This window comes from Eulemur rufifrons, chromosome 16 (genome assembly GCF_041146395.1).
Source record: "Eulemur rufifrons isolate Redbay chromosome 16, OSU_ERuf_1, whole genome shotgun sequence".
NCBI classification, from domain to species: domain Eukaryota; kingdom Metazoa; phylum Chordata; class Mammalia; order Primates; family Lemuridae; genus Eulemur; species Eulemur rufifrons.
Window position 1 is genome coordinate 42,678,792 of NC_090998.1, and position 140,362 is coordinate 42,819,153.

The following is a 140,362-nucleotide window of genomic DNA, read 5'->3' on the forward strand; positions in this document are numbered from 1 at the left end:
AAGAGTTTATAGCTTCTACCTTGCTCTTAAACTGCCCATCGTGGGGAAACTCAGTTGACACGTGAGGACACTCAAAACAGTTGTGGAGAGTCCCATGTTGGGAGGAACTGAGGCCTTCTGCGAACAACCAACACTGAATTGCCAGGCATGTAAGTGAGCCGCCTAAGAAGCAAATCATCCAGCCTCAGTGCAGTCTTCAGAAAACTGCAGCCCTGGCTAAATCTTGACTGCAACCACACAAAAGACCCCAAGCCAGGATTACTCAGCTAAGCAACTCCCGAATTCCTTACTCACAGAAATTGGGAGAGTAATAAATGTTTATTATTATTTGAGACAGGGTCTTGCCCTGTTTCCCAGGTTGGAGTGCAGTGGCACAATCATAGCTCACTGTAGCCTGGAACTCCTGGGTTCAAGTGATCCTTCCACCTCAGCCTCCCAAGTAGCTAATAGGTGAGCATCACCGTGCCCAACTTTGTTTTTTTGGTAGGGATGGGGTCTTGCTATGTCACCCAGGCTGGTCTCAAATTGCTGTCCTCAGGTGATCCTCCCACTTCAGCTTCACAAAGTGCTGGGATTACAGGCATGAACCACCAAGCCCAGCCCTACTATTGTTTTAATATACTGTTTTGGGCAAATTTGTTACACAGCAATAGATAACTAATATGAAGGGATACAGTACAAGGTACACAGATGAAGTTAGCACTGGAGAGGAAGTATAACTCTGAGATGAAGGAAAAGAGATGCTATAAGAGTTAAAGAGTAAGTTAAGTTTGATGGCCAGTATTTTCTCAAAGTCAGAAGCAAAGTCATCTGCTGAAAGTGGCGGGTAGGAAGTGGGAACTACAAAGCTGAGGAGAATCGTAAAAGGGGTTCTTTCCAATGTCACCAATATGAAAAAGCCAAACAGGAATGAGTGCTTGAATTTTGAAATCATATATCTACAGTGGAGTCAGGTGGGATAATCTATGTGATTTTCTATAACTATGCTTGATAACCTAGAAGGAACAGAGTCAAAGATAGTGGATTACACTTGACTTCGGAATTGGTGAAGCAGAGACAGTAGAACAGGAGGTCAAAGGAATCCAGGGTGCTGGTTCAGGGTACTGAAATAACTGTTCATGGACTGTAAACTGGCAGACATGGAAATGAGTTCAGGAGGAAACTCATAGCCTAGGAGAATGAGCAGTTGAGTGTAGAATCAACATATAGGGAAGAAGGATGGTACAGAAGCCAAAAGTAGTAAGTCAGAAATCAGAAATCCTAGGTTATGGTAAGCAGCTGTATAATCTCAGCAAAGATCAAATTTTCAAGGCCTGTATTTTCCCCCCACCTGAGTTAAAATATGTAAAGTGCTAAGTTAAAAACAGTGAATTGCCTACAGCAAGCACCCTGCAACTATTTCAGCTATTCCTACATGTTTTAAAATTATACAATATTTAATAAACACATATGCAGCATAAAAAACACCAAGAAACTCACCATCTGACTTACCAAACGGACCACTACTAATACCCTGTGTTTCCTCCTGATCCCCTTGCCCTGGCCTCTTCCCTAGAGTACCTCAAACCTTGTGTTTATCATTCTCTTTCCTTTAAAGAGAAAATGTCATGTTTCACATTTGTATGGGCCTGTTTCTTCATACGTAAGATGAAGCTTTGGATTAGGTGTTCCCTAAATTCACTTCCAGTTCTATATAACATATGACAGGTCCATACCAAAGTTACATACCTACTAGAACCAATGCTTATGTTTCAAGGGTTTTTTAATAAAGCTAGAACACTGACTCTTCTGTTGAAATCTCTAATTCAGCAAAAGGATATCTCAATGGAGCTTCTAATCTCAAGAACAAGACTTTCTTTCCATCACTTTCAATTTGCACCTCTGCTATAAAGATCTACTCTAGAGAAAAACACAAGGAGCTAAATCTGAGCTGCTGACTCTGTCCAATGAAAACTTCAAACCCAAGTCTGAGGAAATAGAACTGAAACAGACAAACTTGGAAAGTATACTTTATTTCAGTGACAAGTATTTTAATAAAAATTAAGAGGCATGGTTGGATTTATAAGCAGTTTTTCAAACAACTTGTATTTACTACCCCCCACTGTCTCTGTCTCTCTATGTACACACACACACACACACACACACACACACACACAAAGCAGCTAAACTTGTCCTCTTCAGGTTTCTTCTAAGTCTCTTATGCTATTTTAGTTTCATGTAAAAGAGTCTTTAAATAAGGTAAACACAAATGCAAATCTTCTGAGCAAATAGCTGTTCTCCAGGGTTACTGTCTGGTTTAAGATGCTGTTCTAACTAGGTATAAACAATCTTAGATTTAATATTTGTCTCCCGTTACCAAGTTTGTAAGAGTTGAGCTGATCAGGCAGTGAATTGCTGTGTAAAAGGCAAATGCCATGTTCTTACACAGGTTTTCATTTCAGAGCTTAGTATGGCTGAATAGAAAGTAGTTGAGAGGTGGTATGAGGTAACAGGTTCACATGTCTTTAGTGGCCTCTGAAGAGGCCAATACTGTACAGTAGGATGAGAATTTGTTTCGAACCTTAACAGTAACAGGAAGACAGTGAGCAAAAGAATGAGCAGTTGCTACAGTATTTTTCTCATGGAATTTAGGTAGTTTTTCCTTATTTTACCTATTGAATTGGCACACGAAAATGTGCATTTTCTTAAAGGTCTCTTCTTCCCCAGGCCAATTCAGCTTTGATCATTTAAAATACAGCATACAAATTGCCTTGATTTTTATAACCTGCCTCTTTAAAAACAGTAAAAACAAGTATAATGTTATCTTCAGTTTTTGCCTATTCTGGAGCTTAATATGAATTGTGAAAAGTACAACTAGAGGAATCCAAGAATGCCAGTATAGTATTTACTATTTACATTTTGTCTAAGAGACTAACACAAGCAGCCACTGTTTTGCCTTACCAATAAAGGGTACTGCAGTATGTTATTTGAAATTATTAATAAATCCAAATACTTTCCCTGTTTAGCTCAAGTACAGCTACCAGGAGAGTTTAAGGCATCACTTATCACCTACATTTGTTTATTCCTGGTGAGAACATTTGCAAGTTGCAATGGTACTTCTAGAACCCCCACAGAGAAAGACAATCTTCCAAAAAGCAAAGCAGCTCTCTGGGGTATAGTATGGAAACCCTGGATAAGATTAAAACGCAGGACTCAAATCTTAGTTCTCTGGGCTAAGCTTTGGAAACACCTCTTCATTTAACCTTTAACCATAACACTTGTCTTTAACCGAAACTGAGGCAGAATATTCAACTGTTTACCTTCCACTGCTCACATTCCAAAGGAAAGATATCCTCTGTAAAAGAAGGTCCTAAAGATAAGTAATCTTCCTCTCTCAATTTCTGACAGAAGTAATAGAGATCTTTATCTTTAGCCATTTCTTTGTACTAGTTTTTGGGAATCTCTAAAAATTTCTAGCAAACTAAATCCATAGTAGTTAATCCTAGGCCCAGTAAAATCCTAAGCAGACTTAAAGCTGGTGAACTGAAAACTGGTGGCTTTAATCATTAGTTTCCAAAAGAAACAGAACTGTCTATTTTTGAGCTAACAAAATTAAGACAGGCAAGCATTCTTCTATAGTGAGTGCTACTCACACTCTAAAAGGTCACATATTTTATGATTAAGTTCCAGCAGTCATGAGCAAAGAGATGTCCTCCTAAAATAATAGACTAACACAAGCAGCTATTGTTCTGCCTCACCAATGAAAGGTATTTCAGTATATTATTTGAAATTAAATCCAAATACTCTCCCTGTTTAGCTCAGGTACAGCTACCAGGAGACCCAAGCATCACTTATCATTTATCATTTTCATGAATGATACATGTTAGCTTACCTAGAACCTTCAGATATTTAAAAAAGAAAAAGTAACTATTTTCTACTTAATTCCTTTGTTGAGTTGCATTCAAGTAGGTAATTCTTTGCAATACGACTAACACCAATACTTCTTTTTTCTAAACTAGGTAGGAGTCCATCACCAAAATAAATAAAATCAAAAGGGTTTTGTATTAATATTTTCCAGACTACTTTAATGACTACTTTAAAATAAAGTTATTGTGAGGTGCTGACTGATATACAAACATAAATAACCAGAACTAGGAGGGCGTATGCGTGGGTTTTTTCCTTCTTAATATACTACCACCTTTTCCAGAAGAAACAGTCTAGTTATTTACTTAAGATTACACAGCTAGAAGTAGAAATACTATTGTACTGGGGCTTATCTTGAACTTGTTTTTAGAGCTTGGAACTAAATAAACAGACAGCTCTGCTTCATTAGGGGAGAATCCTGTTTTATGTAAAACTCTTAGAAGGAGGCATTCCACAGGAGCTTACTTTCCTATCTGTCACCTGAAAACAATTCTAGAGAGATCTTTTTTGGAAATATTTGTTAGTATGTTTCATCTAAGTCCCTATCTATATTAGATCCCAAACCCCTCCCCTCCCCATTAAACAGTTTTAAAACCAAACCAAATCAAACAAAACTCTTAAATAATCCAAACAAACAAAAAACTGGTCTGGAGAGATTATGAAGTCTCCTTATAAGGACCCACAAGATGCTAGGAAAGCCAGAGCCTTGGGTGTTTCAGAAATCTAACTTGCTATACACATACCTCAGGGTAGTCAGCAGGGCCCTCACACATCTAAGCTTTGAAGCTTAATCAAATTTCACACACAGGTGGAAAGCCCACGTATTCTCCACATGTACACTTGTTCCTCCCCTCCATTCCAATCTTTATTCCTACATAATCCACACCTAGTTTGACAGCTAGTACAATTTCTAGCTTGAGTGTGGAGAGATAAATAAAAACAAATCTAGCCTAGGTTGGAGACATTCAGGGAGAAAGTCCTAAAGATTCTCAATAAGAAAAGGGTACTTTGCTATACAAATGCTGTTAATATCCCAAAGATGCTGGATAACAGATGCACCAATCAGAAAAAGGCCATTTCTATAAATGCCAAAATTTGGCCCATGTCTGTAATAGAAATAAATACACAGTTACTTTTTCCAACCCAAGTTTCCTGTATACCCTAGTTGGATCCTTTAAGATAACTTTAAATCATTATGGTTCATTAATGTGGAATTGGATGTGGTCTCTGAACCTGGGGCTATAAGTACTTAACCAAACTATAAGCTACCTACATTGATGGTTTATTTGAAAGCTTCTGAATATGAGGATTCTTGCATCAAATGAGGACTCAAATGGGACGGAAAAAAAGGTACTTGTCAGTTTGAAAGTCACAGATAGTTTATCATTCTATAATTAGATTAGGAGAAAAATGAAGAACACGCTGGTTGCAGGAAGAAGTAAGAGTCTTCTAGGATCTGCCATCTGAAAGGAAATGAGGGGGGAAAGGTCTTAGTTCCTTTCAATGACAAAAGCACCAACTACATCTGACAATGGGCCATACAACAACTATAACCCAATTTAAATTCTCTTGATCTGCTGGAGGAATCTGCTGTTGTTAATGGCAGAAGACCAAGTGCCTTCTGACCCTTAGCTCTTTAGTACCACTGAGCACACAGAAACTTGTTAATTGAATTAAAAACATTCTATACAGACATCAAGGAACACTTCTGGTGTCAACAGTTTCACAAGTCAGGAGAACAGCAGAATTGACTATCCAGGCAATTGACTCATTCAGACAATTCTGGATTAATTCCAATGAACTTATCTTGATCTTTTTTTCTTCTCATCTACTCTGTTTATTCATTAATTCAACAATATTTTTTAAGCTTTTACAATATACATTAGGGGACAAAAATTAATATATTACCTGCTTTTGAGGTACTTATCTAGTAAAAAGTGGAGTTGCTGATAAAAACATCAATGGGATAAAGCACATTAAATGTTAAGTGAACAAACTCTTCTCACGTATGTACATTAAAAAAAATTCCACCCACACTTAAGTTCTTAAGGGAATTAAGTCATGTCTTCTACTTATTTTGTTCTTTTTCTTTTTTTTTTTGAGATAGGATCTCTCTCTGTCACCCAGGTTAGAGTGCAGTGGTGTCATCACAGCTCAATGCAACCTCAAACTCCTGGGCTCAAGGAATCCTCCTGCCTCAGCCTCCTGAGTAGCTGGGACTACAGGTGTGAGCCACAATGCCCAGCTAATTCTATTTCTTTCGTATCCTTCCAAAGGAGCTAGAGAATTCTGCAATAGGCATTCAAAAAAATGATGCTTCATTGTTATTAAGAGGATAAGAAGGTCTGTGGCTGCTTGAGGATTCTTAGCTAACCTAGGATAATTTTTTTTTCCTGATTTCTCAGTGTGTAACAAGTTTAACAACACAGAGTTAAGTTCCAAAGGAGAGAAGTGTCTGGTCTTAAGTTATAGAGAGAAGTTTCTCCTAGGTTTTCATCTTAGGGGAGCCATTTTTACTAGATAGCTATCCATATAGTATGATCACCAAACATCTTGTGCAGTACATCAGAGGGGAACATAAAGTTCACCATTTATCCAGGTCTGTTCAATGTATGCTTTCCTTTTTTTTTTTTTTTAATTCAGAGAAGACAGAGTCTCACTATGTTGCCCAGGCTGGAGTGCAGTGGCCCAGGTACAAGCACATAGCTTCAAACTCCTTGGCTCAAGCGATCCTCCTGTCTCAGCCTTCTGAATAGCTGGGACTACAGAAGCATTCCATCATGCCAAATGTCAGCTTTCCTGGCACACCCAGTGCTATTGTGTCTCTTTTCCTTCTGGGGCCAAATCCCATTTCTGGCTTCCAAATGTATTAAACAATTTGATGTCTGAACCTACCAAGGAAAATGGCTGGTCCCTAGAAGCAACTGATAAATATTATTGTCCATAGCTAAGGGATTTTCACTTTTAGCATCTCTTTTCTGCTTCTTACCAGAAGAAACATCAGTTCTGATACAAAATGAACCCTAACTCACAGATTCATCTGCTTTACTGTCTAGAGAGAATGAATGAACTGGAATGCAACAGACCAATCATTCATTCATTCATTCAATTCAATAAATATTCACTGAAGGCCTCTTATTTGTGGGACAGAGTTGGGATATAATTCCATTCCCAGCCTTTGTAATATTCCCTTTGTCAAGAGCAATGTGGCTACGCAACCTCAGCTAAGACAACAGTTGAAGCATCAAACTTGGCTCTGCCATGGGCACATACAGTAACTTAAAGGAAGGGCTTCATCTGTGAAAAGTGAGAGATTTTGGTCTCCTCATATAGATTTTATGAGATTCTGCTAAATCAAATATTCAGGTAAGATCAATGGTATAAGACTCTTACAGACCCAAAACTTTTAAGTGCTCATTAAAAAGAATATGAATTTTTTGATGAGTATTAAACTGTACTGCACAGGCAATGAACTGCAGGGCAGCGAAGCACAGCTGTCTGATTAATCTCAGTCCATTAAAAGAGGTATGATAGATCTAGAATGCAACTTTGATTAAAAAAAAAAGAAAAGCAATGTGTACTAATGTTAGGGAAAACAACTTGGCGTGTTTACAGAATTCTAATTTAACCAGTAAATGCCTATTCATTAGCGTGTAAAGCCATAACAGAGGCTATATACTTAAAACACACACACACCCCCAAAGCTTTAATTTGGTACCATAATCTGAAAGAAAATTGGACCCAAATTGCTTTATGTCCAGTTAAATCTTGCTATCATCTGAAGAGATAGTGAAATAAAACTGAAACACTTACTTGATGAGATTGATATTCAGTTACTGTGCATTTCCATCTATGAGTAGAAATATTTCAAAATAAATACATCACGTCAAGTGAAATTCACTCCATTCTCTATTCTTATTGAACACAAATGACCTATTCCTGGGGTAGACTGAATTATAATAAAAAAGCAGAATTTAAAATGAGTGATCAGATTCCATTCAAGAGCATGGGAAAAGAAAACAGTCTTTGCTTATCAAGCCTCAGCATGTAATTTAGTGATCTCACTTTTTGGGAAATGCAAGTATCCAAAGAGAAATGTTTTAAAGGGAATCCTCTAGCCACCTAAAAATCAGCTCAAACAAAAGCAAAGACTGAAATCAAGAGAATCTGAATTTGGGGCAACATTAGGAAAACAAAATTCGTATTAAATAAAAAGACAATTATCTTGGGTGTTCCATATGTGGAGATTTATCAGGATAGTATGATACAAATTGAGTACCTGTTAACCCAGCATGGCCTCTTCTGTCTAGGGAAGACATGTGAATACCATTCTTTATGCTGGTTCTTATGACTTATTACTTTCATTTTCTCTCTACTCGTTTCCTTTTAGGCGCTTGCAATCCAATTTCAGATCCTAATTCTCTACTGATATTCATAGGGATGACTTCCTCCTAGCCAAAATCAACAGCCTTTATACTGGTCCCCAAATTTAATCATGGTATTTGATATCAGTGGTCACCCATCTTGAAAATACTCATTTGGCTTCTTTAGTCTTGCACTTTCCTATTCATAATTTCTTGTTCCTAACCAGGGCCAGTAGGGTGAACTGAGTGAGGTGCTTAGGGCACAAAACTTGAGGAGGCACTCACTTTCAATGTCATGCAAGTGCAAGGTGTTCAGATTGAACATGTCTGAATAATTAAGACCAACTCTATTTAGCATAAAGAAGAGAGTAAAAGCATTTTGTTTCTATTTCACTTACTGTTTTTCCATGGCAGAACATACGGCAAAGATTTGGGAACTCGCATGCCTGAAGCCAGGTTACTCTTATGTTCCATAACTATGTTGCTTGCAGGGCTGCAAAAAGAAAGACGAATTTGGCTATGTCAGCAGATCTGTATTCTTCATGAAGGCATATATAAGACAATCAAAATGTGTTTTTTGTAATTTGGGGAAAAACAATAACCTACATTCATCTGAAATGTAAACACATTTCCATCAAAAATGTTTCTGCAATTAGAATGATTACCATTTCTCTGGAAAGCTCCCTGTTCTGTACAGACGTTAAGATGGGTCTAACCATTTTCATTTTCCAGAAATTGAGATAAACAGCAATGCCATCTACTGTTCAGCTGTGTGACAGGCTCATCAACTCACTCAATAAACATAAGAGATAAAATAAAACGCCAAGACAACCAAACCAAAGGCAGCAAATTTCAAACTTAAAGTTGTAACCAATGGAATTCATCTTTAAGTTTTTCTATGGTAGTATGCATAAAATAGTATACACTTAAAATTATTAATGGACCTCAGTAGCTAAGAAATAAAAAACTGATAAGCATTCTATTTGGGGGGAAAAATGAAGTATAGAATCTTATTCCTTCATTTTCTAATCCAGAAATATTCTCATTTGGCTTTGAAACTGATCTTCCAAGGTGTGAGCCTTGGTGTTAATGAGACATCTTATAGTTTTAAATTAGACACAAAATCAGTAGGAAGAAGAGATTCATCTTCCTTCCTAATAGATACTCTGGTTTCCCAATCTCAAATAAAGAACTTTTTTTCTTTTTTTTAAAAGATGAGGTCTTACTATGTTGCCCAGGCTGGTCTCAAACTCTTGGGCTATTACAGGCATGAGCCACTGCGCTTGGCTGAAATAAAGAACTTTTAAGACTAATTTTTCCTCAAATACTAGTTACCTAGAGTAAAAATGATCCAAGTGGTATAGCTGGAGAATTTTTTCAAAGCATTAAAATAATGTAAACTTACCAAAAAACCCAACTAAGACTTAAAAATGTCTGGTGCCACTGTTTCTCTTGCCAGACTATATAAGGTACTACTTTTGTATCCCCAATGATTAGCACAGAGCACGTGACCTTTTTCTGAATCGAGGAATACATAAGGAAAAAAACACCAAAACAATATCTAGACAAAGCTACCACCAAGGAACATAATCAAGGAAAGAGGTCAATTCATGTTTTGGTGGCTTTTTTGTTGATAGAACACTCTGATATTGGGAGGTAGTGCTGGGAATGAGACCATTTCATTTACCTGTTGTTGCCACAGTAGTTGGCTGTGCCCCAGACAAATGGGGTGCTGGTCTGTTCCCACAAATCTGCCAAAAGAAGCAAAACAGTTTGTGGTACTACAAGATAAGACACCGGTTTATGTTAGCTGATTTTGTAAGATGGGAAATAATACAACTAAGTTTAGAAAAGCAAGTAAAAATTGATCAAGTACCCTGCCTAAGTGACACAGTAGCAGGAATTTAATTGAAGGACATAAACACAAGCAACATAAATAATAATAAACGTGCCTAGTAACAATCAAACACAGATGGTACAACACAATTTATGGAAAAAAGCAGATGTAAAGAAGTGCTTTTTCCAATCAAGAGGGATCGGCTGTTCCACGTGTCTGCATAGCGATACAAATGTGCTCATTTTGGGGCCCAATAAAAATAATAAGGCATTCCAAACAACACAGTATGTTCATAAAAAAGGAAAATCTTCCTTCTGTCTTAAGCAAATGACTTGAGATTTAGACATTGTGAAGAAAAAGATGTACATTTCACCTTTATCCCAGTCTTCATCGCAAGGAGGGCATTGCCATGAGCTCTCAGCCAGAGTCTCTTGTCCGAGGTTCCTGGTTTGGCAGACTGCAAGACAATGGAAATTTGACATAAGAAGGGGACATTGCCAAGTTATAGTGTTTAAAGGAGTTAGCAGCTTACAAGCTTGCAGAGTAGCCTAATGGGTCTTTGTTTCTGAAAAATAGATAGTATAAAAGCTAAACAGAGGGATCTTATCTGTTTGCTGACAGAAGAAAGAGAAGCAGAAACAAAGATGATTACAATATTTACGGCAATAGGAGGATTTTTATTTTTAGATGAATTACTAGTAAAATGAATCAGCCTGTTCAGAAGAGAAAGCAGTCTGACACGACCTGACAATCTATTGCCGCTATAAGGTAAAAGTCTCAAAGGTAGAAAAGTATATTCTTCTGAAATGATGAAAGCCAAAAATCAAGCTGACAATGTAGCATAATGCAAATATGAAGGGGCTAACCTCTAGTACTGAAACATTTTAGCTACTCATTCTTACCGACATCTTGCTCAATGCAACTTTTGTCATCACAGCTTGAGATATGATGACTGATTTCAGCCCGAGGAACCTGGTGGCGAGCATTGAAGGGACAAGTAGCCAATTTTTTTGCAACATCAGGATGATTCTGTGGAAACAAAATTAAGGGATCTGTCAGTTCTTTGGATCTCTAGAAGTTCAAGAGGAGTGGCTCAGCCTTATTCTATAAATGGCTACCCTAAAATTCCTCAATAAATTTCTGGCTTAACTATAGTAGGCAAACTCATAGCAGAAAATTAAGAGGGAATTATTTATTGCTCATACAGACCACATTATTATTTTAAAATCATAAAAATGTAAGTCTGTTTATTATGATTGTAGATATTGGGGTTTAAGTGGCTTATGTAGAGCTAAACAGTGAATTTAGGATTGGGCATTTGAACCATTATCTTCCCCCCCGTTTACTTCTCAGGGTCACAAGATTCAGGAGGCACTGCCTATAATGATAGAGCTCTCTGAAGTCTTTGAAAGCTGAGATTCAGGATGAATAGTAACACTGAAACACACTCGTAGTCGGCACTGCAGTAGTGCTGTAGTGTTGTACTGCACTGCAGTACAACAGTGCTGGAAAATAGCTATTGCAAGAGAGCTGCAGAAGAGGCAAACCAATGATTTTTCAGATTAACGCAGTGATGCTTATTTAAAGTAATGATGCCTGAAATGAGGCTCTGAACAATTTGACCTTTATTTTAGCTGTTTCACTAAGGAAAAGCCCAAATGATAGAATCTACTTTGCGGACCAAGTTCTTTATTTTAAAATAAAACAAAGCGTTTAATATCATCCAAATCCTATGACAAATATACCAGCATTTAAGAAATTTATTTTTTAGGAAAAGAAAAAGATTAATGTTACATATGAAACTCAAGAAAATAAAAATAATGTTAAGCAGGGAGAAGGTTGTAAAAACATAGGATTAAGAAACTTGTGAGGGCAGGAATTGCTATCATTTTCATAAAAAGTACCAGGCATTCAATGCAAAGGTTTTGTGGCCAAAGACTAAGAACATTAAAAGAAGGGGGTTATGACAGTGTCCCTTTCTCAAACTTTACCCTTGGGAAATGTTTAAAAGCCTATGGGAGGCCAGGTGTGGTGGCTCAAGCCTGTAATCCTAGCACTTTCGGAGGCCAAGGCAGGAGGATTGTTTGAGCTCAGGAGTTTGAGACCAGCCTGAGCAAGAACAAGACCCCATCTCTACAAAAACAACAGAAAAATTAGCAGGGCATGGTGGCCTGTGCCTGTAGTCCCAGCTACTCGGGAGGCTGAGGCAGGAGGATCATTTGAGCCCAGGAATTGGAGGTTGCAGTGAGCTATGACAATGCCACTGCACTCTAGCTGGGGTGACAGAGTGAGACTCTGTCTCAAAAAAAAAAAAAACAGCAAAAAAAAAAAAAAAAAAAGCAAAGCAAGCCTAAGAAAGTCTAACGGAGGACACTGCTGAACTATATTGTCTAGGTTTAACATTAAGGGATCCTTGCTCTAGAAATTAAAAAGAGATACAGATATAATCAACAAAGGCATCTTATGTTTCCAGGATTATAAGAGACTCCCCGCCTTGCCTTTATTTTTTAAAGAGACAGGGTCTCACTGTCACCCATGCTGGAGTGCAGAGGCGTCATCATAGCTCACTGCAAACTCCAACTCCTAGGCTCAAGGGACCCTCCTGCCTCATGCTCCTGAGTAGCTGGGACTATAGGCATGGGCTACCACACCAGCTAATTTTTCTATTTTTTTGTAGAGATGGGGTCTTGCTATTGCTCAGGCTGGTCTTGAACTCCTGACCTCAAGGGATCCTCTCACCTCAGCCTTCCACAGTGCTGGGATTATAGGCATAAGCCACAGTGCCCAGTCAGAGAAACACTTTTTAAAGGGCATTAAATCTGAATTGTATACAATTTGGGCTAAATACAAAATTGTTTTCAAAGCATAAATCCTGGCAGAATTTTGGCTTCTGTAGCTGAAATATGAATTCTAATAATCCTGTCGACATGTCTCAAATAATATAGCATTAAATTGGGGGGAGGTGCAGGATGAGAAATTATCTAATGGGTACTACATACACTAATCAGTTCAAAGTTACAAAAAAAGCCCATACTTCACTACTATGTGATATACCCCTGCAACAAATCTACACATGTAGCCCCTAAATCTATGTAAATTTTTAAAAAAGAACTGTTTTGAATGTATTAGATTAAATACAATACATTATTAACAACAAAAAAGAAAACCTTTATTTTTTTAAAAGATGCTTATTGTTGAAATGTGGAGAAACAGTTATTTTAGGAATAATCTTTTCTTGGGCTAGCCCCTAGCTGTTCAATCTCTCTAAAATTTCTAAACAAAAGAAGAAGTGTTAGTATAGCACTCAATCTTTATCAAGACAATGAACACAAAAAATTTACAAGATAAGAGAGAATTCTCATTGCTAGCAAAAATTAATTTGTTTTACAAAGGGTATGAAGACTCCAAAGATACTGTGTATGTATGTGTAATATATACACACACACGTACATATATATATATATATTTTTTTTTTGAGACAGGGTCTCACTCTGTCATCCAGACTAAAGTGCAACTGCATCATCATACCTCACTGCAACCTCAAACTCTTGGGCTCAAGGCAACCTTTTTGCCTCAGCCTCCCGAGTAGCTGGGACTACAGGCATGTGCCACCACACCTGGCTAATTTTTTGTATTTTATTTAGAGACAGTCTTGCTGTGTTGCTCAGGCTGGTCTCAAACTTCTGGCCTCAAGTGATCCTCCCACCTCAGCCTCCCAAAGTGCTAGGATTACAAGCGTGAGCTACTGCATCTGGCCCAGAGATGCTGTTTGTAAAGCGTGCTTTGTCACTAGTTAGGGGGAAGAAAATTTATGTACTCTAAGGAATAAACAAACTCCTTTCTATAAATGTTGGTATTTAACACATTAACTGCCATGTCAGTTGTCTTTAATTCACGATAGTTTTGAGCCCAGGGCCTCATGAAGCAAAGCCTGTGCAAAACCCTGCAGTTGGCTCATGAAAATCTTATTTGTTGATGTTCTTATTGGTACAATTAATATTGGCAAATTAATTCTAAAAACGTGGATTAAATAAATAGAAGTCAATAAATTTCATTTTTCATTAAATTAGAAAGGATTGTTTTGTTTTTGAAGTTTTTATTCTATTTTCATAATAAAACACTGTGGCCTCAAGGAAAAAATTTTTTTTCTAGTGTAGCAGTCAATGTGTTAATATTTGGTAGATTCGCAAAACAATTCTGTATTCAATTAAAACATTTATGATAAAATTATTTGATGTTTACAAAATCTGGCTTTTTAAAAGAATTCAGGAGAGCATTAGAGGGCAAATTATGAAAATAATACCTGACCTTTCTGCACTTGATAAGATGATAAGGAAATCTGCAGGCCCTGATCTGGTGGTTTTTATCATAGGGGCATTGTAATAGCTTTTCAGGGTCCAGGGAGTCAACTGAAAGAGAGAAAAATACAGTAAGTAAAACTATAACAGGCCCTTATAAAACTACAGCATTCCAGGCACATTTGATTTTTCAAGAGAATCTATAAAAATAGAACAAGTTTTCTAAAAAAAACTTGGATTAAAAAAAGGGTGACGAAACATTTAAAATAAAAATGTAACTCTGAGAAGATAAAATTGTGTTATAACTGAATCTTAGTAAGTCCAGCAAAACCAGCAATCATGGAGTAAGGTCTTAGTTCATGTTTGACTGAATATATATACTGTTTTCATTGTTGGTTACTCTTACCAGAAAACAAAAAGTTATATGAAATGATATCCCCATTTCCTTTTCTAAAAGTGCTAATCCAGGGTCATTCCCATTCTCTAGCTAGTCCAACCAGAGCTTCCCAACCAGTATGCTGAAGCTGGACTGGATTACTGGTATGCCAGTATATTGATCTGGGGGACCACCGCACCTGCAAATCACACTCCCTCTCTGCTGCATGAGTTGAAGGTAACTAATCCCATTTGCCAGCATCCTTACCTATTACTAGCATCCCATGACATGAAAAAAGTTGGTAAGCACTATTTTATATCAGTTTTATGTTCTATGGAATCTTGAGAAGTATAAGTGTATGGATGATTTCTTTTTCATCTGTCTGCTTTAACTCACTTCTATAAGTAGTTCCTGATGTTGGTTACTCTAGATACCTTTCAAATGAAACCAACACTGTTATTAGATAGGTGGTTTTACTTTGCATATTTTGGAAGGGGTGAGAAAAAATAGAGCATTCTTTAATCTAGTGACTATCAAATTAGCCAGCTAAAAAAATAGAATAATCCACAAAAACAGAAACTCCTAAGGTTAAGACAATTACAGACACAGAACTGCTGTGCGAAAGACAGCCCTTAACCTATAAAATGCTATTTAAAACAACCCTTAGGCTATACAAGATGCCCAGGCCAAGCCCCAAATTTTAACAAGCCTGGTTAAGGAAGAGAATTAAATGGTTAAGCACATTCTGAGTATAGTATGAGGACAAGAGGCAACCTAATAAAATGCTCTTGCCACCCCTGAAGGCAATGATAAAAGTGAAATAAGATAAACAATTCACATTTGATAAGAAGCTTATAAACCAGGAGACTGCCATGAAAATCAGAAGACAGTGGGGAATTGAAACAGACAGTTTCACTGAAGGGTGGTAAACATGGAATAAATTGCTAACCATGAACGTGATGCAAATGAGCCAGGAAGGTGACTTGAAGGACAGAATGAATAGGAAGGAAAAGTCTGAAAGGACAGGCAGGCTTATTATGCCAACCAGGCTCTTCTTGACCAGCAATCTTTTCATATTTCTGAAGTTTTAGGACACCCAGGGAGAGTTTACAGATGAAATTCTTATTAGTTTCCCTTCATTTAATCCATTCCATCACTAGCAAATGTTAGGTCATGTCAGCAGCTGACAAATTGGATGGTACCTTATGATTCACATACATCATACTGTCCATATAGTGGCATATGTCAGAATTGATAATGAGAGCTTCCTATCATAATGCTTTACTTCTTCGTCTCTGACAACTTAGATCAACTCTAATCTAGTTTTCTAGATTAAAAAATTTTTATTTTTAATTAAAAATTTTTAAATTGTGAAAAAAGACATAAAATTTATCATTTTAATTATTTTTAAGTGTACAGTTTAGTAGTGTTAAGTATATTCACATTTTGTGTAACCAATCTCCAGAAATTTTTCATCTTGCAAACCTGAAACTCTATACTTATTAAACATCAACTCTCCACTTCCCACTCCCCCCCAGCTCCTGGCAACCACCATTCTACTTTTTGTTGTTATGAGTTTGCTCTAGATATATCACATATGTGAAATAATAGAGTATTTGTCTTTTTGGAATTGGCTTATTTCACTTAGCATGTCCAGGTTCCACCATGTTATAGCATGTAACAGTATTTCCTGTGTCTTCTATCTTGCGATTTGCTTTTTTCCTTTCACTTAATGTATCTTGGAGCTCCTTCCATGTCAGTACATATTAGGAATATTTCACTGCTGCATATGGATGTACCAAATTCTTAATCAGTTCCCTTACTGATGGACATTTAGGTTGTTTCCAGTTTTTTACCCTTATATACATTGCTGTGACTAACAATCTAGTATATATAGTTCTTTGTGCACTAGTATGAATATTTCTCTTGGACAGATACCTAAGAGTGCTGCATTGAAATGTATGTGTGAAGTTGTAATAAATACTATCAAACTGCTCTAAAAATTTTTGTCTGGCTTCCTGGGAATATAATTTACTTCGGAAAACAAAGTAGGTCTTGTTGACAAGCTTCCTCCAAAAGCATAGACTCAGCTGTTCCTCGAATGTGGGTAGGGCCAAAACCCATGGTGGGAAACAGAGGAAACTTCATGGAAATCAGGAATGAGGCCTGACAAAAAATATCATCAGCTAAGAAGTATACCCCAAAGAGAGAAGATGGGGATCTCCAGGAGTCTTTTAGATTAAGGCTGGAGTTCCAGGTCAATTTGGGAAAGAGGTCAAGCATATTCTAAGACAGCGTTTCTCAAACTTTAACACAATCTCTAGGCGTTGAATTACTTAGGGATTGTGATAAAACGCAGATTCTAATTTAGTGGGTCTGGAATGAGGCCTGAAATTGTGCATTTCTGGGCAATATTTTTTTGAGCAAAAAACTATGGCTGACAAAACTAACAGAAATGAGAGACAGAAAGGGGAGATGTCCCTTTCTAATTTAACAGAGAGTAGTAAGTTGCCAGAAAAAAATATATACACATACATACATATACCCCCAATATACGGGAGCTCTAAGGAAGAAATAGTTCATCTTCTAAGGAAGATCAATGACTCTCAAAAGTGTGGTCCTCCAAAGCATCAACATCACCTGGGAACTTGTTAGAAATGCAACTTCTCAGATACCAGACCCAGACCTTTTGAATCAAAAACTCTGGGGGTGGGACCCAGCAATCTATGTTTTAACAAGCTCCTCAAGTGAATCTGCTGCATGCTGAGGTTTGAGAATCACTGTGTTCTAGCTATTTAATAAAAACTATTACTATGTAATTTCTATATATTAGAGATAAAGATCTCTATTGGACTCTTCCTAGAGGGTAGAACAAGGCTGAAATATCCTTTAGTTGGAACTTACTCATTATAACAAGATTTTGAACAAGACACCAAAGTAGGAGACAAAATAGGCCCTGTTGACAAGTTTCATCCACAGACATCAACTCAGATATTCCTCAAATTTGGTCAGAGAGTAGAAATCATAGTGCCTATGGTATCAAGTAGAGTACTAGGTATAAACAATATAGAAGACTCTGGCTCTGATTCTGTCTCTTAAGTATGTAACGTTGGGCAAATCAATTAATAAAGGCTCTATTTCTATGTTGTAATAAGTTAAATGATGTTTCAGGTCCCTGTTGATTCTATGCCTGTAAGATTCTAGGTGCTGGCTCCCCTTTGATTTCTTGGGCCATCTAAGGTTCCTGAGTCACCTGAGAAACAAGAATCCTCTCCAGGATCTCTTATCCCCAAAACTCATTGTACATCAACATTATTACATATACCATGTTATCCCTCAAAACAGAAAGAAAGGAGAAGTAACTATCCCTGTGTCATACATACAAGGAGAAGCTGAAGTCCTGAGGAGTTAAAATGCCTCATTTAATAAAAAAATAGTTTAACAGAAGTGACCTAACTGCAGCCTTTTCAAAGCTCTATGACTTCTCATACGTCTTAAATTACTTAAATTTCAAATGTCTTATTTCAAATTTGGGCACTTCTCTACATCAATACCACAAAGACTTTTCCTCTTCAGCAGTTTAGGGAGAAACCTGAATTTTTCCCAGCACACTAGAAGTCTTGTCAGACATAAAACTATATGTTAATGATTTAACTTATTTTCTAAAAGCAACAAGAAGTACATACTGTAAGTTTCTTCCATGTTGGAAATGAAGGAGCTGAAGCCAAGTGCTGGAAAAAAAAAAAAAGTATGGTTCAGGGAATCAGAAATAAAATGTACCAAAAGTAGCCCTGGAAGTAGAAGCAGAATCACTTCTGGAATTGAAGCTACCTAAGTTCACCATAGGAAACCCTTATTCTCCCCTCCTCCTCCCCTCAATATTTTCTCCTCTTTAGAGCATTCGTTTTTGAAGCATTTTAACATCCTTGCCTAATTCATTGTCTTGGAATAAATTCTAGGGCCCACCAATAGTTAAGAAAAATCAAATATGACTACTCCAGTTCAAATTTAGACTGTATTCAGGAGACAAGACGTCAATCTATCTTAAGTGCTATTACTTAAGTGCCTGTCACTGTTCACCATCTATTAGGGTTTGATGCTATTTAACGTTAGAGGGAGCAAGTCAAGACTTGCCACAAGAATACTGTTATTTTAAACTTATGCACAAACAGACGAATAGGTAATATTATAAAGTTCTCCTCTCAAGTTCTTAAAAATACTGGATGGGCAGGCTACCAATCTTGCTCCTCTCTGGGATCTGGTAATACTAGAAGCTTATGTCAGACAGTACACACTTAACCCTTCCAATATGCTCAGAGACATTCTAGTTTATCATTTTCATGACTTTTCTCAAACATGATCAGATGTGCCACACTGACATTCTCCCTTTTTCTAGTGATGCTTCACTTCTCCTCTCCCTCCAATCTCCTATGCTAAAATGGCAAGACTTGTTGATTTAAGTTTTTCAAGAAAATACTCATTCACTCTAAGCACCAAGGGAACATTTCTGAATATTAGGACTTAAGGACTGTCCATATTATGGATAACACAGTCACAAGAGAACAAGTCTGTAAGAAATGTGAAAGATTAAAAGAAATGGTTTCATAATTTGGATCCTCTTCTACTAGAGAGCTCCTCTATTGAGCACTGTGACTAAATAAACTTATTATTATGAGAAAAAACTAAATTTATATAAAACTACTCCCATAGGAAACTTCTGAAAATTGGCTAGATTTACAGCTATTGTCTCTAGAGCATGCTCTCCTTTGGCCCCTCATACAATTCTACACCCCTTAGCCCCCCATTCTATGACATAAGCAGCATTGGAACCTATGATAGGAAATACAAGTGAGCAGCTGGAACTCCAGTTTTTGCTGCAGAGCCCATTTGTTAATGACAATTATTAGTGTAACTATCTTAAAAATATTTTTTCATGTTTGGATTAAGAAATCTTGACTGTCCTTTTTGACACATTTTACTTATACAGTTACTTCATACTTTTTCATGAAAAATAAAAGAGGTTTAGAAGGAAGAACTAAGTACTGTGTTTAATGAATTTAAGACATATGAAGGAGTAATGAGCACCAGATTCAGCAGATTGTAGGAAGCCAACGTATTTTCCGTGGGCAAAATGACAAATAACATTAGACTAAACATCCTCACTTAGCCATGTCTATTTTACTGTTTTCCGCATCAAGCTGTTAACAGGTAATTCTTTACCTTTTGACTAATACTAGACCGCGGTGAAACAGACAAACTACACGGAAGCAGTCCGGTCAGGGGACTAGGCGTAGTCAGAGGCTACTAGTTAAACTCTTAACAGAAGTCGGGGCCTCAGTAAAAGAATCATTTTTCTTCCTTTGAACAAACAAACAAACAAACGAAAACAGAGTAGATTTAAGCAATGCGACTAAATAGGAGAAGGTGGGGAAGGTGGTTAATTTAAAAAGAATGTACAAAACGCGCTAGGAGGCCCTCGAGTGGACGACGGAGCGGAACCGGCCAGTAGCCAAAAGAGCTACGTTGTGGGCCCACAAGGCCGAAGGTTACGGGCAGAAAAGGGAAAGGAGAAGCTATCAGACAGCTCAGTTATCTCAGAACGCCAAAGGTGAATTGTATGGGGGCGCCAAGCCAGAGCCGCGACACCTTTCCTACCTCGGTCGAGACACACTCTCCCCACAGTCGCCTTCGCCCCACATCCGAGCCTCAGCAACGCTCACTTCCGGCGCCTGAGGGCGGGAGGCGGGGGGTGGGGGCCCCCCACTTCCTGTGACGCGCAGGCGCTGGCTAAGCGTCGGACTGGGATCTGTTCGGTGGGGCCTTGTGGCTCTCGCTCCTTGGGCCCTTCCTTGCCAGGGTGCTCTCCTCAGGCTCATCCTCTTTTAGCCCTGCCGTCTCTGGTCCGCAGAGCTATAGTGGCCTTGCAGGCGTGGAACTCGCGCCTCCTTCTCTGGGCTTCGTGGCGGCCATCTTAGAAAAGCGAACAGAGCACTTAGAAATGGGCACTTGAAGGAACGGGACTGGTTAGAGGTGGGCAGTTCCCCGGAAAAAAGCCTTCTTTGTGGAAGTTGTCTAGCTAGAAAGGTAATTTAGATTTTGAGGGGAGAGACGAGGAACTAGAAAGGAGATGGGCAGAACAGCAAAAAAAAAAAAAAAAAAAAAAAAAAAAAACCCCAATCACCAAGGACAGGAATTTTGTGTCTAGCTGTTTATGTTTAGCATGTGTTGTAAAATCCCAAAATTCAAAAGGCAGTAATAGAATCTGAGGGTGTTTTAAGGTTGGGGAGAGAGCTCAGTGAACATTCGGAGAGGAGAAGAGGTCCGGAAAGTTACAACTTGTTAGTGAAGCTCACAAATGTGAGCCTTGGTTCTGAAAACGGCGATACCAAAAAAGTATAAGCAGCAATTCTTATCCCCAAAGTGTTTAGAAAAACAAGTCCCAAAGTGGTCGAAAGGTTAAATGGCAGCACAACAGATGCAAAAAAAAAAAAAAAAAAAAAAAAAATGTGGTAGAGGCTGTAAATTACTATAAGGAAGAAATCAATGGAGCCTGAAATGACCCAAGAAGGCATTATGGAGAAAAGGGACTTGGGGCCTTTGAAGGTTAGACAGAAAAAAAGAAAGGTGTTGATACCACAGGTAGATCTGGTGATAGTTTTCCAAACTAAAAAGTAAAAGATATGACAAAAAATTCTGTGCCGCCCAAGGTGTAGGAGGCAGTCTGGGAGATTAGTTTGGGTGCTAAATACTGGGATTTCTGCAACATTTCAGTAGTTTAGAGGCTATGATTTGAGAGAACCCATCCTGACAGCAAAAACTGAATGTAGCTTTATTGAAAAGGATCATGGGGGTGGGACATTTTGTTTTTACTTGAATAATTTGTAAACAAATAATTGTTATCTTTTTTGTTTTGTTTTTTCCAATTAGTGGTCCTTAAACTGAATGGAGTGTGTTTCACAGCTGTTGGTTCAGATTAAGACACTAAAAAGAAATAGGTGTTGATGGAATCTGGGCTCAAGCCGTTCTTTTTTTTTTTTTTTTTTTTTTGACAGAGTCTCACTCTGTTGCCCAGGCTAGAGTGAGTGCCGTGGCGTCAGCCTAGCTCACAGCAACCTCAAACTCCTGAGCTCAAGCGATCCTCCTGTCTCAGCCTCCCGAGTAGCTGGGACTACAGGCATACGCCACCATGCCCGGCTAATTTTTTCTATATATTTTTAGCTGTCCATATAATTTCTTTCTATTTTTAGTAGAGGTGGGGTCTCGCTCTTGCTCAGGCTGGTCTCGAACTCCTGAGCTCAAACGATCCGCCCACCTCGGACTCCCAGAGTGCTAGGATTACAGGCGTGAGCCACCGCGCCCGGCCTCAAGCCGTTCTTGGAAGTTAGTGGTTCTTAATCTTGCCTGCACCTTAGACTCACCTGGGGAACTTTTAAGACTTCCATGCCAAGTTCCCATCCAAGACCAATTAATTAGAAAGAACCAGGCACAGTTATTTTTAAAATCTACCCAGATGATTTTAATGTTCAGCCAGGGCTGAGAACCACTGACCTAGGCACTGTTTTGAATTTATAAAAGCTATTCTTGCACCTGGGTGGCCTGGATGATTCATAGGGAGGAGGAGCAAACTGTTAAAGTGCTTCCTGAAAGAAAATTGCTAAGAATGAAAGCTTCATTGTAAGCTTAGCACAAAGCATTTTAGAAAAAGCTGCTGTTTTGGCAAATCAGTTTTAGATTGTTAGGAAATATTTTAAAATAGTTTTTATGAAATCCTAAACGTCTGAATTTATTACAGTATCATTTATGCAGATTGATGGGGCCAGTGTGATTGAAAACAGAGATGTGGACACACACAAAGGGAAGATCATGTAAAGACACAGAGAAAAGACGACCACCTCCCAGCCAAGGAGAGAGGCCTCAGAAAGAACCAAGCCTGCTGAAACTTTGATCTTAGACTTCCAGTCTCTAGAACTATGAGAAAATAAATTTCTATTGTTTAACCTGAAGAAAAATAAAAATAAAATGGAAATATGATTTTTCAGGCTCTAAATTGCAGTGATCTGGTGCAATTGTTGACACTGTTATTAATATTATGACCCATAACTACTTTTTATTCAGATACCTGCAGATAGAAATTTCTGAGGAAGAAAGAGCTAAAAGCTTGGAAGGGTGGAGAGTGGGTACCAAACCAGAATCCAAAGTCAGGCTTCGCTGTACTCAGTAATGCTTTGTCGGGGTGACAGTGTCCTCAACTGGTAAAGCTGTTTCATTTAGCAGCAGTGAACAAGCTCACCAACTTTCAAACAAACAAAAACCAAACCTGTCTTTCAATGGTGATTTTGAAATAAAAATGCACCACACATCTATTCTTTCTATTCTTAAGTGCTTTGTTCATTCCTTCCCAATGCATAAATTTCCTGCTTTACCTGAGATCCCTGCTGAGCTTTCTTTCAGACTGGTTTTCTAGCCAGGTTGATTATATTTGAAAAGGAGAAAGCAATGAGACCAAGGCATTTACACAAGGGTCATTCTAGGAGCCAGTGGGAATTAATACTCTAAACTCAATCTAATCCTTGCTGGTTCTATCTATGCATATACTGGTGTTTATCCCTAAATTATAGATTATAGTTTTAGAGTTAAATATTAAAAATAAAATCTGTGGGCTAATGATTAGATAGATCTGTAAGCTAGTGATTGAAAAAACCCTTTGTTACAGTTTCTTGAGCTTTTAGGATTGAAGAATTCTGGTAGTCCTTGAGATTCTTTAGAAACTTTCAGTGTTTCAGAAATCCTAATAAAACTTAAACTTTTGCCTAACAAAAGACTAAAGTATTATATTTCTTTGTTTCTGGCTTAGATTTTGTCAACTAAGTTCTGGTTCTCTCATCTAATTATGATTTCTGATTGGTAGTTTAGTGTATAATTAAAAATAGAAAAATTATTCAATAAATGCAGTTGCAAATCTTTCAAAATGAGGGATCTATAGGGAACATAATAGGTGTTCTTATTGGTAAGGATAGATTGGGAAATATTATTTTAGAGGAGGGTAAAAAGTTGGGGTTGGTTGCAAGTGTTCAAGCAAAGTAGCAGGGAGAGGTGGTGGGAGCCAATGAAAATGAATTTATGTTTAAAAAAGAGTTGCTGGTGGGAACTTGCCTAGAATATCCAACATTCAGCTCTAGAAAGCTAAAGTAAGCTACAGGATGGACAAAAAAACTAGTAGTGATATTTTGTTTGTCTACACTTTAGATTTGTTCTGTGTCCTAATATGTAAGTTTCATAGATTATATTACTCTGTAATCCACACTGCCTTTTTTTTTTTTTTTTGAAATAGGGTCTTGCTCTGTTGCCTCAGTTGGAATGCAGTGGCATCATCATAGCCTCAGCCTCCCAAGTAGCTGGGACTGCAGGCACACGCCACCACACCTGGCTAATTTTTCTATTTTTTGTAGAGACAGAGTTTCACTCTCGCTCAGGCTGGTCTTGAACTCCTAACCTCATGCGATCCAATCACCTCAGCCTCCTATAGTGCTAGTATTGCAGGTGAGAGCCACCACATTACCTCTAATAGTTACTAGTATACTTGAGAAATCTGTTTTCTGTGTTTTTCTTTGACCTATAGCTGTTCTTTTCTCCAGGACTTAGCAACAAATAGCTCCTTGCATCCTTTCTGGTGCTGGCATCTAAGATGTAAATTATAAGCCAAAGTTTGCAAACCAGTGTTAGTATCACTTTGAAAGGTTTAATGAACAGATAGGCAAGGAAATGGGACCGTCTTAAAAGATTGTTGAAAAGATGGTAGCATAGCAGAATTATGCTAAAGAAAATTTACCTACTAAAAATTGTGTAAAGGACTGGCCTTGCATAGAACGGTTCTAAAATTCCAATACTGCTATTCTTCGGATGTGTTATTTTAAGGAATGTCAAATGTTTAAATCCAAGATCATTTTCTCTGTGAAGCCATCTTCTAACCTGTATCTGGGATTAAGTCCTTACATTTTCTTGTAACCTCTCTCCATGCTCCTTCCTCCCCAGGACTTAAACTGTCCCTTATACCAGTGGTTTTCAAAGTATCATACCCAGATCAGCAGCATCAGCATCACCTGGAGGTTTGAGGAAATGCAAATTCTTGGGCCTTACTACAGACCTACTGAATCAGAAACTCTAGGGGGTGAGGTGCCCTACAATCTGTGTTTTGACAAGCCCTCTAACTGATATAAAAAATTTTTTTTCAGAGACAGGGTCTCCCTGTGTTGCCTAGGCTGGAGTATAGTGGCTACTCATAGGCACAATCCTACTACTGATCAGCTCCAGAGTTTTGACCTGCTCCATTTCTGACCTGGGCTGGTTCATCCCTCCTTAGGCAACCTGGTGGTCCCCTGCTCCCAGGAGGTCACCATATCGATGCTGAACTTAGTGTGGACACCCAGTTGGCATAGTGCACTACGGCCCAGAACTCCTGAGTTCAAGCAATCCTCCTGCCTCAGCCACTTCAAGCCACCGTGCCTGGCCCTCCAACTATTATAATTTTGATATCCATTATAGCTTAAGAACCATTGCCTTATACTGTAGTTGTCAACATTGTTCCCCTATATTGGACCGTGGCCACTACAGTTCTTTTTATTTTTTGAAATTGAGATATGATTAACAAATTGTATATATTTAAAGCATGTAACATGGTGTTTTGGTATAAGTACACCTTATGTAATTATTTCCACAATTGAGCTAATTAACAAATCTATCATTTGACATAGTTACATTTTTTGTGTGCGTATGGTGACAATACTTAAGATCTACTCCGTTAGTGAATTTCAAGTATACAAATACATTATTATAACTATAGTTACCATGCTTTACATTAGCTCTCTAGAACTCATTCATCTTATAACTAAATGTACCCTTTCATCAACATCACCCCATTTTCCCGATGCCACTACAGTTCTTAAATAGTGTCACAAACATAGTAAATACTTGATTATTTGCCTTGAGAACACAGGTGTGTCAGGTGCTGCAGCAAGTGCAAGACATCATCTGTCTTGTAAAGGAGTATGTGGGAAAAAGAAACTAAAGTATTTGAGGTTTTTTTTTTTTTTTTTTTTAACTTGTTTTATACCATAACTGCTTGGAAAGCTTGCACAAAAAGGCCCATGAAGTATAGACCAACCATGGGAAAGATAAAGATGTGGAACCAATGCAATATGTTTTGGTACATATCTAGGACATGAGTAACGGGCCTTTGGAATTTTTTCTCACATAGTTCAGACCATGAATGTAAGGGTAGAAACCTTAAAACCTGATTTTAGGGAAGAAATTTTATAGCTGGAAATTCTTATTACTATTCTATAAATATAAATTGCCTTAATAGGACTTTTTGGAGAATATAAGAAAAGCTAGTTTCCAAAGTTTTTGAAAGGTTGATTTATTCTGATAGAAATATTTAGCCCAGAGTATTCTCTTTTTACCCCATCGTATCTATAAATTATAGATTCTCCACATTCAACAACCTTGATTGTGGGCACAGGATTAGTATGTCAAGATCATACCTATCCCAAAGCATCTTACAGTTTAACAATAATAAAGCAGAATGAAAGGTCATATGGAGACATAAGCCACCAGTTACGGGGTCGGAGAGGAATAATTAAGACTTTGAAGAATCGAGGAGGGCTTTGAGGCAATTACTTTTAAGCTCTACTTTATTCCCCTGTAAGTTTATTTGATCTTTCTTGAAGCTTTGAACAAATGTTATGTTACAAGGCAAAAAGTGATGTTTTAACTTCTATTTGTGCCTTCTTCCAAGGGCCTCAAAACTTCTTAAAGATGTGAGTGGCTCTGGCACCCATATTTTGAATCACACAATTATCTAGTAGGTGATGTTTTATCTCTTAAGACTAGGGTAGCCAACCTGGTTATTCTGGTTGCCCCAGGATAATTATTGATAGTTCCCCCTTTCATGCTCAAAAGTATCCTAGTTTGGAAGAAATATTATGTGGTTACTGCAGTTAAGACTTCATGACCTTTTAGGGGAAGATTCTATATATCTAAAATATGATAAAGGAAGATATCTGATGATATTGGGTCATTTTTCCTATAGAACATTCTTTTGTTTTTATAGTCTGGTGTTAATAACAAAGTGTAAATTAAAAATTGAAAATATATATAAGGACTTAATCAAGAGGTGAAATTAAGTCATGTTGATATTATATAAATTTAAAGGAGAAAGTAGCCCTCCTTTGTACAAAATATACTAGCATGTAATAGATATTAAAAGTGCCTAGTTTTATTTTCCTTCTTCTGCTTTAACTGAAAAAAAAAGATTATTTGAAAATAATCTAGAAAATATTTAGGTGGGGATGAGCCTCCTAAGGACAGAAAATATTCATTGCCTATAATTTCTACTTTTAATTGTAAATCTAAATACACCTGAACCAACCACTAAATTAGCAAAAAACCAATTGTCATTATTTTAAAAGGATTAGCTAGCTACAATAAAAAACTATAGCTTAAGAGGAACTGATTTTGGCCTGTCATAAATTTTGTCTTGATTCAGCTTAAGCACTAAGCATTCTATTAGATGCACAGCACCAGGCTAGTTGTATAGCAAGTACAAAGCAACACATGATTCTAACTTCCTTCATGAAGATTTGTGGTATGGTTAAATAAAATTGTCTATATTTAACAGCCATGTTAGAAGTCACTAATGAAGACAGGAGAGGTTTAAATGAGGTGAGGAATAAAACTTGAATTTAAAAGAAAGCTGGAACAGGGATTTGAATGATTGAAGGGCAAGGGGTGACATTTAAAAATGAACAGAGTGAAAAAGAATAAGGCATATTTAAGATGGGAGTAAATTGACTTTTTATAGATTTAGGAAGGTAGACCTGAAGCCAGTTTCCAAACTCAGCTTCTCATGAAAACTACATCTTTTAAACAGGAAAATTTGTATAGAGGATTGATTGAAGAAAGTTGATCTGATGTTCATATAGTAAGTGACTTGGAGAAAAAAATTGGAGGATGAAGAACCCAATTATAGAATAGCATTATAGCTCATATACTGATGACTGTATTTCCCCTACTAAGAAGAGAAGCAGGCAAATAAGCCCTCTAGCCTTTTAATTGACAAATGAGAATGTGAAAACAAGGAAGAAGAAAAAAAACAAATGAAACTTGTCATAGGAAATACATTCTTTATTTAAATAAAAAACATGTTAAGATGCCAATAATGGTAAGAGTTGTTACTTAAAACTTGACAGTTAAGATTTTTCCCAAAGTTTAAAAAAAAAAAATCTTCCGTTTGCTAGCTCTTTCATCCACAATTTCTCCATCAATTTTTCTGACCTGTGAGGAAAAAGAGAAGATTGAAGTAGTGTTGTTTCGATAGCAAGTGTTTTTGTGGCAGACCTAAGCTTGATACGTGTTAGTAGCATTTCAAATTGAGCTCTAAACAGCCCTTTCTCCAAAGTCTAATTTAAATCCATCAGGACTTTCCCTGCATTCTATTGTGGGTGGAAGAGGTACTTAGAATAGAAAATATGGTTTAATTTTTTTAAGAAGACTAAGATTCTATAAAGGTTTAGAATACAACATAAGTGATATTAGTTAAAACTATGATATTAGTTTTAAAAAGTTGTTTTTTACCTTTTCTCTAGGATTTATTGTTATTAGAATGTTTACCATTCATAACCTCTTTTTTTAGGTCTCTTGAGTTGCCATAGGAGATGACCATAAGAGGAAAGTTAATTGGCAACTGGAACTGGAGAATTAGTCTGGATGACCAAGTATAGGAGATTAAAGTTACTTTGTCAAACATAGTTCATATTACTAAGTGTCAGAGTAGGAATCATTGACTTTTTGCTAACTTCTGTATTGTATAGTTCCTTTGCACCTTCCCTTTCCCCTGTGTATGTGTGGTGGGTAACTACATTAATGGCTCCTATAACTCTTGGATGTGCCTTCAAGCTTGTTTGGCTGGGGATCCCAACCTGGTTCATGTACAGTATGCTTATTCTTTCCCCTTCACAGTTTTAGGAATTGGTCTTTTATTCTTTGAAAATCTTACACAGAATCAAAATGTTGTTTATGCAAGTCCTTGATGGAATATAGTCCGAAGCGGAGTCATTGAGAAGGAATAGAGGTATTCAGAGCCCACCAACACAGATCTTTTAAGTTTGTAATTGAAGCTTAGGCATCTGTCATGCCTATGACTTAATGGCCATATCACTTTAAGAGTCCAACTTTAGGGCCGGGCGCAGTGGCTCACTTCTGTAATCCCAGCACTTTGGGAGGCTGAGGCAGGAGGACTGCTTGAGCCCAGGAGTTTGAGAACAGCCTGGGTGACACAGTGAGCCCCTGTCTCTATGAAAAATAAAATTATTTGGGTGTGGTGGTGTGTGCCTGTAGTCCCAGCTACTCAGATTGCTTGAGCCCAGGAGTTGAGACTGCAGTGTGTTATGATTGCACACTATACTCCAGCCTGGGTGACAGAGTGAGACCCTCTCTCAAAAAAAAAAAAAAAAAAAAAAAAAGTCCAACTTTAAAGGTATTCTGCTTTCTATTCCAACAATGAAAAGTTGGTTTATCTTACCTTTTAAACCAGCATTTTTGAAGCAAAAGTCTTAAGAACAAATGAAGGTATATGATGTAAGTTATCTAGAAAGAAGTAACACAAGTACTTAGCATTTTTTATTGTTGCAGAGAAGGGTAGCTGGTAGTAGAGATTTGAATTTCCCTTCCATCGTTGTTGTTGCCAAGTGGCTGCCCTGCCAGGGACTACATCCTCACCTCCCTTACTTTTAGGTATGATCACGTGGCTAGTTTTGCCAAAGGAATATGATTGAAAGTATTCTCTCGCAGGCTGAGGTGGTTAAAAGGCAATTGCCATTCTCCTTTTGTGGCAGCTTTGAAAGCCAAATGTGAGAGATGATAATCACAAGATGAAATGAGCCTGTATCTTTGAATCACCAGCACCCACTGAATACTCGTACTGGGATTTATACAAGAAAACTTCTGTTGTGTTAAGCCATGATATTAACACCACGTGGAGTTTATGTACAGGAGCTAGTGTTGCTCTAACACACACATACATCTTTATTTAATATTAGTTAACCTTATGAGGTTGACTCTGAGGCAGCCTTTTATAGATGAGGGAGTTGAGTTTGAGAAATAATTTCCCTTAAGGACAGAGCAGATAGTTTAACCCAGATCTGACTGAAAGCTAGTGAGGTCTCCATTATAACATGCTGCATCTTAGAGAAAGGACGTCACTTGAGATAAGAAAAACCCAACCTTTCAGATTACAAATTTCACTTTATACCAGTAACAATTTCTATGTTTAGGAACGTGACCAGATATTGGTACCATAAGAATCATCTTTTAACTGTTATAAATGAATTTAGATTTTAGTTAAACTCATTTTTGCTGGGCTGCTGCTCCAGAGACAGGTGGTATTCCTAGATTTACTATTTTGATTGTTCTGGTGAAAGGTTTTGGGGTAAGAGTTTTAAGACTTAATTCCTCAGGGCTGTAGTACTTATTAGCTACAGGGCTTAGGGTCCAGGCCTCAATTCATGACTATGTTAACTGTTTCACCCTTGCTCACCTATGTTCCAGACATCAGGGTCAGGAATCTGGTTGGCAGCCTTAGGAAGTTTTTCATTTGGTTCCAAACTTGGAGAAATAACATTTGGAAGATTAAATGGCTCTGAAATAAAGCAGACTAGAAGTTAAAGAAGTAGAGTAGAAACTTCCTTTTGTTTTTTCTTTCTCTTGTTTGTTAAGGGGCCACATGACAAGCATTATATGTGCAGTTAACCATCTTTTTAGCTATCTTTGGATTTTGCTAGAAAGTTCTTGTTAGGTTTTGCCTGTATTCCACCCTCCACTCCTTTCTGGAAATACTGAAGAGATGCTATGTTCCAACATTAAGAACTGCCAGGTGCTACATACAGTCACAGCTTTTTTTTTTTTTTTAAACACTTTATAGTCTGAGCTTATTTTTTCCCTCTACTGATTTACAGTTCTTACCAGGAAAACTTACCTTTCTGCATGTTGCCAGGTGGTATTGTAACCTGCTGGCTGGCATCCTGTGGTTTGGGTCATAAGGACATACTTCTGAGGCTTCTGGCTCCATGAGGTCTAAATGGCAGGAACCACAGATTGGCAAAGAAAAGATTGACATTTAAGATCAGGTAGTCTTGACGCAGAATTATTTTCTGATGTCAAAAGAAAAGTGATGTGAAAGATAAGGGTATCTAAAGTCCTGCCTATGAAAGTTTTGTATAACTAAAGCAATCACCTAGCCAGTTAGACAATAGGGGAAATTCACTGTTTCCATGACTTGGAAGATGAAAAATTAACATCATACATATTTTTAGTCTTATAGGTTGTTTTAAATAGAATGTTTGGCTCATCAAATAGAGAGTTAAACAGGCAGGGATCCTTGGAAAACTCACAGTCCTGGGGTAAGATGGAGTTTAATACTGTAAGCTTGAGTGCTGGAGAAAGCAAGGCTGGGGCAGCTGGTTCCTTTACTGTTCAGCTTTGCTCCCTTCCATCCTTTCTCTAACTTACCCAAATTAAGCTCTTTGCCAGGGAAGGATACTAATTGTCGGATAGTTCAGCATAGTCACTTTTGGGAAAAGGGAATCAGAAAAATGAACAGTATAATGTTCAAGTTCAGGCTACTTTATAATTATTATTATTTTTTTTTTTTAGTGACGGTCTTGTTCTGTTGCCCAGACTAGAGTGCAGTGACTGTTCACAGGTGCAATTATAGTTCACTATAGCCTCAAACTCCTGGGCTCAAGTGATCCTCCTGCCTTAGCCCCGTGAGTAGCTGGGACTACAGGTGCCTGCTACTGTGTTCTGCTTGGCCTTCTTTATAATTACCTGAGAATGTCAGTCTGAAATTTCTAAAGTTGTAGGAATTAACATATGAAGATTCCTAAAAGTGATCTAAGAATATATCATCTTAAATCTGCTGCATTTTACTGCCAATAGAAGGCCTACTTTCTTCTGTGGCTAGCTGTCTTTAGCTGTCCTAGCAGACATTCATTTTAAGGACTCCCAAGTTTCTAGGCAACAGCTACATCTGAGATTTCTGCAAAGTAGGGACAGTATAGCTTGACAGAGGGGAAAATAAGATCAAGGCAGACTGACATAAGCAGGAGGGATAGAAAAGTGCCTTAGAATAGCCCATTTAAATTCTGTTTTGCATCATGCCTAGGGCATAGACAAAGGGCACAGAGCTAGACTGTTAAATGTCAGATTTTCCTAAGGGCATCTTGATGATTAAAGCCAGGGATTGAGACTCAGGTACATTTAAGGAATATAAGCTAGCATGGCTCTTTAAAGCTTTCACTGAATATTAATAATTACATTAGAACCAAGAACATTTATTTTAAAGTGAATTTTCTGTCTGGAAAACAAAGACTGTGATATAATTCAATATTGTATATAGTTATCTTTAGATTCTTAAAGATAATGGAAAAAGAGCTTTAATTACCCAAATGTAACCTTCAGACAACCCCAAACCCTTATTTTAGCCAGCGGCCTAGAAAAGTATGAAGTTTGACCAGACTGACAAGGCTGATCTTAATAAATGAAAACTGCTTCAGAATAGGCAGCGAGAATTGGCGATGTTGGGTCATTCACCTAATTATTAATAGTTGAATATCCCATGTGGGGAGGTGAAGACTATAGTGGAGGCCATTTGGTTTGATACATGTTAGACTTAACAGGAGTATTCCAACCTTGATAACTGTCTAAAGGATCTTGAGACCTACCTTATTCTTGAAGCAGTGTCTCTCAAGAATCTGAAAGGAAGTGTCACTGAAGAGGAAAACACTCCTTGGGCAAGGCAAAACGAGGCCAATCGCTGAAGTTTGAGGAGAGAGAAAGCACAATACTTCAGGTAAGTGATGTGAATCAACTTTCTGTTCAAACTACTCAATTTCTTTCCTCCCATCATATGTTCTGTGATTTCTCAGACGTTTGGAGGTTTCTGATGTCACAGTTAAGTCTTGGAGAAGTGGTTCTCAATCCTGGTTGTGTATGAGAATCATTGAGTAGTTTTAAAGTGACAGAAGTGACAGATCCTTTGGTCCCACTCTAGAACTATTGGATCAGAATCTTCAAGAATGGAGTCTGGCTAACTGTGGCTTTAAAAGAGTTCCACAGGGGATTCTGATTTGCAGCCAGGGTTGTGAGGCCCTGCTTTGGGGATAAAATACCTTTAGAAGGGCTCCTCCAGTTTATAGGAGGAGCTGCTGCTCCTTTAAGACTACCAGTTGGCATGACTAGTCTCTTTTTTTTTTTTTTTTTTTGACAGAATCTCACTCTGATACCTGGGCTAGAGTGCCGTGGTGTCAGCCTGTCTCAAAGCAACCTCAAACTCCTGGGCTCAAGTGATCCTCCTGCCTCAGCCTCCCGAGTAGCTGGGACTACAGGCATGCACCACCATGCCCGGCTAATTTTTTCTATATATATTTTTAGTTGTCCATATAATTTCCTTCTATTTTTAGTAGAGACAGGGTCTCGCGCTTGCTCAGGCTGGTCTTGAACTCCTGAGCTCAAGCGATCCTCCTGCATTGGCCTCCCAGAGTGCTAGGATTACAGGTGTGAGCCACTGTGCCCGGCCCCCATTTTTAAACTGACTTTTTTCTTTATGGGTGCCAAACAGAATTCCACAGAAAGTGATATAACAAGCTCACTACATATTCAAAAATTTTACTTTATTATTGGCATTCCTAATCCACAGTACCAGGTCTTGAGCCAAATGTTTACATATGCCGTATCATTTAATCATTTCCGCAGTTGTATGAGGGATTACTACCATTTTATAGATTAGGAAACCCACTTAGTGGTAATAGATAGCCTAAAGTTACAAAGCTAGTATTTGAGTAGCATGATTAATATTATTTGAGGTAATACAATTAAAGCATTTAAAGTACCTGGTACACAGTAAACAATTATGTTATCACTTTTTAAATACAATAGCTCCATGTAGGAATTATTACCAATATCACCATCATTTTAAAGACAGGGAAACTGGGTTAGAGCTGGTAAGTGAAAGAGTTGAGATTCGAACTCAAGATATCTGGCCCTAGAACCTGGGCTCTTAGTAACTAAGTCATAAGGCTCAGCCTACTGTACTCAACTACATGGGAGCCTAATTCTGTCCCATACCAAAGCATAGGCTTTTCCCACATACCAAGTACAGGAGAATAGTGTTTCCAGGCTCTAGCAATCTTTTGGTTCATCTGGGAAGACAGTATAATATGAGGTGGGCAATTAAAGGTGGAACACAACTTGGATGTAAAGTATGTGGTAGACCAAGTGCTATAGGAGTTCAGCAAGGGCTGGACTTGGGACTATTGAGCTAGATCCTGAAGATTGAATGGGATTTGGGTCAGTGGGAGGGAAAGCATACACAAGTGAAGTCAGAGAGGCAGAAATGAATGTTGCACATTCACAGTAGGCTGAGAAGTTGGTCCCTACCATGTTGGGGAATACATATTAAGGGACGGCAGAAAACAATACTGGCTTGGTACGGAGGGTCTTCAACAAAATTTTCAGGATAAGGGTAAGAAATGAAAGTGAAAAAGAGCCAATAGAACTATACCAACCCTAAGAAGGCTGGTACTATGCTGCTGCTCAGCTTCCTAAATGTTGGCCTCTTACGGCCTGCTCTAAATTCTCCCCCCATCAAGGCAAAAGAACATTAGAAATCCCACCGATCTCTTTGCTAGAACTTGGGTTTCTTTGATAACAGCAGGTGATTCAAATCTTTAGGGCTGGTCTGGCATGGTGGCCCATGTCTATAATCCTAGCACTCTGAGAGGCCGAGGTGGGAGGATCGCTTGAGGCCAGGAGTTCAAGACCAGCCTGAGCAACAAAGTGAGACTCCTGTCTCTACAAAACATAGAAAAATTAGCCAGTTGTAGTGGCGTGCACTGTAGTCCCAGCTACAGAAGGTTGAGGCAGGAGGATCGCTTGAGCCCAGGAGTTTGAGGTTGCAGTGAACTATGATGATGCCACTGCACTCCAGCCTGGGTGACAGAGCGAGACCCATCTCAAAAACAAACAAACAAACAAACAAAAAAAACCAAAAAAAAAAAAAAACCCCAAAAGAAACACCCAAATCTTTAGGGCCAACATCACATTATTTCAGGCCCACAGCTTTCTAGGGACACAGTCCAGTAAATAAAATGGAAGGCAGATTCTATTTTCCAAAAATGCAAAGTCTCTCAGAGATGTTTGAAATTTCATGTGTTAAGTGTTGCCATCTAGCTGTTTCTTTTATAAAAAAAAAATACATTGTCTTGGGATCAAACGTGTTAAGTTCCTTAAATAATGAAGCTGAGCAGCCCTGCCTCTCTCCCCTCACTTCTATAGGATTTATTAGGACCATGAGAGCTCTGGATATGGAAAATGGGAATGACTGAAAACCGGAGGAAAGGCATTGGAAAGGAGGTGGAAATGAAGATAACTCTTTCTGATTTAGAATTTTGCCTAGGACTTTTTGCTTTGTGCCTTGAAAGAAACTTGAAATCAGTGAAAATTTTCCTGAGTTAGGGGATCAAGGCCTGGTTGGAATGGCAAGCATATTTTAGTGCTAAAATTCATTCAGTCCTCTAAGATTTAAGAGCTATAATTAATTTCCTCTTATTAATCAATTAATTTCATTCTTCAGGCGGGCCTATTTCCTATTTTGGTTTTAATTCAACAAATAAACCAGCATATTTACTGAGTAGCTACTGTGTCTAAGAGGTGTTGTTCTAGATCAGTGTTTCTCAGCATGTGTCCCCTGGACATTTGCATCAAAACCTTATAAATGCAGACTTCTAGGCCCCACTACAGACCTCCCTTCCAATCCTGAATCTCAGGACAGGGATTGATCTCGGTTTCTTAAGCACCTCTAAATACCATTGTACTAGAGTAGTGGTTCTCAAACTCGAGTGTACATTGGAATCACGAAGAGAGCTTGTTTAACCACAGACTGCTGGGACCCATCTCAGGGTTTTGGATTCAGTGGTCTGGGGTGGGTCCTGAGAATTTGCATCTCTAACAAGCTTCCAGGTGATGCTGATGCTGCTGGATCACACTTCAAGAATCACTGTGCTAGAGCATTGTGAGGGCTATAAAGAAGAATTAGATATACTTCCTCTCATTAAGGAGCAAATGATGTAGTTGGGAGAGATAAGACATACATTTAATATAACAAGGAATAAAAGAATATATTTGACAATATTCAGTGTAGTGCAATACTTGACATTGGATGGGGTAGTTAGGAAGAGATGGGATTTGATCTGGGTCCTCCTAAAAGATGATGAGGTCTAAGGTTCGGTAGAGAATAATGTAGACATTCTTGATGGGGGGATAAAAAGAGGGAAAGTACAGAGGTGTATGGGGGTGGGGGGTAGATCCTTGTTTGTCTGGCATAGAGCTTTGTGTAGGACACTTGTGGAGGCATGAGACCAAAACGGTCAGTGCCAGTCTGTGAAGAGCCTTGAAAGCTTATCCCTCTCCCCAGCCTCCACCCACATCACAGCCATACTAAAAGTGTCATACAGCCAGAAAGAGGAAGTCTCCTCTGCTGAGTGTGCAAGAGGAAGTGCAAGAAGGCTCTGAGGGCTTGTGAACCATAATGACTGATTTCACCCATAAGCCAATGGCAGAGGCAACGGAAGACCAGCGCACCAACCAGGCTGAGTCCCTCCACCCAGAGGGTGTCACCACCCAAGCTGAAAGTGTTTGGGGAGATCAGGCATTGCTGTCTGGATGCTCCTCTCTCTCAGTGGCCATCATGTCTTTGACATCTGCCTACCAGCATAAATTTGCAGAGAAGCTCACTATTCTGAATGATCGAGGTCAGGGGGTTCTCATCCGGATGTATAACATCAAGAAGGTAAGCATGAGCAACGGGAACCAGCGTTAGTTATTCTAGCACACCAGCTGAGGCGGGTAGGGAACCCTGAAGCGGATAGGTCCAGCAGTTGGACCCCATCCTCTTTTCCACTGCTTTAACAGGCCTTCAATCATTGCGATTATATAGGCCAGCCGGTTCCGGAAGGCAGAAGGGGAGCTCCTTTTCAGGGCTTCCCCTTTCTAGATATGGTTCTCACCCCGATGAGAGCATCTGCTTTCCACTGGGGCTGGGGCAGGGGTAGGAATGTCGGGGGAATAATTGTGTTCTGAGTGATTTGGATAAAGCTCTGGTGTCTAGAATTCTGGGTTTTATTATTTATTGCTGATCTCCCATACTCTGAAGAGATCTGAAGTTGGGTCTCTGGCAAAAACTTTTCCACAGAAGTACTTCTCTAAAAGGAAAAAAAAAAAGGATAGATATTTAGATTAAAAGGGTAGCTGTCTTCTGAGGGACCTAGTCTGGGCCAATTTATGCTGTGATTGTGTGTATCTGTGTGTTCAGAAGAGGAGCTGTGCAGTTGGGAGAAGCTGGTGGCGAGAGGTGGGCTAGGGGCTGGCAAGCCATAGGAAGTAAAGAGGTAAAGACGGTGTTTTCCTGGAAGAGAAAGTAGGGGACTTGGGGACAGGGAACTTTGTGCATTTTGTAATAAAATAAATCACCAAGAATATGGTTTCTCTGTCTCCATGAATCCTATAAATGCCCTTTGGGATAAGATACTTATGTAATGGACCAAATTGTGACACTGAGTCTTGCACAAAGTCTAACTCCCGAGCAGTTGCTTTTCTCACTCCTTCTGGCTGCAGTTGGGGGGCGGGGAAACAGCTTCCTCTTTGTGCTGGTGCCAAGCAGACATTAAGCTTTACCCAGCAAGACAAAATGCCCAGGTTGTTATTTAGCTCTTCGATAGGTGGCTCAATGTCCTGGAATTTGTTCCTGACCAACTCTCATGCTTTTATAACTAATTCCCAGATTGCCTTTTCTAAGAGAGCTTCGAGGTTGAATGATGCAGGGAAGAGGTATGTTTCTGAGGGGCTGGAGGAACGGTTGAAATATAATGTCATTTATCTGTGCAGACTTGTGCAGACCCCAAATCCAAGCCACCTTTCTTACTGGAAAAGTCCATGGAGTCATCTTTGAAGTACATCAACAAGAAATTTCCCAACATAGATGTCCGAAACAGCACGGTAAGAACTCCATCTTCCTCCTCGCCTGTCTCTGAAATAACTCTCTGCTGGGATGGCTGGGATTCTTTTTTTTTGACTGCCTCTCTTCAAACTTGGCAGGGGATGGAGCAACCACAGGGCTTCAGGTTGTTGTAGGGCTTTAGGTCTTGAGAATTTTGAGATAAGATGGGATTCTTCCAGGGTAAACTGGAGCAAAGCATCGCCCATTTCTCCATTGTAAGATTCATGAGAACACATTGTACAGGAAGTCGGCTCTCTCACCCCGGCAGGGTGCATTTATTTTATTGTTGTTCCTGTTTCACAGTCAGTGTTTCCTTGCTACTTGTCTTAGAATTGTGCATCTATTGGGATACCATTTCTTCCTTATTAAATGTTAGCCCTAGATTTCTCACCCATCTTACCTATAGCATCTTCTCATTCTGGTTCTTTTGACTTTGATATAAATAGTAAACCTCTTCGGCTGAAAGGGCCTCTGAAATTTCCTCTCACGCAACCATCCAGCCTATACAGAGAATCTCTTCTGTTTAAAGACCTGCAGAGCATAGGACAGTTTCCAGCTTCCTCTGTCAGTGTATTTCAACCCTCTTTAAAAATATTTTAGGTATAACCTCTGTTCTTTTTGAATTACTTTAATCCATTGTCTTTTATTTTGCATTTTTAATTTTGCCTTGTGTTTCTTTCAGCAACATTTAGGACCAGTACATCGTGAAAAAACTGAAATAATTAGATTCCTCACTAACTACTACCAGTCATTTGTGGATGTCATGGAATTTCGGGTGAGCTCTCCCTATCCTAGGTCCCTAACGTAGGCATGGTCTTCCAGAGTCTATTCTTTCTTTAGTAGATGTTCATATGTGATGCTTAATATAGATTCTTGAAAAAAATGAGATGTACTGATATGGAAAGATATCTAAGTTGTGTTGTTAAATGAAAGCAAATTGCAGAATAGTATAAGGCACATCATATTTTTGTTTTAAAAGCCATATAAGCTTGTATATACATAGTGTTAGTATATATGTAAGAAATGTTTAGAATATTATACATTAAACTATTAACTATATTTGGGGATGGATTATGATTGGCTTCAATTTACTAAGCTATACTTTTTCTCCCAATTTTATTTTATTTATTTATTTATTTATTTTTTTTGAGACAGAGTCTCACTCTGTTGCCCAGGCTAGAGTGCCATGGCATCAGCCTAGCTCACAGCAACCTCAAACTCCTGGGCTCAAGCAATCTTCCTGCCTCAGTCTCCCGAGTAGCTGGGACTACAGGCATGCACCACCATGCCCGGCTAATTTTTTTCTATATATTTTTAGTTGTCCAGCTAATTTCTTTCTATTTTTAGTAGAGACAGGGTCTCGCTCTTGCTCAGGCTGGTCTCGAACTCCTGAGCTCAAGCGATCCTCCTGCATCGGCCTCCCAGAGTGCTAGGATTACAGGCATGAGCCACTGTGCCTGGACCCCCAATTTTAAAAATTGTGCTAAAATACACAAAGCATAAAACTTATCTTAACCATTTTTAAGTGTACAGTTCAGTGGTACTAAATAAATTCATAATGTGCAACCATCTTTTCATCTTGTAAAACTGAAACTACCCTTTAAACAATAACTACAATTTACCCCTCCCTCCAGCCCCTGGCAAACACCATTCTTCTTTCTGTTTCTATGATTTTGACTATTCTAAGTACCTCATGTAAGTAGAATAATAAGTATTTGTCTTTTTATGAATAGCTTATTTCACTTAGCATAATGTTTTCAAGGTTCATCCATGTTGTATCATATTGCAGAATTTCTTTCCTTTTTAAGGCTGAATAATATTTCATTGTATGGATATACTAACATTTTGCTTATCCATTTCATATGTTGATGGACATTTGGGTTGCTTTTACATTTTAGCTATTGTGAATGATGCTGCTATGAACATGAGTATATAAATATCTTTTTAGGACCCTACTCTCAGTTCTTTTGGGTATACACCCAGAAGTGGAATTGCTGGATCATATAATTCTATTTTTAACTTTTTGAGGAACTGCCATACTGTTTTCCATACAGTACCATTTTGTGTTCCCATCAACAATGCCCAGGGGCTATACTTCCTCCACATCCTTACCAACAATTGTTATTTTCTGTTTTTTTTTTTTTGATAGTAGCCATCCTAATGGGTGTGAGGTGTTATCTCATTGTAATTTTGATTTGCATTTTGCTAATGATTAGTGATGTTGAGCTTTTTTCTCAAATTCTTATTGGCCATTTGTCTATCTTCTTTATAGAAATGTGTATTTCACACCCTTTGCCTAATTTGAAATTGGGTTGCTTTTTGTTGTTTAATTTTAGGAATTCTCCATACAGATTGAATATTCCTTATCCAAAATGCTTGGGACCAGAAGTGTTTTAGATTTTGTGTGTTTTTGGATTTTGGAATATTTGCGTTATATGGCTGCATATCCCTCATTCAAAAATTCTAAATCTGAAATGCTCCAATGAGCACATCCTTTGAGTGTCATATGGGCACTCAAAAAGTTTCAGATTTTGGAGCATTTTGGATTAGAGATGGTCAACTTGTATAAGCTATGCATCTTTGCATTATTAAAGTTTAAAAATTTCAAGTATTTTTCCTGATATTTTATTATAAACCTGAAAAATTCCAAGATTAGTACAATGAATATCATTTTGCAATTCTCCTGAATCTCCTAATTGTCAGTATTTTGCCACATTTACTTATCCCGGCTTTTTTTTCTGAACCATTTGAATTAGTTGCAGACATCATGACATTTCCTTCCGAAAATATTTAAGCATACATCTGCTAAGAACAAGAATATTTTCTTACCCAACCCTGATACAATTATCATACTCAGGAAATATAACATTGCTATAATATTATTGGGTAATACATAGCTTATATTCATATTTCTCCAGTTGTCTCAAGAATCACACATTGGATTTACTTTTGTCTCCTTAGTCCTTAATCTAATTAATAACAATTCCTAGCCTTTATCTTTCATGGCACTGACTTTTTGAAGAGTCCAGGCTAGTTGCTTTTTAGAATATCCTTCAATTTGGATTTGTTTTATTGTTAACAGTTTTTAGTAGCAATACTACATGGGTGATATTTTATTTAAATTTTAAACAATGAGCACATACTATTTTTGTAAACACAAAAATTAAAAATTATTTAACACAATGTTTTTGAAAAACAAATTGATAATGTGTTTCTAAAGTCTTAAAAATTAATGTAGTAATTCTATTTCTAAAAATTTGTCTTAAGGAAACAATCAGATAGAAGTGCAAAGATATCTGTGCAAGAATGTATTCTGTTGCATTATTTTGACAGTTACAACTTGATAATGATATATCCACTAAATAAATGTTTGGTTGAAAGTTCAGAATATGTGTGCATAAATGAATATTCTGCAGCTGTTAAAGATGATAACATATTATTTATATTAATTGCCATGGAAAAATATTTTTCATATATGTTTAATGTAAAAGCAAATTACAATACAGTTTAAGATATAAGATGCCCCTAAAATGGATATTTACATAGCTAAATGTGCATTTAAAGATTAGAATTTCTGATGGGTGGGATTATTAGTGGTTTCAAAAACTAATTAAAGTTAAACTTATCTGTATTTTCTAATTTTTCTACAATAAACATGTATTATTTATGTATTCCAGAAATAATACAAAGTTTAGCCCTCTGAGCAATCCAAGAGCTGATATTATAATATTTTTTCAGGTGGTACAAGAGTACGGGCCCTGCATTAGGTGCCCTGTGCCTACCCCAGGGAAGGTAATCCAGGACATTCATTAGATCACACAATGAAGAGAGAAGTGGGGACATGAGGGACTGTAAGATCTGAGGGAATGTCAGGTCAAAGGTATTAATCTTGGAATTTAGAGTGGTGGCTAGGAAGAGGACAGGCACTGGTGGAGGCAGTGGAAAGAATGCTGGAAGCATATAAAAAAGCCTCTTACTGGAAAAAGTTGGAGTCCAAAGGGGATTTTAGAATACCTGCTGGTTGCTGCAGTTGTAAAGTCCCGAGCCTAAGGTGTTTGGTATGCCGTGTTTAGGGCAGGAGGGGAAATAAGGACATTGAAGTGGGGTGCATTGCAAAATAGGTAGGCACTGAATTAGACAAACTTGGTTTCACATTTCAGCTTTACCACTTATAAGCTGTACAGCTTCAGACAAAGAACTGTTTGAATCCCAGTTTTGTTATCTATAAAATGGAGAAATAAACTTTACTGTATGGAGTGTTTGTGAGAATTAAATGAGATAATGCAGGGAAAACACCTAGCTTAGTGTTTAGCATATATTAATAGTAAAGTAATAGGCCAACAAATGTTAATTCTGTTCCCTTCTGTTCTCTTCTGACTCTTGTCTTTAGAGAATAAGACCTATATGGTGACATTGGTTGCGTGAGTGGCTGAAAGTGAACTTTAGCTATATCCCGTGGAAATTGTGTTTCCGGCTGGAGTTATAGAAAGGCATTACTAGCAAATGAGGCAGCACAGAGCTAGACAGAGGTCTAGAGGTCATGTAGCATAAAGGGAAGATCATGGCTCTGGGTTCAAATTCTGGTACCATTCCTGACTAGCTTTATGATTTTGGGCAAGTTTTTTAACTGCTCTTAGCCTTGGTTTCCCTATCTATTAATTTAGACACAGCCTTTTTGGGAAGATAAATTGGAAAAAATTTTCCTACACATTTTAACATGTTTGGACAAATATATATGTCTGTGTACCCACCACCACAATCAAAGTGTAGGAAATTTCCATCACTCCAAAAGTTCCCTGTGTCTTTTTGCCCTTCAGTCAATCCCTACCCTTCATTCCTAGCCTCAGGCAACCACTGATCTGCCTTTTAGAATAGATTTTTCTTTTCTAAATGTTCAAGTAAATGGAATCTATACAGCGTGTATTCTTTTGTGTCTGGCTTCTTTCACTCAGCATGATGTTTTTGAGATTTATTTATATTGTTACATGTATCTGTGATTCAGTTCCCATTTTTGATGAGAACTTTATCATTGTATGGGTACAATTTGTTTATTCATTTACCTGTTGATGGACATTTGGATTGTTTTTCGATTTTGGCCATTAATGCGTAAGTTGCTATAAACATTCAAGCACAAATCTTTGTGGGGACATATTTTTCATTTCATTTGGGTAAATAATCTAAAGTTGAATTCCTGAATCTTGTGGTGAGAGCATGTTTAATTTTATAAGAAACTGCCAAACTTTTTTTCTTTGTTTCTTTTTCCAAACTTTTTTCAAAGTTGTTTCACTTTATCCTCCCACCAGTAATATATGAGAGTTCCAGTTGCTCCACATTCTTGTCAGCACTTGCTATTTTCAGACTTAAATTTTAGCCATTCTTGTGAATATATAGTGGTATCTTATTGTCGTTTTAATTTGCATTTCCCTGCTGACTAACATCGAGAATCTTTTTGTGTGCTTATTTGGCATTTGTATATTTGTTTTGTGAAGTGCCTTTTCAAATCTTTTTTTTTTTTTTTTTTTGAAACAAAGTCTCACTCTGTTGCCTGGGCTAGAGCGAGTGCCGTGGCGTCAGCCTAGCTCACAGCAACCTCAAACTCCTGGGCTCAAGCGATCCTACTGCCTCAGCCTCCCGAGTAGCTGGGACTACAGGCATGTGCCACCATGCCCGGCTAATTTTTTCTATATATATATTTTAGTTGGCCAGATAATTTCTTTCTATTTTTAGTAGAGACGGGGTCTCGCTCTTGCTCAGGCTGGTCTCGAACTCCTGACCTTGAGTGATCCACCCGCCTTGGCCTCCCAGAGTGCTAGGATTACAGGCGTGAGCCACCACGCCCGGCCCTTTTCAAATCTTTTGGCAACATATTTTAAAAATAAAAATATACAAAATATACTCTTTGATCCAGCCATTTTACTTTTATAGAAACAAAAGTAACAATTTGCAAAAAGACCAGGAATTGGGAACAAAATGAATCGGTGGGAGAAAGTCTGAATGAATTGTAGTATACCATAGGCTACTATGCAACTATCAAAAAGAGTTCATTAGTGCTCTACCAGATGACTTTGAGGACTTTCAGCAAGTAAGGTTCAATGAGAAAAGCAAAATGACAGGAAGGGTGTAATACTATCTTAATTTTTTAACACAAATGATGACCAGAAAAACCTGTCTCTCTATCTATTTCTTTTTCTTCTTTTCTATCTAATGGAATTATATAAATAGGGAGAAAAATAAGAAAAGACATATTAGGCTGTTAAACTGGTTTACCTGGGGGTGGGGCAGGATGGAGGGTGGGTGCTGATGTGGGGTGGGGGGAAGGGAAGTGCCCACAATAAAATTGCACATTTATTTAGGCAAAATTATGTATGAAAAAGAAAAAGAATTCCTATCACAAGAGAATGAGAGTTAAATGAAGTACATGCAAATTACCTAGTAAGTACTTAACATATAGTGAGTGGTCAGTAAATAGAAACGCATGGCAAGTTGGATAGTATTCCCATTTGTTAATGATTTACTCCTGAGAACAGGAGATGGAATCCAAGAACAGATTTACTTTGGAGTTTGTCAAAAATGGGTTTGCTTTTTGGCACTTTTGAAACTGCCTATTAGGTGATCTGTGTTTTGAAAACTTTTTTATGTGGAGGAATGGTACACAGGGATGATAAGATCAGGGACGGTGTGTATAAAATGGTAGAGACTTGTGCCTATAGAAACATGGGCATTTGGCAGTGTAGCCTGAGGTCTTAGTGATGGCTTACTGAGGAGGAACTTCCTCTTTTCAAGAATGCCTGTCTTCTGTTGTTTGGTGGCTTTCTAGAACCTCAAATTCTTTTTTTCTTTTTGAGACAGAGTCTCACTCTGTTGCCTGGGCTAGAGTGCCGTGGCGTCAGCCTAGCTCACAGCAACCTCAAACTCCTGGGCTCAAGCAATCCTTCTGCCTCAGCCTCCCGAGTAGCTGGGACTACAGGCATGCGCCACCATGCCCAGCTCATTTTTTCTATATATTTTTAGTTGCCCAGCTCATTTCTTTCTATTTTTAGTAGAGACAGGGTCTCGCTCTTGCTCAGGCTGGTCTTGAACTCTTGAGCTCAAATGATCCACCTGCCTCGGCCTCCCAGAGTGCTAGGATTACAGGCGTGAGCCACCGCGCCTGGCCTAGAACCTCAAATTCTGGTAGTACATGTCACCTTCTCTTTATTCTTTATTAATTCACATCTTCAATTCCACCCCCAGGATCACGTTTATGAACTTCTCAACACCATTGACGCCTGCCAGTGCCATTTCGATATCGTAAGATCCTTTGCAATTCTCTTCTACCATAGAAACAAAGAAAAGGGCAAGGTGGGACAGTGTGGGGTGGGATGGGACTGGAAGAATGACTATTTCATTTGTTCCTTCTTAGGATTATAATTGTTTTGTAAAAAGTACTAAAGATAAAATATATTTACATGTTAAACAGATCAGCAATGTGATTTAATTAATATAAAATTTACACAAAAATCTTACTCCACTTCTTCCACCTCCCTTATTTCCTGGTCTCCTTGCATCTTGAGCTTATTTTTAGAGCCTCTGACTTTTGTTCCAACTTTCTTTTGAATTTTCCTGTCAGTTCTTCCTTTCTTTCTTTCTTTCTTTCTTTCTTTCTTTCTTTTTTCTTTTTTTTGAGATGGGGTCTTGCTCTGTTGCCCAGGCTGGAGAGCAGTGACTCAATCATAGCTCACTGTAACCTTGAACTTCTGGGCTCAAGGAATCCTCCTGCTTCAGCCTCTCAAGTAGCGAGAACTACAGGCATGCGCCTCAACACCTGGCTTATTTATTTATTTATTTTTGGTAGGGATGGGGTCTTACTCTGTTGCCCAGGCTGGTCCTGAACTCCTACCCTCAAGAGATCTTCCTGCCTTGGCCTCCCAAATTGCTGGGATTATAGATGTAAGCCACCACACTTGGCCTGTCAGTTCCTACTTCTAAGTAGACCCATCCAGAATCATTTAGCACTGTCTGGAGTGGTTGGAGAAATAGGGAGATCCAAATTAATTGGTCGCACTGTTCTTGAGTTCCTTTGTATTTTCCTTGCAGAATCTCAACTTTGACTTCACTCGGAGTTACTTGGACTTGATTGTGACTTACACCTCAGTTATTTTACTTCTGTCACGGATTGAGGATCGACGGATACTCATTGGCATGTACAACTGTGCCCATGAGATGGTGCATGGTCATGGGTGAGTTAAGGGAGGGTACTATATGAACAGTCTCATAGATGGTTCTATGAGGTAGGGGGTGGATACAAAGGAAATAGATGCCATGAGTTCTCGTATAAGAACCTATAATCTACATGATAACCTAGGCAAAACAAGGTACACCTTTATATATACAGTTGACCCTTGAACAACACTGGTTTGAACCGTGCAGATCCACTTGTATGCAGAATTTTTTCAACCAAACATGGAGCAAAAATAGAGTGTTCACAGGATGTTAAACCTGAGTATACAGAGAGCCTACTTTTCATATATCTGGGTTCCTCAGGGCTGACTGTGGGACTTGAGTATGCATGGATTTTGGTATACACAGGAGTCCTGGAACCAATCCCCTGCATATACTGAGGGACAACTGTAGTTAACTCTTGAATGTCTGCTAGCAGATTATCCAGTTTTCACTATTTCTAATCAATTTTTAATCCTGGACTGGATTCTACTCTGCTTTTCAGGTTATTACAAAAGGCAAAGAAAATTCTTTTTAGTATTGGTAGGAATAATATTAGTAAGATAAAGCCATTAGAGGTAAGTAATGTATGATAATACATTTGAAGCCAAATACAAATGGATTCTGGATTAGCTGCATTTACATCCCCCTCCATTAGTACAAATATAAGTATTTAAGGGCTGAATAAAATGAAGATCAGAGGGATCAGAGTGGGTTGTGGACTATCATTCTATGCACGATGTGTGTTCCCATGTGTCTACATGGATACTTAGGCACAGGCCTTATCTGTTAGCTTTGAATATTTGTGTGCCATTTTGGGTTGTACACAGATTTGGGTCCAGGCATATTACTTGATTTCCAACTAACTGACACAACTTTATTGAGTACCTATCATGTGTCCAACTCAATTTTGGGTGCTTATAAGGAAAAAACTTTCATGGACCTATCCAAAATTGTATTGTTCTGTCTAGCCACAGTTTAGTACACCTGAGCCTAGAGTGGGGTCTCTGTACATGTAATTCCTAGTTTAGTAAGTATATCTTTGGAGATGGTGGGGAATGCCAGTCTATGCACACATCTTTGTTCTGTATGCAAACATAAGAATTTATGTCACGGTTAAGGGAGGGTTGTAACTCCTTTTTCTTCTGCTTGCTTTCTTCTAGTGACCCCAGTTTTGCTCGTCTGGGTCAGATGGTCTTGGAGTATGACCACCCTCTGAAAAAGCTGACAGAAGAGTTTGGGCCTCACACAAAGGCAAATTCCCTGGGAGAGTGGAGAATTTCTCAGGCAGAAGTACATTGTCCTCATCATTGACATTAAGGTTTCATTTGCTTTTCCCCTGCAGGCTGTGAGCGGAGCCCTCCTGTCTTTGCACTTCCTCTTTGTCCGAAGGAACCAGGGGGCTGAGCAGTGGCGCAGTGCCCAGCTTCTAAGTCTCATCAGCACCCCCCCAGCCATGATTAACCCTGCCAATTCAGATACCGTGAGTTCCCTTTTCCTTTTGTTAGTGGAGGCATTCTCTTTGCCAAGGCCATCTCTGTTGAGGGTGCTTCCTTCAGGAAATATCAGCCCTAAGAATCCTTTGCTCTCTTCTAAGGTATGCACCTATTCAGCCCAGTAGGAATTTGAGCTTAGGCGTCAATTAATTAATAAATGTTTTTGTTTGACAACTATGGGCCCAAAATCCTTCCCTCAAAGAACTTATAGTCTCTTAGGGAAGCTATGCCACGTCATAAAAATACAACTGATGGTACCAGATTAGTGATAAGTGCCAAATGAATGATTTATACTTTAAGTGGTAAAAGAATCCAAAGGAGGGAGAATGTTTTAGTTTTGCTCTCCTCATTTTATTGTTATTAAAAGTATCTGAACTGTTGAAGAGAGGTTATATTAAACTTCTAGCCCAAGCTCCTTTCCCTTTCTCAACTATATTCCTTATTCCTCACTTCACTTCCAGTGCCTCACCTTCCTTATTGGCAGGTTTGCCAGCTATTGGTTTATCAAAGTTCCCTAATCCAGCCTGGCAAATAAAAGTTGGTTTTGATACTCAGATTCTAGCTTGATTTTTTTCCTTTAGGGGAAGACTAAGATAAATAACTGTTTGACCATCTCTGTCTCTCTTGTGCCAGATGGCCTGTGAATATCTGTCTGTGGAAGTCATGGAGCGCTGGATCATAAGTAAGTTTAGTGGCAGTAGGTGGGAATGGATACCTGAAGAACAAGTTCTAAAAGTCTGCCTCTGTGCTGTTCTACCCATCCACAGTTGGGTTTCTTCTTTGTCATGGGTGCCTCAACTCCAACAGCCAGTGCCAGAAGCTATGGAAGCTGTGTCTGCAGGGCTCCCTGTACATCACCCTCATCAGGGAGGATGTGCTACAGGTGCACAAGGTCACCGAGGACCTGTTTAGCAGTTTCAAAGGGTGAGAGACATGAGAGCCAAGCTGATCTTTGGGGATTTTTAGCCCCTTCCAATGTCCTTTTTAAGCCTCCATTAGTGCGTCAGAGTATGGGTAGTAAGGGTTCATTCTAACTATTGAGGAAATCATTATTGAATACCTACTATTTGCTAGGTGCGTCACTGGGTTTTAGGGATACAATAATTCATAAGATAACATAGAGGTTAAGAGCATGGACTCTGAAACCAGTTTGCTCGGGTTTGAATTCAAAGCTCTACCACTTCCTAGTTGTGTGACCTTGGGCAAGTTACTTCTCCATGCCATTGCCTCAATTTCCTCATCTATAAAATGTGGTGATAGTAATACCTTCCTTATGAACTACATCCTAGGGATGTCATGAAGAATAAAAGAGTTATTATTTGTAAAGCATGTAGAAAAGTGCCTGGTACATTGTAAGTGCTATATGCTTGTTAAATAAAAAAAGAGTTTCTGCTCTCAAGGAGTTTACAAACTGGTGGGAAATAGACAAACTTGTGATATAGTAAGGGATTATGATGTGTAAACACAGAGTACCATGGAAGCATTTATTTTATTTATTTATTTAGAGACAGAGTCTCACTCTGTTGCCTGGGCTAGAGTGCCGTGGTATCAGCCTAACTCACAGCAACCTCAAACTCCTGGGCTCAAGCAATCCTTCTGCCTCAGCCTCCTGAGTAGCTGGGACTACAGGCATGCGCCACCATGCCTGACTAATTTTTTCTATATATTTTTAGTTGTCTGGTTAATTTCTTTCTATTTTTTTAGTAGAGATGGGGTCTCGCTCTTGCTCAGGCTGGTCAAACTATCCCAGAGGGCTAGGATTACAGGCGTGACCCACCACACTTGGCCCATGGAAGCATTTAGATGGACACTTAAACTGGCTTTGCAGGATCTGGAAAAACCTGTAGACAGATAGACCTGAAGAGCTAAACAGATGAACTGTGTGTGTGTGTGTGTGTGTGTTTGTGTTGGGTAGAAAGTCAGGGGACTTGCTTAAGGCAGAGAAAGATAATTCTAAGCAGAGAAACTGTCAAGATATTTGAATTGAGAGAACATGGCAAGTTCGAAGAAGTTCATGTAGTTCAGTGCATGGGCAGCTGGGTTACGAAGGTGAGGATGTCAAGAGATGAATTTGGAGAGGTAAGTTGGGACCTTGTATGCTCTGCCATGGAGTTTGAATCTGTCCTAAAAAGGATAAAGAGCTTTTGAATAATTTCAAACAGAGGAGTGACATAATCATATTTGCATTTTAGAAAAGATCACTCTGGCTGCAAGAAGAAAAAGTATATGGGAAAAAGTAGAGACATGGATTAATTAAGTAAATTAGGAGGAATTGAGGATGATGTTAAGGTTTCTGGTGTGGATATCTGGCATTCTTTAAGACAAGAGAATAGCCAGTTTTGGTGGCTTGCTCCGGTAATCCTAGCTACTCAGGAGGCTGAGACGGGAGAATTGCTTGAACTTAATTCAGGGCTGCAGTGAGCTATTAGAGTCACTGCTCTTCAGCTTGGGTGACAGAGTGAGATCCCATCTTAAAAAAAATAGATAACAGAACATGTGACCAAAAATAAGTTTGTGGGAGAAAGATTGTATATTCTGTTTTGAACAGGTTGAATTTGAAGTATATATAGGATAGTGAAGATAGATGAATGTGTGTTAGGCCTTTTACTTTGTGGTCCTGGAACTTAGGAATGATGTCTGGAATCAGATGAAGACTGGTGAACGGGTAATCAAAGCTATGAAAGTAGATGAGTTTACTCAAGGAGAACATGTGGCGTGAGAAAAGGGCGGAACAAACCTCTGTGTACATTGATATTTAGGGGCCATGCAGGGGCAGAGAAATCAGGGAGGGATATTGAGAAGAAAAGGGGAAAGGGAAGCCAAGGGAAGAAAGCATTCCAAGAAGAAAGGATTGGTTATTTATGTCAGATGATGTTGAGAGATCAAATAAAATGAGGATTGAAAAATGTTCATTGGATGTGGCTGTAAAGTCTTGGTCCCTTCTTGTGAACAACTTCAGTTGAATGGTGAGGTTGAAAGCTGGGTTGCAGTGGGTTTAGAAGAAAATGAGGGATAAGTAATTTAATAAATAATTCTTTCAAGAAGTTTTATGTAAAGGCAAGAATAGAGAGAGCCATAATGAGAAGGAGGTGTGGAATTAAGGAAAGGGTCAAAATACCTATATTATTTTTTCTAGTTGCAAATAAAACATCCAAAAATGTAAAAAAAATACAAAGTGGAAGTTGGCTACAATCTCACCTCCTTGAACAGTGTGATGAACATCCTTCAGATACTTGTGTGTATATATACATATATAAACATATAAAGGTATACATGTATTTTCAACCTTATATAAGTAATATTTAAAAAGCAATGGATCTACACTCCATATTCTAAAGTTTGTTTTTTTTTTACTTGCTATATTTTGGATATCTTTGAATAAGAGTGCATAAAGACTTATTCTTTTTAACAATTGAATAATATTCCATTATGTGGTTATAACATAATTTATTTACCCAGACCCCTATTGATAGATATTTGAACTGTTTCCACTTTTTAAAATCATCACAAACAATGCTGTAATGAACGTTCTTAGACATATATCTTTGTGAAGCTATGTGACTATTTCTATAAATTCTAAGAAGCAGGGTAAAGGGTATGCACATTTTAAATTTTAATAGCTCTTATCAAATTGCCCTCCAAACAGATTGTATTATCAACAGTCTATGAGAATACCGATTCTATTTTTTTTGAGACAGAGTCTTGCTTTGTTGCCCGGACTAGAGTGAGTGCAGTGGCATCAGCCTAGCTCACAGCAACCTCAAACTCCTGGGCTTAAGCAATCCTTCTGCCTCAGCCTCCCGAGTAGCTGGGACTACAGGGATGCGCCACCATGCCCGGCTAATTTTTTTTCTATATATATTTTAGTTGGCCAGCTAATTTCTTTCTATTTTTAGTAGAGATGGGGTCTCGCTCTTGCTGGTCTCGAACTCCTGACCTCGAGCGATCCACCCGCCTCGGCCTCCCAGAGTGCTAGGATTACAGGCGTGAGCCACTGCGCCCGGCCTAATACCGATTCTTTATACTCTCAATAACTGGGTAGTATCATTAAAAAAAAAACATTGCCAGAGTTAAGAGAGAGTAAATCTAAGAATCATAATTTTCAGAAGTTACCGGAGGTGGCTTTGAAAAATTTTCCAATGATTACTGTTTCTAAGGGATGGAAGGGATGTTTGAAGGGTGTTCAGTTCCCTGTTTTTAAAAACAGCAACTACCATGTATGATTTATAGTTTAGGGAGTTCTTTGACATAAATGATCTAATTTGATCTTCATGATAATTCAGGTATAAGTATTAATATCATTTTTCATAAATGAGAAAATTGAGACTCAGTTTCAGCATCACTCAGTTAAGAAGAGGTGGAATTAGGAAATAATTCTAGATTTTTTGACTTCTAATCCTGTCTCTTTCCATTGTACTATGCAGAGGTTGAAATAATTATCCAAAAGGAATGCTGTGGCGTTGAATCCTGGTTTAATTAAGATATTTTCCAACTCCAGATTTCTTTGATTTTGTGCTAATTCCAGTAAAGGAGTGGTTTGGAGAAGGGAAATGAGAGGTTATGAGGTCCCACTAAAGTGGTAACAGTGACACAGGACAAGAGAAGACAGCTATAGGGAACTTAGAGAGCACAGAGTCTAAGGTAATGCTGGGGTTTTGAGCATGGGTCACTGGTAGAAAAAAGGAGATACAGTTAGGAGAGTCAAGTATTGCAGACAAACCAAAAACAATGAAAAGGCCATTTAATTTGGTGATACAAAAGTTCACAGTGACCTTAGAGAGAGCAGTTTGCTTAGTGTGGAAGGCCTTGTGGAATTCCAGGGTCAGTGAGAGGTGAGGAAGTAAAGAGTATAGGTGTTTCTTTGGAGGAGTTTGGTGGTGTGGGAGAATTGTGGATTGTCAGGGTCAAGCTAGGGCCTTCTTAGAATAAGGGAGGTTTTGAACTTATTTGTTGGGAGAAGAGAATAAGCCAATGGGGAAGGAGGGATTAAAGTTTCAAAGAGGCCGGGCGAGGTGGCTCATGCCTGTAATCCTAGCACTCTGGGAGGCCGAGGTGGGCGGATCGCTTGAGCTCAGGAGTTTGAGACCAGCCTGAGCAAGAGCGAGACCCCATCTCTACTAAAAAAATAGAAAGAAATTATATAGACAGCTAAAAATATATATATATAGAAAAAATTAGGCAGGCATGGTGGCACATGCCTGTAGTCCCAGCTACTCGGGAGGCTGAGGCAGTAGGATCCCTTGAGCTCAGGAGTTTGAGGTTGCTGTGAGCTAGGCTGACGCCACGGCACTCACTCTAGCCTGGGCAACAGAGTGAGACTCTGTCTCAAAAAAAAAAAAAAAAAAAAAAAAAAAAAGTGACAAAGAGATAATAGGTAAAGTTACAATCTAAAAGGAAGTGTGCAGGAATGGGACCCAAGGTAGAGCTGGAGTAACTACTTTTACCTGAGACCAGGACCTGTGTTATACTTACGTGCTGCTCCTCTTACCCCGCTCAAACCCGGAAGAGCACCTTGACTTGAGGGCATCAAGGCAGGAGCACACGATGAGAAGTCTAGCCCCAGCTTTGCCATAAAAGCCCTATGTGACCTTGGCCAGTCATTTCCCTTCCCTAGGTCTTATTTTCCTTATCTGCAAAATAATGAGGTAGAGCTGAATGATCTTGGAAAGACACTGCTAGTGTGGGCTGCCCATGCTCCCCGCGCCCCGCCCCCCGGGGCTGCTGGGACTCTGAGGACTGGGAAGGTGGGGCAGAGCCCCTAACTGGTAGTATGGCCAACCCTGCTGTGCTTGTGTCAATCCTCAGGTATGGCAAGCGAGTGGCAGACATAAAGGAGAGCAAGGAACATGTAATTGCAAACAGGTAAAGGTGGGGAATGTGCTTTCTGAAAGGGGATGGGATAGGAATCTCGCCTGACATTTGTTCTCTCTCACCTAAGCCGTCCCCAATGTCTGTACAGCTTTATCGCCTCAACCAAAGAACCTGCTGCTGCCCCACAGACTCTTGTGTTTGTTTTTTAATTTTTTTTTAACCAAGTCTAACTGTAGCGTTGGACCTTCCTCCTGACTTACGCCCCTTCCTAAGTGCGTCTCTCTCCTGCGCTGCCTGTGGAGGATTTTTAAGGGTGGGAGAGGCAATATTCTCTAGTTTCCCTTTTCTTCCTCAGTGGCCAGTTTCACTGTCAACGGCGGCAGTTTTTGCGGATGGCAGTGAAGGAGCTGGAGGCTGTGTTAACTGATGAACCAGGACTGCTGGGTCCCAAGGCAAGAGAAAGAAACGGTGGGAGGGGGACAATGACCAGTGATAAGACACTCTATGTGGGGAGTGACTTAGCATTCACAAGATTTTGCATTTCTGAGTCTTTTGTGATCTATTTGATGTGTATGTTCTGATTCTCTTGAGTATTCTTGGAGCACCCCAAAGCTTTTCATATCTCTGTTTTTGGCACTATTATAGCATGTCATATATTATAGCTAGCTATTTGTGTACTTGTCTTATGCTCTGTTTGAGTGTGAACTAATTGGAGACAGCTTGCTCTTTTGCTTTAAACCACATAAAAGCCCAGCAAATATTTCTAAAATTTAATTTGATAGAGAGAGAGGGATACTGACTGTGAGCCAGTGTCAGCATACGTACATGTCTGATTTTGTGTCACATAGTTGAGATTGTTTGTGGGTGTGAATGTTTATTATTGGACACTGTTGATGTGGCTACATAATTATATCCATATGTATATTATCATGGGAGTTTTTTCTGTGCTTTGAAATCCACTTTTAAAGTTGAAAATTCTAATGGTCCCTGTCCTCTCCATAGGCTCTTTTTGCTTTCATGGCCCTGTCCTTCATTCGTGACGAGGTCACCTGGCTGGTTCGCCATGCTGAAAATGTCACCAAGACAAAGACACCTGAGGACTATACCGACTCGTTAGTACTTGGCTAAGAACCTTGTCCTTAGATGAACTGGGGACAAGGAGGCATCAAATGACCTCAGGAGGTCTTAATTTCTGCCCTGTTATCACTGTGTTTGTCTTAATTCAAATTTCTAGTCTCATATATCTCTCTGTTCTCATCCTCAACTTTGTAGGAGCATTGCAGAGCTCCTTTTCTTGTTGGAGGAGATTAGGGGTCTGGTCCGAAGACACATCAAAGTGATACAGCAATACCACCTACAGTACTTGGCAAGATTTGATGCTCTCGTGCTTAGTGACATCATTCAGGTATGATGTTTAATTGATTATACTTTGGAAATTTCAGGGCAATTCCTGCTCATTTTCCTATTGGAACCTCCCTGGCTGAATCTCATGCTTTCTAGATTGGGTGTCAAAAAATCCGATTTCCTCCTCTACATTGTTAAAAGAAAAAAAAAAAAATCTCAGCAGTCCTTTTTTTTCCCTCCCTAAGTGAAACTACATAGAAATAGGAGAGAAAAATAAAGAGAAGCTGGGTATTAACACGATGAAGAACCCAGGAAGGTTCCTCCATCTCTTGCTTGGCTTTTTCTCTCTGTTTTTGGCACTTAGCAATGCTTCTACCTTCATACATTGACTAAATCTTGTGGCCCTGGTTTCTATCCTGGGGAACCTATGCCCACTTCTCTTTTAGAACCTGTCTGTGTGTCCAGAAGAGGAATCCATCATCATGTCCTCGTTCGTCAGCACTCTCTCCTCTCTGAATCTCAAACAAGGTAACTGGGGGGAGGTGGAGAAGGCAGGGCATATATGAGGGTGAACTTTTTTTTTCCTAGAAATATTGACCTTTGACCCAGAGAATGGGACAAGATGTCCTTGAAGGCTGGGCGAGGTGGCTCATGCCTGTAATCCTAGCACTCTGGGAGGCCGAGGCGGGTGGATCATTTGCGCTCAGGAGTTCGAGACCAGCCTGAGCAAGAGCGAGACTCTATCTCTACTAAAAATAAAAAGAAATTATCTGGCCAACTAAAAATATATATAGAAAAAATTAGCCGGGCATGGTGGTGCATGCCTGTAGTCCCAGCTACTCTGGAGGCTGAGGCAGGAGGATCGCTTAAGCCCAGGAGTTTGAGGTTGCTGTGAGTTGGGCTGACGCCACGGCACTCTAGCCAGGGCGAAAGAGCGAGACTCTGTCTCAAGAAAAAAAAAAAAAAAAAAGAAAAAGATGTCTTTGAAGAGGACCTATGCGATTGGGTATTAGTGTGCTGTTATATTGTTTCCTTTAAAAAACTTGCTTCTGTTTTTCTTCCAGTTGATAATGGAGAGAAATTTGAATTCTCAGGATTGAGGCTGGACTGGTTCCGCCTACAGGTAATTGTCTGTTGCTGTTAGTGGTCCCCATTCTCAGATTCTTCCTCCCCCACAATCCCTTATCTGTTTATCTCTTAAGCTCTGCTTTATAGAGTGAGTCAATCTTGAAAACTGCCGATTGGATAAGACGTATACAGGCCAAATTTCAGTTCCAAGGCTGGGGGTCCTTTCACTCATCTTGTTTTCTCTGCCCTTTCTCCAACTCCAACCACAGGCATACACTAGTGTGGCCAAGGCCCCACTGCACCTGCATGAGAACCCTGACTTAGCCAAGGTGATGAACCTCATTGTCTTTCACTCCCGAATGCTGGACTCAGTAGAGAAACTGCTGGTGGAAACTTCTGACCTGTCTATTTTCTGGTATGTCCTGGTTCAGAGCTGTTTATCAATTCATTTTCTCCCTTAACTGTCCTCTGTAGAGGATTATAATTCCCCTAGACAGATGGGAAAGTCTTGTTTTCTTCGAGATCTCCTTAAAGGCAGATGCTCAAACTCCATGATGCTCAAACTCATGCCAGCTTCTACCAATAATCCTAAGTGATAGGAATTTGAAGTTGATTCCCTTTTGTTCTGTATTCATTCTCTTGTGGAAAGCCATTTGGAGTTTACACAACCTTCCCTTCTCTAGGATAATCCATATGTCTAGTTCCAATCTTTTCTCATCTTTGCTGTTATCTTGGGGAACTTTTTCAGCTTTTTTTTTTTTTTTTCCGGCTGGGACATTGTGACTTAAAAGAGGCATGAAAAACTTGGAGGTGTAGTGGAGAGAACTGAAAATAATTGAAGGGCTGAAAAATAGAGTTGGAGAATGAACATTACTTTGCCTTCCTTAGGTAGCACTCAACATTTATTATATAGGTGACCACTGTTGTGCATAACTGTACCCTCTGAAGGATCAAACAAACAAGTGAAAAATATGTTGTCTCTGCTTTCTGTAATCAGTACAGGTCAGGAGACATAGCATTCATATGTGAAAAGGATGTCAACATATTAATAATACTTGGAAATACAAGAAAGTGTAAAAAGAGTACAAGAAGTTGAGAGGATATAGGGTTAAGGAAAGATCAGTCTCATGAGATTAATTCAAGAAGGTTTTCTGGAGCCTGAGTGTCAAATTTTGGGAGGAATGTGAATTAGCATTACTGAACAACTTCTAAATTAGAGGGAATGGCTCAAATCATGCCAGGATTCTGAGGAGAAATAGCAAATTTTGTGTAAGGAAAGGGAAGAAGATTATCACTAAACTGCCCTGGGGACCATTATAAAAGTCTGAAAGGGTTAAGTTTCTTGGGTTGCCTTCTGCCTCAAGGGTAGAGAAATTAAGGAGGGAGTGGTAAATAGCAATACATGTTTGTTGAAAGAATTAATGTTCTCTCCACCTCAAAGAGACCAGCTCCTAAAACCCTTTCTCTGCAGCTTTCATCTCCGTACCTTTGAGAAGATGTTTGCTATGACCCTGGAGGAACCTACTATGTTGCGTTATGCCATCGCTTTCCCCCTGACCTGTGCTCATTTTGTCCACTGCACGCATGAGATGTGTCCAGAGGAGGTGGGTATCCTGAACTCCAAACCATGTCATCTTTCTAGTCACATCTCATCCTTATTCCTCAAAAACACAATTCCAAGGGTTGATTTTGGTCCCAGGAAGGGTGCAGACATGGGTATGTGATATGAGTCCCTAAATAGCTTGATGTAGAATGTATCCTCTCTCTCTGGGCCTCAGTTTCTTCTTCTGTAGGAGTGGGTAGCTCAGGCAAGGGGAGATCAGAGTGGTATTATGAGGAAGACATGGCTGTCCCGGGGGTGACAATGTCTTCCTTGGTCCCTCTTTCCCATAGTACCCCCACCTGAAGAGCCATGGTCTTCACCACTGCAACTCCTTCCTAGAAGAGCTGGCCAAGCAGACTAGCAACTGTGTGCTGGACATCTGTGCCGAGCAGCGAAACCTGAGCGAGCAGGTAGGCTGAGGCTGCCCTGTTTCAGCCTCCCCTCTGCCAACCCTCAGTGCCTTCTCCTCCGTCCACCCTTGCTTCCCTGTCGGATGCCAAGTTCTCTCTTTCTCTCAAGGACGACTGGGGCCTTTGTGTACTCAAGTTTATGGCAGGATTCTTTTCTTAGTATAGCCCCTTCAGTCTTTACTCCCTTAGGATTAGATAGAGGTGTATAAAAATACTCTTATTTGAACAGCTGCATGCCAACAAAATCTGTGCTGTCATTTGAGGAGTTCTGAGAGATGAGTTTACTTTCTAATTTATTTCCCCTCTTCTCTCTGCCCTGTGTACATATACTTAGGACAGTCGCCCCCAGATCACCTGTCTTGTCTCATCTTTCTGTTCATCTGCATCCTAATCTGTGGCTATTTGGGCATTTTGGGGCACCTCTTGTGTGTTTATCCTCAGGGCTGGATTCTTGTCTTTTTCTTCTTGTTTTCCCCCTCCCTTCACTGACTCATAGCACCTGCTCATGATTAGCTCAACCTAAATTTTAGAAAATTTGAAAATGAGAAACTCGTTTTGCTGTTGCCTTGGAGTCTTTTAGATTTCCCAAACTACCCACTCTTCCTGGGTTTGAGTCAGGCTTTGTAGCAGCTTTGGTAGAAGTGGAGCCAGGCTGTGTGTGTGTGTGTGTGTGTGTGTGTGTTTGTGTATACAGAGGTACAGTTACATTATTACTTAACTTTTTTATTTTCTTATATGTAAAATGGGGATGAAAATGCTTTCTTTACAGAAGTGTCACAAGTATTAAATAAAATAGAATTCATTTAGTATTTGGCATGCAGCACTCAATAAATGTTAGCTGTTATATTACTTGCTACTTACTGGGCATTAAGCTCTGTGCTTGGTTTTTGGGGTGGGGACCCAGAAGGAAGATATATAATCCCTGCCCTGGAGGAATGTCCCAGTTTAAAGGAAAAGGGAGTACAAATACATGTTTGAAAGAAATTTGAATAATTAATGCAAGAAGATATGCAAACAAGTACAATTGTAGGTGTATTCATCACTCACTATGAATACCTACTACATGCAAGGGACACTGGTAAGGAGGTTTGCTCACTGCTAGATCAGAGATGACTAAAACATGATGTGAATAATTTTTACGCACACCAGAACTTCTGAAACCAAATGAGTACTGGCCCTCCCAAGTTAACATTTTGAGTAAGTAATTAGTGACTACTAATTACTAATGGAGTTACATTTTTGGGGACTGCTTTCAGGATCTACTACAGACACTTTTGCATAATCTCAGGGTTGATACATCCTTTTCCATCAAGGTGGACTTGATTTTTTATTTTTTTGAAACAGATAAGAATTTGAATTTTGAAAAAGAAGGTATGACTATAAAGTGACAAAACCAGTTTCCTTATGTGGCCCTTATGCTACTTTAAGAGTAATTCCAGCTGAGGAGTTTCCAGACATGGCCTGAACACACTCAGCAGCATTGGAATAAATGGAGAGCATTCCGGTTACTTTGAAGGAGATACTTGAATATATAATTCTAGCTTATATTTTTTGTACGGTTAACTGGGGTATCTAGGTGAAGAGAAGAGACGCTGGATTGATGTTTAAGCTAACTAGAAAGAAATATGATATTTCAAAAAAGAAGTGGGAAGAAAGTGATGAGCATATTGTGAACTCTGAATCTTTGGAGGGCTGTGGGGGCATGGGTAACTGTTCCGTGGGACAGACTATAAAGGAATGTAGCAAGTGAGATGGTTGTTCTAGCTAGGAAATAATAACTGGCTTCCTAGGTTGGAAGATATTAGAAAGCACAGTTCAGTGGAGCTCTTCGATATTATTCTTTTTTTTTTTTTTTTTTTTTGAGACAGAGTCTTGCTCTGTCGCCCTGGGTAGAGAGCAGTAGTGTCATCATAGCTCATTGCAACCTCCAACTCCTGGGCTCAAGCGATCCTCCTGCCTCAGCCTCCCAAGTAGCTGGAACTACAGGTGCACACCACCACACCTGGCTAATTTTTCTGTTTTTAGTAGAGATGGGGTCTCATTCTTGCTCAGGCTGGTCTTGAACTCCTAAGTTCATGCTATCCTCCTGCCTCAGCCTCTCAGAGTGCTAGGATTACAGGCGTGAGCCCAGCCTAGATCTTATTCATATTGCTTAAATTTTTCCATTAGGAAAGGCTCTCTCAGGATGTGGGTGGGGGAGTGATGCTCAGATCCCTGAAAGACACTGCCATCTTGAGAGTTTGAACCTATACATGGAGAGATATTTATGAAAACTAAAAGAGGTGAGCACATTCCAAATAGGCTCTCATTAGGGAAAGAGATGCATGGAAAGAGAGAGAGACAGGCAGAAAGATGAAAGAACAGACAACAGTGGAAAGACCTTTCAATAACTGATGGGCTACTTGGCAGATTTAGCAACAAATCTCCCATTTCTCTGTTCACCTGTGTTTGTTTCTAAAGCTTCTACCTAAGCACTGTGCGACTACCATCAGCAAGGCCAAGAACAAGAAAACCATGAAGCAGAGGCAGACTCCCAGAAAAGGAGAGCCTGAGAGGGATAAGCCAGGAGCTGAGAGTCACCGGAAGAACCGCAGCATCGTCACCAAGTGAGGACCCGGGCCCTAGAGGGCCGATGGGCACTGCATCAAAGAAGGAAAAAAGGGAAGAGGGAGAGTGTTATAGCAGAAAATGTGGAAGTGGTGGTGGGGAATGATGGATATGGAAAATCACTTAAATGTGAATTTTCTACTTTGCCTTTGAAGTCAGCATCAACACGTATTGTGCCAGGCTGAGTATCCCCAGAAGATGGAAGGGTCCTGAGGGTCATAGCCCGACACGCCCTTCCCAGATCCTAGCAGATGATGCCAGACCCATAATCAAGGCTCATTTTACTTTCTAGCATGGACAAGCTACACCTAAACCTGACAGAACTGGCACTGACAATGAATCATGTATACAGTTTCTCTGTGTTTGAACATACTATCTTTCCTTCTGAGTATCTCAGCAGCCACCTGGAGGCCAGACTCAACAGGTATCACTCTTTCCTTATTTTCTTTGTTGTGTAGTATAGTGTTCCTCAAAGTTGGGTTCCATTAGATTCATCCTGGTGGTCAGGCCACACTCTGGAGATTCCGATGCAATCAGTCTGGCATAGGTCCCAAGCATCTCTATTAAAAGCAAGCAAACAAAAAGAACCCCAGCCCTCTTTAGGTGGTTTTGATGAACAGCCAGAATTGATCACCACTGTAGAATGAGCAGGGCCTTTGCAGTTAGCAGACCTGTGTTGATAACCTGGCCATTAGCTAAGATGTTGGAGCAGATTATCTAACTTATCTGAGCCAGTTTCTTTCCTCATCAAGTAAGGATAACAGTATTTACCTTATAGATAATTGAGAATTACCTACAATTGAGAATTGGCAGAGAATGAAAATGAATAATGAATGCAAAGCTTCTGACATATGTTAAACCTCAGTAAAATAAATCCCCTTCCCTCCGCTTTGCCCCTCATTCTTTCATCCCCTAAAGTAGGAGGAATACCCTTTACATAGGAATTGGGCACTATGGTCAGCAATGAGGGTAATGGGAGGAAGAATTATTATGAATGATCCTCTATTCTTCTGAGTTTTGTTTTGGGATATGTAGCTTATTTATTCATTTAACAAATATTTATTGAATACCTACTGTGTGTTAGAAGTGTTCTAATAGCTGTTGATACAGCAGTATACAAAACATAAAAATTCCTGCCCCCATGAAGCTCACACTTCAGTGGGAGAGATAAACAAAATAAGAAGATAGAATGCATAGTAGCTTGGATAGTGATAAGTGCTAAGCAGAAAAATACAGCAGGAAGGGGAGATAGGAGGTGTGTGTGGTGGTGGTGGTGGAGGGTGTTGCAGTTTTAGACAGGGTGGCCAGGGAAGGCTTCCTTGAGAAAGTGACATTTGAGTAAGCCTGCAAAGGAACTGAGAAAGCCAGGCATGCCACTCTCAGGGCAAAGAGGAATGCTTTGCAAGTACCCAGGCTCTGAGGCGGAAATGTGCCTGCTCTGTTCAAGGGACATGGAGGAGACCAGTGTGGCTGTGGCAGAACGAGCCTGGTAGGACATGGGGTTGGAGGGCAGGAGAGGCAGACTGTGTAGGTGCTTATATGTCATTGTAAGGACTTTGGCTTTTCTTCTGAATGAGGTGGGTAGTCTTGGTGGCTTTTGAGCGGAGCTGTAATGGTAAAATTTGATGCAATATTTCACTCTGGTTGCATTAGCGGGGGGCAAGGACAGAAGCGGGGAGACAAGTTATGAGTCTATGTTTTGATTGTAGGAGATGCAGATTTATTTTTCAATTAGGTTTTTGCTTGGGTGGAGTAAAATTTGTTTTCATTATGTACACATTAGCTATATGGAAGGAAGTGTCTCAGCCGCATGCACAATGTCAGGAAGATGACAGTTTGATAATAGCCCATTTGCAAACCTTCAGAAACTGGTGGTGGTTTCCAGGCCCTGGAGCAGCCCGTGATGTTCAAGTTTTCCCTGCATGTCTCTGAAGCTTGCCTCACTGACCTCAGTGTTCCCAAAGCCCCAGGGTTGGCCTAGAGGTTTAGCCTCGGTGAAAACTCTAAAACAAGTTAGGCTTGCCCTCAGTCTGTCCCTTCTGTATTATTTCCCTCAAGTGGTATGTGAGGGTCTTTGCCCTTTCATCTGCCCAGCAGACCCTCCTGTTCCTCTCCCCTCCCCTGTCATAAGCATTTTGCCAAAAACACAAAAAACTCCCAAACATCTATGGCATGTGGAAGACTGTGGTTAACTCATTCATATTGACATGCAGATGACTGACAAAGGCTACCTCTTTCCCCTAAGGGTTATGTTTTAACAAGGAAAAAAGCTTTCAGTCAAAGGACTGACTCTAATTGTGAAATCTCTGATAGCTAGGAAAGGTATTTTGGAAGGAGTTGGGCGTCCAGTGGGGAGGGGTCTTGCTGATGTGCCCCTGTAATAACATAAGGGAACCGGGTATTCCACCCTTTCTAAGGTTGGCCATGGCTGCATGCTAGCCACACATGCTCTCTATCCTGCCCTGGCATCCCATGGCTAACTTGGGATTACACTGCACTTCCAGGGATTTCTAAGCATGGTTTTCCATTTCTGACAATGGTTGGAACCAATTCTTTCCAAGGAGAGAACATAAATACTGGCATTGAGAATGCAGGTGGTATAAACTCTCAGGTAGAGTTTGATAGAATTGGAGAACTCAGATCTTTTACCACCTGACCCAGTTTCTCCAAAGGGGCAGAAAACCTTGGTGATTAGGAATCAAATGTTGTTGGAATCAAGTCCCAGCTCTGCCACTGGCAGCTGTGTGGTCTTCAGCAATGATTTAATATCTCTGTGTCTCAGTTTCCTCATCTGTAAAATGGGGATAATAATTGTCCCTACCTTATTGGGCTGTTATGAGGTTTAAATAAACACTATATACACTCAGTAATTGTTACGTTCATCATTATGATTGTAATTATGGATTTGTATCACCCAGAGCCATTGTGTGGCTGGCTGGCTACAACGCCACAACCCAGGAGATCGTAAGGCCTTCTGAGCTGCTGGCAGGACTCAAAGCGTACATCAGTTTCATACAGTCACTGGCCCAGTTTTTGGGTGCAGATGCTTCCAGAGTCATCCGCAATGCCCTCTTGCAGCAGACGCAGCCGCTGGACTCCTGTGGGGAACAGACTATCACCACTCTCTACACAAATTGGTTAGTGTTGCTTATCCTTTCCCTGCTGCTTCGCCTCTGTGTTAGCACTTTTTGCTTCACTCAGTAGGACCTCAGGGCCCAAGCATGTTGTCTCCCAGGGTCAGAGACCCCCAAATGGAGGCTTGTTTCTGCTTGAGGATTGGAACAATAGCCTGGGCAAACCCAGCTCCCCTTTGGTCCACTGTGGAGTTTCCTTCTAGCCGTCAATGCAATATTGACCTACCCTGTAGTTATTCACCCTTTTTCCTCTTAATCTCCAGTTCTTAACCTTCCTTTTCTGGATTCTTACTGTTTCAATTTCAAATGATCTCTCTTCCTCTTCCTGAAGTTCTTATTTCTCTTTTTGCCCTAGCTTCTCCCTCTGAAAACCATTCTGCCTACCCCCATCTCTCCAGAACACTATCCCCTTGTCCCCTGACATGAACATGTAGACTCTAGTAGATTGTTCTTAATAGAGAAGGGGGCCTCCTCCCCCAAACTGGAGAAGGTGGAATCAGTTTCCTTTGAGATTCTAAGGAATGGAAAGGAACTGGATTCCTACCTTCCCAAGCCACTGGGTGGCGCTCTTAATCCAAAATCAGCTCAGTAGGAGCCAGGCTGCAAAGAGCCCCTCCTGAGTAAGGGGGAACAAAGTTTGCAAATACAAAGGCCACCAGGGGTCAGGCAGGTAAAGTAATGGATGTGGTGGGCTAAGTGGGGACCTTGAGGAGTTGGAGAGGGAGTGCCCCTCTGAAGGGGCTCCACCTGATTACTGCCCCACTAAATTCTTATTTTTTATGTGAAATTTCTGTTTCAAAATTTTGATAACTAATTATCCATGAGCTCCAGAGTTCAGCCCCTCTTCCCCTCTACAGCCATTTAACATTACATTAAAAGGAAAAAAAAAAAAAATCCACCCCCATTTGACAGCTGGGGTTTGGCCCAGTGGTGGTTAGCTTGTGATGTCTATAAGATACAGACCCAGACCCAGAGCTAGTGCCTGGGAGTGGCAGGGACTGCTCAAGCCTTCCTCTGCCAACACTGGCTGGAGCCCAGCCCCTCTAAGCTTGCCCAGCGGTCGGGAGGGAATGTTGTAAAGTAGATGACCAGATGCCCAGGGGTCGTCTCTCTGCTCAGAAGGTTTGACTTGAAACTGGCTTCCAGGATCATAGGTCCCCAGTCCAACATTCTCCCTGGAGAGACTGAGGCTAAATATATTTCAGAGGAGCCCAATTAGTAGGAATTTTTTTCTTGCCAGGTTGGGCCTGCGACGGTAAGAGTGAGGGGAGTACAGCTATTGGAAAAGCACAGAGGCTGATGAAGGGGCGTGCATGCCATTGCATTGGACGGCATGGCAAAATACTCTGCAGCTTAGAGACGAAGTGGAATTATATTACTGCCAGTTGTTTCTGATCCAACAGCGTGGGGCATTAATCAGAGCGTTGTCCTGTCTTCTTTGAGTCTCTTCACCCTACTCCAGACTTTAGCAGAGTTTCTCTTTCTGAGCCCAGTGGTGGTAGCAGGGAGAAGGGATTGGACACTAATTGTCTGTGCTTTCTTGGCCAACCCTGCAGGTACCTGGAAAGTCTGCTCAGACAGGCGAGCAGTGGGACCATCATCCTCTCCCCGGCCATGCAGGCCTTCACCAGCCTTCCCCGAGAGGGAGAGCAGAACTTCAGTGCAGAGGAATTCTCTGACATCTCTGGTGAGCCCGGGGCCTGGTCTCCTTGTCAAGGAGCTGAGCTTTCCCCCTCAATACAATACCTCTCCTCCCTTCCCAGAGGCCCATTCTACACTCTCCTCAGCGTCTCCGCTAGCCTCCACCTTCCGGACAATAAAAAGAGATTCTCAGTGAGGCCTAGGGTTGAGGAGTGGCCTGGAAGTTGAAGGTGAAGAGGGAAAAGGGGGGGAGTTTAGGAGTTAGGCAGGGGCACTCAACTCGCTGAAGGGATTTATTGTTCGAAGTGTGCTAAATGGTTATTCTCCATTTCCACAAAGAATGAAAGGGTAGGACGTAGCATAAAGCGTAAAGGATAAAGTGTAAGGAGGAATTCTCATGCTCGGAATTATTTAACTGTGGTCTGAAGTCACAGTATCTTTTTCCTTCGACATAAATTTTAGAGCCTTAGCCAATGTTTGGATTGCTGATATTTAATAATAACAATGATAAGATGATAAATGACATTCATTGTGGGCTAAGTTATAATAAATGTTTACACATATTAATGCATGTAATCCTCATAACAGCCTTTAGGTAGATACTCTTATCCCCATTTTTCAGATGAGGACACTGAGACACAGAGTTTAAGGAGCTTGCTTAAGGCCACACATTCATAAATGGTAGGACTGGGAGTTCAAGTCAAGGCAGTCAAATTTCAGAGGCTGGGTGCTTATCTATCGTGCAGTGCTGCTCTCCGGTATACAGAAGTGCTTTCGTGTCTCAGGGCAGAGTGGGTAAGGGGTGTGTAGTGAATGAGTTAGGAAGCCATTCCCTTTTTAAAGAAGGCTTGAAACCATACAGATCCTTTTTAATATACTTGTTTTACCCACTGACTAATTCATAAACTACGCTACTTCTTCCTCCCTCCTCTGACCTCCATATAAATCATGGATGCTGCATGGTATCTGGGACAGGCAGAAGATGTTCCAGGGACCCTGCCCTCTCCAGTCTTCCCCTTTTTTGGGGGTGTCAAGAAAGCCAGAGTACATAGTTCTGTTTTCTTTTCTTTTCTTTTTTGAGACAGAGTCTTACTCTGCTGCCTGGGCTAGAGTGCCGTGGCATCAGCCTAGCTCACAGCAACCTCCAACTCCTGGGCTCAGGCAGTCCTTCTGCCTCGGCCTCCCGAGTATCTGGGACTACAGGCATGTGCCACCATGCCCGGCTAATTTTTTCTATATATATTTTTAGTTGTCCAGTTAATTTCTTTCTATTTTTAGTAGAGATGGGGGGGTGTCTCGCTCTTGCTCAGGCTGGTCTCGAACTCCTGAGCTCAAATGATCCACCCGCCTCGGCCTCCCAGAGTGCTAGGATTACAGGCGTGAGCCACTGTGCCCAGCCCATAGTTCTGTTTTCTAGTTCTGCCTCCTTACCAGCATCCCACCCCCATCAGTAAGCTGACCCTACTTCTTCCCCGCTGGAGGTTTCAGATGTCCCCTTCTCATCAGCTCTACCCACAGACCGTAGGCAGCCTCTAAAATCAGCTTTAGGTCTTGCTGACAAATGACAAGCAGCAGGAGGTAATGCTCATTCCCCCTTCTACCACCCCCACCCCAATTTCTCTGGGTTGCCATGGTGATGGGGCAATGCTACTACAAAAATAGATAGATGGAAAGAGAAAGATGCCCTAGGGTTACTAGCCAGGGGTAGAGAAGACTGGAGCAAGGAGGTCTGGCAGATCTAAACCGGTGATCAGTGTATCTCGTCTCTATCAGCTCCAGAGTACGCGACTCAGCCCCTCTTCCTCTATGTCAGCCATTTTAGCATAATCTAAGTTGACCAGTTCGGAAATCCTTTTATAGTTCTCAGCTCAGTTCTTTCTGTTGTCAATAGGTGACTCTAAAAATGTCTAATAGTTACTGGACAAGGCTCTGTTTCAGCTGCTGTGACCAGTTCTACTTCCTCTGTCACTGGTGGAGGTGGAGATCAACTGGTCCTGCCTTCAAAGACCTGAGCGTAAAGCCTTGACTTCCTTTTCTCTCTGAACTCTTATTAACAGCATTACACTTGCCTCTCTTCTACGGGTCTCTTGTTATTGTTACTTCTGGTCTTTCATAATTTTCCCTGCTGGGATGGCCCAGAGCCAAAGATCACGGCTAAAGCTCTTTCCTGTCTGAATTTGTCACTAGTGTTTCCAACATGGGATTTCCCCAGGCAGGTTTTATTTAATTCACAGAGGGCCAGAGCAGGCTGGGGAGCGAGGGATAAGGCAGTGGGGGCAGATGAAAGAGAAGAAGGATTTAGAGGAAAAAAGAACTGGGACTCTGGGGATGTGTGTTGATTATGAAAAAAGAAAAGGTGGCTCAAGCACAGGGAAATTTGGACAGTGAAGTACTAAGTAAGGGAAGTGAAGGGAGAAACATGCAAAAAGCCAGACCTTAGGTAAGGAAATAGTTGTATCTTCTGGGACACAGTAAGGGGTAGTAAGGCGTTGCACTAGGTTTCTGGTACCAGCCCCAGATGTGGTTAAGTGACCTGGGACAAGCATTTTGCCCCCTTATCTGTAAAACCAGGATGATAGTACCTGTGCCACATACCTCAGGGGGCTGTTAATAATTATCATCACAATAATCCCTTATTCATATATACCTTTATAATTTTCTAAGGTTTTTATATGTATCTTATTTACTCTCACATCAACTCTGTGAAGTATTCATGGCAGATATTAATTTTCTTCATTCTACAGAGATGTAAACTAAAGCTCAGAGAGGTTCAATGACTTGTTTAAGGTCTTTCATCTAATAAAATAGTATAGCCAGTACAGCCGGAGTAAAACCCAGGTACCAAGTAAAGGGACTTGGGAAAGTATAGATTCTTATAAGAGAGTAAAGTAAGTAGTTTTCTGTGCTAAGTCGTGGTGTGAGTACCGGTGGGGAGAGGGCGAATGTCCCTCAGGCAGGCCAGACCTGCCACCTGAATGTAGGATTTCAGGCCATCTTTGCTTGTTGACTTCCTGCTTCCTTTCATTGCTGGAAAACATTTTAAATGTTCAAATTACCCTATAGCTGTTGTGTAAATGCCCCAGTGCCTTCTGAGTCCCACCTGGGACCTCTGAAACTCTGTTCCAGAGATGCGGGCCTTGGCTGAACTCCTGGGCCCCTACGGCATGAAGTTCCTGAGTGAAAACCTGATGTGGCATGTGACCTCTCAGATTGTGGAGCTGAAGGTACTGTGGACACAAGCCCTGGGAAAAAGGTTCCCCCTTGGGAGAAAGGGGGTAGGTGCAGGAGACTGGGAAAGAGGTAACGTTGGTCTTCTTTTCCTGCTTAATGTTTCTGTGTTCCTGGGCTGCAGAAGCTGGTGGTGGAAAACATGGACATACTTGTTCAGATCAGATCCAACTTTAGCAAGCCGGACCTGATGGCTTCTCTGCTGCCCCAGCTGATGGGTGAGCACCTTCTGCACAGTGAGAAGGAACGGTGGGAATAGCATTGCGAATGCCAGGAGTTTTCAGGGATCTGGGGGCCAGCCTGGGTCTGAAGAAGCAAAATCATTGCTGTTCTCCTAAGCTCTCTTCTCTAACACCCTTCTTTCTCCTCAGGGGCTGAAAATGTGCTGAAGCGCATGACCATCATTGGAGTTATCCTGAGTTTTAGGGCCATGGCTCAGGAAGGACTTCGGGAGGTGAGCTGGGGAGGAGTGAGGCTGTCATGGAATCACTGACACCTCTGTGGGTAGGGTTCATATGAGAAGTTGCAGAAGGGGTTGGTGAGCATTGAGAAGAAGGAGCTTCATGAGGCAGAGGTCTTGGAAGATCCGCAGGGATAGATGAGCTTAGGAAACCTAGAGGCATAAGGAGAGGGATGGCTTGGAAAGCTGGCTAGGTTCTCTTCTAAGTCAAGCTCTTTTTTGTTTGTTTCCACCTATTTTTGAAGGCACTTCTCGGTTACTGTCCTGTGGACTCATTTATCTTCTCTTTCTTCCAGGTCTTCTCCTCCCACTGCCCATTTCTTATGGGTCCCATTGAGTGCTTGAAGGAGTTTGTCACTCCAGACACAGACATCAAGGTAGGGAGGAGTCAAAGTGGAATCTAAGAGATTTTTTTTGTTGACAAAGGGTGTAGCTAGGATCTTGTAAGGGAGGGATGGCTCTGAAGAATGCTGTAGGGATAATGGCCAGGGTTTGAATAGGAAGCCTGGTCAGACAGTTCTTGGAGAGGGAGACAGCAGAGCTGGGGATACACGGGGGGGATGGAGGGAAGTGGGAGCTTGGGAGACCCTGTGGGGCTTGGGGAAACATTACTGGAAGGAGAGGGGTAAGAAATGTCTGCAGGTTTTCACCTGAAATGAGCACTGTGCAAATTAGATGCCAAACTGTGTGCAAACAAGTCCCCTCTTTAGTCTGGAGCTTAGGTACTTTTTGTAAGAAGATTTGTTCCTTCTGTTCCCACCCACCATGCCTGCCCTCAGGGTGTCCTTTCTTTTCCTGGCCTTTTAAACTTCCTGGTTTCTCTACATCTGCATCACCTGCCTCAGGCTACCATTTGCCACAGGAGATGGAGGGCTGGAGAAAGGCTGCTGCAGACAGCCTAAGCTAAACATCCACTCCCCACCTCTCCCCCACCTTTGAGTCATCTTGTCTTTTGAGTCATCTGGAACTAACAGGTGTTGTGCAGGAAATATAGCCAAAGCCTGGGAACAAGGGCCTTCCAACACATAGGGCAGGCTACTTGTCCTATAATTGATTTCTTTAGTGGAGACAGGTCTATGATAAGAGGATACTGGCTAGCAGGAAGAATTAAAGTTAGCTGTTAAGGAAAACATCCTTGCATTGAGATCAAAAGAGTTATGCAATTTTCTCCTGTATCTGCCTAAAATCTTACGAGGGTCAAGTGGTCATGGAGGCAGCAAGGGGGTGATGTTTCATTGTGATGGTGCCCCTCTTGAATGGCCTTTGATTTTAAGCTGAGCCTGGGTTTCTGGCAGCTGCTGCTGTTGGGCTCAATGCTCTAGCCTGTCAGGAGCTTGTCTAGCTGATATCTTCTGGGCAGCTCCGCTCTTTAGGCTCTGCTTGCCTGTGAAAATAAGCAGTAGGAGCGGAGGGGGAGGATGGCCTGTCCATCAGAGAAGCTCTGACTGCCTCAGAGGGGCCAGATGATTAGGAGAAGAGAAAATAAGACCCCTTCAATTCTCCCTTTCTTCCTCCAGAAAACCACAGGTCGTGGACAAGGTCTCTTATCTCCTATGCCATGGTTGCTACAGAGTCATCTAGGTAGCAGGGGATTTAAATAAAGGGCAGAGCAGAAGTTGGCAAAGGTTTGGCTTCTGTGCCAGTACCATAGGCAAAGTGTGTGTATGTTGTCATGTCTGTGGGATTCTTTGCATAAGAATCTTTCCCTCTTAGTTGTCTAGTATTGAAACAATAATCCTTGTTCTCTCAGAACATTTTTAAGTTTTTTTTTTTAACCTTAAAAGAGGTCTAAGTACTTGGTGTGGGAGTGGGGGTTTGAGGCTGTGTCCTGGGAACCTGATTCTAAGTACACTGAGGGATCCAGGTGTCAATCAATCAATATTTATTGAATGTCTTGTATGTGCTCAGCGTTGTGTTAAACACTAGAGAGGATCGAGAGAAATGCAAAGTTCCTGGCCTTAAGATAAAGGAAGAGGAGAGAAAGGCATAACATTTACTCTGTTAGTCACTAGGGTAGATGCTTTACACATGTGGTCTAACTTAATCTTCATAACGACTGCCTGAGGTAAGTATTATTATCCCAGTTTTACAGATGAGAAAACGGGCTCAAAGAGGTTAAGTAACTTTTAGCCCAAATCACACACTGGTAAGTGGTGCCGCTAGGATTTGAACCTAGATCTGTCTTACTCCAAAGTTTTTTTCTCCCTTCACTATGTCATGAGGTTTTAAAAAATTATCTATTTGGTGAGATAAAGAGGTGAATCTCACCTCCTATCTGAAAAATAACTAATACCAGATGCTGTGTGTGATCAATGCTAAATCAGCAGTACCGATATAAGCAGGGAGAGAGGGGTTTGGGCTGAAGGAATCAGGGAGGGCTTCACAGAGAAGATGAAATTTGAGTTAAACCTCGAGGGATGGGTGTTACTTAAATATAAGTAGAGGAGAGGAAGGGACCTGAACCAGAGAATGGAAGAAAGAAAGGAAGTTGTAGTTTGTGAGCAGTGAATAAATTAACCTGGCTGCACTGACTGAAGGAAGCACTGACTGAAAAAATAAATTTGTACTGTGGAGTATCCTGAATGCCAAGCTAAAAGCATTTGGGTTTTTTCCCTGTAGGATGGGGAGTGCTATGAAAGGAATACCTAGAAAAGATAGTACACCAAAAGTATAAAAATCTGTGATCCAGGAATTCCTGATCCAAGAATCTTGTAGCTTCCGCCAAGCACTTCTCTCCTGGGAATCTTCTCCAGAATTTGTTTTCCTCTCTGCCAGGTGACCCTGAGTGTTTTTGAGCTGGCATCTGCAGCAGGGGTGGGCTGTGACATTGACCCAGCCCTGGTGGCGGCCATTGCCAATCTGAAAGCTGGTAAGATTGGGGGAAGGGGACAAGGGAGGGCTTGGGCCCTGCTTGTGGGTGGGAAAACAGTGCCAAAGAAGCCTTTATTTGGGATCGTGAATTCAGAGGATATAAACCGGGAGATAAGGAAAACCCTCACCTCCAGAAAATACACACATAAGCGGTTTAGATTTCACCTCGGGTGCCAATTAGTTGATCTACCAATCAGCTAAAAAGTATTGAGTGAGAGTCTTAATGCAAATGAAACATTGAGAGAACAAGACAAAACAGTATATGATTTCGCACTAAGTTGTGTGGTGTAGCTTCTTAACATCTAAGTGCCCCCTAGTGATCTTGTGCTCTCTCCTCCCATGTAGTCGCCTTGGCACTATTCACTGCTTCCCCAGTCTCACACTTGTCTCTTATATTTTCCATTACACGTTCCTCCGATTAGCACAGTCACACTTGTACACACTCAGAATAGGATGGCACCAAGGGGCTGGGATTAAGTCCCTCCAGATTGCCAGACTCACCCCACTTCTCTCCTGGCCTGTGAGAATCTTTCCTCTCCCTCCTGCCCCTCTACCCCATCAGGCAGCTGACAGGTGTCTTTGACCGCGTGTCAGCAGAGCCCTCGGCTGAGAGTTCTCCCGGCTACCAGAGGAGGCCTCCAGGACTGGGGCCCCTCACTCTAGGCAGATGCTAGTTTTGGCCCCTTCAGCAGTAAAAGTTGCCTGTGGTGCTTTATAAAGTGTTTTCATGGATATTTTCTCATGTGATCCTCATGGCACTACTGTGAAGTAGGATCCCTACAGATGATAACTCCTGTTTGCTGGCCTTATTTCCTTTTCCCTCTTTCCAGATACTTCATCCCCCGAGGAAGAATATAAGGTGGCCTGCCTGCTCTTGATCTTCCTGGCTGTTTCCCTCCCACTCCTTGCCACTGACCCTTCCTCCTTCTATAGCATTGAGAAGGATGGTAAGTAAGGAGTAGGTTTGAGAGGCCAGTGCTATTCAGGTTAGTGTCCTGGGGTGGGGAGAGGAGACAGAGAGACTTTTTGGAAATTACAGAATTTTGGCTCAGGTGTGAAGTTCTATTTCAAAAATCACTTGAGAGTGAACTATGCATGAAATTCTCTTCCAGTAAGATTTCATAGGAATATCCTTCCCCTAATTCCAAAATGCCTTCTTGTCCTTTTGGTGTCAAATAGGGGTGGCCCAGCCTAAAAAAATGAGAAATTACCAATTGGGGTCAGCCTGGGGTGACTCACTTTGTCATTTCCTTTTTTCTCTCCCCGATATCAATAATAACCTAGGATACAACAACAATATTCATTGCTTGACCAAAGCCATCATCCAAGTGTCTGCTGCCCTCTTCACTCTCTACAACAAGAACATTGAAACTCACCTCAAGGAATTTTTAGTGGTGAGTGGGCCTAGGTTATAAGGAATGGAAGATTGCAAAGGGCTGGGATTGGTTTGATTTAAATCTGTAGACAGTTATTATTGAACAGGCTTTCGAGTCTAACCTCCCACCTAATTCATTCAGTAGTGAGAGGCTACTCTTCGAAAGGCAGGAGTTTCTATTCCCTAACAGCTGAATACTTGGAAAGATCATTGGACAGTGATTCAGAAAATCTGAATTCTAGTTCTGGATCTGCCACTAAGAAGTTCGACTTCTGAAGAGACAAACTTTTGGGGCCTCAGTTTCCTCATTTATAAAATATAGAGATTAAACTGAACCCATGAATTCAAATTAAACCGAATCCATGCACCTTGGTGTACATCAGTATATCCTGGGGAGCTCATTAAAATACAGATTCCTGATCTTTACAGCAGACCTACCGAATTAGAATATCATAGGGTGAGTCCCAGCGCCTGTGTTCTTAATAAGGTCTCCAGGAGAGATCAGATGCATATTAAAGTTAGAGAGACACTGAGTTTTATAATCTTTTTTTTTTTGAGACAGAGTCTCATTCTGTTGCCCGGACTAGAGTGCCGTGGCGTCAGCCTAGCTCACAGCAACCTCAAACTCCTGGGCTCCAGCGATCCTCCTGCCTCAGCCTCCCACATAGCTGGGACTACAGGCATGTGCCACCATGCCCGGCTAATTTTTTCTATATATTTTTAGTTGTCCAGCTAATTTATTTCTATTTTTAGTAGAAACAGGGTCTCACTCTTGCTCAGGCTGGTGTCGAACTCCTGAGCTCAAACGATCCACCTGCCTTGGCCTCCCAGAGTGCTAGGATTACAGGTGTGAGCCACTGTAATCTTATAGCCCAGCTTATAATCTTCTTGTTTTAAGAGACAGTCTCTTGAGAACCTAACTCAAAAAAAAAAAAAAAAAAGAAAGTAAAAGAGAGACAGTCTCTCGCTCTGCCGCCCAGGCTGGAGTCCAGTGTTGTCATCATAGCTCAATGCAGCCTTGAACTCCTGGGATCAAGTGATTCTCCTGCCTCAGCCTCCCAAGTAGCTAGGGCAGCAGGTGCACACCACCATGCCCCCTTAATTTTTTTTTTTTTTTAATAGAGACTGTGTTTCTGCTATGTTGCCTAGGCTAGTCTTGAACTCCTGGCCTCAAGCAATCCTCCTGCCTTAGCTTCCCCCAATGCTGGGATTACAAGCATGCGCCACCACGCCCGACCTAGTTTCATAATCATAAGGCCTTTTCTAACTCTGTACTGACAAATAGTCGATGACTAGTTCGCAAACTTTAGTGTAGATCAGAAGCACCTGAAAAGTTTCTGATGTAGACTAGGGTGGGGCTAAATAATGTGCATTTCCAACAAGTTCTCAGGTAATCTTGATGCTGTTTTGTCTGGAAGCCACTGGTCTCAATTTCTAGGGACTGGAACTTACAAGCAGGCAGCTGATTCCACTGTAAGTTATTAATATGTCCAATTTGTTTTAAAAAATTGTTCAAAAAAATTTTAGCCAAAGTTTGACTCTGTGTAACTATCATCATTGATCTCAGTTTTGCCTCTGGGAAAACACAGAATGAACGAACTATTTCCATAGGTGACAGAGGCCCTAGAATTTTACATTCTAAATCTCCCTTGGAGTAATGTTGTTCATATACTTCTGATACATGGTCCATTACCCACTGCCTGCTTGAGCATCCTCAGTAATGGGGAGCTTATTTCTTTGCAAAGCATGGTCCCAATTTAAGAACTGGGGACTCATCTGTCTCTTTCCAGGAGGAAATACAGCAGATCAGACTGTTTTCTCAGAAATTATACTCTCATCCTGAGAAGTACGTACGTATCAGGGACTGTAAGCTTAGTTAAGGGTCTCTGTGTAAGCTGGGACAGCCAACCAGATAGACCTGGCTCTGAGCATCTTAGATATAAGGAGGATTCACACCAGATCTCTAAGATGGGGTGAGATCAGAATTTTTTTTTTCCTCTTCTTTTCCCTTTTATCCTCTTTATTTGCTAAATGCAGGTAACCTGGGCCTGGGATACAATGAGTCATGTTTCTTCCTCCCTCTTTGATCTGTTGGAGGCCTGGAGGTGAATGGAGATGACAGCCGTTTGGGAGTTAACACCAAGAGCTCGGTGTCTGAATCAGAGGCCCTGCTCTTTCTCGAACTGGGTGGGGAATCAGCTGTAAACAGCCCGATGACAGTGGTGTCTGGAGGCTGCCTAGAAAAGAGAGACGAATCTCCTGGCATACAGCATCACCTGCCTTTGCTCTAGGTTCTTTCCTTGCTCCTTGCAGCCTCTCCCCCAGCACCTCCTGTTGTCTGCATTGGCAGGCCAACGGGATCCAGGCTGGTTTGCAGGCAATGTGTGTCTCTGAAACCTAGGGGATTTGCCACTTTTCCACCCTGAGTCTTCAGGAACATCCTGGCACTTCTCAACTCTCCTCCTTGATCTTTTCTTAAGTTCCTGTGGCCTGAGGCTGTCCTTTTCTGACCTCCATAAAAATCTGCTTTATAAATTCTTCCCTTACAGGTGGCCTCTGTCAGCCTTTTGCAGCTGGGCCAGGAGACAGACAAGCTTAAAACCAGAAATCGGGAATCCATTTCTCTGCTCATGCGCTTGGTATGTATGTGGTTTAAGCTGGTCTGGGAAAAGAGAGAGGAAAGGCCAGAGGGAGACTCCTCTTTAGGGTCTTTGGATCTCTGCCATTGTCATCATCCAAAAGCATTACCTAAGAACTTCTTTCTGCCTGGCTCTCTGGGTCTAGTCCTCACATCCTGGTTAACATTCTAAACTTGTCCTGCAACCCCAGAGTAGAGTCTTCAGGGACTTCTCTGCAGGACGGGGCCTTCCTGGCCCCTAGCTGGCGGTGCCCCTTATCCTGCAAGGTTTCTGAGTCTGACCTGGAGGGGCAGCTATGTCCCTTACCTGTAACTACCTTCAGTACATGTTTGGTTTCACTTGCCAACTTCCTACACTGTATTTCTTGTCGCTAAGGGTACGATGACGAGGATGCTGGATGGCACAGAGCTGAACCCAGGGCTTTGAGGGGTGGGGGCTCAGAGGAGAGAAGGGATTTTCACTGAAAAGCTAAAAGGCTGGGAGCCCAGCGGGCTATGAATCAGGCAGCACCTGCTATCTTTTCTCCTTGCTTCCCAAGCTGTGGGCTTTCCTCTACTCTGGCAGAAAGTTCTGGGAACTCTGACTCAGTTAACTTAAAAAAAATTTTTTTTTCTCGTGACCCTGTTTCCCTCTTCAACACATTTACTCTTCTCCTCTAAAGGTCTTATTCTCCAGCTTAGTACTGCACTTATGTATGGACAGGAGGCCACCTGCCAGGGCTCCATGTTTACAACGCCCTCCTTTGGCTTCCTTTGGCCTATGGGGAGATGATATGCCCACCTGGAGCCTGTGACTCACCTCCAAGCCCACACTAAAGATGTCTGGAACCCCAGAATTCTAAGCAGCTTCAGCCCACTCGTAGGGCCTGTGTGGAACTTCTTCCCCACGTCCATCCTACCGAGGCAGACTAGGCTGCTGGTGCATGTGCCTCTAGTGCCCAAGCAACATAAGGTTGGAGTCTAGATGTGCAGCTAGGGAGGTCTACATGTGTATACAAAACCCCTCCAACTGGGGGTGGGAAGAGAAGGAAGACTGGGCTGGAAGCTTGTTTCTCCCCTTCACCCTGTTCTGGTGCAGAACTCTGAGGAGTCCGAGAATTCTTAATTCAAACCTTGACTTCTATAAAATTACAAAGATACATTCTGAAGATTGAAAGATAGACTATAATAGTTCATTGGTTTGATTTAATTAGTCATATGCTGCGTGCATCTGCATTTGTACTCTTGAACCAGGCCCAGAAATGTTAGGGGCAGAATTCCTGGGATTCCCTCCTGGTCTCCTATAAGTACACAGGCACCGAGTGGTATTTATGTCTCAGTTTCTTCAGCTAGAAAAAAGCCTAGCCTGGGCTGATTAAGGATTATGATGGAGAAGAGAATGGACACGGGCGTGTGGGTGTGGTGAGGGGTGGGAGGAAGGAGGAGGCAGACTGGACAGAGGGAGGGCAAACGCTACTAGTGGGTGAGATGGGCACATTATGTGGAGCAGCATGAGCTCAGCAAGGCAGTTAACTTTCTGGGACTCTAGTTCTTTATCCATAAAGTGGGTAATAACCCTTAAGAGAGAGTGGTTTGAATTAATGAGGTATAATATGTGTGAAAGTGCCCAGTACATAATAGATGCTCAACAAATATAAGCTCCCTCTCTCTGCTGCTCATTTAAATTTCTGGATGATTTCGGCATGCCTCTTCATTTCCTCAGGCAGTTTTCACCTCTGTAAGGTTGGAGGCGATTCTGTATTGCCCCCCAGCCCCCCTCCCTCTTCTGCTTTGACACCCCCATCCACCCTACCCCAAGTGTAGAAAAGTGTCTGTCCCTTGTGGCCTCCCAGTGAGACTGGCAGAGTGGCAGGAGCAGAGTTAGGACCAGGCGCTTTTTGCTGGAGGGGGAAAATAGAGGGACTAGCTGCAAAGCAATTTAAATGCAAATGTTTCCACAGAGAAATTGGAAATGACTGAAGTGGAAGGAGATGTATTCTGAGTTAAGAGGTTACTCTTGTAGCCTCCAATTCTGGCCAGCACTTCTCTCCCTGGGGTCTTTCTGTCTTGGCTGTCAAGCTTGGGCAGTGCCCATGCCCAGTGTTGGCAGCCTGTTCCTGGCATGGGTTTCCTGGGGAAGGAGGTGGCTCTCATAGAATCATGGAATCCCAGTGTCAGAACCAGACCAGATCCTGGCAATTAGTCCAGTACTTAAAGTCATAGGTGAGGAGACTGAGGAAGAGGGAAAGATGATAGTCAAAGTCTCCCCTAAAACATATGGCAGATTTGGGACCAGAACCCAGGTTTCTTGGCTTTCACATTAGGGCCGTTTCCACTCCCATAAACGTTGGCCAGTTGGGAGTCCTGTTATTTTCCTGTGCTTTCTGGAGAATAGAAAGTCTTGGGCCAGCGGATTCACTTGGTCATTACTCATTTCCCTGTACCTGAGGGTAGTGTCCTAGAGAAGAGATCTCGTCTCTCTCCTGGCCTAGAGTTTGAAAGTCTTGCCTACTGAGGAATTCTTTCTGTTGTCTAACCTAAGGTCAGGGTTACAGTTTTACCAGCAGATTTCCTTTTCTTCTGCCTGAAGTTTCTACTCTGTTGCAGCTGTTGTGTGTATCGTGTGTGCATGTGTTTGCCAAATCTTACAAATTTTAAAACTTGAAAGGTCTTCAGAGAGAGAGAAACATGTTATAATAGATATGGGAGATTCTCTTTCCTTAGTGAATTTTCAGGACTTGAAATACCAGACATATTGGGGAGGGCCCATCTGTGTGAATTGCCAGAGGATATGGGACACTTCTCTCCAGAGTGTTCTTTTAGTTTGGGATTAGGAGGGTACTGAAGGAAATACACGCTGCTCCTTCCTCAGGGATGGGGACCCTCCAGCCCAACACTCGTTTGTGCTGTTCTTCACGAATATGCCCCTCTGCCCACCCCCACCCTTCCACGGGCATCTTGATCTATCTTCCTGCTTGGCTGTGGGGGCTGCTGGGATTACTGCAGCATGCAGGCTTCTAATTAAACTAATTAATCATGCCTGCTCCTTTATGCAGCATCCTTACTGTTCCCTGAGCACTGTACTGAGAGAGGGAGGAGACTGAGGCCCAATACAGCAGGATCCATGTGGATTCCAGGCCCTTCTTCCTTGGGCTGCAGTGGCAATTGTTTCTCTCACTGCAAAGCTTTGTAATTAGCACTTTTATCCATCTTTACCTGCATCTGTGCTTCCCACCCACATATGATTTAGCATCCAGAATGGTAGGGAATGGGTTTTTCTGCTGCTAGGGAAGTGGTTCTCTCCTGCCTTCTGCTTCTGTGCCCTTCACATGGCCCTGATGAAGGAGACAGGGGCCACTACAAGGGGCTGAAGAGGCCCCGTTACCTTCCTGGAGCCAAACCAAGTGAGGGAGGTAGGGGGCAGAGCACGATTTGGAACGCTGTCCACTGTGACTCTAAGGGCTCAGAGGGCCCAGGAACTACATGAAGAGGAATAGGATGTCACAGACATATGTCCTACCTGAGATTCTCATCTCTTGTCCCTATCTCTTCCAGGTGGTGGAGGAGTCATCCTTCCTGACCCTGGACATGCTGGAGTCCTGTTTCCCTTATGTCCTGCTTCGAAATGCCTATCGGGAGGTGTCCCGGGCCTTCCATCTAAACCGGGTGCCTGCTGGTACCCACTGAAGGGCCCTCAGGGCCTACCTAAACCCATGCCGTAGTGGACGTTGTGGTCATTTTCTCAAGGGGTGGGATGGGAATGGGGTGGGGTCACTAGGGAAAGGATCAGGAGCCAGAGCTGACGGACAGATCACAGAGGAACAATCGGGGCTGAGAAATCACAGAGAAGTGGCCCAGGCTGGGGCCACGGAGAACAGTTTATGGAAAAAGGGGATTGGGGCCACATGTGTGAATTTTACAATGAAAAACAAGTGACATACAAGTATATTTTCTATCTTCTGATGAGTAGAGCTTGCGCTCTGACAGGCATGGGTCTCTCTGACCTTCATCACTATTCTAGGCTAATGCTGGCGGGCAGAGATGATCAATCATCATATTAAACCATAATGAGCTTGTAATCCTCCCACTGGAGCTGCTATTGTCTCCAGCACATTCATTAGGACCATTATCTCCTCTCTTCCTTTTCCAAATGTGTTCAGCAAACATTCAGCCTGCTCATACTACAAAGTAGCAGCAAAGGAACCCCTTTTCCTTTGTGGGGCTATTTTACGAGTCACTGGGGCTCTTCCTTAGCCTCCAACTTGACTGTCTTTCCTACTGGGGCAAAGAGGAAGTGCCCTTTGGAGATTTCCACTGCCCATCTGCCTCACTACACATTGTAGGTAATGAGTGAGTTCTGTCATGCTTTAACCCCCCCTGCTTTGATATCTCCACAGCCCAGAGCTGAGGGTCAGTGTAGGTCAGTTCTAAGTCACATGACAACTAATTGGACCAGGCTCATGGGTTTTCATTCCCATACCATTTGGGGGTACTCCCCCTCCTATCTAGGGGTGCTAATTTAACCCTAAATCCTCTTGTCTGCTTGGGTACAGCTGTTGCTCCAGGCAGGGATTTCTCTTTTAGATCTTAAATTTCACAGACCTCATTAGGTTGTAGGGCCCTAAGAGTGGGTATCCTTGAGGGAGTACAAGCTGTTTCAACTTGGTCCTTTTCTGCACTAATTAGAATTTCAAGTGTCAGAGCCTGGGGCGTTCAAGATGGCACTAAACTAGGTTTAGTTAACTCCATGGCAGGAAACAGTGGCCTCCATTCATCACTTTTGTGCACCCACTGCCATGGAGGACTGGAGCAACAGATCATATATTTCATGGGTCTAGAATGGTTGGAAGGGGCAAAAATAATTAGCTGGTTGATTAATTAGGCTCATGTCCATACTTCCATGATGAAAGAGAAGCAACTGTTGACTTTCAGCGAAACCATCCAGCCTTCATTAAATCAATTTGATAGCTGGTTTTGGATTTTGTATGCGTGTTTGCTTTTTATTTCTCAAGACTCAGGCTTAGTCAATACTTTCTTAACTTGGCACCCATAATCAACACACAAGTTGTTCTTGGCAACAATTGTCTGCTCTTTAGGATAGAAGCAACAGGGAATCTTGTTTCATGCATCAGCTAATTGTCCTTCCTTGCAACAGGAAAGACATTATGTTCTAAGGAGTGATTTGGTGTCAGTCCTACAAAGTTGATGAGGAAGAGAAGGCTCAGAAGTATCTGAACAACTACCCTATATTCTCATACATCTCTGCTCAGTTCTGCTTGAGGGGATGGAGGTCCCTTTTCCATTTGCATGTGGAACTGCATAAGAGCAGGGCTGAGCTCATGCCTGTAATCCCACCGGTGGAGGGAGGATCGCTTGAGGCCAGGAGTTAGTTTGAGACCAGCTGGGCAACATAGTGAGACTTGGTCTCTACAAAAAAAAAAAAAAAAAAGGACTCTTCTATGCCCCTGGAGAAACTTGTGTTAATTGAAAATTTAGGCTGGGTGTGGTGGCTCACACCTGTAATCCTAGCACTCTGGTATGCCAAGGCGGGAGGATCGCTTGAGCTTAGGAGTTCAAGGTGAGCCTCAGCAAGAGTGAGACCCCATCTCCACTAAAAATAGAAAAATTAGCTGGGCATGGTGGCATACGCCTGTAGTCCCAACTGCTCAGGAGACTGAGGCAGAAGGATCACTTGAGCCCAGGAATTTGAGGCTGCAGTGAACTATAATGATGTCACTGCACTCTACCCAGGGCAACAGAGCGAGACTCTGTCTCAAAAAAAAAAAAAAAGAAAAGAAAAGAAAAGAAAATTTCATTGAGATAGTTAGTCCACATGCACTTGTAAGAAATAATACAGAGAGATCCTTTGTACTGTTACAGTTTCCCTCAATGGTAACATCTTGCAAAACTACACTACCATACACTGTCACAATCCGGATATTGACATTGATATAATCCACAGATCTTATTCAGATTTCCTCAGTTTTACTTATACTCATTTCTTGTGTGTGTATTTAGTTCTGCACAGCTTTATCACATGTGTAGGTTCATGTATCCGCCACCACAGTCAAGATACAGAACAGCTCCATCACCACGAGGATCCCTCATGTTGCTCTTTTATAACCACACCCACTTCCCTCCCACAACGCCCTTCTCATCCCTAACTCCTGGCAACACAGATCTGTTCTCCATTTCTAAAATTGTCATTTGACATAATATCTTTTTATAAACATATAATTGTACACACACTTCTACCACCTATACTTTTTCAAAGTGCTTTTGCATCCTTATAGCAGTTCTGCAAGGTAGCCAGGGAAGGCTTTCCTATTTTCAGTCAGGAAACAGGTTCAGAAACGTTAAACGACTTAATGAAGCTCAAACGTTTAGCAGAACTAGCACTGGGACCCAAGTCTGATGTTCGCTCCTAGACCTTTTCTACCTGACCAGATTGCCTCTTCGTAAGGGAAGGTTTCATTGGTAGAATCCAGAGACCCTAAAAGGAGCAAATAGGAGAAGGTGAAGACACAATGGCCTTTTCCACCTGAAACAAAAGGTCTAGCGGTGAAGGGACAGACTGGGTGACAACACCCATCAGCATTTCTGGCAATTTGCTTCCTTGACAAGGAGGGTTTCTGACCTCTTACAACGTGGGACACAATAAACTATGAACTGCTTTCTGCTCCCAGTTCCCCAGTTTGCTTTACTTTGGGCCAAAAGGAACTGAGGAATGAATATCAGGGAGAAATTCTGACCCTGATTGTTTTGTCTTACAGCCAGAGAGTAGGTTCTAGCCTCAGCATTTTCATTAGTGCAGTGTTTTCATTAAAATCTCCATTAACTTGTTTGCTGCAATAAAATGGAATTATTCCTCCCACTAGGCCTGGGGCAAGATGCTTGCAGAGGAGCTCCCTTTCCCTTGGACAGTAGAAACAGCCCCACCCCCACCCCCCTGGTGTTCAATCCAATGGGCAGGTGAGGGCAATTGCAAAGTGCAGAAGGTCCAGAGCCTGGCCAAGGGGATTTTGTCCTTTAGTACTTTGCCTTGCAGGAAGGGAACACCTGTGGTGTGAGCACTAGGATCCAGGATAGGAGGTCCCAGCTAGGGATAAGGCTTGCTTAACCTTAGGTCCTCATGCCTGTATCAGTTCTTCTCCAACAAAGTTTGACTTTGAGAAGCTGGCACATGGTTGAAATGCACTCACGCGGTTGGGGGAAGAGTGTTCTTCCAGTCCTCCTCCCCACAGGGCCTCCTGCCTCTCCTAAGTACCTGTCATGAAAGGAGATGAATCCCCCCTCAGCCCCCACACCTCAATGAGTTGTCAAGTACTCTCCCTCCCACCTGAATAGGAAGCAGGAGCAGCAGGCCAGGTTGCAGGTTGAGGAAGTCAGAAGTTAACTTGAGCTGAGTTTGCAGCTCTGGAGAGATTGAGGAGCAGGCTTTTCTCTTGTCACTTTGGAAGGAGAGGATTGTGAGGCCGCCCCTTTAAATAGCATTCCCGTAGGAGGCAGATCACATCCATCCGTCACCTGCTGCCAAAGCATCATTTTTTGGTCTCTATCAAACTCAAAGCTTTTTGGAAAGGATTGTGGGGTTAGGGGAGTGAGGAGGCAGGGGGCAGTTCAGAAGCTGAAAAGGAGAGGAATGAGATTGGGCAGAAGGAGCCTGGGAAAGGTGGGGGTGGGGGACAAGAGGAAAAGGCAGGGAGAGAATAGCTGTCTTTTAAGCCTATGAATGGAACAAGTATACCCTATTCTTATCTCTTTAGAGAGGCAGTAAGGCAGAAATGGGATTGGATTGCAACAAGAGGAATGAGGTTGAGGCTAAACACCAGGACTGGTAACTAAAGAAAGTGAAAGAGAGCCACAGAGTGTAGAGGTTGGGAGGCTTGGCTTTGGCTTTATCACTTGCCATATAATTTTTCTGGGCTTAGTTTTCCCATTTATTAAATGAAAGGAATTAGACTAGGACCAAAAGTCTCTTTCACAAATAACTTTTTTTTGTCTGTGTGTGAATTCCCCTTAAAATGGGTTAGGAGTCTTGGGGGCCTGGGAGAGCAGGACGTGCCACTGTGTTGATAAGAAATGTTATGAGATCCCTCTGGAAGAATGTCTCCTACCTCTTACCCACCTCTGCTAGTCTAAATGCCTGCCTGAACTGGGAAACTCCTTAGCTCTAATCCTAATTTCCTAATTAGAGCTCTTTGGCTCTAATCTTCATTTGCAATTCTTTTGTAGTTTCCAGCCCAATCCTTTTTCAGTTGATAAGGAAGGAGATTGCTCCCAAATTTTGAGAACTGGATTGTTGTAGGAGTAAGACTAGGGTCTCAGATGCAGCTACTTCTTGGGTGGGACTTTTCCTTTGGCAAGGAGGGAAAAGGGAGACATGTGCTGAAGTTAGATGGACAGAGAGGGGGAAGCCACACTTTTTCCACTGTTTTCTTCATCTCTGACTCTGCCATCTCCTTCAGCCTCTGTACTTCCCGGGAGCTGGTTCTGCTGATACTGCTGCCAGATATGAAGCCCTGACCTAACTTGGTAATTCTTTTACGCTGGGAGTCTTAGCTGTGGCAGTCCATCCTTTTCTTCACCCTACCACTTTACTTTTCTCTTCCTTTGCCTTGGAAAGGGGGAGCCTCCATCCAGTATTTAGAACAGAGTAAATACCTTCTCCTGATCACCGTCCTTCCAACCACTAGTTTCTGAAATCAAAATTCACATTCTGGGATCCTGGATTAATTTCCTCTTTTGGATCTAGCAGTTAGTGAAAACATCTCCACTTTCTGTTTACATGGGAGTTTCCCCAGTGCCAAAGTAGGTTAATAAGGGGGAGAACAATACTAAGGACGAGAGGTGGTTCCTGCAAGAGTCCCAGGTGGAACTCAGGTGGATGGAAGAGGCTTTGTCCTATTACAAGGTCTTGAGTTCAAATTCCATTCACTCATTCCACAAATGTTTACTAAGCAGCTAGGCTGTTTTGTGCTGGGCCTTTAGCCCTTAGACTTCTTTCTCTGAAGACAGAATAAGAGGAATGAGCTGGAAGGGCTGCCGCAGGGGTTGAGCTGTCAGGAATGATTTCCTGGTGTGTGGAGCTATTTTGTAGTCAAGGAAGATGTAGTGCTGCCTGCTCTGGAGAGCTTTAAACTTGGGAGAAATTCCTATGGCCAGACAGGTAGTTGGAGGCACCATGAGGAAGGCCACAGCACTGGAGACAGATGGGGGAGGTCAAGCTGGGGGACCAGAGGCCAGGTGTGGGATGCCCTCACAGCTCAGCGCAGACCCTGAACTTTTCCCTTCAAAGACATTAGCACGGGTGGGGTCTCGTCGGCTGGGTTCTGATGGTGGGTGGCTTCACTCCGCAGTGTCCAAGGGGAGAGAGGTGTTCATTCCCTACCCCTGCCTCACACATGGGACACACAGGCAGCTGGCACACGCGGACGCAGGAAACCACACGCACGTACACAGAAACTCAAAACACACACCGAGGGAACCCACACAACCACCCGCACTGAAGTCCTGCCCGCCGCCTGTGCTGCACTCTGTAAACACGCACGCACATCCCCCCGCGCAGGGCACACGCAGCCGCTCGTACCGGGCGCCTGTGTGCGTGCGCTCGCCCTTGGGCGCTTCGTCTGTGTGTGCCCCCGGCTTCCAATCGTTCCTTTGGGAGGGGGAGGAGTGGCTGCGTGGAGTGAGAGACTGGCGGGCAGGCTGAGGAGAAGGGAGGGGAGCAGAGGGAGGGGACCCGGCCCGGGGAGGAGGAGAGGCGAGGAGGCGGCTCTGGCAGCGCGCGGCGGCGGCGGCGGTAGCGGCAGCGGCAGCGGCGGCGCGGAGAGCTTGGACTGGGAACCCAGAGCTCGCCGGGCAGCGGGAGAGGAGGAGCCGCAGAAACCGCAGCTCTGTCAGCTTGGGCCGAGCCTAGAGACACCGGCCTGGCTGGTCCACGCCAGCCGCAGGTGGGAAGGGCCTGGGATCGGGGTGAGGGTCTCTGGGCTAGGGGCTGTGGCTGAGCCGAGGTGCTGTCTCCTCCTTCTGTTCCGCAGACGGTGGCTGAGCATGGAGCTGTCCCCCCGCAGTCCTCCGGAGATGCTGGAACCGGATTGCCCGTCACCCCTGGAGCTGAAGTCAGCTCCCAGCAAGAAGATGTGGATTAAGCTCCGGTCTCTGTGAGTCCCCGGCCGGGGGGAATGGGGGGAAGGGACCTTAGGGAGCCTGAAGGGGGTGGGGGGAATAGCTGGAGCTGGGCTGGTAGATTTTCTCGGGCACACATGTTGGTAGGTGTGAGGAAACACGGCCCTGACACGCGTGGCCAGGCCACATGTGCAAGGCATGTGCGGAGCAAGACGGCTGGTCGGAGCGGGCTTAGGAGTTACAGAGGTAAAGATGTGCCTGTGGACCCCCCGGGTGACACGCAGCGCGGACAGGCGACACAGTATGTGCGGTGTGATAGGGCTGCAGAGGGGCAGTGGAGGTGCCAAGCTGACTCACACGTGCGGAGTTGTGCAGATGTGAGACACATCACATGTGTGTGCATGAGTGACCATGGGTCACAGAGGTGCGTAGAGCGATTGCAGACATGCAGATCTAGTGCATGGGGATACTTGTGCCAACCTGTGGGTCATAGATATCTCAGATGGGACTGGTAGTTTCTGCCTCCTGCATCTTACAGGGAGTGGGGGTGGGGGTTGAGAGCACCCCATACCTGAGCTGCTCATGTCTTGGGGCCTGGAAACTCACCCTGCATGTAAATGATGAGGCGACTCACCTGGAATCTGGAGGAGGGTGGAGCCCCTACCTGGGAGCTGGAGGAGGTGGTGGTGGTGAATAAAGATTGATTGACAGGGGAAAGGTAACTGGCTTCATCAAAGCCTTTTTGTTTATATAGGGTCTCCCAGGATCTCCAAGCACATTTAGGTATCTTTTCTATTGCTGCAGGACCAAGGAGGGCATGGGGGAGAAATAAATGGGGAAAGGAAGCAATCAGGTATTTCAGACTCTAGTCCCAGGGAAGGAAATGAACTTTTCTTTCTGTTCCTCAGAAAAAAAGAGGATTGAGTCAAAGACAAGCATTATGTTTATCTCCTAGTCAGCTGCTGCCACTGGGTAATCTCTGCAGTCTGTTAGTTCTTAATCAGTGAACAAGGGAAGATGCTCTCTCCCTGAGATGACTTCCCACAGCCCCAGGAAAGAGGCAATAGGTAGGACAGTATGGATGTTTAGTGAGGAAACACAGTAAACATAGCCCCTGAACCTAGTTCCTCCCCAGTATCCTCAATAGTGAGCACTGAAGCTTTATATTTCTGGGTTCTGGTAGAGGGAGAGAGGGGGTAGGGCTGGATAGATACTTATGGTTGTATTGTTCTTTAAATACCTTACCTGTGGTGACGAGATGACGCCTTTACATGGCGGGTGGGTCTGATTTATACAGTAGCTGCTTAGGGAGGCCGTAGGGAGAACTGAGGCATAGTGGGCAACAAGGCTTGGAATCCAAATGTGCTTCTCAGTCCCTCTCCTTTGCTGCCTCTGGCCAATGCAATTTGCCGGGCTCTATGAAGCGCAGCCTTGGAATGAGTTCTTGGATGAAGAAATGGAAAAGCGGATTGAATTGATTTTTGTTGAGAGGAGCACTGGGTGATTCTTGATAGAAAACGATGCTCTGTTAATGCTCTGGTAACTAAGCTGGGGAAGGGGCAGGTAAGGAAGTGGCTGAAAGGCAAAGAAGGGGCCTCGGAGTCTATAAATGGGAGAATCCAAGGTGTCTCAGGAGGGCTTCCCTAGCACTGGTGGCTCATTGTACACTCATCTTGCCTCCATTCCAGGAAACAGGGCCCTGCGAAAGAGTGGGTTTTACCAGTTTCACTGTCTCCCACACCTTTCTAACCAAAAATTTTTCCTGAAGATGAATTGTTGTTTCTTCCTTTCGTGTGAGACATGCTTAACCATAAGAGAAGATGACCCCCAGAAGGAGGCCTTGGAACCTAGGAAGAGAAGGGTGTAGAGGCAGCAGGCCCTCCAGAGAGCCTTGGCTGAGAAGTCCTCACATGAGATGCTGGCGGACAAGGCTCACTAATTTTATTGATTAGATTATTCTGGTCTTCACTCCAGCAATCTTGTCCTTAAGAATGCTAGCTGCATGTCATAACTTACCCAGAAAACTGCCATCTCTTGGTTACTAATCACCAGGAATACATTCCTAGTCTCACTTTCTCAAAGCAGAGAAAGATCTTGATATCAAGGTAGATCTCAAGTTGATGGCTTACTGGATTTGGCCTTGGTTTAATATTTGGAAGGCTTTGATAATCAGATGAAGGGAAATAAAAGGGTTTAGAGGTTTAGCTGCGTAGGAGGACAAAGTCAGGTGTTTTCTTAAGAGGTGAGAAAGGAGACATTCCCTCTTTTAAATGGAAATAAAGGTGTCCTCCCCCTAATGCCCCTACATGGGCCAGGGTAAGAAGGGGTTGTTTAGTTTGGAAATAGGGGTGTAGGCATGATTATCTCAGGACTGGGTACTGAAAAGAAATGAAGACAGATGAAATATGTAAGTGTGTGTGTATTATCATCTATCTATCTAGATTCTTCACTGTCACTTGTAACCAAAAGGAAAAAAAAGAAAAGAAAGAAAATAAAATATCTATCTAGATTCTTCTACTAAGCACTTCCTATTTTCTCCACTCTACCCTTTTAATTTCTAATCTAGGACATCTAGACTCTGTTCAGGGAGACCAGGCCTGGTGTTTTTGCCCTGGATAAGAAGCCCACACTAATATAATGGTGCAGGGCAATTTCTTATTGGGAGGAACACCCAAGAATTCTGCTTCCCACACTGAGACCCTGTCAAGGATAAATTCAGAATCTGGAACATATGTACTGAGGAGTCTCTAACTGTGGGATTTTACCTCTAGCTAGCAGGAAAATTTTCCTAATAAGCGAACGCATAAGCTGAGGCATGAGAGAGACTGTTTGGAGATGATGGGCTGGCCAGGATGATTTTTGGCATCCCTAACCTTAAGATGAAGGGTTTGGGCCGGGCGTGGTGGCTCACGCCTGTAATCCTAGCACTCTGGGAGGCCGAGGTGGGCGGATCATTTGAGCTCAGGAGTTCGAGACCAGCCTGAGCAAGAGCGAGACCCCATCTCTACTAAAATAGAAAGAAATTATATGGACAGCTAAAAATATATATAGAAAAAATTAGCTGGGCATGGTGGCGCATGCCTGTAGTCCCAGCTACTCGGGAGGCTGAGACAGGAGGATCGCTTGAGTTCAGGAATTTGAGGTTGCTGTGAGCTAGGCTGACGCCACGGCACTCACTCTAGTCTGGGCAACAGAGTGAGACTCTGTCTCAAAAAAAAAAAAAAAAAAAAGATGAAGCGTTTGGCCTGTCTACCCTTCTCTGAGATCAGAGGGCTTTGGGGATGCGGGGAGAGTGAGAAGAGGTAGAGAGAGTTTTCCGTGTCTTTTGTGAATCAAGAAAAACTTATGAGCAGAGATTGGTTTACCATCCTCAGCTTAGTCACTCAGCCAACAACTATTTATTGAGTACCTTCTGTGGGCCACGAGGCAGGCTGGGTGCTGGGCTCACAGTGGTGGACAAAATGGGCGCAGTCCCTGCTCCTATGGTTCAACTCCATCAAGTGGTGTGGAGAATGGGGAAGACATCCTGTTCCTTATTTTTCACCCCCACCCAAGTGGTAAAATTCTACCATTTTAGTGTCTGCCTAATTTTTTCTTTGTGAGGAGTTATGCACATAGGAAAAATGTAAATATGAGTTCTCTCTCAGGATAGTACAAGTGTCGCTCTCTCCTCTCTGGTCCAATTTCTCTCTTGGAATTTTAAATTTTACAGATAGAACATCCTTCTTCCTTTAGGACAGTATAGATATAATCCCTTTCTCTTCTCTTTCTCCACATGGTACACACTCAAGATCCCCAAGGCCTAGGCTCAATGTCCTATGCTGTGGTTCAAGGTCATTACAGCTGAGCTGGAACAAGGCCCCAGTTGGGATTATTTTTGCTCATCTTATTTCATCAGAGTCTAGTGTGGTACCTTGAACATAACAGGCACTTAATAAATTCTGTTAAATAAAGAAATGAACAAATGAATTAAAGAATACATGTATATATGGCATGAGGCCCAGTTCTGTCTCTGATTTTGTGGTGCATGTAAACCTGTGTGTGTATGTGTGTGCGTGTGAGTGTGTGTGTGATGTAGGAAATGGAGATGGAGGTACGGAGATGTTTTTTGAGAGATACTTAAAGATGTGGGGTTTGGAGACCTCGGGACAGAGCCTGGTACTGAAGGAGTTACAGAGAATACGGAAACTGTGGCATTTGGAGCGTGTGAATGAGATGTCAGGATGAAACCGCGAATACCTGCCTGACGTGTACACATACATGTCTGCATAAAGGTTGATGTGCGTGCTGGGAACAGTTTGTGGAAGGAGAGGTCCAAAATGATATGTCTGTGTTTTTATGTTTATAAATGGCATGTGTGATAAGAAATGTGTTGGGAAGGTATGCACTTCCCTGAATACCTGAAATTGCCCTAGGTATGAATGAGATGATGTATGAGTGTATGTGAGTGTCTATGTAGGTAATAGGATAATATGTATGTGTGATCTTGTGTATGTATTTGTGATACACTCAAATTTTTTGACAATCCTGGGAGGGTCTAGTGGGCAGAAGGAGGAAGCTGAGAATGCCTCATTGATTTACCCTGCCTTTTGCCCTCATTTGGTATATGCCCTGTGGCGTGATCTTCTGTGGGTGGCTCTTACCAGTTTTGAAAATCGTGCTGCCATCCTCCTTTCTCTGTGTATGGATGCGGAGTTGCTGTGCAGATTGCAGTATGAACTATGGCTCCTCAGAACTCTGGAGAAAAAGGAGCATCATTTCTTCCAGGCCTTGGCAGGGGTGATTTTTAGTATTGTCCTCCCTGGATTAGCCCTTCCTGTTTTATTTCCAGCTATGGCAAAGGGAGTCTCTCCTTCCTGGGCTTTATATCCTTCTCTTCCATCAAATGTTTTCAGTCTCTCTATTTCCCCCATCAGCTTTGTCTTGAATGAGGACTGTGTGGTATCTCTGGGACGATAGAGGGTGGAAAATTCCAGCAGTAAGGTGAAGGGGAGGTGCAGAGACAGGGGAAATAAAATTCAGAAGAACTTCACAAACGTCTGGTCGGAATAGGTGATTGGAGGCAGGGAACCGGGGAGGCACAGAGAATATTAGGGGACTTGACTGAGTTTGAGTTCACATTCTCACTCTGCCAATTACTAGCTGTGTCGTCTTGAAGTCACATAGCCTTTCTGAGTCTCAGTTCTTCATCTGATATCTTCATGTGAAAATGGTATTTAAATGATAAACTGTGGAGATCTTTTGGCATGAGAGAGCTTGCTTTGTGGAAAAGGCAGGGGAAGGGGCATGAATGGGTGACTATTGGCTAGGATGACAGAGAAAAATAAAGATTCAAGAGGCAGGAATATGAATTACCTAATAGGTTCAAGTCCTAGTGTCTGGGACATGATTTGGAAGAGTCTTGTTGATGAATGGTTATCTGGAAGGGGTGAGGGCAGGTGTTTGAGCTTAGAGACCAGTAGGCTAGGGGGAGCTGGAGGAGGGCTGTACTGTAAACAATGTGGGCCACTACAGTCAAAGGAAGGGACCCAGTGGTCAAACTGGAAGTGGTTGGAGCAATTGCAGTTGTGAGACATAGTGAGTGTGGGGAGGCCAAGGGCTGCCATAGGTGACTTCTTTGAGTATTGGGGAATTCCTCTCTGCCATTTACCCCGCATCCCTGGGCCTGCAGGTAATATCATCAGGTATGCCACACATATCCTGTTTTAGAGACTCTCTAAAGTCCTTAGAACCTCTGCTTGTCCAGGACTGTCAGGAGGCAGTTTGGGGAAAGAGAGGAGATGCCATATTTGAGCTTGCATTTGTCAATTTGCCAGAGGATGGTGAAGGAGGTTGGGGATGCTGTGGGACTGGAAGACCAGGTAAGGGACCCAGTGGGAGAGAAGCTGACATCCATAGACTCTTCTCCACCTGCTCCCTGCCCAGGGAATTCCTAAAATAAGTGGTTGAATCTCAGATTCCTTTTTTTTTTTTTTCACCTTTGGACTGAGATGGAGGAGCAGGAAACCTTGAAACAGCTATTTCCTCTCTGTCAAATCTTTAAAGGCATCATTGAGGATTTTTCTCCAACTCTTCTGCTCTCTCTCCTTTCTTCCTCTGATTCTCCCTGCATCCTCTCCTTTGCCCCATCCTGCTCTGGGTTCCCTTTCTCTGTTAGGCTCTATTTTGCTCTTCTTTCCTGTCCCACTTCCTCTCTCTGTCCCTGTTCCCTTTGATGTACCCTCTCTCGCCCTCAGTGCTTCTCCTCCTCCCTCATCTAGGCTAGGAGCCAGAAGTCCCTGGGGTGCCCTCCCCTCGCCCAGGTGTTGCTGTGGTGACGGTGCAGCGTCAGTTCGCGGGCACGCTGTGGCGCCACCTTAGGAGTCCAGCCTCCACTCCTGTCTTCTGCAAGGCCTTTCTTTGCCTTCTCACTGACCTCATCCGCCCAGCTCCTCTGGGGAGGAAGCCAAGTAATTGCCTTTGAATCTCAGGGGGCTGATTTTCTCAGGTACGGAAGTTGAGGAGCTATTTTCCAACTCTCTTCAGGATAGCAGCAGAGAAAGAGGGACGAAACCAGGGCAGCAGGTGGGGTGGAGGTGAGACAACTGGGGAAACTGGAAGTTGCTAGATAATGAGATTGTCCCCTGAGGGAGGAAGACTAAAGGTCCAAGAGAACTGGGAGACCATTTCTCCCTTTCTTTGGGAAGGAGCATTGATGGGAATTGAGGAGAAAAGAAGTGTTTCTGAGAAGGGAAATGGGGAATACCGAGTTGTTATCCATCCAATGCAGAGAGGTCCCTAAGGCCAGTGCTCTTGCCCCTCTTCCCTAGTGTCCCCCCACCCTGCAACTGCTCGTCTCCCCTCAGCTCCTGCTGCATCTATGGTGATGCTCCCTGTGTGGGAAGAAAACATCAGGTTAGGATGCTACTTCAGCATCCCAGACCTGGCAGAGGTCCACTGAGAGAGCTATGATGGGCTTTTGGTAAAGGGGCAAGCTTGGAGGGGAAAGGGTCAGGATGTCTCCAGGGTGAGGCCTGGGGGCGGGGGGCACGGAGAAGAGCTAGAAGGGGGGTGCTTCAGGTGGTGCTAATAGATAAAGCCAGGTTCCCAGGTCAGTTGATTTCACAGCTGCAATGAGAAGTCAGATTTGCAAATAATTATGGTGGCTGCAGTAGGGTGATTGGGCTGCCAGCTGGTGTTGGCACCATTTATGTTGGGAAGGGAGCTTGGCTTGCTGGGGGCAGGGGTGCTTAGTGATTCTCTGGCAGGCAGGACCTGGGGGCTAGGGAAGTTTCTCCTTTCATTCCTATTCCGAGGCTTCACTGATCACTGTTTATCAGCTCTTGCATATTTAGCTTGGAAACATTCCCCTAGTTCTCTCCTCTATGCCCACCTTGTTTGGAAACTTCTTGGGGCCTGAGCTGAGTGAGCACACATGCCAATAGTGTTGCCAGGCTGTCTACCCTGAGCATCTCTCTACCAAGCAGTAGCTGTAGAAATTCCAATCTGAAAGATATATAATAAATCAAATTGCACTAGATACCTCAAAGACTTCTTTGTCCCTCCTGTTCTCTCTCATTCTGCTCTTCTTTGGAATGCCAAGAAAATTTGCTGTTGTTTTGATTGCAGTGAAATAGATTGAAGGTAGATATTCTGGAGAACTTCCTGAAAAGTTCATGGAGGGTCGAATGTAACCTTTCTCTGATAAAGAAAAAAGCCACCCTGCTCCTTTAAGCACCTGCTTAGAGCTGATTTGGGGGAAGCAGTGAGTCAGACAGGATGACCTCTGGAACTGGGGGAATGAGGCCCAGGCATCCTACTTCCCTAATGCCTCCAACCCCTGCTCTAAATCGGAGAACCACGAAGAGTCAGAGAGGAGGAAACTGATGCCCAGAGAGAGTAGGAAAGATGGAGGGCAGTGCTGGGACTGGAGATCTGCAGCCCTGCAGCCCAGTGCTGCCCCGATCACACTGCTAGTTAGTCCCTTGCCAAGCTTCCCACTCACTTTTCCATCCCAGGCCGGCTTCCACATCTGTTAGGCCTCCTGGAAGCAGGGCATCTGCTGGGAACATCTGTTGGGATGTGGCTGGTGGAGTGGTCCTCGTGAAGGTGGTTAATGAGCAGAATTAAATAGTGCAGGGAGAGAGAAGAAGGGTGGACAAATGAACCAGAGAAAGTTCTTCTGGACTGGGCACCGGGAACCTCCTCTTCAAAATTTGCCTTCCTCTGACCTTCTTGCCCACACCTCCCAATTCCTTCCCTCTCAAGGGCTGAAGCCTGCGGGAGAGGTGACTCATTTGTGTTCTGGGCTGGGAGCTGGGACACCTGGGTCCTTATTCATCTGGGCTAAGGCTCAAGCTGCTTAGATTATTCTGTTCCTCATGTGATCTGAGTTGTGCTGGGCATTGCTAGGAAAGCTTGTTAGAGAGGGTTTCTGGTCAGGAGGCAGAGGGGGAGTTGCCTTCAGACACATGCGCAGGTGGAAGCAGACTCTCCCTACCCCCCTTCTTCAGTGTTTTCCCAGACTCTCCTCTACACTTCAAATCTGCTTTCCTTCCCTCCCTGCCCCCTTAGTCCCTCCTGCCCCTCTTCCTCATCTTCCTCCACTCTCCTGGTTTCTAGCCTTCCCCCACTATCTTCCAGTCTTCCTCAGGCCCTGCCCCAGCCCTTCCCCCGTCCCACCTGCACCTCCCAGCTCCTCTGTCCAGTGCCTAGAGACCTGTCATCACTGCTGCCATGTCAACAGTGCCTCCCAGGATGGCACCCCAGCTCTGCCACCAGGGGGGCTATTTTTATCTCTGGAGCCACCCCCGCCACTATGCCCAGCCAGCTGCCAGAACTGGGGCTGCCTGTGGAGCAATGGAAGCCAGGGGAGTGAGGGGAGTGGGAATGCTTGGGTGGGGAGGAGAGCTGGTTGTTCCTGGTTTCTGGAGCTTCATGCTCTGCATGTGCCCAGCCTCTGCTTCCCCTGCCTCCCTGGGCCCTGTGGAGTAGGAAGCCAGAGAGAAGCCCTAAACTTCTGGAGTGGTGGTGTCAGGGAGACTAGAGCTTCTCCACAAATATCCAAGGTGCTATTTGAGGGCTGGATGGAAAATCAGGGGTCCTGGGTACAAGGGTGGGCAGGGACTTTGTTTATGGATGATTCTTAATGAACATTTGCTAAACAAACTAAAGGATTGGAATAAATAATAATCTTTTGCATTCATATACCACTTTATAGTTCCCGAGGTGCTCTCATACCACATCTCACTAGATCCTTGTGAGAATTCTGTGATGCACGTATTTGCCCATTTTACAGATGAGGAAACTGGAGCTCAGTGACTTGCCCAAGGTTACATAGGATGATAAAGTCTAGGCAAAAGTATCCTGTTTTTAACATGTGTCCTCTTTCTATTGGATTTAGGTGATTTTCTTGGTTCTTTCAACTTCTGAGATTTTGGAGGTTTGAAGTCAGCCAGTTAATCCCTTCCCTGGCACACCCACCCCTCTTCTCTGACCAGAGGCAGAGTGTCCCCTCCTTTGTTTCCTATCCCAGCTCCTATTCTTCAGTGCAGGGTGGGGAAAGCTGTGGATGAGTAGAGGAGGGAGGCATTATGGTTGGGTTCCTTTCTGTTTTTAAACTAAATTTAAGGGCTAAAGGAAAATGCATGTTGCACCCTTTGCTGGGGTCATCACCTCTGTGCCCCCCCCCCCAGGTGACAGTCTCCTTAGCTCAGGGGTAGAGTTTCAGGTGTGTGTATAGGTGTGGGTAAGTGTATATGTGTGAAATTTTTTCTCCAGGAAGGGACTGTGGTTGACCAATATCCCTTCCTATTAGAACAATTAGTAATAGGCTAGGGTGAGTGATGTGGCATGTGTATGTGGGGTGAGGTGGTGAACAGTCATTTGTCCAACCAGCTTTGGTTCTATTGGGCAAGAGATCAGAGGAATGGACAAGATATGCTCTTCAAAGCTTTTCCAGTCTAAGAAATCTCTACCTTTCATTAGGAGGGTCACTTGGCTAGAGTAGCAGGGCCTAGAGTAAGAGGACAAGGTGAGGGAGGGGAGCTGGCCTGGCTTGGAGGTTGTTGGTGCTCCAGGCTGTGTGCTACCACCTGTCCCCACTCTCATCCTCATCCCTCCAAGCAAGCATAATTTGTCCCTCATTTCCTGGTGGCATGTCAAGTAAGGGTTTTTGACATGGAGTCTAGTCCTTTCTTTCTTTTTCTTTTCTTTTTTTTTTTTTGTTGAGGTGGGGTCTTGCTCTGTTGTCCAAGCTAGAGTGTAGTGGCCCAATCATAGCTCACTGCAACCTCAATGCAACCTCAAACTCCTGGAATCCTCCTGCCTCAGCCTCCCAAGTAGCTGGGACTACAGTCCCGCGTCACCATGTGGGACTAATTTTTGTTATTTTTTGTAGAGATGAGGGTCTCACTATGTTGTCCAGGCTGTTCTCCAACTCCTGGCCTTAAGGGATCCTCTGGCCTCTGGCCTTGGCCTCCCAAAGCTCTGGGATCACAGGCGTGAGCCACCTCGCCCAGCCATAGTCCTTTCTGTCTAAAAACACTAATCAGCTTGTGGTCACTGTGGGAAGGGTGGTGGTGGGACACAGGAAAAGACGGAAACAGAGAGCAGGTTTCTTTTTTCCCAAATCTGCTGCAGCCCTGCTTTATGGCTACCAGGTGCTCAATAGAAAACGACTTGTAGATATTTAATTAACTTCCATTCCTCTTGTTGTTGAAGCCTACGTCCACTTATCCCAGTACTCAGTGGAGCTGAGAAACAGCAGGTTCCCAAACTTCGTTTGTTTATAATCCTTCAAAGTTTGGCACAGTGACAAGGCATTTTAGTTTCTCTCTGCTTTTGAGGGGTAGGGATGAGGAGGAAGACTTCCCGTTATAAAATCTTAGCTCTTGGCCTATTGCTTCTCTTTTCCCTTTCTCCTGTAACACTTAGCCCCACTCATCCCTTTTCCTCATTCTCACATCACCCCCGGCCCTAGACCTAGATCTAGGAGACCGTAGAAGCCCGGAACTCTCTTCACTGGCTGCAATGGGCTTCACCCGCCCTCTCTCCTTCTTGGCCCCGCCCAAGCCCTCAGCTGACCAATCGCGGCCCCAGTGTACTTGTATTGGTGATGTCATCTCACAGCCAATCGGACGCGGGCTGGGGCTGTGTGCGCACCGCCACTTGGCGCTGCAGAGGCCGGGTGCCGTCCTCCCCAACCTGAGCGAAAGCAAAGTCTGGAGGCAGAAGAGGGGGTCCTGGCCCCCAGACCTCTACTAGATGCCTCTTTTGGCCCCTCCTGGGCCATTTGATCCCTTCTCCTCTGCCTCTGAGCTGGATTGACCTCTCTCTAGTTAATTCATGGTTATTCCCCAAATTCCGTTTTACTGAGAAAACTGGGGCTGGGAGTGTTAAAATAATTTGCCCAATCTCTTGGCTTCTTTGAGCAAATTCTCCTGACTTTTATTCACTGCTTGAAGGTGGGAGGCCCTTCCCTCTCTGTTGAGCCGGTCTCTGTCTGGATAAGGATCCCCTGACTGCTAGCTTCAGCAAGCCCCTCCCCTACAGTTTCTAATTCTGTGTGGGAAGTTCATCCTCCTGTCTTGCTTCCATTCTATCAGGTGGGTTAAAGCTCATTTTGGAGAATGGCCCCAGAAAAAGACCAGAGAGGGAGTTGAATCTGCTTAGCCCCTCTAGAGGGCTCTTGCAGGGCCCCTTCCCCTCCCACGACACAGATTCAGGGTGGTTCCCTGTCCCTGCACCCTTAAGCCTCTTGCTAACCCCTTTTTCCCAAACAGGAGCCCCACCTCCTCAGAGCAAGGGGCTGGCCTGTGCTATTTATGTCCTTTCTGGGATTCTTCTGAGAACAGATTCTTGTTTTCAGTCTGATTCAGATGTGAAACTTTTCTGCAGCCTCTCACCCAGTTCCGGTAGGCTGGGTCTCTGCCTCATCACTCTCTTCTTCCTCCAGCCAGGCTCCTCCCCAGAGTTCTCTCTGGTCAGTTGCTCCGTTCTGCTGGGACCTAGAGAAGGAAGTTAGGGGCCAAAGAGGGAGTTGTTCCCCCTTAGGGGCCCTGGCCCTGGGGTCAGTATTTTGATACTCTGAAGTAGGAAACTTTGGTTCCCATGGCAAACCCTGTTCCTGTTCAGAGGATCCATCTCCAGGGCCCCATCCTCAGGTAGGTGCCAGGGATGAGGAGAGAAGAGGATAGCGATCAAGATCTGACATCCCCATATGTTTTGTGAGTGTGCGTGCTACCTTCTCCACCTTTTACTCCATCTTGTCCTTCATCTATTCTCCTCCCATTTCCATCTCCCTTTCCTTTGTATCACTTTCTCTTGACTATGGCAGGTGACTTAGCAGTGTCCCCCACCCCTCTTCCTGACCCCCAGCATGCTTAGGACCTCACATCCCTTTGAAATTTCCTTAAGAACCCAAACAAGAAATAGAATTCTCCTCTTAGCCCCCTGGCTTGAGGCTGCCCTGTCCTAAGCCCCCTAATTATGGTGATGTTTTCAGGAGCATGCGTACTGGAATTAGTGGAAGGGGCTTTGGAAATCCCCAGAACATCAGCCAAAGAAATGAACTGGTGGAAATGGCTGGGGAAGCTGAGCCCTTCTGAGGTGTTGGGGTTGTTACTGCTAGAAGTCTTCCCTTCCAACCTGGAGCTAGGAGAGACTGGGGCCTTCCAGGGGTCAGGATCTGAGGCTTTTCCTATAGTGCAGGGACTGAGGGTAAGGAAAGAAGTGGTGGGGAAACAGGGGTGTGGGTAGAGGTGGAAGGAATGTTGGGGGAAGCTTCCAGTTTTCCTTGGTGCTTGATGAGTACTGGGCAGGGTTGAGCATCCTGTTCTACAAGGAAAGGGACCATTTCCGTGCTGGATTCTCTGAGAGCTGAACAAGAGGTGAAATTAAGATTAATGTGAGTGGGGCAGAAGGGCTTCCTGCAGAAGAACAGGGAGGTGAGGACTTTGTGTGAGTCTGGGGAGATCCTAACTCTGAAGGACTTTAGAATAAAAGAGGCCTCTGCTAGGCCAGAAAGTACGGTGTGTATGTGGGGGAAAGGGGTTATTCGACTTCAAGAGGGTGCAGTTCAGCACCTGGATCCTTTCAGTTGCCCGAGTCCAGGTCCTCTTCTTGGACTGTGCGTTTGTGAAATTTATTCTTTAGTCTTTCCCTCCTTACCCCTTCCTTTTGGTGTCTGGATCATGTTGGATTCAGATTTCAGCAGAAGCTGTCCAAGAGCTCCTGGACAAGATCTAGAGGTGGGGGAAGGAGGAGCTTGGAGGGAAGCATGTGTTGAATGAAAGTCAACCTACCGCCTTACTCTTTTCTTCAGGCTTGCCAGTAGCATTTTGGGAATCCTGGCTGAGAAATCTCAATTGTGAGCTCTGGGAGGTAGCCTCACACCTGATTCATCTTCCCTTTCGCTTTTATTTATTCAATGAACTTTTACTAAGCATGTTCTGTGTGCTCTGAGGATGGAGGCCAAGATAAACAAGTCAGCACCATCAAGACACTCATGGTCTCCTATGGGCCGACTGTCACAAACAGTTAATTAAGGTTGGACTGACTGAGACTGAGGAAGCTGTGAGTTCCGTCCTCTCTCCAAGCTGATTACATGACTGGGCTTGTTCCGCCCTAACACCTTGGCTGTTAGGTTCCATTAGCTTGAATTGTAGACCTTTCCCACCTGCCTGAGATTGACAAGTTGTGAGACCTCAGACAAATCGCTTAACTTCTGCAATTGTAAAGGAAAGATTGTGGTCATTATCATTCTCCCATTTCCTGTTAGGACGCTTCCTAATTACCAGCCTCCATCCAAACTAGACTCACTCTTCTCTATCTGGACTTGGGAAAGAGAAGGCACCTGTTGGATTTGAAGGGATTGTGGTATGAGCTGGGTGGGATGATGTTGGTCAGTTAATTCCTCTTCCAATCTATTTATGGAGACCCATTGTATGTGCCAGGCCTTTTGCATATGTTGTTTCATTTAATCCTCTTATTCCCAGCCCTGTGAGACTGGTCTATCATCATCCTCACTGTTTTACAGATGAGGAAATCGAATCTCTAAAGGTTCTCAAACTTTAGTGTACATTAGAATCATCTGGGGTGTTTGTTGGAAATGCAGATCCCTGGACTGTACCCCCAGAAATTCTTGTTCAGCAGGTGTGGAGCGAGACCTAGAATCCATATTTTTAACATGTATCCAAGATGATTCTGATGCTGGTTGTCTACAGGCCACATTTTAATAAATACTGATTAAGAGTTAGTGAGTTGCCCAAGGGCTTACAGCAGGAAGTCATAGCTTTGAACCTGGGACTTCTGCCTCCTAGACCCCTCTGTGGCTGGGTACACCCCCGGAGCCATAGCTGCCTCCTGAGCCTTGGTTTCTGCTTTGTAAATGGAGACAGCAATTCCTTCCCCTCCTCCCTCCCTCATAGGCCCATTGTGAGGATAAAATGAGATAATGTAGGAGAAAGTGCTTTTTAAAATGTAGAGCTGGCAGCATTGTTAGCGGTTATGCAAATGGATGCAAATGAGCATCCGTGGGTGTGGCTGTTCACTTTGGGAAACTCTGCTGGGTTGTGAGTTTCAAGAGATGAGTCCAGAAAGAAACTGGAAGGACTTTGGTGATTTGCATTGAACCCCGGGGGAAGAGTTTTTGGTTGTAATAAGAGCTGAATGAACCAGAAGACCAGGGTGGGGGTCTGGGGGAGAGACGTAGGAGAAGAGGCCTTTCTTTCTTTCTGGGTTGTATGTTCCCAGAGTGGAGAGCCCTGGCCAGTGGGACTGATCAGGAGAGGGAAGCCCTGGTTTGTGGCTGGGTCCTGCATGCAGAGTGTACCTCTTTGTTCTGAAATCTCTGGGTGGGTACTCTGGGAGATACTGGCTCCTGGCCCCTTTCCAGCTCATTTGGCTGGGAAAGAGTTTTATGATGTGTTGCCTCTATTCCTCCTCCCTAATGAAGCCAGAGCTGGGGCTGAGCTTTGCTAAAACTGTCCTCCTCTTTCTTGTTAAACAACCTGCTGTTTCCACACGGAGACAGTACAGCAGGAAGGCTGGAAGTGAGATTTGAAGATAGCCCACCAAGGAGGCTGCAGTGCCATCCTCCAACTTCTTTGCCACTTTCCCTTCTGCCCCATTTGCTCTCTGACATGTCGGCCACGACTGCTGGGCCCTGAGGTGAGAGTTGGCTTGTGATGCTTCCTGGGGCTGGCTATTTTGGGCACCCCTATTCCAAAACTGCGGAGACCCTGGGATTCTAGAGCTCTTTCTGTTCAGGAATGCCATTGTTCTCCCTCCCCCGGCATCCCTCAGAATTGATGCTAATTCCAGTCTCCAGTTCCTGACTCATTCTTTTTTCCACCCTGACTCATAGGGTGACCTTGGGTTTCCGAAGCCCCTCTTTGTGGGGAATTGTGATGGCCAGCTTTTTATCCCCGTGTTGGCTTTAGATGGGGTGGGGCAGGGCTAGGGGAAGAGAGGAGGGAATGTTTAATTGCATTCATTAAAATCACTGTCTAAAGTCAGACAGCTTTGTTTGCTTGGTGACTGCCTGGGCTGGACTCACCAGATTTCTAAGAAGCCTCCCAGTTAATCACTGACCCCCCAGAATTCGTAAGTGTAAAACAGGAGGGCATTGTCCCTTCAGGCAAAGTACCCAGCAAGTGAGATCTCTGGCCCCACCCCATGGATTTTGCACTGGGGAAAGCTTTGGCTGGGACAGAGGCAGGGGGTGGGTACAGTAACTCTGCCAGAGGTTCCCTCTGGTGCAAGACTGGGGATGCAGGGGTTAATGCAGCTTTGTCCTGGTTGATGGATTCTGGAATCATAATCCATTAGCTCTGCCTGCATGGAGTGAGGCCAGGCGGAAGCCTTCAGATTGTTCTTTGTTCTGTGCTTTTGCCATCCCGCCAGGGACAGAGGGGCTCTGGGCATGTTCTCCCCGGCTCACCTGCCACCCAGCCAAGAGATGATAAAAGAATCGTGGGGGCTATTTTGATTGCTGTTGATCCCAAGCCTTCTCTTATGGTGGAAATAAGCAGTTTTAGCTCTTGGTTATTCAGACTATGAAACAGATCAACCAAAAAACATCACCTGCCTAATTCTGCTGGGGCCTGGCCGTTTAAACAAGAGTTTGCAGGAAACACTGGCTAAAGGAGGAGTGTTGAGAGGTCAGATGGTGGGTGAGGATGATGGAGTCAGGAATGCCAGGAATGCATTAAATTTTAGGGGTAGATACACTTAATACAGGCAGTGGCAATAGCCTGAGATAAAAATAAATTAGCTGCTATTATTATTAATGTTAGAATTATTTTATGGAAGACTGAGGATGTTTCTGTAAAATGGACCCTGTTAGAGGGTGTCCTGTTCTCACGACAAAGCAGCAGTGCCTAAGCAGGATGTTTGTACCTGTTCTCTATAGGCTGCGCTACATGGTGAAGCAGTTGGAGAATGGGGAGGTAAACATCGAGGAACTGAAGAAAAACCTGGAGTACACAGCTTCTCTGCTGGAGGCTGTCTATATAGATGAGACACGGTGAGAGAGAGACCTACAACTAACAGATAGGCGCAGTGTTCCAGAGACAGGGAGTAAGACAGAAAGCTGGAGATAAGGATGTATGACGGACAGGAAGAAAGGGAGAGGGTGGGGCCGATATAAAAAGCTCCAGGAAATACTGGCAGAGATAAAGGGGCAGAGGAATAGACAGAGAGATGCAGCAACAGACAAACACAGATATCAAGAAGGAGAGAAGACAGTTTCAGGGTTGGAAGGGACTTTAAAGCTCTTCTAGTCCTGACCTTCCCAGTGTGGAATGCTTCTAGACCTGCACTGCCCAACATGGGAGCTGCTGATTATAGGTGACAATTGAACGCTTGAAACATGGCGAGTAGGAATCGAGATGTGTACACAACATACATGCTGGATTTCAAAGACTTAGAAAAAAGAATGTAAAATAGCTCATTGATATATTTTTATATTGATTCCATGTTGAAATGATAATATTTTAGAGGTACTAGGTTAAATAAAAGTTATCTTTAAAATAAATTTCACCTATTTCTTTTTACCTTTTTAATGTGGCTACTAGACAATTTAAAATTTCATAATTTTATGAAATGGCTTGCATTTTATTTCTATTGGACAGTGCTGCGGTATAGCATCCCTGAAAGATGGTATTCCATTGCCTGCTTGAACACTTCCGTAGCTGGGATGCTCACTACCTCACATAGTGACCCATTTCAATGTTATTGGAGATGTTAGGTAGAGATACAGGATTAAAAAGATATAGAAAGAGAAAGAAAAGGGAGGGTTGGAGACAGCTGGCATGAGTGTTAGTGAGTGTGGGGTGTGGCCGGGTGCAGGGTCTCTAGGCTGTGGAAGAACCTATCTTTCCTCTATGACTGCCCTTCTGGGATCTCAGGCATATCTTGGACACGGAGGATGAGCTGCAGGAGCTGCGGTCAGACGCTGTGCCTTCAGAGGTGCGGGACTGGCTGGCCTCCACCTTCACCCAGCAGGCCCGGGCCAAAGGCCGCCGAGCAGAGGAGAAGCCCAAGTTCCGGAGCATCGTGCACGCTGTGCAGGCTGGGATCTTTGTGGAACGGTGAGGTTTGCCTGCACTCCGCCTCCCTCTCTGCCTCTAGCTGTGCCCCTGTTCCCAGCCACCTGTTCTTCCATGATCCCACCAGCCATATGATCCCCCGTGTCCATGGCTCATTCCCAGACCCCCACCTGGCCAGACCTTCCCTCCCCAGACCGTTATACCTGGGCTTCTTGTTTTTATTCTCTCTTAGGATGTTCCGGAGAACGTACACCTCTGTGGGCCCCACCCATTCCACTGCGGTCCTCAACTGTCTCAAGGTGATCCCTGGGTTTTGGGGAAAAAGAAGAGAAGGTTGGGGGATGGAGTAGCCTTTGGGACTTCTACACTCTGTTTGTGGCATAATTTTTGCCTTCCTTTTATTTATTTATTTATTTATTTATTTTTATTTATTTATTTTTTTTTGGAGACAGAGTCTCGCTCTGTTGCCCAGGCAAGAGTGCCGTGGCGTTAGTCTATCTCACAGCAACCTCAAACTCCTGGGCTCAAGCGATCCTACTGCCTCAGCCTCCTGAGTAGCTGGGACCACCATGCCCGGCTAATTTTTTCTATATATTTGTAGTTGTCCAGCTAAGTTTTTCCTATTTTTAGTAGAGACGGGGTCTCCCTCTTGCTCAGGCTGGACTCAAACTCCTGACCTCGAGCAATCCTCCCGCCTCAGCCTCCCAGAGTGCTAAGATTACAGGCGTGAGCCACCGCACCCTGCCTGCCTTCTCTTTTAACCGTTGTTCCCACGTTTGTCAAAACAACTTTTGGCCACTCCATAGGCAAATCCCTGCCTTCTTGTCTCTCCCATACTGAGAGATGTCTGGGAAGAAAGAAGTACACTTTACTACCTGGTTGTTTTCCTACTTTCCAAGTCCCTGAACTCATTGGAAAGTCCTCCTTGAAGTCTAACTTCAATCCTTGCTGCTGCTGGAAAGCGACCTAGTCCATTGTTTCTCCACAGAACCTGGACCACTGGTGCTTTGATGTCTTTTCCTTGAACCGAGCAGCAGATGACCACGCCCTGAGGACCATTGTTTTTGAGTTGCTGACTCGGCATAACCTCATCAGCCGCTTCAAGGTTGGGCAGCATTCTACCTCTGCCTCCAGGCAGGATTCCGCACTCCTCTCATTCTTGTTCTAAAGGTTCCCAGCAAGCAGATTCTGTGGGCTCCCTCGCCCAGTCTCACCACCAGGGAAGTCTCCCCATGCCCACCTCGAGTCTAGCCTTTCTTTCGCTTGCTGTGTCCCAGCCCCAGACTTCGTAGATTACTTTCTAGGGGAAGATTCTAGGTCTGCAGCTGTCTAGCCTGGACTCCGCTCTCTCCCGCTTTGCTTTTTTCCCCTAACTTGCCCTCTCCAGACTGGCTTGGAGCTCTCCTCCCCTCTCAGCTGTTCTGCCTCCTGCCTGTGGACACCAGAGGCCTAGAGTCCAGATGCTGTCAGCAGTGCCCTTTGGGACTAGAGTCTCTGTGTTTGTTTCCTGTGGGGGGAGAGGGGACAAAATTGGCCACTTCCCTCACCACCCCCACCCACCCCAGCTTTAGTCTCTGTGCCAGGAATGTTATGGAGAGAATCAGCTCCGGGCAGGGCAGGGGGGGGGTGTGAACCCCATTTGTTCTTCATCTTGGCTGGCCAGGAAGTATAATGTGGAATTAAAGTCCTCTCCTATGGAATTAAAGTCCTATGACAGGAGGGAGCATCTTTTGGGAGGGAATAAAGGCAGGAAAAAACACTGTCACATAAAAAAACACGTTTGGAAGGGGAGGGTGAGGGGGGTTGAAGGGTTGCAATGGGGATATTGGGTCAGTGCTGGGGGGCAGTAGATGTTAGATGGGGGGAGGAGTCCAGTTGGAGGGTCCCCACCCAGACCGGCTCTGGGAGGTCATTCCACCCACCCCCTTTCTCCGCTTGACTGTAAAAGACTGTTCTTGCGTGTGAGCCTTTTCTCCACCCTCCACTCCTCCAGCGAATCCCAAGAGAGTTTCCACAACTTTCCTGAGATGCTCGGTTGGGATTTTCTTCAGTGTCTTCCTGAGACCTGCCTTGTGCAGTTTCACTTTCTTCTTTCCAATCCTGCCCTCTCCAGGACAGAGGATAGCAGAGCCCTCTTTTTCCTAAGACTCTTCCCAGCTCGCGTTTCTCCAAACTGGTTCTCACATTTCAGACACCACCTTCTCCTCAACTCTACTGTCTTACCTGAAGGATTGAGTGGGTTGGGCCCGTCCCCAGTCTGCCTTGCTCCAGGGCAGTTAGGGGAAGATGGGTGCTTAGTGCTTTGGTTTCCCCTGACGGTAGTGACCCGGTGGGATCCGGGTCTCCACATTCTCTTCCTGGGCACCTAGCCCCTCCCCTGCTCCTCCCTTTCCCTTCCTTTCCCTCCAGGGACTCCATGGCAACGCAATAGCAAGGGCAGTTGTCATGGAAACAGTCCTTTAAAATTCCCTGAATTTGGGGCACAGCCCTCCAGGGGTGCGGGTGGGGGATGTTAGGGTCTGACTGACTAGTGGCACATCTTCTGTGCCTCTTGTCACTCTGTTGCTCATCTCTACAGAAGCTTCCCCCAGTCCTGAACCTTGGGCCCCTCCCAGCCTCGGAGATTCAGGGACAGGTGAAGACACCAGCCCTGCCCTCTGGGAGCCCTGGGCTTTTTGAAGGAGGCAGACATACTCCAAGAGCATGTAGAGACAGGGACAGGATTGAGAGTAGCTGGCCAGACCTCGGGCTCCTGGTGCTTTGTGTGTGCGTGTATTGTGGGACACAGGTGTGGGTGTGTCAGTGTATGTGGAGGGGAAGTGGTTAGAAAAGGCTTCTCCGAGGAGAGCTGATCCACATCTGTCTGGAAGGGTCCTCTTTAGGTCACCTGATTCTTTCCCCTGCTTCTGAGCCCTTTTCCATGGTATTGGATTTGGGAATGGAGTTGGGGAGGTTGGAAGGTAGGAGGGAAGATTTCTTTCCTTTTCTTAAAAATCTCCAGAGAAATAATAATAATTGTAGCTATTCTTTAGAGAGCGCTTGCTAAGTGCCTTTTACTTATCTCATTAAATTCCAGGTAGGTGATATTATCTTTATTCTGCAATTATGTATCTGAGGCACAGAGAGGCAGGTGACTTGCCCAAGGTCACACAGCCAGCAGGCGATAGAGCTGGGATTTGAGCCCAGACTCTTCTGACTGCAGAGCCCATGTTCTCTCCCAGTGCACGCTGCCCTCTGAAGAACGGTGGGATTGCTGATTGCAGTCCTCAGTCGCTGCCTCAATACATCTCGATTTCTTCCCACTTCTGTAGATTCCCACTGTGTTTTTGATGAGTTTTCTGGAGGCCTTGGAGACAGGCTATGGGAAGTACAAGAATCCTTACCACAACCAGATCCACGCAGCTGATGTCACCCAGACGGTCCACTGCGTCTTGCTCCGCACAGGGATGGTGGTAGGTGCCTGGAGATCCCTCTTCTGTGATTCAGGGTCTGTGGCTGCAGAACCGGAAGTCTAGACTGTGCTCCCATTTCCATTTTTCTCTCTTTGGTTCTTCTTTTTTGGCATCCCAAAGCCTTTATGGAGTCAAGTTGGAGAATTCAAACTCTAGAGAATTCCTGGGTGGACCAAAACTTCATGGGCAGTACTGGGGACATGTCCTGGGATGCATGTTGGGAGGAGGAAGGTCCTTGGCCATTCCAGGAGCTGAGAAACCTGGCTGCCATAACCTAGGAGCTGACCTTGAAGAATGTAAGGGATGGGCTAGGTCATCTAGCCTGTGTGTGGAGGTTCCTGGGCAGTGACCGGCAGGGGTCAGCTTACTCTCATCCTCTGTCTCTTTCCCCTAGCACTGCCTGTCAGAGATTGAGGTCTTGGCCATCATCTTTGCTGCAGCCATCCATGACTATGAGCACACAGGCACCACCAACAGCTTCCACATCCAGACCAAGTGAGGGGTGGGGATGTGGCGGTGACAGGAGGAGCCAGGTGGAGGTGGGGGTGGTTGCCAGAGTCTCTCCTTACAGGGGGCTGGACTTGATGACCTTTGGTTTTGCAGGTCAGAATGTGCCATCCTGTACAATGATCGTTCGGTACTGGAGAATCACCACATCAGCTCTGTTTTCCGAATGATGCAGGATGACGAGATGAACATTTTCATCAACCTCACCAAGGATGAGTTTGTGTAAGCAGAAGCCAGTATTTGGCATCCCTAAGAGGCTCCCTTATCCCAGCCCCCTTTTCCCACATCCTGGACCTCCTGCCCAGCAGTGGCGAGGGGGCTGATCGCTTCTCTCTTTCTGTCCATTCAGAGAGCTGCGGGCCCTGGTCATCGAGATGGTGTTGGCCACAGACATGTCCTGCCATTTCCAGCAAGTGAAGTCCATGAAGACAGCCTTGCAGCAGCTGGAGAGGTGGCATCTGGTGGGGTGTGGCTGGGGCCAGGCCAGAGGGAGGGGTGTGTGAGTTGGGGCTTGTACCCATGGGTAGCTGGTATGATCTTTACCTGGATGTAGAGACTGTCCTGGCTCCAGGTACCTGAGTGTGTCTGTGTGTGTGTGTGTGTAAGCGTGTGTGATGTGCGTGTGTGCGTATGGTCTTGGGTTTATGCACAGCCTAGGTGGCTGGTCTGCAGGACAGAACTTTGGGCCAGGAATCTGACATGGGGATTCTCACCGCAGCTTCAGGACAGGCTCACTCCAAAGTGTTGGGAAATTCATCCACCTCTTTTGTACTCCGGTTTTGTTATCTGTGAAATGGTAAAAATGATACGCCTCCCTCCACAACAGCTTGCCACCAGTTCCTACTCTAACAGAGCTATTGCGAGAGTCATGTGAGGTAAAAAAGAAAAACAAAACACAGAACAAACTCCATAATTACATATAATGTTGCTTAAAAGTGGGTGGGTAGGCCGGGCGCGGTGGCTCACGCCTGTAATCCTAGCACTCTGGGAGGCCGAGGTGGGCGGATCATTTGAGCTCAGGAGTTCGAGACCAGCCTGAGCAAGAGCGAGACCCCATCTCTACTAAAAATAGAAAGAAATTATATGGACAGCTAAAAATATATATAGAAAAAATTAGCCGGGCATGGTGGCACATGCCTGTAGTCCCAGCTACTCGGGAGGCTGAGACAGGAGGATCGCTTGAGCTCAGGAGTTTGAGGTTGCTGTGAGCTAGGCTAACGCCACGGCACTCACTCTAGCTGGGGCAACAGAGTGAGACTCTGTCTCAAAAAAAAAAAAAAAAAAAAAAAAGTGGGTGGGTGTATATAAATGTGTAAGTGAGACTGGACTGTGTTCGTGTGTGTCCTGAAGGTGTGTATTAATCTCTGTGTCTGATGCCTGTGTGTGGGAGAATGCAGTGTCACAGCGGGTCATTGTGGGGGTATAATGATAATAACCATTATTATTATAAATAATATCTCCTGAGCACTTATCATATGCCAGACACTCTCCTAAATGCTTACATGTTGTATGTCATTTAATTCTCAGAACAACTCAACATGTGGTAGAGTCATTTCCATTTTAGGGTTGAAGAAAATGAAATATGGAAATTTTTTTCTTTTCTTTTTTTTTTTTTTGAGACAGAGTCTCACTCTGTTGCCCGGGCTAGAGTGAGTGCCGTGGCGTCAGTCTAGCTCACAGCAACCTCAAACTCCTGGACTTAAGCGATCCTACTGCCTCAGCCTCCCGAGTAGCTGGGACTACAGGCATGCGCCACCATGCCCGGCTAATTTTTTGTATATATATATATTTTAGTTGTCCATATAATTTCTTTCTATTTTTAGTAGAGACGGGGTCTCACTCTTGCTCAGGCTAGTCTCGAACTCCTGACCTCGAGCGATCCACCCGCCTCGGCCTCCCAGAGTGCTAGGATTACAGGCGTGAGCCACCGCGCCTAGCCAATATGGAAAATTTAAGTAACTTGCTCAGTGTCACACAGCAAGTGTGTGGCAGGTATAGTGGGGATTCGAGCCCAGGCCCTTTGATTCTAAGAGCCTGAGTTCTCAGCTACTAACCTGTGCTGCTACCTATAAACATGTGGGTGTGTGTAGCCTTGGAGAGTGTTTGAAGCTGTGTGGAACGATGTGCTCGTATGGGTCTGAGAGAGGGTGTGTGATGGGAAGTTAGGAATAGTCCAGGTTTCCTTTCCCTAAAAGATCAGTCTCCCTTCCCTTGCCACCTGCCCCAACCAGGATTGACAAGTCCAAGGCCCTGTCTCTACTGCTCCATGCTGCTGACATCAGCCACCCAACCAAGCAGTGGGCAGTCCACAGCCGCTGGACCAAGGCCCTCATGGAGGAATTCTTCCGCCAGGTAGCGTGGCATCTTTGCCCACCCTCTGCCCATGGGGCCTGCTCTCCCCTTTTGCTCTCCGAGTTCCCTACTCCAACTCCAGATCTTTATTCAGCTACCCGTAGCTTCTGACCTGATCCTAAATCTGTGGGATAAAATCTCATTATCTTAAAAGCTTAATAATAGCTGCATTCCATTTGCATATCACTCATTTCCAGGTCAAAGGCAAAGAAATTCCTTACCTCCTTCAACTGCCCCCCACCACCTCTAGCTGCACCCCAGATCTGGTAGGTCTGCGGTATCCTCTCCAGCTTTCCCACCCTGTCCTTTCTCCCCCAGGGTGACAAGGAGGCAGAGCTGGGCCTGCCCTTTTCTCCTCTCTGTGACCGCACTTCCACTCTGGTGGCACAGTCCCAGATTGGTGAGTGTCCTTTCCTGCGGGGAGGAGAGGACCGGGAAGGGGAAAGGATGCTATCTGGGCCTGGGCCAGGATTGCTCCAAGCCCCCAGCCCTGCAAGCCATTCATCCTGCAGAGGCAGGCCTGCTGTGCCAGAGCACGGTGTCCTGTGGGGGAGGCCAGGGGATGGCAATGGTAGGGAGGAGTTCTCTGGGGTCACCAAGACGTCATCCCAAAGCCTATCCCCAGTGGGAAGTTGTCAGGCCCAGGTTACCTCTCCACCCTGTTTTACATGCAGGCAGGGGTCCCGGCCGTGCCCAGCCCTCCACATGAGAATAAGACATCCTTGTTTTGTTGCTCCCTCTGCGGCAGGTTTCATCGACTTCATCGTGGATCCCACATTCTCTGTGCTGACTGATGTGGCCGAGAAGAGCGTCCAGCCCCTATCGGATGAAGACTCCAAGTCTAAAAACCAGCCCAGGTGAGGGTGGCTGGGGTAGCCAGGTCCCCTGGTTCTGGGGGACGGAAGCTGGACTCACAGAGAGGCCTGACTCACAGGGAGGGGGTGCAGCTGTGGTGGGGGCGGCAGGGTGGCAGGCTGCTCCAAGCTTGGGAGCCCTTCCGCTGCTTGTCACACAGTCAGGGGCAGAAGGATGGGATCAGAAGGGTATGACCTGCACCTGTGCTCCTTTGCACCGTATTTTTTGTTTCCTCCTTTAGTTCTGTCTTTTTTGGCTTTTGGCTAAATTTGTTTGTCTTTTCCTTCTCCTAGGGAGAAGGTGTGGAGAGGGAGGGGTGAAATTAGCGGAGAAGGACAGGGACTTGGAGGGTGTCTAGTAGAGGGAGAAGAGGAGAAGGATGAGGCTCCCTGAACCTCTTCCTGGTCTTCCATCTCCTCCACTCTGGGGGCTGTGAAGGTGGTTCTGCAGTGGCCTGAGTCTCACCTCTGGGGGTGTGTGTGGGGTCCTTCTAGCTTCCAGTGGCGCCAGCCCTCTCTAGATGTGGAAGTGGGAGACCCCAACCCTGATGTGGTCAGCTTCCGCGCCACCTGGATCAAGTACATTCAGGAGAACAAGCAGAAGTGGAAGGAACGGGCTACAAGCGGTGCGTGATGTTGGAGGGTGGGGAGTGCTTGCGTGAACGGCTAATGGCGCAGCGGCAGGTCCACTGTTCTTAAGCCCCTGGAGCAACCCTTGGTTGGACTCCTAGAGTCGGGAATTAGACTGACCAGACTAATGTTAGATCACAGGAAAGACTGGCTGAATGGCCTGGACTTTTCCAGAATGGGGGCTGGATAGACGATAGATAGGGACAGCCATAATATTCCACAACCCAGGGGACCCCGTGCACATTATGGTCTCTGCTAGTGGTGTCCTTGGAGGTTTGGGTAACTTGGTGGCCCTGGCGAGGAAATGTCTTCCTTTATGGGGGAGTGGAGGTTGTGAGTTTTAGCAAAGCCGGAGAGGCTCTTCCCAAGTGGGGATGGGTTGAATGTAGCTGAGCTTGAAGGCAGAGAGGTGGATGAGAATCCCTTACTTCTTTCCACATACATTTTGGGTTCTGGGGAAGAAAACTTCTTGGTCTAAGCTCAACTTTATGTTCCCCTGCAGGCATCACCAACCAGATGTCCATTGATGAGCTGTCCCCCTGTGAAGAAGAGGCCCCGCCTTCCCCTGCCGAAGACGAACACAACCAGAATGGGAATCTGGACTAGCCCTGGGGCTGGCCCAGGTGGGCCTGCTGTGGGGGGAGTCGGGAGAGCTGGGCATGGGACGTAGCATCTGGGATGGGTCATCTCTGGGGTCCAGTGGACGTGAGGTTCTCCCTCCCTCTTTCCAGGCAGTAAAATGGAGGAAGTGAAGATAGACTTGAACTAGGGTGTGGGTGGGCAGGGAAATCTCCCGCCCTCTTTTGTCCTACAGCCCCAGCAGGAAGAAAGGAGGCAGCTTCTCAGAGCTCAGGGTGGGGCCTGCGCCAGGCTGCAGCTGGCCGGCACAGCACCTTGGTGGGTGAGGGCAGAGCAGCGCAGCCAAGGCACAAGGCTAAGTGAGGTCTGTTGAATGTGACTCTGATTTCAGCCCCCACTCGCACTCTTAGCTGGTCACCCTTTTGAAGGGCATTTGTTTGCACAACTATACTCAAGACTGAGTGGGGACTGGGACTTGGAGAAGGACGGTCAGGCCAGAGACGAAGGGAGAGGTCAGAGCACTGAGGTTTCTCTTTCCCCAGGTCCTCATTGAGTCCAGTGTTCGACATCATCAGCACCATCCATCAGGACTGGCTCCCCCATCTGCTCCAAGGGAGCATGGAGGTTGTGGAAGAGACAACCCACCCGAAGGCCACATGCCAGAGATTGTGGGGTTGGGGGAAGGGTCCCTCCCCACCTGACACCCATTGGGGCATACATCAATGTCCCGGCAGCAAGACTGGGGAACTTCAGGCTCCCAGTGGTCACTGTGTCCCTCCCCCCAGCCTCTGGGCTCTCCCCATGGCCAGATGGCTGCCTGGGAAGGGAGAGCTTCATGGGGCTTCCCAGGGCCTGGGGGGGAGGGTCAGAGATGCCAGCCCCTTTGGCCCTCCCCTGTCCTATTTGCCTCCAAGTTTCTAAGCAATACATTTTGGGGGTTCCCTCAGTCCCCCACCCCAGATCTTAGCTGGCAGGTCTGGGTGCCCCTGCTCCTCCCCTGGGAAGGGCTGGAATAGGATAGAAAGATGGGATTTTTAGAGCCCTGTGTGCAGGGAGGGACTGGAGTGGGCTCCTTCAGGGCATGGTACCTTTCCAGGACCTGGGAACGGGGAGGCGTCCTCTTCACTCCAGACTCGTAGTGCTTCAGCCCATTCCCAGTCTGACCCCTGCAATCTTCCCTCCCTCCCACTCTGAAACAGTGACTGGGGGAAAAGAGGAGCCATTGGGACCAGGGCCTGAGGTCTTTCCTGCAGCCCTCAAGAACTTGGGACTGGTCTGGGCCCTTGGGGCTTGTCACTTGCCCTGGCTTAGTCCCCCAAGGTCTTTACCTCCCTCCTCTCCCCCGGGGGCTGGGAGGCTCCCATCCGACCAATGTCTGTAAAGTGCTTTGAGATCATCCCAGCAAAGCATCTTCAGGATGTATCTTAAGGCAGGAGAGACCAGCTGGGTTGGGGTCAAGGGTGCGTGGGGAGGGTAAGGTATAATCCAGGAATCCTGTGGGTCCATTCCCTCCCTCCATCTCTCAGAACTGGCCCGGCTGCAGGCACCGAGAGGCTCCTCCCCTGGGACAAGTAGAGAGTGGTGGGTGAAAGGCAGATGGAGGAGGGGCTCAGGGCTGCCACTGGCATGGCCTCTGGAGAGACCCCGGCCAGGCCCGGTGCCCCTTCCTCCCCTCAGGCTCCTCCTTGCTCCCACCTTGCCCCAGGAAGGGCCACAGTCCAGGTGACTGCCCTTCTCCTTTCTTGTAAATACCAACCATGCATTTGTACAGTGGGCCCTGTTTGTGTGAAATCCATATCCATGGTCTCTTAGACCTGCCACCCTGATACCTGTCCTCCCACCCCACCTTTAGTGGGGCAGAGACGCATGTGACTCACCCCTGCCCATGGTCTCCCAGACCCCTGCTATAGCCAGAGATCAATAAAGAAGAGAGACCTGGTCTGGCTGTCTGGTATTCACTGGGTGGATGTTGGCTGAGCATCTTCACATACACTACTGTTTTAAGCTTGATAAAATCTGGGCAAGGTGTTCCCCCTATTTTATACCCACACACGTATTTATATAAATGTATGGATGTGTATGTGGCCAAGCTGAGGCCCAGAGACACGAGGCCTTGCCCAAGGACACACAGCAGGTGCAGGGCAGAGCTGGGACCCGACACTTCTCGGGCTCTGCTTTTTCCTCCACACCACACTGCTGCTTCAGCAAGGAGGGGAAAGAAGCTTGCCTTCCCTGCTTTCGTCTCTCCCCCCCCACCACCTAGGAAAATCAAAAGCAGTGGCAGGAGAGGCCTGGCTGTGGGAGCTGAGGAAGTTTCTTCACTTATGCTTGTTTTGGTCTAATCTGGGCCCCTCAGTATCTAGAACAAGGGGAGAGATGTTCCTACTCCCAGCAAGGCCCTCTTCATTCACAGCCACCTTGTTCTCTATCCGTCTTTGCTAACGGGTTGGAATAAGGGACGTGGTCTCGGAGCTGGAGGAGGGAACACATCCTGAAGTCTGGGAATCCAAAAGGAAGGCAGCTGAGGTTTGGAGGGCAGGCAAGGAGGCACCCACACAAACACCCTCTTTCCCACGGGCCAAGCGCCAGGGCGCAGTTCCCCCTGTGTCCAGCAGATGGCGCCCACAGCACAGTCACAGCTGGACGTGGCTCGGGCCTTAAGGGCTCCAAGTCTTCCAGGTGCAAGGCACGCCTGCCGGTGGTCAGATCTTTCCTCAATTAAAAAAGAACCTGGGGCTTTTCTTCCTTCTTGGCACCCTGGAAATTAGTCCTGCCTATCCGTGGGAAGAGAGACCCCCCATCTGTCTCCCCACAGCAAGTAAAGGCAGGGATAGAGGAACTCCTCCCTCCTCCCCAGAGACAGCTGAGTGGGAGGGGAAGGGGCTGTAAGAGCAGGACAAGAGGGAGGGAAAGGATTCTCTGAGTCGTGAAAGAAGGAAAGTGCCAAAGACCTAACAACAAATTTATCACTTTTTAAAAACAAAATTTCCCCAAAAGTGAAGAAATAAGAAAGAGATCCAGTGTCCATGCATTCCCAACTGCAGTCTCGATTCCGGGCCACCTCCTCCTCTCTCAGACCTGCTGTGGAGGAAAGAGGCAGAAGGAGGTGAGAGGCCAGAGGGTGAGAGGTCATTTTGTCCCCTCCCCTGCTGACCATCCCATTTGTCAAGCACCTAACTTCTCAGGAAGTATGTTCTGATGTCTGGTAACAGTGGCTGACTCTTGTCCAGTCCACGTGGGGGAAGTGAGGATTATAAAATCAAAGCTCGGGAAGTTATGGATGCATCCACCTCCAGACAGGGAGGGACACTGCCCACCCAGCCTGGGCAGGTGAGGATCTCCCTTTGGGTTCCAAGTGCCTAAAGGCATTTGATAAAGTCAAAAAAATACATGGCCCACTTCTATCACCCATTCCAGGAGTCAGAAGTCCTACATAAAGTCTAACCTCAATCCTTCCTGCTGCAGCTTAATCCCATTTCTCTTTGTCAGAGATGCAAGTTCTCTTACCATAAAGGATAACTTTTCAGTGACTCAAGTTGGTCCTTTGTTCCCCTTTTTCTGGGCTCCAAATATTAGCCCCTTACTCTTATCCACACAGCTTGCTTTCCTGTAGACCTGGCAGCCCAGCCCTGGGGTCTTACCGAGTTGGTCCCCTGGGAATCCAATGGTGGTATATGGGTTGAGGGTTCCTCTGTGCTGGGCTTCTCACTGCCCCTCTCCTGAGTTTTAGGGATGGATTCTGCAGGCTCTAAGGACGGAAAATGGGTGGTGGAAGAGGTAGCATTTATGAAGGCCTTGGAGAGAAGGGATTGCTTCTGCTTACCACATCCCATACCCCAGTGGCGCCTGATAGGGGCCCAAGACTCAGTTGGGTGCAATTGGGCAAGACCAACAGGGTTTTTTTCTCTGATCATGATTACTACTATAGGTTCGCTATTTTTTATCTATCTGCAATCAGAAAAAAAAAGAAAGAATAAACTCTCCTACAAAAGTTAAACAAAACTTGGGTATAAACTCAATGTGTGGCTAAACCTGACCTGAACTGATATGAAGCTATTTTTAGTCTTTATTATTTATCTCATTTAGTGAGACCATTTACTGGATTGTGGAAATATTAATGTGTTTGATTACAGGGTACTGTACTGGAGCTATTAGGCAAGATACAATATATATACTATATCACCTTCATAATATTAGAAAAATTCTGAATTCTGGAATACATTTAGGATAGAGAGATGGTGGACATGTATGAGACCACTGCCACCAGCTTCCATTTATTGTATTCTTTGTATGTGTCCAGTGCTATGCTAAGAACCAGTCTCATTTAATACTCACAAACAACCCAATGAAGTAGGCACCATCATTATAATTTCATAGACTGAGGTTAAGTAAGTTGCTCAAGGCCTCTTGGCCAGTAAAGTGACAACATTCTAGCTTGTGAATGCTGTTCCCCTTAAGGTAGGTTCCCCCAGGCAGCCTCAATAGGGATCTTTGAGGTCTGAGTTGGGAGGGCTTGGTCGGTTGGTAAGGAAAGGGAAGATTTAAATATATGCAAAACATGCAAATATACCCGTATCCTTGAGATAGATTTTGGCTGCTACTAGACCTCGCCCAGGCTCCAGCTCTTTCTCCCTCCCCCAGTAGATAAGGCTTGCTTCCTGCCAGGCTGGGAAGCAGGGTGTCTGGGGCCCTCCCCAGCCTGAACATACTTTGTGCTGTCCCAGAGGTGCCCAGCCTTGACTCCGCTCTGGCGCCTGTGATCCCAGCTGGGCAGGACTCCTGGGTCCCTGTGCTCTCAGCGGCTTCCTCAGGCTCCTCCCCTTGTTCCTGTTGCCCCAGGTGATGTTCAACCATCATCTGGAGCTCTGGGGGCACAGAGAAAGGGAGAGAACACTGGACATGACTTCCTAGAGTCTCCCCTGTGGACCCCCGAATTCAACAGCTCCACTAAAGGGTCAGTACACATTGCAGGTGTTTGACTTTCCCATACACTGAGATCTGAACTAGGAGGGGACATTAGCTGGCCAATAAGGATGGAGGAAAGCTAGACCGTAAACAGTACTTCCTTCACAGGTAAGGGACTGGTAGGGTAAGAGCCTTTAAGAACAAAAGAGGCCAGGCGCAGTGGCTCATGCCTGTAATCCTAGCACTCTGGGAGGCCGAGGCGAGTGGATCGCTCCAGGTCAGGAGTTTGAGACCAGCCTGAGCAAGAGCGAGACCCTGTCTCTACTAAAAAAAAATAGAAATTATCTGGCCAACTAAAATATATATAGAAAAAAAAAAATTAGCCGGGCATGGTGGCGCATGCCTGTAGTCCCAGCTACTTGGGAGGCTGAGGCAGGAGGATTGCTTAAGCCCAGGAGTTTGAGGTTGCTGTGAGCTAGGCTGTCGCCACGGCACTCACTCTAGCCAGGGCAACAAAGTGACACTCTGTCTCAAAAAAAAAAAAAAAGAAAAAAGAAAAAAAGAACAAAAGATACTCAGCTTGCTGGGCTACATGGTTTCCCCTGGGGGCAGGAGGAAAGACTCAATGGAGATTCAAGAACTATTTGAGTACCTTCTATGTGCGGTGCATTGTGCTGATGAGTTCACATATTTTATTTATCTGACAGAGTGAGGCAGTACTCAAGGCTCAGTAGGTTAAGCAGTTTCTCCAAGGCCACTCAGCCAGTCAGTGGCAGAGCTGGGATTCTGGCCTCAGGTGTCTAGCAATAGCCCCACTATGATAAAGGCAGATTCAATGACCTCCCTTCTAAAGGGGTCATTAGGTCTACTCTCCAGTTTCAGGCACAGAGGAGGAAAAAGGGATGGGAAGGGTCTTCCGCACCTTTCATTGTGGGTGTGATCCTTGTCATCTTCTTCCGTTGCCGTGGAGACATTGCCAAAGTGGACTGCAAAGGACACAGAGCACAGTTGGGTGCCAGCCCCCTTGCCCTCCTCCTCCGCCTTGCTGTGCTTTTGCACTGGAGCTTGGGGGTAGGTGTGAGCTTCAAAAGGTGGGGGAAGAAAATTCCTGCTTCCCCAGCCACCTCCACAGTGGTGAGCAAGAAGACTGAGGGGTGCATGTGTGGGGGGCATGTGATCCACTCATGCACGTTTGCAGGGGTGCAGGAAAGAGGGAATTAGAAGATCCTAGAGATGGAAGGCAGGGTTTTGAGGAGAAATCCCCTGATGAATCTGTGGGTTCTCTGGGCGAGGCTGAGTGGGAGGGACTAGCTCACCTTGAGAAGTGGGTTGGGGATCCGGTCTTCATCTACTTCTGAGGGGAACAGGGAAAGAAGGCGGTGATCAGGACAGGAAATCCAGGCGTCCTCATAGAGCTGACTTCCCAGGTGAGGAGACTCTGCAATCATCTCCTTCCTGATCTGTCCCTTACATCCACCGCCCCCCCCCCCCCCGGCCCCCCGCCCCCCGCCCTACTCCTCCTGCTCTGCTGGCTGCCTCTGTCCCCTGCACCTAGTCCTGGCCTTGACTCTGCCGTCCACATTCTTGCCTCAGACCTGGTGGTCCCGTAGGCAGGGTTTGTGGTCTTTTTGCTTTCCTTACCCCTCTGAAGTATCTGTGTCTTTCTCTTTCCAATTTCCCCACCCCAGGGCCAGCCAGAACAGAGCCCTGCATAGGAGGGAACACTGACAAAGAACAGGAAATTGATTCTGTGCAGGGTCCAGGAAGGTACAGTCATTTTCAGTAGTTGGAGGAAAGCTGGAGACCCAGGCCCTTGAATTCCAGTTCACCGTATCAGCCTGGCTGCCTCTCCTCCACTCCCGGGCAAGCTTCCCTGACATTCTCCGGGACCTTGCTCTCTCCCTAGACCTTGATGGGGATGCTGGTGACCAGAATCCCAGCTGCTCCCTGAGCTGTTTCTAACCTTCCCTCCCCTCTGGGGGCTGTGCAGACAGCTGATGGAGGCAGTCCCTCCCCCTCACAGCTGACACTGCCTCTGGGGGTGGGGGCAGCAGCATCCCAGTTGCTGGAGGAACCTGAAAGGCTGTTGCCGCAGCAACCAGCACTCAGTTGACCACCCCAATTCCTGGGGGGCCTAGAAGCCAGGTGGTCTCCCTCCCCTTCCTAGCACTGTTCCATCTTTCTAAAAGCGAAGGAAATCCTGCTCATCCAGGCCACTTTCACGCCGGGGACTGAGGTGATCCCTGCCTCCTCAGATCTGCCCTTCCATCTAGCACCCTCTTCTCCCACTGGGACCCCGCTGTCCGCGGCGGCCCCCACTCCCGTCAGAAACCCATCCTTTGGGTTACCTGGAGATGACTGGTCACTGGTCAACACAAGGGTGGCAGGGGTGGGGCGGCGTCTCCGAATCTGAGGGAAAGTGGGAAAGGGGGAAGAGGTCAAGTGCACGTGGAAGCATCAGTGCCCCACCCAACGCCACGCAGCAACACAACCCAGGCCAGGCTATTTACCACGCCACAGAAATCGCCACGTTACATTGGACCCACCGTCCAGGGCGGACATCCTTGGTTGGGCCCCTCCCCCTCCCCAGGGGCGAGCTACTCCTGAGGACCCCAAAAGACCAACTCCACTGCCTGCCCCCCATCCCCCTGTTCCATCTCTCACCTCCCCCTGGTTCTGCCCCAGCTCTCCATCTCAGCAGCTATATCTGCTCTAATGTATTGATCTCTGGCTTGCTGTCCTTCCGTCCATCCTGGATCAATGGTCAGAAATAACTTGAGAGGGCACAGGGTTTTCCCTCTGTCTCCCACCCACCCCTCAAGCAGACATTAACGTTTTGTGGGTCAGCGCCTGCAGAGAGCATCCCTCAAGCACTCCCAGCCTGGGAGCACAGCACAGCGAAGGAAGGTCTGAATGTGCATCTCCTGTGGCCTGTGCCCTCATCCTCTAATGTCCTCCCTATTCTTGGACACATTACCATTCTGATTTGTCAAAAAATAGGCTTCAGGGAATCCTTGTCATGGTAAACACAGTATGAGGTGGAGCCCTAGGCAGGACCCTGGTCAGGGACTAAAATTTAGCTGAAAAATCTTATTGTGGGCTCCTGGTCCCAATCTAGGAAATTAACATAGAAAGCTGATTGACTGCTGGGCCTCTGAGCCCCTCACCCTGCTCTTCTTTTGTCATGCTGCCAATAAAGTTGACTGTTGTTGAAGTTAGTCCAAAGACTCCTGGGAGATGTAGTTTTTTTCCTTTCTCTGGAGGCTCTAGAGGCTTGGCTGAGTAGAAGGATGGGGGTTAGAGTCCCTGCAGCTTCCTCTAGCTCAGAAGTGGGGAGGGAAGGCCAGTGAGGCTGGGAGGGGGGCTTAAATTATCCAGGACTGAGAGGAGTAGGGTGAGGACACTGAATGATCAAATCCTCATCTCTGTATATCCATTATTTAGTACCATCATCACTGGCAGTGGAGGATGTGGGGTGGTGAACGCTGTCCTTCTCTATGCTCAGAAAGTGGGTACCAGCTACAGCAAGAGGGGCTGTTAAAGCCTGAGCAGGGACTCTTCCCAAAGAAGAAACAGGATGCAGAGAATTGGGGTGTGTGGGGGTAGAGCACTGTTTTCCTAGGAGAATCCAGTGGCATCTGTGTTTGATGACATTTCAAGGTCCCCAGCAGTACCAGTCCTTTGTGTGTGTGTGTGTGTACACATGCATGCACCGCACAAACATTAACTGTGAGTTGTCTAGGGCTATTCCTGGTGCAAACGGGCTGGGGACCAGCAGGCGGGCACGTGTGCTTCATGTATGTGGGGTGGGGGCCATTCTTTTACTAGGAGATTCCTCCTCTCTTTTTCTTTCCATCCTGGGGTGGGGAGGTGTTGGCTGGAGAAGAGTGGAAGAGACAGGGAGAGGGTGGGGTGGGGATTAGGAGTTGAGATAACATCTGAGTTGGGAGCCTGAGAAGGAGGCTGCGAGTATGACGAGAAGGGCCTTTGAGAGGGCAGCAGGGCTCTGGGATCTTGGACAGGTCCTTTCCTTAACCTACTGCTTTGCCTTGGACAAGGTTTCTAAGCACTCAGAGTCCTTGAGAATTGTGATATCCTACAGCAGAGAGGAGGAAACTCAGACTTCCTGAAGCACCTCCCAGGCACCTGAACTACTAGGAAATAAGTAGATGGTCTCTTGCCCATCTTTGCCCTGCACCTACCCCTAATCCTAGCTCGCAAGGACCTTGACAGTGGTGCTTTCATCTCTGACTTATTTCTAAACCAGTCACGCTAAGGATCTGGAAGTTGTGGGCACCCTCCACTCCCTGCCACTCTGTGCTCCATCACTCGGAGCTTCCAAATCCTTTCACCCTCCCGAGTTGGTCTGGGTTAGGAGCACTTGCCAAGCCGGCAGCTTTTTGCCTGCACACTTGGTAACACAGCAGGAGGGGCTGAGGTTAGACTACAGGTAAAATTTCAAGCCTGGGACACAGATTTCTGATTAGAGAAAAGCAAGCCTAAGTCCCAGGTCTCTTTTTCCCTCTGCTCCTTAGCACTGCCTCATGCCCCTCCCTTGTCCCCCAGATCCCTGAACCAGCTGGCCTACCCCTCTTCCTCCCAACACACACCTACTACACCTGCCTCCTCCAAAAGCAAACAGATGCAGGTGTCAGGCCCTGGCTGTGCCAGTGGGAGGCAGTTCTCTTTGGAACCTCACCCCCAACCCCCAGAGCCCACACTCTCGAGCCCTCTTTTCTGGGTCTTAGCTAGTCCCCTGCCTCTGGGCATACCAGCCTTTCCCTTGACTCCAAGGAAGCACTTCCCATGCTAGTGGCTCTCCACCCTCCTCATCCTCAGGAGGTTTGTGAGTTCTCACCACACTCCGTCCTCTGGTCACACTTTGGAGGTCTGGAGATGTGGCTCAGCCCTGGCCAGGGAGAGGATGGAGACACCTACCCGCTACCTCCACTCTGGGAAGCTAAAGTTACAGAGGGTGTGTACCTGCCCTTTCCCTTCCAGAATCCAGACCTTATTCTGCTAAACAGCTGGAGCAACAGCAGCAACAAAACCACTCTCTCCAGCCCATCCCAAGAGGTGATAAAGTTTTTTCAGGTGTGGGTGCCCAGCCAGAGCCTGGCAGCTGGTTGGGGGAAACAGAGAAGTGACCTTGTGGGAAATCAATATTCTTTAGGAATGAGGATGTCTAGGCAAATGGACAGAGAACACAAAGAAATGGAGCAATGGTTAAATAAGCAAATATTTGGCAAATGAGCAGTAGTAAGGTTCACGGGTGGTCACCCTCTCCACACATATGCTCAGTCTTACCGAGACACACAATTGCTCACACTCTCAAACACTGCCCCCTCTGCCAGGCTGCTCTGAGCTAAAAATAGGCCAGGCCAGGAGGCTGGGCCAGGGCCCTGGACTCCCACCCCTAGAGCCAAGCCTGTCACTGTGCTTCTCCCTTGCATATTGTTCAGCTTGGACCCCAGCCCTTAGAAAGCCCCCACCTCTGGCCTCCCAGTGCCACTCACGCGTCCCACCCCCACTCCCCGCTCCCCGCTCCAAAGGGCAGGAGTTGGGAATAAGGACCATGTGCCCAGACTTGCAGAAGGAAGCCTCAGTCTTCAGACTCTACCAGCCTTCTCCCCAAAGCCCCAGCTCTCTCGGTTGTCCTCAGCCCCTTCCTGTCACCTCTCTGTGGAGCCTGGCAAGGTGGCCTCCACTTAGGAGGAGACAAGGAGAGCTGTTTCTCCTCTTCCAACTCCCACAGTCCCAGGCTCCCTCCATTACCGACCCCCTTCCGAGCCCCTCCCGCACTGCTGCTGGTACCCGCCAGCGCCGCCACGCCACCGAACTCAGAAACTCTGGCGGGGTCGACTGGGTGGGGGATGCAGGCTTGGTTAAGGGGGGAGGGGTCGAGGCCTCAGGCAGGCCCCCTCCCCCAGGGCTGGGGAGGAAGAGAGTGACTCGCGGGATAGGCATCGAGTGGAGGCGCTAGTCCTTTGGTCAGTCTCAAAGCAGCCCAGATGTGGAGATGTGGCTCTGACGGTGGGGGAGGGGACAGAAGACCCCCCAAACTGGGCGCGTTCGTCCTCAGAAGGGCGCACTGCTAAGGAAGGACTGGGCAGGGATCCCGGGTCCCACCGGTCCAGGGGGTCCTCGTTCATTGCTGGGCGAGCACCCTGCCGCCCCGCCCTGCTCCGCACCTGCTCCGCCGCCTCGGGGTCAAGGTGCGGCTCCAGCAGCGGGACCGTGAACTGGATCTTCCGGGGGCTGTTGTCTTGCTCCATGGCTGGGGCGGCGGCCGCTGGGTCCGCGCTGCGGAGGGAGGGAAGGCGGCGGGACTCGGGGCTGGGGCGGGCGCGCTCCCTCTCCGCTCCGCTCCGGCCCCGGCCCCAGCCCGGCGCGCTCGGCGCTCGGCTCCCGGCTCGCGGCTCAGCGATCCCGGCTCGCGGCTCGTGGGACTCCGCAGCCGCCGATTGGCTCCGCACCTGCCCCTCCCGGCCCCCTCCCCCCGCCCGGAACCTTAACCCCCTCGTGGCTGCGCCGGCGGCTGCGGGGTCACCGCCCCGCGGGCGAGCGAGTCCGGGCGTGGCCCGGTCACAGTCTTAGTCGGTGGACGGGGCAGATGCCTAGGTATCCTCAGACTTCTGGGCAGGGAGTGGGGCTGGGGAGCGGCTACGAAGAACTTCTTCAAGCTGGGGCAGGTTTTAGGGTCTGGGGAAGTGAGGGGCGCTGCAGGCGAGGAAGATTTCATTTATCATCTTAAAAGGGGTTGTGTTATAGAGAAAGATAGAAAGGAGATTTAGGTATGCAGCAGGAGGGATTAAGGTTAGACTCGGAGAGGGACTTTCCCTTGAGAGAAAAACCCTAGAGTGGAGGTGTGGGGTCTGGGCACCCGTCCTGTGTTCACTCGGCGGCAAGGAGAGGGAACTGAAGACCACAGCGGGTCTTCAGAGAGTGTCTCTCTTGAAGTGTGGATGGGAGTGGGTGGAGGGCTTAGGGAGAGAGGACCATCTGGGAACCGGCAGAAGGAGTAATGGGGTGGGGAGCCAATAATGCTTGTGAAATAGATTCCACATTCTGTTTGCTAAATTAGGGGACCATAAAGTAGGTGAAAGGCCTGCAAGGGGAGAATGCTGGGGAATGAGGAGAGAGACTGCCCGGTTAGACTATGTGGAGAATTTACTAGTTTGGTGTAGGACTAAGCTGTCAATCCACACCGGGGAGTGAGGGAGACAGAGTATTCCTAGGGGCTGGGGATCACTGGACAGAGGGAGGGGAGGTACGGGGGGGCACTCGTCAGGGACAGGGCTGGATGTCTTTGGAGGGGAGAAGGATGGGTTGGGGAGGAGTAGCACAGGGAGTGCTGGAAGAGGGGCTGGGGGTCTGTTTCCCTCCCTCCCCCCTCCCTCCCTTCCTTTCTTCCTTCCTTCCCTCCATCCCTCCATCCCTCCGTCCATCCATCCTTCCTTCCTACCTTAAACCAAGCAACTGCCAAGTTCCATGCAGATTTAGGCCTGGTTCTCTGAGGACCCTAAAATCATCCTTTTTCTATGGGGTCAGCCTCAACTCTCAGTTGTCTCCTCTCCTGGGCAGCCCTTCCCTTACCTCCCAAAATAACCTCGCCTGCCCTCCCCCCAGCCATATCTTCTTACACACGTCAGGCTCAGTTTTCTTAGAGCACGGCTGGGGTTATAGGGACCCAGTGAGCCAGCTGGACCTCCCCTTGCATGTTAACTGGCCCCTGTTTTGCTGCCACTTGGACTCCAGGAATGACTCCCTACATCCAGCTTGCACTTGCTGGGCTCTTTTGCTCTCTGTTGGATGTAGCAGGGCCAGCCGGAAAACAGCTGGCCCCCTGGATCCCAACCTCTGTGCACCCCACCCCCAAGAAGTGACAGTGGACGGAGAGATTGTGAAAGCACCGAAGCAGCCAGGATAAGGTTGCGGGGTGGGAGGTGCCTGGCACATTAGGGCCCAGTCACTTGTTCTCCTCCCTCCTCACCTCACACATGCACAGAGCCGCATCCAAAGTATTCTCTAGATAGCTGGCTTGTCTGTTCCCTCCCCCATTCTACCAGGACCAGGGGACGTGAAGCCGGGATTCCCACACCCTCATCTCCGGGGACTCAGTCTCCTCTCACTGAGCCTCAATCCCATCTGTAAAATGGACAGAATGGTTCCCACCTCACAGGGCTGAGCTGTGAAGTAAGGCTGGCACAAAGAAGGTCCTCAATGCATTGATAGCTGCTGGCATTATTGCTATCTCCCAGCAGGTCAGCAGAACTGGGGTGGGGGCCACCTCTCCAGACTCTCCTAAGAAGATCCCCACCCCCACCTGGCCATCCAGTTTGCCTAGTCCTCTTGCATATTTCCTTCTTTCCCTCAAACTGTGGTCTGGTCGTGGAAATTCCTCCCAAAGCCTCACACCCACCCTTCATGTTGTCATCTCAAGTCCCAGATTCTGAGAGCCCCTTGTCCCAAAAGCCACAGGTCAGGGGAGGGGCCAAGAGAGCCCAGGCTTTGGTGAGATGGCTGATGAGGGGCTGTGTGGGAAGAGGGGTCCTGGGAGCAGCTGGTGCTGGGGTGGAGGCAGAGGAGGAGAGAGGGAGAGGGAAGAGAGCTCTCAGTACTGGCTTCCGGAGGAGGAGACTGGGGCAGGTGGGCGAAGTGTTTATGGGTAGTAGGGAGGAGGAGTGTGGCTGGGTGCTGAGCGAAGCTGGAATGGGTCTGTCTGTGAAGGTGTGTGTTGTTTTGACTTTTATTTATGTCCAGGGCCGTGTGAGAGTGCCTGGTGGGCTCATGGGTGTAAGCAGGCGTGGGTTGCTCACACACAGGCTGGGAGTTGCACAGGGCCTGATGCCTGCGTTTGGAGCCTTTCCTAGAGTGAGTAAGAGTTGGAGCTGCCTCATCTCCACCCCTTCCCCCCGCTTGCGTGTTTCTGTGTCAGGTGTGCTCGAGTGTGCAAGTGTTCACGGCCCTGCTGCAGTCACAGCCTGGCTGGAGGAGCTGCATCTCGGGGTCCATGAAATATTTAAGGTTACAGGGATGTGACTTGGTGATGTAGCCACTTACCAACTCCCACCCGCCTGCTCTCATCTCACTGGGCTCTGGGTTAACGTGGCTGCTCTTGGTTACTCTCAGCACTTTCTGCTTTTATTTATTTACCCTTCTCACCCCCCACTAACCTCCTCATGCATTAATCCACTAATCCTCACAACCAACCGGGAGGGAGGGCAGGTATTAGTATCTTTATTTTACTTTCAAGGGCAGCGTAGCGAAGAGGGGTATTGCTGACACGGCCACCTGGGCCACCTTTGAAAGGTCAGGGTTCAGTTCCTCCCTCTGCTACCAACTGTCTGGGTGACTCTGGGATCGCCGCCTCCCCTGCTAACGCCTTCTGCTCTGGGCTCAGTGTCCTCATCTGCAAAATGAAGGGGACCAGGTGACTACGCAGGTTTCTTCCTGTTCTGCTATTCTGTCCTTCTGAGTTAAGAGTGCTCCAGTCACACAGCCGGGAAGTCTCAGAACCAGGGTTAGAACCCAGGAGCTGGGCGCTTTGCCTCCATCTTTGCATTTCTCCCTGCCTGGCCAGTGCGGCAGGGCACACTCCTGCTTGTTAAATTCATGTGTGTGCACTTTTCACACACACAGTTCTGAGACGAGAGACTGCTTTCGTACACCCAAAGGAGCAGCGACCCCTCCAAGTGGTACCCCAGGAAGCCATATGCTCATACCGATGTGCTGCAGTTTCTCAAACATTTCTGGAAATTCTTTTGGAATAATCTCAGAGGTTGTGGCATATGCTCTGAAAATCCTAACTGGGGAGTGAATTTTTGTCATCTGGGGTGGCTTTGCTTTTCTGGAAATGGCTGAGAGTCTTTACAGGGCAAGCCTTGTGAAGGGGGCAGCCAGGTGGGGAGCGGGCCCTGACCTGGAACAGAGGCGTGGGTGCCCTGCAGGGAGACTGGCCCTGTGGGGCTTTAGGCCAGCTAGAAGGCCTCTCTGCAAGAAGTTTCCATAGCTTCGTGTGAGCCCCAGAAGCAGCAGTAAAGTAGATGTGTGGCCTCTGAGGAGATGGCTGTGTAAGTCCCAGTTTGCCTGTGAAAAAGCCCATCGTTGCAATTCTGCCAGGCTTGGGTGCACCCCCCGCCCCACAGCTGGCACTCTTGGGAATGGGGCCAGAGCTGGTGATTCAAACAGAGGGGATGCTCATCTCCAAAGTGCTTTTCACGAACCACAAACACCACTGGTAGGGGTGGAAGAGTCTTAGAGAACAGCCAATCCCACCCCCTCAGGCTAGCGAGGGGAAATGGAGGCCAACAGAGAAGCAGCAGCTCTCCCAAGGACCAGAAGCCATGCCAATGCTTGCCCCAGCAAACCAGGTTTGGTGGCTATGGCAGGGCAATGGCTCAACCTGAAGCAGGGGCATGGACCAGATGACCTCTTGAGATGCATTTTAACTGTGATCATCAGCAGTGCAGAAGACCCAATCCTTAGCTAGCCTCTAGCTGGTCCCTTCCATTCCCAACCCTCTGAAAGGTTGAATCTATTCTTTTAACAGATATTTATTGGGTATCTGTATGTGCTAGGCATTATGCTAAGTGCTGGAGACATGGTGGAGCACAAAACAGATAAAGTCTCTCTGTTCGCTGACAGCTTATGGGGCTAGAAGGAGGTAGGGTGGCGGGGGGTGGCCAAGTAGTCATCAGTATTACGAAAGTGGAAGTACGAGATGCTGTGGGGTAAGGGGCATGGGGAGGAGGAAGGAGATCAGCGTGGCCTCTGCGCAGACCCCACTGCTTCCCTTCCGTGCTGGCTCCTTTCAGCATGGTGCTTAAAAGCACAGCCTCGGGAGCAGTCTGCCTGGGTTCAAATCCCAGCTCTGCCACTTACTAGCTCTGTGACTTTGGACAAGTAGCTTCATCTCTCTGAACCTCAATGTCCTCACCCTACTGGACTGACAACAGGTCGGTATCCCTACTATATATAGTGAGGGGTGGGATGAGGTCATGTCCGTAGTAAAGTGCTTAGCACCCACTACGCCCTTGCTAATGTTTTCTCCTTTGACTCTGGAGAAAGCAGGATGAAGAACGGGGATTTTAATGCCTTCAGGATCTGGGACAGGAGGACATCCCTTGCTCCTTTTCAGCCAGGTCCTGTTCCTCCCCACTCTTGATGGAGCAGCTGTTCTTGATGTCCAGTGTGTCCTCATCAGCAGGGACAATCACCCTGTTCTGCTAATTAGCACCCGCCTTGTTAATGATTAAATCTAATGACTTTGACTTGGGGGATGGGAGGATGGAAAATTCCCCAGCCTGCAGGACAGGATGAGGGTAGGTTTCCAGGAGTGGGCGGGGAAGGGCCCCCTGGGCTCTGGCCGTGTTGCTGTAGGTGTCCGGGAGAGCAGATGCCTGCCTTTTTCCTGGGGCTGCTCAGCAGGGGAGTGTGGACAGAGGGGTCATTTGAAAGTTACAGCCCTGCGCTCCCCCCCACACCATTTCCTCTTGCCAGAGGTTAGCCATTGATTGCTGCTGGAGGGGTGGGGTGAGATGCGAATGGCTTATAACACCAGGACTTCATTCTCTTGTGATTCTGGAGGCTAGAAACCTGATTTCAAGGTGTCAGCCGGACCCTAGGCTCTAGGGAAGAACACTTCTGTGCCTCTTTCAGCTTCTAATGGCCCCAGGTGTTCGTTGGCTTGTGGCAGCGTAACTCCACTTTCTGCCTGTCTTCACATGGCCTTCTTCCCTCTGTGTGTCTGTGTCCTCTCCTCTTCCTCCAAGGACACCAGTCATTGGATTTAGGGCCCACCCCAAATCCAGGATTATTTCATCTTGAAATTGTAATTAGTTGCATTAGCAAAGACCCTGTGTCCTTATTTTGAGGTTCTGGGTAGACATAAATTTCGGGGGACACTGTTCAATGCACTACAGATGGTGAGAGTGCCGGACAGGGCAGGGACGTGGTGAGGGGACCGTGCTGGAACTGTACAGGAGGCCAGTGGCACGTGTTTCTCTCCCCTGCCCAAAAAGTGGAGGAAGTGTTCAGGACCCCTAGGTGGGGTTGCGCTGCTCTCAAGAGGCCTCGAAGGGCAGACTTCTGGTGGTAAGGAGGAGAGGGGTTGGCAGTAGGGGTGTTCTAGATTGGAGAAAAGAAAGCTGAGAGGACTTTGAAGGGAGAATCTTGGGTCCCTGTACCTAAGTCCCAGTGAAGGGGAGATTGTAACCTGTGTGATGAAAACCAAGACTTGTCATATAATTAAAAAATAAAGTTGCATTTTGATTATACAATCCAAGTCGCATTTTGATTTCATGATACTTTTTGTTTCCTATAAACCATCCTTTGCAGTTTACTGGGCAGTGGGCAGAGGTACATTTTATCCTTGCTCCTTGGTGAGAACCCAGGAAAGCCTCTTAGCTTTTTTGCTCGCTCTCAGGTAAGGGGCAGTTTCTATTCAGAAATTAGAATGACCAGGCCGGTGTATGAACCAAAACCTGGAACTATTTCATGTCACTTCTCCAGCCTGCTGGGCCCTACTGTGGTGGGAGCCTGCCGCGGGGAACCGGGAGCGGCTGGCTTCTGTCCTGTTTATCCGTCATGTTCTCCCTCCTGCTCCGCCCCCCAGCCTGGCCCTTCTCCCACTGTCACTAGATGTTGTTTCAGAGCAGGGTGGGCTGGTGAGGGGCGGGTGGTGCACAGCAGGTGGGCAGGGCAGACCAGCCTGAGATCAGCTGGTGCTCAGCCTCCTTCTCCCTCAGCTGGTGCTGTCCCCAGACTGCTCTGTGTTCTCTGGCGATTATTCTCTTGGGGGGTTTCCTGGCTCCTCGGAGTTGCCCTGCCAGCCCCGTTCTCCTGGTTCCCTTGTCCCAGGAGCTTGAGACTCCTCCCTCAACTGCTGGGTCCTTTGTCCCTTGAGGTGGCCCCACTGCACAGGACCGAAGGTGAACCCATGGGGATGCACCCAGCTTGTTCTGCGGGGCCCGTAGCTGCTTCTTCCTTTGTCAGACAAATCTTGTGGCCCAGGTGTCTCAGCAGCGGCTCTGCCAGGGTGCGCACACGGCAGTTCCTCAGTCTTCTCTTTCCTTCTAAACTTCTGGGCAGCACCCAGGCCCCAGAACACCCTGGTATTGGGGTAACCTGAGCAAGCACCCCACTAGGTTTGCTCTAAGGGAGGAGGCCCCTCTCTCCTTCCTTGGGAGGGAGCGGATGGGGCTGACAACACAGTTTACTCCATACATTTCCTCCTCACATAATCCCCCCTCCTCCCCATAATATGACCCCGATTTATATCTTTGATCTGGCTTTAGGGGGTCAGAAACTGATTCTTAAAAATTTCCTTTGAAATTTTTCATAGGATGGTTTCGCATCTCGCTGTGAAATTGCTTTTTTAAAATTAAAAAAAGTTTTTTTTAGAGACAGGGTCTCACTCTGTTGCCCAGGCTGGAGTTCAGTGGCCTGATCATAGCTCACTGTACCTCAGACTCCTGGGCTCAAGCGATCCTCCTGTCTCAGCCTCCCAAAGTGCTAGGATTACAGGTGTGAGCCACTGTGCCCAGCCTGAAATTTCATTTATTGCATCCTGGTGCCTAGTTGAAATTATAATTTTAATAACCTTTTACAAAGCAACTGGGTTAGTTAAGACTGTGCCAGGAGAGAGGGGTGTCAGTTTCTAAGGCTATACCAGCAACTTGACTTCTCTTCGGGGAAAAATAGATACAAAACAAACGGCTCAGCGGTGGAATGGCCACCAGAGGGCAGCAGATCCCGCTTCAAACCCTGTTTCCTTCCTTGAACTCATAACTGTAATACATTATTTCGTTCAATCTCCAGAGGCCAGGTGCCCCCTACGTGCTGGGGGCCCACCTCTCACGGTATCTCCATTAGTTCCCTGACGTTAGTACTGCTTCCTGGATTTCTGCAGCCTAACCACCATTCTAGGTTCATTTTTGAAGTATCAAAAATGAATCAATCTGCATTTGATGCTAACAGCCATTTACTAAGCACCTGCATTGTAATGTGCGCAGAGATTAAAGTCATACTCTGTGCCCTGGAGAAGCCCAGCCGGGGACAGAGACCAGACACCAGAAGCTGCAAATAGTAACTGCTGTTGTTGAGGCAGAAATAAGGGCTTTGGGAGCTTTGAGGAAGGGGCAGCCTGAAGGACTGGAGGAGGCTTTGTGGAGGAGGGTGAACTGGAGTTAGGTTTTTAACAGGCTAAGTAGGACTCTGGGGAAGACGAAGGTGAGAATAAGGGGGAGGCAGATTGACAAATTCCTGGCGGACAAGGGAGGTGAAATTGAACAAGGGAGGGTGGCAGGGAGTGGTGGGGTTGCTAGGGCCTGTGTTTGAAGACTGGGGTGTGGGGGGAGAAATTTGGGAAGATTCTATTTTCTGCTATTAGCAGAAGCAGGACTTCCTTTTCCACTCCCAGTTTCCAGGAAGAGGGTCTGAGGCTCTGTGGCTGCAAAGATTTCATTGAACTTGGAAGTTATTGGAGGAAATGGGGGAGGAAGGGGATCCAGCACTCCTCAGATAAGAATCGCTTGAACGATTTGCTGTTTAACTGGGAGAAAAGATTCGGTAGTGGTAGGGTGAGCTTGGTGTAACAGAGGGGGCAAGGACACGGGCTTTGGATGGAGTCAGCCAGGCCTGGGAACAAATCCTGACTCTTCAATACTCAAGTGATCATGGGCTGGTTGCATTACTTCTCCGAGCTTATTTCCTTATCTATGGAATGGGAATAATAATTTCTACACCCTAGGGATGTTGCAGGTATTGATAAGATAATGTAAATAATAGCACAGTTCCTGGTAAATGCTCATTAAATGGTATCATTTACTATTAGGATAACTGTCTTTAGGTGTCTCAAAGGTTGTCACATGGAAACAAGAAATGACCAACTTACCTGTGCTGCTCCACCAGGATGAACTATCTTCAGTTCGAGGGTGACAGGTTTGGCTGGCTGGGAGGAAGAATGCTCTTCCCTCAGAGCCACCAGAGCCTGGAGCAGGCTGCCTTGTGCAGAGGGAGATCTCTGTTGATGGAGGTACCCAAGCAGAAGCTGTCCAGGGGCTCTGTCTAACTCAATGCTTGGGGATCCTGAGTTGTTCTGAAACTATGCATCAGAGGCTATGAGTGAAAGATCCTGTGATTCCTCTTGAAGGAAAAGGGCCCCTGGGACAGGAGACAAGGAGCTGGCAGTAGAGAGACTTGGTGCTTCGCTAGTCTAGAGACAGGTCGTCTGAGGCTTTGGCTGTCCTGCCTCCTTGGGTCCGGGGAGGACTTACAGCAGGCTCTGTGGACATTGTCCTGCCCATCCTACCTCCTTGTGATAGAACTTCATATTCTGGGTAGGAAATTTGGGAGCAAAGGGGGACATTCTTCTTTTATAAGACCCTGTCCCACCCCCGATAAGAGAAAGTCCCCGTTCTGGGGTCCCTTTACCTGAACATGTGTTGAGAAGCCCTTCCTGAGACATGACTTCAGGCTTCCTCCCTGCAGTGTCTGGATCTCCGATCCCACGTGAGCTTCTGGGCAGGTGCCTTCTCCTCACCTCCACATTAACCCTGTGGGGGCTGTGGAAGGGAGCACCGGACCTCTGAGCAGGAAGGCTCCTCAGCCCCTCCCTGGATCTTTTCCTTCCCACCCACTTGGAGAGAGGGAGACCCCTCCCTCCTTCCCTGTGCCTGTTTCCATTAGGGGGAGAGTGTTGGCGTGAACCCGTCTAGCCTCTCTCTGTTCCTTACTTGCTCCTTTCGAGGAAAAGAGTAGTTAATTTCACTGATCACTCACTCACTCATTCATTTATTTATTCATTCAGTTCACTCCTGGGTTCCATTCAAATTCATTCATCGACCTCCAACTCTTTGCCCAGTAATTACTGTTTGAGGTACTGGAGAGAAAATAGTGAATAACAATGATGGATGAGTTCCCAGCTTACATTTTTATGAGGGAAAAAGTATATAAACAAGTAAGCAAATGTATAAGTAAGATAATTTCAGAGCATGGTAAAAATGCGATGAGGGAAATAAACAGGGCGAGGTGACAAGTGACTGGAGGGAGGGAAGATGGGTGGGTGCTGAAGAGGGTGGCCAGGGGAACCCTCTCTGAGAAGATGACCTTTGAGCAAAGACCTGAAGGACGGGCAGGAGTCAGCTGCGCAAACAGCAAGAGGAAGAGGGTTCTGGCAGAGGAACGAGGATGAAGGCCTGAGCGGGGAAGATGCTGGTGAGTGCGCAAGGACCATGGAGGATGTGCCGTGGCCACATCACGGGCTGGGGGTGGAATGAGATGAAGGCGGGGGGCGGGGGTGTGTGTTGCTTGGGAGCCAGACCACGCAGGTAGGCCCCAGTAAAGAGGTCGGATTTTATTTGAAGTGTAATTGGAAACCATCTAATGGTTTTAAGTAGCAGACTGAGTGACGTGATCTTACATATGCTGTAGAAAGATTGCCTGTCTGGGCTGAGCGTGGTGGCTCACGCCTGTAATCCTAGGACTCTGGGGGGCTGAGGCGGAAGATTGCTTGGGGTCAGGAGTTCAAGACCAGCCTCAGCAAGAGCGAGATCTCATCTCTGCTAAAAATAGAAAAGTTAGCTGGGTGTGGTGGTGTGTACCTGTAGTTGCAGCTACCTGGGAGGCTGAGGCAGGAGGATTGCTTGAGCCCAGGAGTTTGAGGTTGCAGTGAGCTGTGGTGATGCCACTGCACTCTACCCTGGGCGACAGAGTGAGACTCTGTCTCAGAAGAAAAAAAAAATCACCTGTCTAAGTGTTGAATGGAGGCTGGAGTGTAAGGGTGAGAGTGGAGGCAGAGGGTCAGTCAGAAAGCTGTTGCAGACGTCCAGGTGATACATGACGGTGGTGGGAATAGGGTGCTGGCAGTGAAGAAGGGGAGACAGGGATGAAATAAAGACATATTTTGGAGATAGAGTCTAAGGTCTTATTGATGCATTGATTGTGGAGAGTATGGGAAAGGCAGAAATCAAGATTGATTCTCAGGTTTTTGATTTGAATAATTGAGTATTAGGTGGTGGTATTTCAGGACACAGGAAGGTGAGATGGGAAAGTATGTTAAGGTACTAGTCAGGTGCAGCAACAAGGTCATAATACCATGGTTTAAACAGAACGGAAGTTAAACAGGGATAACATGGTGGCTCCACGATATTCAAGACTTTCTATCTTGTCACTCTTCCTTTTCAGTACGCAGCTTCCATTCAGTGGCCTAAGAGGGCTGCTCTAGCGCCTACCACTCAGGGCAAGGGTTTAGAAAGGAGAAGGGGAGGACACACCCCTTTTCTGTCAAGGGCATCACCCATAATTTGTCCTTATATTTCTTCAGATCCTACTGGCCAAAACCTAGTCACACGGCCGTATCTAGTTGCAAGGAAGCTGGGGAAAGGCAGTCATTAGCCACATGGGAAAAATGGCAGGGTCAGTGGCCGGAGGTCTGGATCAAGTCAGAGTTGTTACGGCTGGGCCCTACAGTGATGGAGCTGGAGGGACAGGATGCTGTGGACAGAAGGTGTGGTCCTTGAATTTCGGATTTCAGAGGTTACTGCAGCAAAGTGTAGGCTGAGGTACAAAGGTCAAGGAGTGAGAAGCCAGAGTGCTGGAGTCATACACATGAATGTTGAACGTCCCCAAGAATGACCACAGAAGCAGTAGGAGGAGGAAGGCCAGGTGCTGAGGTCATCAGCGATGGGGAGAGAGCGGCTGGGAAGAGGGGGCCGGCTGTGTTCTGAGCTCCAAAGGAGGGGAGATTTTGCAGCAGAAAGGAGGAGGGAGGGTGAAGCAGCAGTGGGGAACACAGAGGACTGCCCTTTCCACCTTCTGGTTCTGGGTGATTAGTGGTTAAGGAGGAAGCAGTTTCCACTTGAGAGAGCTGTAGAGGCTGTGGGATTCTTAGGAAATCTTAGAATGTTATTTAAGATTAGGCAATAGAGCCTTCAAAACAAGACACTGGGAATATCAAGGAATTTGCTGATCACAGATCAGGAGTTCCAGAGGGCATGGTGAAAGGGTTTGAGAGGGAGAGACTGGCAGAGGATTGGTTGGATTTGGGGTTGACAGAATCAAGTGGGGATGGGGTTCTGGATAACAAATACCTGGTGGCTTTGACTTGGCCCTGGCGGGGATTGAGGTCAACAGAGAACAGGACAGGAGGAACTTGGTGGCCCACCTTCCTCTAAGAGCAATCAGGACAAGGTGTAGACCTCCGTACTTGCCTGGATGGTTTGGGAGCCCCAGTGACTGATTACTGTGGCTTAGTGGGAGGGTGTGGGTGGTGGCCAACCCCATGGGAGCCAGGAGCTGTGTGGGATCACATTCTAATCCCCAGAAGCTGCGAATATATTAGCTTACATTGGCAATAAGGAATTAAGGTTGCAGATGGAATTGAGGTTGCTAATCAGCTGTCCTAGGGAGATTATCCCAGATTATCTGGGTGGGCCCAAGGTAATCTCAAGGGTCCTTAAATGTGGAAGAAGGACTCAGAAGAGAGACCCAAGACTGATGACAGGGAGAGAAGGTCTTGGCCAGATGTTGCTGGCCTGGAAAATGGAGGCATGAGGACATGGGCCAAAGAATGTGGGCAGCCTCTAGAAACTGTAAAGGACAAGGAACTTGACGCTCCCCTAGAGCCTTCAGAAAGGAATGTAGGCCTGCTGACACCCCTTGATTTTAGCCTAGTGAGAGACATCTGGAACTTCTGAACTACAGGACTGTGTGATAATAAATTTGTGTTGTTTTAAGCTGGTAAGTTTGTGGTAATTTGCAATTAGAAAACTAATACAAGATGAAAGGCTCTCGTCTTCTGGGTGACTGCTCCCTCCTGCGGGGTGGGGGGGGGGATGCTATGACAGCTGGTGAGACAGAACATTTATTAGATTATGTTTCACAAGGGGGTGGAGTTAATGCACGAACAGGAATGTTCCTGCAGAGCTTTGCCTCTTTCTCTCCTGTCTCATGAGGGCACACACTTGGGCAGGGCTTCCCTTCCTCACCTTTCCCCTGGGGGGCATCTGCTGTTTCTCCCTCTGTTTAGCAGCTCAGATGGGAGGATGGAGAGGAGGCCCCTTTTGGACTTCAGCTTTTGCATTCTCCAGCTCAGCTTTGCCAGAGAGGTCAGAGTGCTGGGGGTTTCTGGAATGTGTGTAGCCATTAATAAGACTGATGTTTTGGTCTCCTCTTTACCCTCTGCTCTCTGGACACCTCTGGACTCTCAGGGGTAGAAGGATGGCATGTTGGTGGGCCTCCCTGGAGACTCGGTGGTAAAGTCAAAGACTGGCCTTGGGGAACCCAAGTTCAGTGGCCTTTAATAGGCAAAGGCTCTAAAGGTAGCTCCGACCTGCATTTTCGTAGGTGCAGGTCATCCTTGAGGCTGGGATGAAATTACCCCAATCACACATGAGTATACATCACAAGACTGAAATTTGGGTTTCAGATTGTGTGTGCTAATCTTTAGTAGGTGACGCTAGGCTGGTGGTCCCAGTTCCTGATTGTCTACTTTGTCCTGAACTGCATTTAGGGCCATAGAGAGAGCCGAGGAGGGATTCTGCCTATGGTCTGATCATAGGCTTCTGGAATTATTTCCTAACACACAGTCTAAAATTAGCTTGGGGTTATAGGTTTATTAAGCTCTGACCAGGGTTTGGATTTCAGAGGCCCACTGTGGGATTAACCACAGGGGTGTGGTGGGCTTCATACAGATAAAGAGGAAGAAGACCCTTTATACAGAGGAAACATCATTGTGGGTGAAAGTGGAAAAAAAAACTTAATGGAATTATTACAAAACTTCAGGATAAGAGAGAAATGAACAAGTCCTGTACCTGTAACACTCTGTCTCTAGAAATAAGATTTACTTAGGGAATCAAGTAGACATGGAGTTCATGTAAGATACAAGTCTTGGTCTGGTAATGAGAAAAGTCAGAGAAAGGGAGAGAAAAAAAGAAGGCAGTTCTGTTGATTGGGCTGGGGGAAGAGAGAACATTTTCTTGGGAGAAAGTTTGAGTTCTTAAAGCCCATGCTTGAGGTATACTAAAAGAAAAAGGAAATGTTTCCATGCCTAAGCAGTTTTTTTCTTTCTTTTTTTAGACAGGGTCTGCCTCTGTCGCCTAGGCTGGAGTGCAGCGGTGCCATCATAGTTCACTGTAGTCCCGTAACATTCAACTCGTGGGCTCAAGCGATCCTCCCACCTCAGCCTCCTAAGTAGCTAGGACAACAGGTCCACAGGCACATGCTACCATGCCCAGCTAATTTTTAAAAAAATGTTGTAGAGGTTGGATCTGGCTATGTTGCCCAGGCTTTTCTCAAACTTCTGGCCTCAAGTGATCCTCCTACATCGGCCCCCCAAAGTGCCAGTATTGTAGGTGTGAGCTACCACATCCAGCCTCTTAAGGATGGAGCTAGAAAAGGGCAGAATATTTATTCATTACTAGATCAGGGAGGATGAACGGGGCCTAGAAATTTCATGATGCAAAATGGAGTGAGGCCGCTAGAGGGAGCACGGACTCAGTCACTTGCATAGCGTGAGGGAGGAAGGCCAGGAGGTTTAGTGGCATAAGTACTATTAGGTTTCCAAGGGACACAGATTTTTTTTTTTTTTCAGGAGGTGGGGTATTGCCTATGTCCTGAGGAAACGTGCCCAGGAAACACACCACATGGTTACTGAGAAGATGAAACATTCTCAAAAGGGAATTCATGCACGAAAGAAATAGATCTCGTCACTTCTGAGTTAAATTGGGACTAATAGCACCATTAGTTTAAATTTCTTAATAACGTTTTTACAGGAGTACAACATGATTTTTAAAAAGAGATTCTATGTTTTTAAAAAGATTTTCATTTTTTATTGGTAAGTAACAGTTGTATGCATTTATGGGATACAATGTGATGTTTTGATATATGTATACATTGTGGCATGATTAAATCAAGCTTAAATTTCTAAATATCACAAGATGCCAGAAATATCTTAAATGCTCCATTTTGAGAGAAGAGACAGTATGCATGCCCCCACCCTCCAAAGGTAAACTTAATGCCAAAATTGACCTTTCCATGAGAGATTTCTCCCACGTGAGGTTTAAGTTCACACGCTGAGAACTCTAAAGGGCTGGCACAGACTGAGCACATCCTGGCGAGGTGAAGTCGAAGCTTTCTGTCTTCTTGCAGATACCACGAAGTTTCTGCCATGGCACGATGCTGGCATTAGCAATGTGACTCCTGCAGAGCTCCAGTGCCCCGGCGTGTCTTTTGGACTTTGAGAGGAGGAGACTGTCACTGACATAGATGCCTTGCTGTCATCTCTTCCATCTCAGCTGCACTCTGCCCTGGCTAAGCAAGACAGATGCCTGCCCCCCTGTGCTGCTGCGAGCTGCTCACTGATGGTGACGCTTAGGACAGCACAGATGGGAGGAGGCTTGCAAGCAGCCGCGGCAGCACGGCTGGGGAACCTCCATGGGGCCGTGTATACACGAGGCGCTGCACAGAGCGCCCGCCCTCCGCAACATCTGTTTTGCACTTTGAACCTGTGTTAAAGATTTCTTTGCCACCACTTCCCTGCAAAAAAGCCCCACAAACAAACACAAACACAAAAACAAAAACAAAACCCACACAAAGCCGTGCACTAGGTTCTGGGCACGTAATTGCCCTGGGGTCTGCGAATGTGTTTATGTTTCTAAGTTATGCTGGTGTGGCGCTGGTGCCATGGTATTTCATGTGTCCCAGTTATTCTGACTTTGAAAAAGAGGAGCCTATGAATTACTTGGGGATGGATTAAGTCAACTTTGGAGATGCTAGAGGAACTACTCACATTTCAGGGGGAAAAAGACCAGGATACAGCCAGTCCCCTACTTCCAGGCATAACAGCCTTTCCCCGGACTCCAAGGGAACACGCCTCATGCTAATGGCTCTCCATCCTCCTCATCCTCAGGAGGTTTGTGAGTTCTCAACACACTCCCACCTACAGTCACACCTTGGAGGTTGGAGATGTGGCTCAGCCCAGGCCAGGGAGAGGATGGAGACACCTACCCGCTACCTCCACTCTGGGAAGCTAAAGTTACAGAGGGTGTGTACCTGCCCTTTCCCTTCCAGAATCCAGACCTTATTCTGCTAAACTGCTGGAGCAACAGCAACAACAAAACCACTCTCTCCAGCCCATCCCAAGAGGTGACAAAGTTTTTTCAGGTGTGAGTGCCCAGCCAGAGCCTGGCAGCTGGTTGGGGGAAGTAGAGAACTGAATTTGTGGGACATTGATATCGCTAGGAATAGGGATATCTAGGAACAGGAATAGGGACATACCTAGATTCCTTTGGAATGAGACCCCTGGCTAAGGATGAGCAGAATAAGAAATTGGGAAGTGAAGAAATTTTGGACTTTCATTTCCTTGAATTTTAATTTATTTAAAAGAGAGTGTATCTCAATTTTGTTCTTTGTTATTTTTGCAATTAGGAGGGGGTTTGTGTTCCAATTTAGGGCATTCTTTTGTTGCTGGTATTGAATTATTGGATATTTTATGCTGCTGTGTAGTGCTTGTGTTGTAACCCTCGAGTGAGTGGTGCTGAGCGACATGACTGAGGTCATCAGAGCGAGGATATAGAGTCTAGGGCACAGTACGGCCTTGGAGTTAATTTGTGTCCTGGATGAACCCAATTCAGAGGCCATGGGGGCCAAAAGTGAGCTGGCCAGCCCTCCTCACTGATTCTAGGAGGATACAAAAAGAGTGGTGAGAACCTGTACCTCACCTGCACTGTGGGTTTCTGGAGCAGCTGTGCAGCCATTAGTAAGGTGGGTGCTTCCATGCCCATTGGGTAATGACCCTCACGCCATTTTCTCTATTGGTCTGAACTAGAGCATCAGAAGGATGAGTCTGGGGCTTGTTAGTCTCCAGGCCACTTCCATTCTCCCAATCTAATCTTCTCAGGAAATGTCCCCTCCAATTCCTTCCCGAACTTGGTAATCTCCTACCCTACCCCCTCTTCATTTTGACAAGAATTTTTGCCTCGTCTCAAGCTATAGGTTAAGAAAGACCCATGATAGAACTCTCAATCTAGTTTGGGAGATGCTTTTTGCAGAGTTGTGTGTCCTTCTACTGGGAGAAGAGTGGGAAAACTAAGGAAAGTGGGCACGTGGCAACTTTCTATACCAGGAGAGAGCAAAGGAAGGAAGGAGAATTTTATCTGTCTCTAGCTCTGAACATACTTCCAGATGTTCCTGGCCCAGGACAGCACCGGCCCTGCCCTGCAGTAGGTCAGTTGCTCTGTTGATCTTCTAGGCACATGTTTTGATATGTCCTGGGGGTAGGACACTAGAGATCAGAGGTGGCTCCCTTCCTGCCATCCGCCTGCGGTTGGGTGGCAGCCTCCCTTTGTTTATAAGACACAGAGGCTTTCATTTCCTGTGCTCTTCTTTACCCATCAAGCCGCATACGCCTTTACTGAGAAAACTGGCCAGTGTTGGGAGGAGATCAGCACATATTAGGTAGATGGGTCTGGCATCTCAAGCACTTGGTGGACGTTTGTTGAGTGAGGAGATAGGGGTCATTCAGCCTGAGGCAGAAGGGGCGTAGAGGAAGAGGGGTGGAGGGAAGACGAGGGTGTAGGATGGGATCTTGGGAACATAGAGTGCTGGGAAAGGAACCGGGAGCTTAGAGAACCAGGAGAGTGTGGTGTCCTGCAAAGTCCGTGAGGAGAAGTTTC

The 140,362-nt window shown here is 45.1% G+C and overlaps 4 protein-coding genes across 10 annotated transcripts; 2 read left to right on the forward strand and 2 right to left on the reverse strand.

Moving 5' to 3' along the window:
• Positions 1-5,057: 5,057 nt before the first annotated feature.
• Positions 5,058-20,492, reverse strand: GTSF1 (gametocyte specific factor 1). The gene is made up of 9 exons (XM_069490686.1): positions 20,434-20,492; positions 18,465-18,509; positions 14,413-14,513; positions 11,007-11,133; positions 10,478-10,561; positions 9,955-10,018; positions 8,666-8,760; positions 7,717-7,753; positions 5,058-5,366 (listed from the first exon to the last, which is right to left on the reverse strand). Exons 2-8 carry the CDS (start codon positions 18,478-18,480, stop codon positions 7,737-7,739), a joined length of 504 nt encoding a protein of 167 aa, XP_069346787.1. The 5' UTR covers positions 18,481-18,509; positions 20,434-20,492; the 3' UTR covers positions 5,058-5,366; positions 7,717-7,736.
• Positions 20,493-36,577: 16,085 nt separating this feature from the next.
• NCKAP1L (NCK associated protein 1 like) lies at positions 36,578-80,673 on the forward strand. The gene is made up of 31 exons (XM_069489546.1): positions 36,578-36,679; positions 37,774-37,884; positions 38,568-38,660; positions 45,119-45,175; positions 45,962-46,104; positions 47,248-47,338; positions 47,430-47,567; positions 48,214-48,262; positions 48,348-48,504; positions 53,386-53,442; positions 53,747-53,843; positions 54,394-54,503; positions 54,664-54,796; positions 55,182-55,263; positions 55,800-55,858; positions 56,073-56,218; positions 57,275-57,407; positions 57,697-57,816; positions 60,277-60,422; positions 60,716-60,847; positions 63,342-63,560; positions 65,114-65,244; positions 68,325-68,422; positions 68,551-68,644; positions 68,798-68,880; positions 69,183-69,263; positions 71,662-71,755; positions 72,588-72,704; positions 73,042-73,151; positions 75,682-75,771; positions 79,305-80,673. The coding sequence occupies exons 1-31, from the start codon at positions 36,578-36,580 to the stop codon at positions 79,434-79,436; spliced, it is 3,405 nt and encodes a 1,134-aa protein (XP_069345647.1). The 3' UTR covers positions 79,437-80,673.
• A 4,858-nt stretch (positions 80,674-85,531) lies between these two features.
• PDE1B (phosphodiesterase 1B) lies at positions 85,532-113,721 on the forward strand. Of its 6 annotated transcripts, none has more exons than XM_069489682.1 (16): positions 85,532-85,702; positions 85,790-85,912; positions 102,271-102,384; positions 103,209-103,450; positions 103,641-103,707; positions 104,397-104,513; positions 106,720-106,860; positions 107,255-107,355; positions 107,464-107,589; positions 107,717-107,818; positions 109,599-109,719; positions 110,038-110,119; positions 110,468-110,576; positions 111,069-111,199; positions 111,706-111,826; positions 112,325-113,721. In XM_069489682.1, exons 5-15 carry the CDS (start codon positions 103,642-103,644, stop codon positions 111,807-111,809), a joined length of 1,200 nt encoding a protein of 399 aa, XP_069345783.1. In that variant the 5' UTR covers positions 85,532-85,702; positions 85,790-85,912; positions 102,271-102,384; positions 103,209-103,450; position 103,641; the 3' UTR covers positions 111,810-111,826; positions 112,325-113,721. The 6 variants fall into 6 exon arrangements, with proteins under 6 accessions (XP_069345783.1, XP_069345780.1, XP_069345782.1 ...); XM_069489679.1 differs by having other exon boundaries at positions 103,268-103,450; XM_069489681.1 differs by lacking the exons at positions 85,532-85,702; positions 85,790-85,912 and adding an exon at positions 85,998-86,123 and having other exon boundaries at positions 103,268-103,450.
• A 1,009-nt stretch (positions 113,722-114,730) lies between these two features.
• Positions 114,731-123,122, reverse strand: PPP1R1A (protein phosphatase 1 regulatory inhibitor subunit 1A). Of its 2 annotated transcripts, none has more exons than XM_069490306.1 (7): positions 122,879-123,122; positions 119,036-119,096; positions 118,004-118,041; positions 117,610-117,673; positions 116,492-116,647; positions 115,424-115,530; positions 114,731-114,860 (listed from the first exon to the last, which is right to left on the reverse strand). In XM_069490306.1, exons 1-7 carry the CDS (start codon positions 122,960-122,962, stop codon positions 114,855-114,857), a joined length of 516 nt encoding a protein of 171 aa, XP_069346407.1. In that variant the 5' UTR covers positions 122,963-123,122; the 3' UTR covers positions 114,731-114,854. The 2 variants fall into 2 exon arrangements, with proteins under 2 accessions (XP_069346407.1, XP_069346406.1); XM_069490305.1 differs by having other exon boundaries at positions 114,731-114,863; positions 122,879-123,121.
• Between the last annotated feature and the right edge of the window lie 17,240 nt (positions 123,123-140,362).

Excerpts from the sequence above, each read along its gene's own strand:
- NCKAP1L (XM_069489546.1), top strand. The coding sequence starts at position 36,578 with ATGTCTTTGACATCTGCCTACCAGCATAAATTTGCAGAGAAGCTCACT. Across the intron at positions 36,680-37,773 it reads GGATGTATAACATCAAGAAG|ACTTGTGCAGACCCCAAATC; the intron begins GTAAGCATGAGC and ends TTATCTGTGCAG. Across the intron at positions 69,264-71,661 it reads CTCCAGACACAGACATCAAG|GTGACCCTGAGTGTTTTTGA; the intron begins GTAGGGAGGAGT and ends CCTCTCTGCCAG.
- GTSF1 (XM_069490686.1), bottom strand. Across the intron at positions 10,562-11,006 it reads TTGCATTGAGCAAGATGTCG|TCTGCCAAACCAGGAACCTC; the intron begins GTAAGAATGAGT and ends ATTGTCTTGCAG. Across the intron at positions 8,761-9,954 it reads AACTACTGTGGCAACAACAG|CCCTGCAAGCAACATAGTTA; the intron begins GTAAATGAAATG and ends TTCTTTTTGCAG.
- PDE1B (XM_069489679.1), top strand. The coding sequence starts at position 85,803 with ATGGAGCTGTCCCCCCGCAGTCCTCCGGAGATGCTGGAACCGGATTGC. Across the intron at positions 104,514-106,719 it reads ACCTCATCAGCCGCTTCAAG|ATTCCCACTGTGTTTTTGAT; the intron begins GTTGGGCAGCAT and ends CCACTTCTGTAG. Across the intron at positions 107,819-109,598 it reads GCCTTGCAGCAGCTGGAGAG|GATTGACAAGTCCAAGGCCC; the intron begins GTGGCATCTGGT and ends TGCCCCAACCAG.
- PPP1R1A (XM_069490305.1), bottom strand. The coding sequence starts at position 122,962 with ATGGAGCAAGACAACAGCCCCCGGAAGATCCAGTTCACGGTCCCGCTG. Across the intron at positions 119,097-122,878 it reads ACCCCGAGGCGGCGGAGCAG|ATTCGGAGACGCCGCCCCAC; the intron begins GTGCGGAGCAGG and ends ACTTTCCCTCAG. Across the intron at positions 118,042-119,035 it reads CAGTGACCAGTCATCTCCAG|AAGTAGATGAAGACCGGATC; the intron begins GTAACCCAAAGG and ends TGTTCCCCTCAG.